Source organism: Lacerta agilis, chromosome 7, assembly GCF_009819535.1.
Source record: "Lacerta agilis isolate rLacAgi1 chromosome 7, rLacAgi1.pri, whole genome shotgun sequence".
Lineage (NCBI taxonomy): Eukaryota > Metazoa > Chordata > Lepidosauria > Squamata > Lacertidae > Lacerta > Lacerta agilis.
In genome coordinates, this window is record NC_046318.1 from 56,193,089 (window position 1) to 56,337,267 (window position 144,179).

General features: G+C 42.4%; 1 protein-coding gene and 1 long non-coding RNA gene across 2 annotated transcripts; both read left to right on the forward strand.

Annotated features, from left to right (window-relative positions):
* Positions 1-32,590: 32,590 nt before the first annotated feature.
* Positions 32,591-62,538, forward strand: LOC117050089. The gene is made up of 3 exons (XR_004427058.1): positions 32,591-32,847; positions 59,020-59,105; positions 62,486-62,538. It is a non-coding gene; the product is annotated as an uncharacterized LOC117050089 (long non-coding RNA).
* A 9,125-nt stretch (positions 62,539-71,663) lies between these two features.
* On the forward strand, positions 71,664-91,840 carry HNF4G (hepatocyte nuclear factor 4 gamma). Its single transcript, XM_033155448.1, has 10 exons — positions 71,664-71,893; positions 74,292-74,463; positions 78,579-78,673; positions 83,069-83,175; positions 86,008-86,163; positions 86,957-87,044; positions 88,784-88,936; positions 89,584-89,820; positions 90,445-90,564; positions 91,585-91,840. The coding sequence occupies exons 1-10, from the start codon at positions 71,776-71,778 to the stop codon at positions 91,701-91,703; spliced, it is 1,365 nt and encodes a 454-aa protein (XP_033011339.1). The 5' UTR covers positions 71,664-71,775; the 3' UTR covers positions 91,704-91,840.
* Positions 91,841-144,179: the final 52,339 nt, after the last annotated feature.

A 144,179-nucleotide genomic window follows, 5' to 3' on the forward strand; every position in this document is an offset into this window, starting at 1 on the left:
TTATCTAGCTTCTGCCAACCTAGCAGTTAAAAAAGCATACCAGTCAGGGCAAGTACTGTAGATAAATAGGTACTGCTGCAGCGGGAAGGTAAATGGCGTTTCCGTGTGCTTTGGCTTCCGTCATGGTGTTCTGTTGTACCGGAAGTGGTTTAGTCATGCTGGCCACATGATCCAGAAATCTGTCTGTGGACAAACGCCAGCTCCCTTGGCCTGAAAGTGAGATGAGGGTCGCAACTCCACAGTCGCCTTTGACTGGACTTAACTGTCCAGGGGTCCTTTACCTTTTACCATACTGATTTAATGTTCAGAAAGCTGAAGACTGAAGGCTTTCTATTTATTTATTTATTTTTTTACAGTTCTAGTGAAAATATTGAGTTCTTTCACATACAATCAAACCCAGTTTCATCCCAGACAGTAAAGATGAATGGAATATCCATACCAAACCATCCATTCTTCTTTCCCATTTGTTGTTCAGTCGTTCAGTCGTGTCCGACTCTTCGTGACCCCATGGACCAGAGCATGCCAGGCACGCCTATCCTTCACTGCCTCTCGCAGTTTGGCCAAACTCATGTTAGTAGCTTCGAGAACACTGTCCAACCATCTCATCCTCTGTCGTCCCCTTCTCCTTGTGCCCTCCATCTTTCCCAACATCAGGGTCTTTTCTCGGGAGTCTTCTCTTCTCATGAGGTGGCCAAAGTACTGGAGCCTCAACTTCAGGATCTGTCCTTCTAGTGAGCACTCAGGGCTGATTTCTTTGAGAATGGATAGGTTTGATCTTCTTGCAGTCCATGGGACTCTCAAGAGTCTCCTCCAGCACCATAATTCAAAAGCATCAATTCTTCGGCGATCAGCCTTCTTGATGGTCCAGCTCTCACTTCCGTACATTACTACTGGGAAAACCATAGCTTTAACTATACGGACCTTTGTCGGCAAGGTGATGTCTTTGCTTTTTGCTTCTTTCCCATACATTAAGTAATTTTAACACATGTGACAAGAGCTAACAGATTATTGCATGAAATCAAAAAGAATAATGTGCTAGTGACTTTTTCATGAAATATATTTGATTTGGATTCTCTGTGCCTCCTACTTTTTGTGTGGCCTGGACAAACTGCTTTATGAAAGAAAATATAGTCAAAATAAAAGGAAAATCTGATTCCTGGTAACTTGGCATTTGCGGCTGACATAATATCTGGCATAGAAAAAGGCCATAAAGTATGCCAGTGTTCAACCATAACAAATATCTGAAAAGGAATATATATTATAGAGCAATGAGTTTATGGAGTGACAAGGACAAGGAGAGGGGAACTTTTTATTGTTAGGATGCTACTTTTAAAACAATTGCCAAATATGACCTTACATTGACCCCTGCTGGCAGTGATAGGAGTAATCATCATTACAACCAATGTGCAGAGTCTGATCTGAGTTGGAAGGAAGTCCCACTATGGTCAGAAGTACAGCCGTACCTTGGTTTTCGAACCAATCCAGAAGTGACTGTTCCGGTTTGCGAACTATTTTCAGAAGCCGAACGTCCGATGGGACTTCCACGGCTTCCAATTGGCTGCAGGAGTTTCCTGCAGCCAATCGGGAGCTGTGCTTTGGTTTCTGAACGTTTTGGAAGTCGAACATACTTCCGGAACGGATTCCATTTGACTTCCAAGGTACGACTGTACTTGCTTGCTAGTAAGCAAACATAGCTTTGCAGCCAATGCTGGATCAAGTCTGAATTGTACCAAATAAGGGACACTCATTGGAATAATAATAATAATAGTAAAAATAATAGTAGTAGTAACAACAACAACAACTATTATTATTATTAAATTTATATACCATCCCTCATCCAAAGATCTCAAGGCAGTTCACAAGAGCTAAGCATGACAAGATCCTCTTATATAGCAAGACAAGATGCCTGGAGTAGATAAACTTTGCTCCTCACCTCAGATCTTACATCTGTAGCAGGGATAGGGAATCATTTTAGTCCAGTGGGTCAAACTGTTATATCCTCCCAGCACCTTGGAGCCCCACCTGCCAATCACCTGAAACCACAAGGATGTTAGTGACCTCTTTTTGGGGGGACTACAGAGGTCTTCAGAAGCCCCCTTCTAAGTGCTGTTTTGTGCTGTGTTATGAAAGGGAGTCCTGAAGGTCCAACCATAAGCTTTTATAGAATTTGGTTGAGCTGGGGGTCAGCTGGGTGCTCCAACAGGCGGTAAGGATTGTTTTTCATCTCACCCACTAATGCAAACATGTTGACTTTCACTTTTATTCTGCTGATACACAGCAATATATGCAGCTGAGGCTAGAGGATGCTTTCTGTCCCATTGACTGCAGCGTGAAATACATGCACTTAACTCTGCTATAGAAATCAGTGGTACTCCAGGCGCTTAACCTTGAGCCTGGAACCCATTTACAGAGTTTTGCTGCTAACAAATCTAATATAAATACCCCCAGAGCCTTTCGACGGGAGAGCGTTTATTTCAAATGGAGAAAGCCAATTATCTATAGTACAAGAAAAATGAAAAACAGTCACTCTCCATTAAAAGATAGATAGTAACTTGCACTATTTATTCAAGTTAAACAGCATCTTGTTCATAGATCATGTATGTATGTATGTATGTATGTTTGTTATTGGGATAGAAGCTTATTTCTGGTATTTTTAAGAATGCTTACTCCATGAGAACAGGATCCTCTCTCTTGTTTTCAGTTTTTTTGTTCAGTGGGAGCAATGTGTCTCCTATCTGGGGGGCGGGGGGGGGGGGGAGCCCAGCCACCACCAGCATACCAAATGTCCCAGCTCCTGCCCCTGAAATAAACTAGTATCTTAAGGTCAACTTTCACATGGCAGTCACAAACATCAAACGTTACTTTACTGCAAACTATAAAGCTGTAATGAAATATAAAAAAGGAACCATAAAGTTCCTATGAACTTAAGCTAGAATCCAGATCTTCCTGAGTGAAGTCACTTTCCAGCAGGCTGCAAGGAAACCTTCAGAAAACCAGAAAATCCTCAAGGTGTTACACCAGGCCATGTCTTGTTGGGATGAATGGAGCTTGCTCTAATGGAGTAGTCTGAGGATTGGAAGCATAGCTTTTATTTTCCTAGTTCATCCTTATTTTGGCCAGGAGTGAAGTAGCCACCTCCACAGTTTTGGCAGGAAAAGTCTCTTTACTGGAAGAACAGTCCGCCTCCTCAACTGGATTTTTGGCGAGAGATCAGGAAAAAGTAATATCTGATTTCCTTGACACTTGACTTTCCTCTTTCTTTTGAGCTTTCAAAAAGGACTGTTTTTATCCTTCAAATCTGCCAGCCCAAATAGAATAGCTCTGTGAGCTCTTTTTTATTTCTTCATTCATTCATGCAGCCAACCGTTTATGCCTGCCTTACAAATGGGAGGTATATTTTATCATGCTGAAACCTTATATCTCTGGAAGTCATTCATTGTTCTCTTGCTCGCCTTACATTTTCAGCTAAAACACACACACACACACACACACACACACACACACACACCTCTGTCAAATAGTAAACTAAGCCTGAATTTGATTGTTCAGGGTGTCCAATATTTTTGGCAATGCCCTTCCTTTTCATGTAACTGGCCCAAAATTTCTCCTGTTACCACCACACTTATTGGCTTATTTAAGACCTAGTGTGGAGCCAATTTCACACAGTGTTCTGTAAGCCATGGCAAGATGGTAGTCAGGTTGGGATGGATAACAAGCGATGCCACAATCACTTACCATCTAGTTGCCATTTTGTCACATATTTAGGGAACACACACTATGTGTGTTCAGACCCACAAAGGGTCCCTTTCTGCATTAGCAAGTTTCTAATTTTAGTTCCCCCCCCCCAAGAAACATCTTTCTTTTTCAAAGGAATTTGATTCTGAAACAAAGTTATAAAATGTAGGTGACAAAAAGGAAGAATACAACATAACAATTGAAGCCCCTCCCCCCAATTCTTAACAGGAAAAGGAGACTGAGGAAAAGCAGACTATTGAATGTAGCTGAATCATAATATATGTATCCATACTGGAATGGAATATTATTAGAAGCTGTAATAGCTATCACTCAGGAGATAAATGGAAACAATGGCATCATAATGTATATTTTTGTTATCCATATTTTTAGATCAATGACCCTTCCAAGCATTCTTGTTATTGGCATTATAAGTGTTTGAAAGGACAAAGGCCAGCTCATGTCACCAACATGCACAAATGGCATTGGGTTTAATCCAGACTCATTTGATTGGACTCAGGCCTCACTGAAAATCTTGGGACAAGTCAGCCATGAATTAAGTCTCATTGACTTCAGCGGGAACTATATTCAACTAACATAGTCGGGATCCAACCAAATATGGTGCTGGAGAGAACCTTACTACATATGTCACCCATACAGTTCTTTTCTACAGACAATACTGTAGAATAATTGGATCCCCAATGTAGAAACAACTCCCATGCCACTCTGAATCAATATTGGTCCTACTGAATGGAATGGGATCTAGACTCATCAAAGTTCCATTGAAATCAATGGGACTTGTGAGTAACATCCTTCAGGATGATATCTTAAATCAGGGGTCAGCAAACCTTTTCAGCAGGGGGCCAGTCCACTGTCCCTCAGAACTTATGTGGGGCTGGAGTATATTTTGGACAGGGGAAAAATGAAAAAATGAATTCCTATGCCCCACAAATAACCCAGAGATGCATTTTAAATAAAATGACACATTCTACTCATGTAAAAACACGCTGATTCCCGGACCATCTGTGGGCCGGATTGAGAAGGCAATTGGGCCAGATCTGGCCCCTGGGACTTAGTTTGCCTACCCATGTCTTAAATCTTCGATAATTTGGGGTATGGAGGAGACAGAATGACAGCTTCTAGTGGTGGCCACCTAAGATGGTCACTGTTGATTAAGAAGAAGTTTTTTGGGGGGTAGGGGTGGGGGAATTACTCTTTTAGTGATGGACTGGATAACACCTTCCATTTGTGGGAGATGCACACACGAAAACTACCAGATGGAGGCTATTTAAAATTTCTTCCTAAGTTGACTGCCTCCAGATGGCAAGCTGTTGTGTGCAGTAGCATCTTCATTTAGTATTTATAGAAGCACTTAAATAACTAGGTACATGGATAAATGACACAAGTTTCTTCCTACTCATAGGCTCACGATCTTATTGAAAAATGTAGAATCAAAAGAGAAGAATCCTTGGACCCAAATGAGAAACTTTGTACTTAGTTGACGAGACAAAGGGTTTCTTTACGTTTAGATAGTAAACCTGTGCCTGGACAGTACCAGACTGCATGTGAGGGCTTATATGATGAATTGGTCATCTATACATACATACATGCACACAAACACACACACACACACACACACACAGAGAGAGAGAGAGAGAGAGAGAGAGAGAGAGAGAGAGAGAGAGAACTCATGTTACTTTTCATAAATGCAAACTTTTATTCAGTACATATTCAAACTTTTGGATGGCATATATAGAGTTATATGTGTAAATTAATATGGATGTGCTAATGGTTATTGTTTAATTAAGGCAAACTGATGGTTTTGTTTTGTTGTTTTCCCTCTTTAAAAAACAACAGCATGCGCGCGCGCGCGCACACACACACACACAACCACATAGAAAACCAGATTTTAGACCATTTAATTACTAAATAAACTTCAAAAAGGGGCAACATATTTATGTAGCTTTCATAGACTTATCCTCAGCCTTTGGTTCAAATTTCGTAATAAAAGTATTGACAAGAGGTTGCTCATTTTAATTTAACACCTTCATTGACAGACACATCTTAGTGTTGGAGTGGATTTGAATTGCCATCTTACCAACATGATTCCAACTTGAATGTGTATAAGTCAGGGGTGTCTGTTAGCCCTTTTCTTGTTTAATTTCTATATAAATAACATTGCCCAGGATCTCCAGAAGCATCAGTATTTTTCTACTATAGTTCTTAATTGTAATTTCTCCATATTGCTCTATGTAGATGACATGGCCTTTGTTTCTACTGCTGTGGTAGGTATGAGGCATCTTCTCAAAGTCCCGGGATCATTTTGTAAGAGGGCATTTCTCACATTAGATTCTGTCAAAGCTAAGATTGTTCTGTTTGCTAAAAGACTCTGCCCACATAAGTGGAAAATAGATGATACAAATATAGAACAAGTTAAGGATTATAAATATCTGGGAATTCAGTCCAACCAGAACCATACTTGGGCAGTACATTTGGAATCCACAAGGCTCTCGACCATATAAGCAACTAAGGCAATATTAAACTTTACTCATCTTTGAGGTGGTAACTCAGTACCTTTTGTGCTTAAGATTTCTTTTGGGAAAGGTTATCTCACAAGTGTTGTGTGGTGCAGAAGTGTGGAGTTGGGAAATGATGTTAAACTGGAGTTCGCTCTTGAATTTCCCATATGGTACTCCCACTGTCGTGAGGAATTTTGATTTGGGTTCTTTTCCATATTGTCCAGAGTTCATGCTGCTTTGCTTCTGTGTTGGTTGAAATTACATCATGTGGGAGACACAACATTGCCCTCCAAACGCCAAATGTTATTTGGAGCAAATTCCCAATAGATTTGTAAAAAAGTTGGGCCAACATATGCAAAACCCTTATCATCAGTGGTGGACTTTGAACTTTCAAATTTCAGCATTGCCCTGTGTGGTGCCAAAATTTGGCAGCCTGCTGCCTCTTGCCTTCTGTTCTAATTCATTTTTTGTGGCACCCTCTTGGCTCAGTATCCAATGTAGACAAACCGGTCACACCTAAATCTGCCTCTGCTTATAATCAAGTATGAATGAATGCTGGTGCCTTTAGGCTTACTACCCCTATAGTTGCAAATTAGTGGATTTAAAATACAGTTAAAAAGTGGGACCCCCCTGTAAGCTAGATGTCACATCTAAACTATGCCATTTTCACCATTTTATTATTCTGTAAAATCTGTTTGTGGCTTTCCAGATTACTTTTTTTGAATTATTGGTTGATGCAATGAAAGCATTTACAGCTTTGAGATTCCAGACTATGGCAGGAGCATATTTAGATGAGAAGTAGATTGTCATTTATAGGTCTATGACAAGGGAGAACTGGAAAATATTGTTTATTGCTGCCTGTGTTGGTCCCTCTGTAATTCTACTAGAAAATAGATTTCTCAAAGGAGTTCTTCAGAGAGTTTCCTTCTTGAATAGTAGGGATAAAAGTTGTTATTTGCTGATGGATAGGGATAAATACATCAGATGAAATTTCATTGTACATCATAGGGGCCAGAGTTGTGGGAACCATCTATGCTAAAATATACCTCAATACTCTTTGTATTTTTGTGATGATCAATGATTTCGGTGTGTGTGTGTGTGTGTGACTGAAGCCCCATCTGCACTATACTTTAAAACATCATCGTATCACCTTAAAAGGTCATGGCTTCCCTCAAAGAATCCTAAGCACTGTAGTTTGTTAAGGGTACTGAGAATTGTTAGGAGACCCCTATAACAGAGTTAAAAACAACTGGCCTAAATTTGCAAGAGGTGGTCCTGTGGCGAAATAGTGGGGCAAAACTACCGACCCTCCATTGCATTTCAGAGGGCTATATCTAGTTGTGACACAAAATGCAGGTTCTTCCTTGGGTCCTGCTGCTTGACACAATATTTAATCTGCCATAACACTTCTGGGATGACACTACATCGCTGTGTCAAAGTGCAGCATCATTCTGATTGAATGGCCCTAGAGTGATAAGATGCTGTGATAAAAGAACCATAAGGATGAGAGTAGGAGCCATGAAGTTGCCCATCCAACAGTCTGATGTCTAAATTGGGAGATCTGGGGCTCCCGCTATCACTTTGTGGGTGGATATTGGACTTTCTGTCAGATCACCCCCAGAGGGTTCAGCTGGGCCCTTATACCTCTAATATGCTTTGGACCAACACAGGAACACCACAGGGATGCGTGCTTAGTCTGCTCCTTTATACTCTCTCCACGTATGATTGTGTTGCTGCTCACCCTAGTAATAGGGTTGTCAAATTTGCAGATGACACAACTGTGATTGGGCTCATCTCTGATAAGGAGGGTAAAACAGACTATAGAGATGAGGTGGAGCGGCTGACAGAGTGGTGCAGAGTTAATAACTTGCTCATAAATACAAAGAAAACAAAGGAACTTGTGGTGGACTTCAGGAGACAGAAGAACAAAGTCCAGCCACTTTTGATTGACGGAATCTGCATGGAGAGAGTAACAATGTTCAGATTTCTGGGCATTGAGTTACAGGAGGATCTGTCCTGGAGTGTCAACACAAGAGGGCTTGTGAAGAAGGCGCAGCAGAGACTGTACTTTTTGAGAATTCTAAGGAAAAAACATCTTCCGCAAAAGCTGCTGCTTGCCTTCTATCACTGTGCCATTGAGAGCGTGCTCACTTATGGTTTATGTGTGTGGTACAGAAGCTGTACTTCTCAGGGATAGGATAGGGTTGTGCAGAATTATTAAAACAGCAGATAGCATTATTGGCTGCTCACTCTCCACCTTAGAACAAATCTATATCACCAGGTGCCACAGAAAAGCACTAGACATATCAAGAGATCCATCGCATCCTGGTCACCATTTCTTCGAGCTCCTGGCATCGGGACGGAGATACAGAACAATGAACGAGCCATTTCAAGAACAGTTTCTTCTCTAGAGCAATTTCAGACTTAAATGGAAAGTCTGGGCTTTGAAGTCATCTTATTTTACTTGTTATATTGTATTGTATTGTATTGTATTGTATTGTATTGTATTGTATTGTATTGTATTGTACTGTTTTAATTAGTGTTTTGTAGTTATTTAAAATTTATGTGGAGTGCCTTATCTGAGTGGATAGAGCAACCGAGTAATTTCCTTGTTCCCCCAAGGGGACAATGACAATAAAGATTATCTTATCCTATCCTATCTTATCTTATCTTAACAGCTGGGCAGCAGGTTAAGCAACAATACACATGCCTGGTCACAATCCTCCCCACAAAAGTGAAAAGTATTGTATTTCTGTTTAAACTGTAGTAAATATATCTAGATTTGCATCTATACATATACTGTAAATCAGCATGTGAAGATTTATAAATGGATCAGTGCATCTGGCTGTTAAGCAGAAAGATGGTTGTTCAAGCTGACTCTGGGAGAGCTGTGGACAAGATTCCTACATTGCATGGGGTTGGACTAGATGACCCTCGGGGACCCTTCCGACTTACAATTCTGTAGTACTGTGGTCTTTCCTTTTGTGTTTTATGCATTTCCTGTTCTTTGCCATCCCAGAATGAGCCCAGTGTGAACCTTAGGGCCTCCATAGCGCTTTGGATCAAGTGCAAGATGTGTAAGTTTGGCACACTGAAAATTCCATGTTTAATGTTTCCACATATGTATTATGGTTCTTCGACCAGCTACTTACATTGTGCTGCTGGTTTATTATATTTTTGAGTCGTATATTTTAAAACATCCCAGCCATGATCCAAATCTTTAGTGTCACCTTTCAAAATAAATGATGTTCCATACGGGGACATACATCAAATGACTTTCATTTCCATTTTCTGTTGATAGCACCTTGTCACACAATGCTCCTCTGTGTCTCTAGACTTAACGTAGGTTAAACTGTAAAACCTCTGTAAACATGAAGTTCAGATGTGCGCCATATGTAGAAGCCTTGTTAAACAAACTCTGTTGGGCAATAGTCTCTCCTGCACACACACACTTCCACACACAGAGTGAATGGCAAGGCAATCTTAAAACACAAGGCAGACAAAGCAAGCTTTTAGTTTGCCTTGCAAATGTGACTATGGCAACAGAATCGCCGAGGAAAGTTTATGCATTCGGTAGTAAAAACAGGATACAGGCCTTGTATGTGGCTACCTAATCACATTTCTTTCTCTCTTCAAATGCTTATCATCTAGAAAGACATTTGTGGAAGTTATATAATCTTCTTTAAATAATGGATTCAACACCAATCATTTCTGGCTTTGTGGTGCATTATTCTATGTTAAGGTTGGGAGACCTGTGGCCCTTTACATGTTACTCGTCTTTATTTATTAACTAAAATATTTACATGCCACACTTTGGTTCATGGTTTATGCTTATTTGTTGTTACATATGTTTGTTACAATCTGTAATAATTGTTGGCAAATAATGGTTTGAAAGGCCTTTCTGAATAATATAGTTTTTAGAAGATGTCTGAAAATGAGCAGCATGATTCCTGTCACATCTCTATTGGCAAGGAGTTCCACAAGGCACGAGCTGCCACACTAGAGGCTTGGCCCCTAGTTAAGGACAGCCAAACCTCAGGGGCATGGGGGACCATGAAAGTGCTACACCATAAAGACCTTGGTGATTGAAGCAGAGCATATGGGCTCAAGAGGACCTTAGCAAATCAGGTGGTCCATCATCCCTGATTATTGGCCATACCGGCTGATGCTAATGGATGTTGGAGTCTGACAGCATCTAGATGCATGCCTGGCAGTGATACTGATGTAGAATAGAATGATCTTATTTCCATCAGACGAATGTTGGAGAGTGTGCAAATACAGCCAACTCCATCCACCTTTCACCAGCGGAGCTCCCCACTCACGGAGGTCAACAAAGGACCTGCCTTGTGAGAAGACCTGCCCCCACTATTTTAAAACTGGAATGGGGAAAGGGGTGCACCTCTATTAACGGTGGGCACTTATGCATCTGCCTCAAAGAGGAAGTACCTCACCAAAAACAAGGAGAAAGTAAGGCACATTTATGCATAAAATTTGCATCTCATATATATATATATATATATATATATATATATATATATATATATATATATATATATCTGCAAACTTCAAAATAATTACTGTAATCTAAACAAATATACAATACATCTCACCACAGTGGGGAAGACTGTGAACAGGTAACATGGGTGCCTGCATAGTCTGTTGCCCAGTTGCTAACTGAATGGGCAACACCAAGGCTCTCCCATCTTATGGTTCTACTTTAAACAAGACTTGGAGCATCCTTCCAAGGAAGGACTCTTTCACTGTCCCCTGACAGCCCTTCATATAGAGGACTGTCCTCTCTAAAGTAGGACACATCACCATCCTGCCTCTATTCTTCTTCCCGCATGTACGTGCAGCACTGAAGCATAAATGAGCTGCTGGCACATAACAACAACAACAACAACAACAACAACAACAACAACAATTTATTATTTATACCCCGCCCATCTGGCTGGGCTTCCCCAGCCACTCTGGGCGGCTTCCAACAAAACATTAAAATACAATAATCAATCAAACATTAAAAGCTTCCCTAAACAAGGCTGCCTTCAGATGTCTTCTAAAAGTCTGGTAGTTGTTGTTGTTGTGCTCTTTGACATCGGCATTCATAAGGTATACAATGGATCGAAGGCCTCGTTGCACCCAAATTCTTGGCTGGCACTTAGTAGAAAGACCCGCTTTGCAGACTTTCCAGACTTCAAAGGCAACATTTCCAAATATGCACATGACTACTTCTGGCTACAGTCAGCTCAGTCAGAAAGCGGTATAAGGAAACTGGTAATGGGCCAAGAAAATGAATGATGGCAAAAAGGCAATGAAGGTTCCTTCAATATACAGTATATCCACACTTTCTCCATGTAAATACAGCTGGTGGCTACATCACTTGGCTCTGTTCTTGTGCTTCCCCCGTAGGTTCCTCATCCAGTGCCAAATATCTGCTTCTTTGGAAGTTTCTACGTATGTGGTCACTTCTTTGACTTCTGTGTTATCAGAAGCAAGCAGAGAAATGATTGATGATTATATCTTACCATACGAGTTAGGGTGCAAGGCTATGATCTTTGGGAGGGTGCCCTAGATGCCATGGGATAGATCAGATCTACCCCTCCACTGCTGGAAATGAAGCTCTGACATTGGAATACATACCCTCCAACATTCCACTGATCAAAATTGGAACGCTTGTTTTTTTTTGGTCCTGAGCTCTGGCAGGAGTCATGTGAGAGTGCAAGACCAAATAACAAGTGTCTTTTGGTTTGACACTCTGGCATTAACCAGCTGGCTTGCACCAGAGCACCAGACCAAAAAACAGAACGTTACGGGATCTAATAAGAAGCTGGGATGGCTTCTGTAATTCTAGGGTGTCCCACTTAGAATGGGACAGTTGAGAAGTATGGCAGTAGGAGATCTGATGTTGGAGAGCACCTGTCTCATGCACCTTCTTTAAAGTCCTGGCCCAATCAATGTCAGAGCTCCAACACAAAACAGTGTCATTGGCCCAGTCCTGTGAAATATTCTACCAATAGAGACTCAGCGGTGACCTTCTGTGCCAGCTTTTAAAATCCCATTGAAAACGTTTCTATTTGACCAGGCCTATGTTGGCAATTCAGAATGCATCCCTTCCACAATGGTTAATTGATGCCCGTTTAACCTTTTTACGGCATTTATTGTATGGTTCTATATTTTTACTGCTGTAAACAGCTTTGATATTTTTTATGGCACAATAGTTTGCAGATGTTTTTATAAATAATTAACTTTTGGTAGGGCCTAAAATGGGCGTGCACCAAGATTGTGCTGGGAAGCAGTTTGGATTCTTCAGATGTGGCATTATCCTGGTTCTCTGACGCACCCTCAAACTTTGTAGAAGGACCTCTGGTGAAGCCTACCTAGTGAAGTCAGTGGGCACAAGTCCATAAATGAGATGGTGGGGGCACTGCTGTTATTAAGAGGTCATCTACCCATGAAGATGTGATTGTATAAATAAAGCTCTCTGAAACTCATTCCAGCTTCTCTGGTTGACATTTCACAAAACAGATCTTAAATCCTATAGCGTCCAGGACTCGTAATTAAAGCTTATTGTCATGTCTAAAAAGCTGATTCTTCCACAAGACTCCACACAGAACACAATGGCATAAAAACCATGAACCAGGATTGCAGAACTTCCATGCACATTGGATATTTTATGCAGAATTGCAAACCTTCTGTATGTGAACCAAACCTTATGGATCATGGCAGGTGTGTACACATGTGCTCTGCAAACAAACAAATAAATAAATAAATAAATAAATAAATCTTCATAGCTTTGCTACAAGAGACTTATTTGCATGCACATCAAACAATGTGATTGGAATAACCTGACTTTTTACAGGAAAAGCTTGAATGTTTCTGAAGTATTTATATGTTTCATAAATATTCATAGCTATTATTCACTGTTGACAAGCATTTCTTGAACTGCCTTGGCAAGAAAAATTTACATTCATTTTGAGAAGTAGCTGGAACTGATAACTGGACTGCTCGAGAACTTCTAGAAAAATGAAATATGATCCTTTAAAAAACACATACACCTCTGTGATGATTGCCCCAGGAATGACATCCATGGAGGACAACGAGATTACAGTCTTCAAACCGTAATGAGAATGGCTTATGTTTGCTATTCCTCATGCATGCTGCAAACCTGTCACGAAAATGGATTGCCTCGGTTTGGTACTATTTTCTGTTCTTGTCATGATAATAAGACATCAGAAGTTTAATGTTCAATATAGCCTGTGAAATACAATAGTATATAAAGATGTGTGGATATTAAAATGCTTGCAAGAGCAACCTCTAGCCTTTATACCAGTGTACTAGTAGCCAAGCTGTAAAATGATCACGAGGACTCCAGCTTATTACCTTTCTCTCTGTGAGATTTATTTTGTGGCTTTAAAGAAGATGCACGAGTGAGGTAAGATGGAAGAAACTTCTACCTGTACGTTTGCTGGGTTGCATCCCTATTGAAAGCAACAGGCACAGAGTTCACCTGACCCAAAAGTAATAGGTGAAAGCTCTTTCTGTAACTCTTTCCATAGAGCAAGGACAGCGTGGCCCACCAGATCAGATGTTGTTTGACTACATCTTCCATTTCCCCTGAACATTGGCCATGCTGGCCAGGGCTGGAGGAAGTACAACATCTCGAGCGCCACCTTTGCCACAGAGCTTTTTAGTTCATGAGCTCTGAATCCCCAAGGGATCTATTCACTACTTCTTACCCAGACACCATTCAGGACTTCAGCAGTGCGATTCCTGCATTTCCACTGTTGCGATGAACATGAGCTCCATTGGTCATAGCCATACAGTCTTTGTCACCGTGCCAGAGTAACTTCAGTTTCTCAGTGCACAATTCAGCAAGCAATCGTAGAAGATAATCCAGAGGAAATCCAGGGGCTAAGGGCTACAGTCTATAAGAGGCAACTATTGCATGTACAGTTAAAAAATTTATGGCTGAATTCTGATTTTTAATTGTCATGAATGAGCCAGCTCCCAGGGAAGGTTTGCAGCCAGCTCCCAAGGAAAGGTTGCTGCCAACTGAAGAAAACAGTCAAGAACAGAGAGGGTTAACTGCCATGCAGGATGAGCATTGACTAGTGCCAACGCCCCGGCCCCTTGGAATGCTGGCTGATAAGGGAATGGTGGGGAGCAAGCTAGAATGCAGTCAAAGCTTGCCAGAAGCACAAACAGGTGGGAAAGAGTTAAGAAACAGCCTCTCAGAGAATGGGGAAGAGGAGGGAGCTGATCCACTCAGCCCAAGGTCTTGACGAATGGGAAGGCTGCAAGATAGGAAGCAAAACAAAAGGCATATGAAGCGAAAGTTCATTTGCTTCTGGTCACACCAGAAGCAGTCTTCAGAAGGGTCATCTTGATTGATGAGAGTTGAGGCTGTGTTAAAGCAGTCTGGAGCTATCTGTTTGTTTTGACAATAAATCTTCCTTTTTAATTAACTAAGCTCACTGTGTTATCAAGCCGGGGACTGGACTCCTGACATTAATCATAGCCACTAAGAACATGATTGGAGCCCGCCTGTGTGTGTGAAGGTGCCAACTGGATATTGAGTTCTCATGTGAATGACCAGCAGCATCAGAGGTAGGGCAGGTGTGCTGAGTAGACAGGGATAGAATGTGTACTTTTTGTTATTCTACATGTGTAGGGAAGCATATCCTATGAACTCTCTGACTTTTCAAAGTTCCACTGGCCCTCATCCCCTTGAATATGAGATACTCCTCCAAGGTGTCAAGGTTCAGGGAATCCTATCCCTCCCCCAGTGCTAGCCAAAGAAGTAGATAACATGAAGAGTCCTCTCCACATAATTTATTCAGTATTCACAGAGAGAGACAAAGGAATGTAGTCCTTATTCAATAATGGCATTGCTCCAAGTAAAGCTGTCTCTCTTATCCTATGTCACCCCTGCGTCAGCTAATCTGAGCTTTTTGTTCTACTACTCTTAATGCATGCCTAGTCCTGGGAGGGGACGCGGGTGGCGCTGTGGATCAAACCACTGAGCCTAGGGCTTGCTGATCAGAAGGTCGACGGTTCAAATCCCCGCGATGGGGTGAGCTCCCATTGCTCAGTCACTGCTCCTGCCCACCTAGCAGTTTGAAAGCACGTCAAAGTGCAAGTAGATAAATAGGTACCGCTCCAGCGGGAAGGTAAATTGCGTTTTCGTGCACTGCTCTGGTTCACCAGAAGCGGCTTAGTCATGCTGGCCACATAACCCGGAAACTGTATGCCGGCTCCCTCGGCCAGTAATGCGAGATGAGCGCCGCAACCCCAGAGTTGGACACGACTGGACCTAATGGTCAGGGGCACCTTTACCTTTACCTAGTGCTGGGAGAGGAGGGCTCAGGAATGCTCTCCAAAGACACTGAGTCTGCCAGCTGTCTCTCCCCTGGTGCTTCTTCTTCCTGCTGCTCCTCTTCCAATATTTCCCCGCTTTCCCCCTCTGCAGTCTCTGAACTATGTCCTTCTGCAAACGACTGTTCTAAGTCTATACTGTCCTCCTGTTCTTGGGAAGGTTCAGGAGTAGGGGGGCGGCTCCCACCATTCCTCCTCAGTCCAGCCCCTGACACAAGGCGAAGAAACAACATTTTACATTACACTCAGTAAGTTTTATGCTCTGCTTTTTCTTTGCATTATAATATCTTATTTAAGAAGAGTATTGCCAGAAGACTCTGACTTTGCACTTGTGCTGTACACATGAGATGGTCTATTTGACACACTGCACACCTGGAAATGCAGCACACCTGGGAATTAAAGGAAGCATAGAGAAAAAACATGACAATCATCAAATTTGATACCAGGGCACTGGACTTCACCTCTGATGGCTTCTGTAAGATCTTTGCAACATTGCAGGGGGCAAGTCAGACAGGAAAAGGATTTTGAGCAGAAAATCAGCAGGCCGGAAAATGGGTAAGCAGTGCTCTTCCCTCCCTAGACTAGAATTCGCTGCTCTAAATTTTCCAATCCCGATCTTTTTGTATAGGGGAATCTAAACCCCAGGGGCCAAATGTGGTTCTCTGCCCTGTGGCTCTGTGGGGGGAATGGGGGTGGGTGTCTAATAACAAAATACCTTAACAAAATACAGTTCCCAGGATTCTTTAGGAGGACTAATGACCGTTTAAAGTGGTATAATACTGCTTTAAATGTATGGTGTGGATGTGATTGTAGATTGGACAGCCTTTGAAACAAAGGACTCCTTTGAAGAGAGGCCTGTCCTCTGAAAAATAGGACACACATACCCCCCCCCTCACCAAGCACTGGGTCTCAGTTGCACACATTTGTGTGTAATAAGTAGTTAGCCAGTAAAATAAAGTTATTTCCCCACTCCAGCAATGAAATTTTTTTTTTCCTGAACAAGTTACAGTGGAAAGAGCCTGAGTACAGACATTACGTTAATTGTGGAAACTGTGTCACTCACAGCCTTAACCATAGGTTCATAAATAAGAGGTTTCGTATGTGTGTATACAGTTTCTAAAAACACCACTAAAAGAGGACTTGTCCCTACATTCTGCAGTTAAAATTCACAGTAGAATACTTGTCCAAGCCTCTCTGCTTGTTGAAATGCAGCCTTTCTGCTTTGATTCCTCGGTCAAGAGTGAAAGGGGGCGAAAGCTTTGGGTTTTATTTACTATGTCACGGTGTTAAGATAAGCCTTAAAATTACTTTTTTTGGGTGCACAAACACTGTGATTTCCCATTTAAAAAGGTTATTATTAAAGGGATTTATTCAGTAAAACTTTGGGGACATTTACTTTTTCGAGCAACCAAACAGTCTAAGTCGGTCTCGAACAGTTTAAACCCCAAGTAATTGGATTTTCTGATGGCTCCTTCCATGATTATAGCAAAAGCAGGAGATGCAAGATAGCAATTTTCACCACTGGGAAAACTCTAAAGCTCAGCTAACACAAGAACTTTCATCTTTGGTACTTCATTTCTAAAATGAGATTTGCTTGTTTGCAGCTGGCTCCTGGTGTTTTGAGTCCCCCTCCCCAAACTCCACAGCAAAGCAGCCTCTGGTGGGCCTCATCCTACCAGGGTTACTTGCTGCCAGTGACAGCAGCCCATAGCACCAGAGTGAGATTCTTTTGGTCCAACACTCTGGCACGAGCACTTATGCCAGAGTGCCGGACCAAAGAAAATGGCATATCTGGGAATCAAACACAAGCCAGGATTGGCTTCTGTGATTCTGGGTGTCCAACTTAAAACAGGGCAGTTAACGGGTATGAAAGCAGCAAACTGGAGAGAGAGTCAGAGCAATGTTTGAGAGAAACATTTGATTTCTGTTTGAGCCCAAGGCTGTGTGGCTATGGGAGAAACAAGACCCTTTTGGGGTGCTACTGCTGTGAACCCCTCTATCGCAAGTTCAAATTGTATATATGTATAAATAAACCATATGTCATAAAGACACCACAGTCTCTGCTGTACCTCTTTCCCAAAAGGAAACACAGACCCTGGGTGAGCGCCAGGGATCCCTGAAATCTCACACGGCTCGATGATTGGGTTACCATGCAACAGTACTATGATACCCCTTTATACACATCCCCCAAAGAAGTCTGAGAGCTGTTGTTTGTTAAAGGTGCTGACAGACCCCTAGTCCCTTCACAGAGCTACACTTCCCAGAGTTCCCTGGAAGAGAGAATAACTATTAAACCACATCTGAGAATTTTAACTCTTGTGAGGGGAATAGCAGGTCTCCTAACAACTCTCAGTACCCTTGTAAAATACACATCCCATAGTTATTTGGGAGAAGCCAAGACTGTTTACAGTGATATCATAGTGCTTTAAATGTATGGTGTGACTGTGGCCTAAGCTATACTCAGAGTAGACCCATTGAAATATCACCCTATGTATATAGTTGCCTGTATAGGGTGCTGGTCACCCCTTGCCTGGCATTTTATGAAGCTGGAAAAAGGAGCTGAAGAAGTCATCAGGTTCCACTCACCCTCCATATTCAGTGAACATGTTTTGAAGTGTGAATTGGGATTTTGAGGTTTTTTTCTTATCTGTGCAAAACAGTTGCTTAAACCCAGCAACACAGAATATCAACTTGCACAGAGGCTAAATCCCAAAATTAGAGTTACTGGGCTGAAACCTTTAAAAAAGGTCACACCATTAGACCTGAAATTCCTGCCGCCAATCCTGGATTTTCTAGAGAGGTTGTGCCTCTCAGTGGCAAGGGCAAATCATTCTGCACATGCTCAAAGAAACCTTCTTCAGCACTTATGTATGTCTTCTATGGCTGAGGTATGGTTGGGGAAAAACAGGCTCTGTTTTGAGCCCTGTCTCAGACTGGAGCACTGAGGTTTGCAGTGGTTTCTGTCCATATTTACTCTCACAGTGTTAGGAATTTTTTTAAAATATATGTTTCATTGCTTTCTTCCCCTCGGAGACAGCCATCCTTATTTTTAACTCCCTTTTCCCATTTGGAATTTGTGTGCATTTGGTTTTTTCATTCGTTCATCCTGTGTAGGTCAAATGTCATCTTTATTCTTACCTTCAAGGAGGTTTACTGACCCACTTTAGTTATTCTAGCTGCACTCAAGAAGACAATGTGCCAAGTGAATCACAATTTTTAAAGATGAATCCCCATCAGCAACACACATGTGTCAACTTTGTTTCTCTACCTGTGGGCAATCTGTTAACATCTCTCCTTCCTGGCTTTGCTTATGTGATGTATTTAGTTATTTATTTATGTTAGCTATCTTTAACCCACTTACCCCAACAGCCTCGAGGCATCTTACTATAGAATTTTAAAAGCATCAAAAATAAAATAAAAGAGCAGAGCGAAACAGCAGACAACAGCCCGCCCGCCCCCCCCACACACACACAGTGGGCCCCTGAAAGGGTGTGGTTGTATATTGTTGGATTAGGATTCAGGAGTCAGATTCAAACCCCCACTTAACCATGAAGCCACACCATGGGTGACCTTGGGCCATTCACACTATGGTCACTTCCACATCATACACTTGTATAGCACTCCAACGCGCACAGAGAATCCCTGTAGTTTGTTAAGGGTGCTGGGAATTGTAGGTCTGAGGCCAACATCCATAACAAACTACAGTTCCCGGGATTTTTTTTGGGGGGGGGAGGAAGTGAAGTGGTATAATAGGAGTGCTTTAAATATATTAGGTGAATGTGGTCTCTCACGTATCCTAACTTACTTCATAGTGTTGCTGTGAGGATAAAATGGGAGGCGGACCCATGGACTTGAGCTTCTTGAGAGGAATGGCGAGATATAATAAATAAAGACAGCGGGTCAGAAATTATTAAAGGCCAAAGAGAGCAACAGACTTTGCTTGGTACCCGAAATAAAGGAAAGAAGGCACTAGATGGATATCCCGGAGGAGGGCATTTCATGATTTGAGCATAACCTCTGAAAAGGCCATCTCTTTGGTACCCAAACACCTAGCCTCTGAGTGAGCTGGATGTCACCGGCAGCGGAGTCTCATGAGAGAGTAACAAATCGTGAGTCATTTAACATGTTGCTGTTGTATTTTTACTGCCAGGGAGGGAGAGAGGCACTTGTGAAACTTTGTGCTTCAAGTACCAAAATAATTTGACTTGCCTTGGGTACTATGTATCTGGACATGAAACGTGGGAGATACCATGTGGTACTGCAGGAGCCATCTGGAGAAGAGTTTCTTGAGAAGATAATAACTGGAGGCTTTATATGGAAGGTGGATTTAACTTCTAACCCTGTATCCCCTGCGATGCCCATGTTGCATCCTGGCACTGTCTCATATGCGCACCTCATCCCATCACTGCATCTTACTGCCTCCTGTCAGCCAAGCAATGTGAACTGGGAAAGGTTGACCTGATCAGGGTAACCGCAGCATATCATCCCACAATTTTTATAGCCACAATCAGTGATATTTTCTAATGCGGTATGTTATTTATTCACCCAGATTACAGCTATTTTATCTAAGCCTTCCCATTAGCAGAGATTCACTGGGACAAGAATTCAAAGCTTATATTGCCATCTTGTGTTGGGCAGCAGAAATAACAGCCCCGTTCCTTCTATTAGTACCATCTGCTACATAATACCGTAGGTATAACCAATCTGAGGGTATGCTACCCCCTTCAGATGCTTCATACTCGGATTATATTTGTTTGTCACCCTTAAAGGCTTCATGCCAAGCACTCTTAGGCTGATCATGCATTGGAATCAGGTGGTAGAAACTGAGGTGGAGACCACAAGCATCATCTAGTCCAATGCCCTGCAATGCAGAAATCTTTTGCCCAATGTGGGACTCGAACCCACAACTCTGAGATTAAGAATCTCATGCTACTGAATTAGCAGAGGTAAAGTTTCTAACCCAGCCCATCCCCTGCCATGCTAGGGTTTTTATTGTTATTATTAAGCATTCTATTAATGGTAACTTTCAAAAATAGTCTCTCCCACCTGCTGTATGAAGCAGAAGAGTCTATTCTTCTGCATCACACTGCTGGAGAAGTGAATGTTTTCACAGGGGAACAGTTAAGGCCAGAGGCACCAGTTTGTGAGGGCAATTGAGGGAGGGGGACAACAACATCATGTTCGTGAGCATCACACCTCCTCTCTAAACCAGGCAGAGGTGTGTGATTCCTCAGCTGAAGCAGGACAGGTGAGGGTAGACAATGTATAAAAGGGAAGCAGAGCTGAGGTACTGTGTCTTCTCAACTTCCCATGTTGGTTGGAGCACAGCTTGGATGCTCCAAGATGCTTATGTGGAACTGACCTCCAGGTTCCCTGCCCCTGGAATGTCTGCAGAACCTGCCCTGATGGGATTTTGGACTTGTTGGTCTGTTGGACTGCGTGCTAGCATCTGTTGTAGGATCATACACACCAGCGGGACTTGCTACCAGGTACCCCGTGATTCCGGGACAGCAAACACATTTGAATTTGAATTTCAACTTGCTGCTTTATTGGCCTAATCCTTGCTACTTATGTACAAGATAGATGGTCTTTTTGTTGGGTTTAAAATTTTACCTGAGCCGGTCTGATGTCAGTACTGTCTGTTTAAGAAATAGAAGATACAGCTGCCGGTGTTTTGCTCTTAATTGGCTAAAGCGTGGGCATTACTCTGTATTAGGCTCTGTTGCAAAGCGTTTAGTGCTCCTAGCTTTGGGAGTTGTTGGGAATGTTGGAGACTGGGAGTGAGAGTTTTTTTGATAAAGTGTATTTGTATTTCGTTTAACAGCGTCTCTGGAAGAAGGCTAGAAACTAACAGGGAGTTCTTACTTTGTTTACGTAAATTAAACTTTAGTTTAGAAAAGCCTTTTTTCTTTACTCCTGGTGCCTGCTTTAGCCAAGTCAGTTTTTCTGTTGCATTTAATCTTTAACTCTGCTGGAAGCATACTTTAATGGGCCACTGTTAACTGGGGTGTAAGTTCTTCTTTTGCACCTTTTTGTTCAGTATCCAGTTATTTTCATTCAATACTTTTGTGCCTGCCTTCTCTTCTCCCTTTACCTTATGAGGGTGCACAAAGAAGGGGAAGGGTTGAACCTCAGTTGTAGAGCATCTGCTTTGCATGCCAAAGGTCCAGCTTCAATCCTTGGCATCCCCAGGTAGGCTGGGAATGTCCCCTCTGAAGCTGTTCCCAGTCAAGTGTCAGCAATAATTGTCTAGATGGAACAGTATAAGGGAACTGCAGACGTTCTTATGTTGCCATGAAATGACAAAAGGATCTTGAAGGAAAGTGGTGGCACTGAGTGTCATCCCACCACAGAGCCTTTCACAATGTCAGTCTAGCAAAGTGTCCATCATCATGCCATTGATTTCAATGTGAGGAAGCAGATAATTGAATGTTTACTTTCCCCCAGAAAGGTAAATTGCAAATATGAACTTATGGGGCAAAGGAAAAGTGACTAAAATGTGGGACACCATTTAGTGGTGTGTGTGTGTGTGTGTGTGTGTGTGTGTGTGTGTATGTGTATGTGCAAGCTCCGATGCTGAGATCACATTACTTGAGGCAGGGACAGGAATTTCTCCACCTTAGCTAACTGCATCCCCAGTTAGTCACCAGGAAGCAGTGTGGTATAGTGGTTAGACAGGTCATACTAGAACTGGGGAAACCCAGGTTTGAAAACTGATCCAGCTGTGAAGCTTGCTGAGTGATCTTGAACCACTGAGCACCTCTCAGCTAAGCGTACCTCACAGGGTTGTTGTGAGGATAAAAGGAGGGAGAATTAAGGCATCCTAAACCACTCATTGAAGGAATGTTGGCAGGGGGGAGAAATGTAGTAAATAAAGTATACTTCCCCCCCCCCCACTGAAATGATGGGAGGCATTGTCTTGGAGAAAACCAATACAGTCTGTCAAATTGATGGGCACTTCAAAGTGACCCAGGGTTCTCTTTCTCAGGTTTCATGAGCTTGTGTATATATGCATAAGATCCCTTTGTTAGCTCTCTTTTAAACTGAAAACCTGTTAAATGTGGCATTTGCCAAGTGCCTTCACTTAATGACAGTGGACAGTGACAAGGGAAAAGGGGCTTTGAGTAATGACTCCTCGACTGTGCAATGTCCCAGAGAATCATAGAGTTGGAAGAGACCACAAGGGCCATCCAGTCCAACCCCCTGCCAAGCAGGAAACACCATCGAAGCATTCCTGACAGATGGCTGTCAAGCCTCTGCTTAAAGACCTCCAAAGAAGGAGACTCCACCACACTCCTTGGCAGCAAATTCCACTGCCGAACAGCTCTTACTGTCAGGAAGTTCTTCCTAATGTTTAGGTGGAATCTTCTTTCTTGTAGTTTGAATCTATTGCCCCGTGTCCGCTTCTCTGGAGCAGCAGAAAACAACCTTTCACCCTCCTCTATATGACATCCTTTTATACATTTGAACATGGCTATCATATCACCCCTTAACCTTCTCTTCTCCAGGCTAAACATACCCAGCTCCCTAAGCCGTTCCTCATAAGGCAACGTTTCCAGGCCTTTGACCATTTTGGTTGCCCTCCTCTGGATATGTTCCTCTCTAGAGCCTACATTAATAATATCTTTGTAGTGCCTAAGGAACCTAAGGTTCCCAGTTCTCCTTTAAATTGCAATGGATGCCTTAAGAATTGTTGTTGTTGTTGTTGTTATGCCTGAAGGACAAATATCCACATATGATTTGCATCTTCCCAGAAGACATGGGGAGTGGGGAAATTGCTCATTTACCAATAAATCATTTCAATGTACACACATTTTTTTTAATTGCCTAGAAGCGAAAGGCTATGCCATCTAGCCAGGTGCACAAACATGCACTGGCTCAAACTGTATAGGACACCCACAGTACTCTGTAAAGCAATCCACTCTGGCTCCGAGCAATTTGAACACTGCCTGATCTCGCTCAGACTTCTCAGTCCGGTTTGTTCTCCCAAAACCCCCAGTCACTATTGGGAAAACAAACAAACAAAAAATGGTTTTAAGACACCCCCCTTTTGACAGAAGTGAGTGAAAATTGCAGGCATCTTAGTCCATCTCCCCCCCCCCCCACACGAACCTGCCAAATTACAGACAAATATGTTCAGGCAGAGGTTATGCCTTTTAGAGCTCCCATTGCCACTCTGTTTTCAACCTGTGCAGCACAATCCTGGCATGCATATTCATAAATAAACTGAGTGCATAGGCTCATGCTGTAATTCTGCAACCCTGGGCGCTGCACTGTTTCCTCGTTAGCACTTTCCCCTTCAACTTCCATTGCACACATTATAAACAGGTAAAGAATGAAATGCGGCTGGCAGGAACTGCCCATTCTCGGAAACGTTATTTCCATTTGAATGTGCAGGCTAGTGCTGGGTGTATGGAAATGGATTAACAATTCAGTCTAACGATGGGCAGTTTAAGGAAGCTGGCTTGTCATTTCCCGTTACAGGTGGGTAGCCGTGTTGGTCTGCCATAGTCAAAACAAAATAAAAAATTCTTTCCAGTAGCACCTTAGAGACAAAGAACAAACTTAGTTGGTCTCTAAGGTGCTACTGGAAAGAATTTTTTATTTTGTTTTGTCATTTCCCGGAATGTCCACTAGATGGCATGGCTAGGTTTCCGAATACCTTTGTGTTGTGCCGCTTGAACTTGCAGTTTTGAGGATGCCCAACTGCCTCGGGATGGTTACCAACATCCAAGGCCTTTAAGAGATTGGCAGTGCAAGCCTAGATTCAGTGGGTCTTACTCCCAGGCAAGTGACTATAGCCTATATGGAAAACAAATGTAATAATTCCTTTCAATACATCTTAAAACAATTCTTTTAATATTCTATAGAAGGAATCTCTCCATCATTATTAAAATATTTTGCGTCCAACATTATCAAATGGAAATATTAAATTTCCATTCTGATCAGTATCTGTTTAAACTGGGAATTGTTCATCCTGCTGCTTTCGGGGGGTTGGAATTTACCAAGTGTTTTCCATTGATCATCTGCAACCCAGTTAATTCTGGGGTCCTTTAGACTAAAATCCCATACCTATTTGCCTGGGAACAAGCTGCACTGAATTCAACGGGGCTCACTTCTGAGAAGACTAGACTAGGATTGTGCTTTTTGATCTGTTTTACCCAGAAATAAACCCAGTGTGTGTGTGTGTGTGTGTGTGTGTGTGTGAAAGTGTAATTCCATGAAGGCCTGTGATCGCTAAACACACAGAAGTCAGTCACTGGAACCAATGGCAGGTTTACTTATAAGGAAGTATAGGAACCCTTCTACACTCTACACAGAACAGAATTTTGGACTGTATTACCTCAGAGCATGGGAGGGGAGGACACGTGTTTGAAAACGCCTCCACGAAACGGAAGGAACCTCCACTCCCTGCGGGTAGTAATCTAGCCCATCAGGAACAAAAGTATGGTAAATCTTCCTCGCAGATGGGGTAGTTCATGGAGCAGGAGTGTGTTGTTTTTGGGGGAGGAAGCTCAACATCTCTGAGAATTCTACCACTTCAGTCTGACTTCCCAGCCATTATTATTTGTTTGTTTGTTTGTTTGTTTGTTGTTGTTGTTGTTTTAAAACACAAGAACAACACGTGCTTTCTGTTATGGAGGATGAAACTAGCTGCATCCTAGCTCTGTTTGCTGGGAAACGTCACGGCAGGGCAACCGGTCGATCTCTCACGCCCTCACTATGGTCTCCATCCTATGCACGCATTCCCTCGGACAATAAACCTCTCTGAATTGGCCGGGCTAACTTCTGACGCCGGCGACATCCGGAGAAATCTGCAGTCTTGGAACGATTGCTGCAATCCTGCAAATAAACAAGCCGGTGTGTGTGTCTCCTTTAATGGAGACGGGGGCTACTGTTTCCAAGGAAAGCACGCACATAGCATTTCCTTGTGTTGGCTGACGGACCTTCCCCCTCCACTGCTGGGTGCGGGGGCTCGATCCTGGGGGTCGTGCGCTCGTTTCCGTCCGCTTCGCGAAACTGGCCCGCTGAGTTCAGTCCCAGGGCGTGTCCCGCCCCCAGATAGTTGCCAATACACCTAGCCGTGCTTTGCATTGCGCCTTGAACCAGCCTGCGCCTGTCTCCCGGGTGCTTTATTGCCCCTGCAATAAAGGGGGTTGTAAAAAAAAAAGAGAGAGAGAGACTACAGCCTGCCAGTTCAGAGTTTCTGCAGGTGCCTTAACAATTGTGCTCAATTTGATAGGGTGGGGTTAAAGAACAGATAAATTAATAGGGGGAAACAAGCCCCTGTGCCAAAGATATTCAGAGAACTTGGCATCCGGACCCCTTTCTCACGATGGAGGGCTTCGTTGGCTTGCAGGGACCTAGGCAGCGGGGCCCGATCCTGTCCGGGTTGACTTGGGGATCCAAGGGGATGACTCCCAACGCAAGCTGCATAGGATCGCGGCGCTCAGGGATCAGCAGCACCTGGCGCAAAATGAGATGTACCTTGGGCCTCCCCTATAAGAATTTTTTTTTGGGGGGGGGGAGGAAGGGGTGCAACCAGCAACGAGGTCTGGCGAACCACTGTTACGTTCTTCGATAGGGTTGTTCCAGGACAGATCACGAACATCTCAAATTTTTATTGAAATTGCTGTACTGTACCTTGTGTGTCAAACGTCACTGGTGTGAATCAGAATTTCCTATGCCTTATAGTTTTCAAGTTCTGGGGTGTGTGTAAATTAGGAAAATATATACATGCGTGACAAAAGTTGCTTCTAGGCAGCTACTACAGGCATGGGTGCCTTCCGCTGGCAAGCTGCTACAAGCACCGGATCCTGAGGGGCTTCATCCGCAGCATTGCTGGTCTTTTTTTATTGGGCTTTTTAAAGTGAGGGATTAAAGGGAAGTGTTCAGGCCCACGCTTTCTGTTCAGGTCTTGCAGCAGGATCGACGTGTTTACACAACCAGTTCAATGTGACTCACTCCCTAGTCCCTGTGTTTAGAATATGTGACCTAGAGGAGAACAACCCCGGTCTCAATTCCGCTTGCTTCCTTCGAATTAAGCCCCGCACCATTCAACAGGGCAAGCCAGCTACTTGAAATCCTCCCTAGGTACTGGTCTGTTGAAATTATGACCACGGAGTGGACCTGTCTCAAGAAGTGGCTGATAAATCGGCCTCAATAGGGACTGGGAACCTAGGAGGCTATCTTAAGAGTAGTCGATAATGTGTTGACAATGGCAATTCAGGGTTTCAGGAGATCCATCAGAATTGAACTGGGAACTTTTTGCATGCAAACTATACGTTCTACCATAAAGGCTCTACCAATCCTAAAATGCCATAGCTATAGATTATAGAGTGGCACCAAATCCTGCTATGTTGGGGGGTAGGGATTGGAGACCTGTTTATGGATTCATGAAGGGTCAACAATTGAGGCAGGGTCTTCTCAGATGGTGCGTTCTCCCCATATTTCACGCCTCCGCCCCCTAACCGGCTGTGTTCTCCTCCAGCCGTTTATACATAATTAGGTGGGGAGGGGTGTTTGTGTGTTTCTCAGATTTCAACATTTCCCAAACGATTTAAGGTTTAGATGAGCGCTCCTCACAAAACAGGACCATCAGAACATCCTCGGTTAACCTCTGGTGAAATTAGGCGTTTGGCTCTTTCTAAATCAAGCCTTTTAAATGTGACTTTTCTAAAGACAATGACACTAGTGAGACTGGCTGTTGCTTAACTGCTGGAGATTAATTTCGCTTTAATTGCTAGTCTTATTTGACTGCTCCTCTGGTTATCCAGGACAGGGGGTCTGCAGACTTCAGGCTTGCGGGGAGGGGGGGGGTCTGCTTTGAGCTTGTTGGTTTTGCTGGAACACCAAGATCCCCCAAAATCCGCCTGGTGTCAAAAGCCAGACCCTTAAAAATTAAAGGACCCAGAGCCTACGGATGTGCTTCGAGTCCCAAGAACTGACCGGAGCTCGCAGTCTTTCCAGGAGAGAGGGGGAAAGCCAGCTCCGGTTTCCCCAAGCCATTTAAATCCGGAGTGGGTGAAGTCATTTAGCGGTGGTCGATACAATCGGAAGTCCAAAACGTTTGCAAATCAACTACCGGTAGCTATAGAGCCAGATCTACCTTGCGGACACTCTGAAGATATCTAATGAAGAGAAGGGGATACAAAATAGCATGATTAGACTCCATACAGGATCCCTTGGAAGGCGGAAGTCAATTCCTTCGTGATCCATGGGACTTTATTGCCATGTAAACTGGAAGGGGAGGGAATGGAAATATGACCATTGATCTGAATGGGCATTTACCTGTAGTTTGCTTCTGTGATGTGTGGTTTCTGTGCAGTCCCACGTTGTTGAATCTACTTTCTAACGCTGTCCTTCCGGTGTGTGTGTGTGTGGGGGGGGGAAGGTTCATTTGCAATCTACTTTTGAGGAGACCACGAAATCACGGGGTCCTCGTGAAAGGGAAAGGGAACTTTTCAAGAATTCCTTCCTGGCGCTAACCTGTTGTTGGTGTTCTCTGTGAAAATATGTCCTTTTAAACGCCTGTTCCCTTATTAAGGGACACAGGAAGGCTTCGCTAAATCCCGAAAAATCGTCCTAAATTAGCCTACCTTCTAACGCGACTGCTGCGACTAATAACCTAACAGTTCAGGACAAGTCCACACTGTGCGCTGGTTTCGTACAGCACGCTTTTTGCCGTCTTGCGTTCCCGCAGCCCGATCCTACGCATGTTTGCTTACCAACAAGCCTCGGTGGGGTTTTAATACAAGCTGCACATACAGCAAGCTGTACATAGGATCGCGAGCTCCAGTTCCATAGGATCCGGCTGCGTTTGCGCGCCAGCGCGCAGTTTGAGACGCTTTGGTTCGTGAGTTGCAGACCAATGAAATAGTCCCGCGGGGAGATGGGTTGGCAGTCTTAGGATCGGGATCTCATTCGGCCTCCTTGAAGCCCCCCCCCCCGCCGGCATCCCCAACCATTAAATGACAATTCTACCGTGTAAACCTCGCTTATAAATATATGGAAACTCAACCAGCTACATTCTAGTTAGAATTTAACCGAGTTGCAGAAAGAACTATAAATACGTTGGCCGCTGCTATCAGCACCGCTCCTCCCAGCATATCCCGGCAGTGAAGCCTCAAATTAAGATCTGCATTGTAATGTAAATAAACAGGTAAAGATGCAGCTGTCAGGAAGGCAGTGACGAGGCAAGCTTCACCTGTTGAGTTTATACTTCCAGATCGTTCACTTTTCTTCTCTCCAGGAACTCTTTAATTTCACGAAGGAGGGGATACATTCGCAGCCTGCACCCCCGGAGTCAATTCTGTTCAGGGGTTTATTTAAAACCATACGGTTCTATACAGTGAGTAGAACCAAACCCGAGTATAGGAAACTATCCCACGGCCAGCAAAAGTCCTATTTCTCCCAGGGAAATGTATTGGCGCCGAAATCCTAATATAGACCACCCTGCCACCGAAGTCCCATTCGTATTAGTACAAGGTTAGGATCGCTTCCTCTAGTTCCACGAGATATGTTTTAGGCTTGGGATGGCAGAGCAGTAAGTAATGTATCTGGGCATATGAAGAGTGCCTTTCCCGCGCCACTGAGTAACGAAAGCCTCCCATTCTCCCCATCTTGGCGGGATCCGGCTTTCTGGGTCAAAGGAAACGCTTGAAAAAGAGAATTTCTCTCTTAAACTAAATTTACCAGCGTCCCATCCCAAACAGCATTTCTTTAAAACGAACCATTCGGCGGATTTTCAAGTTTGTCACGCGTTAATTGGCAAGTGTCTGAACGAAACCCGGACATCATTTGCGAGGATTAATGGGCTTCCTTTTTCTTCCTCGGAACATGACCGTGTGTTTAGGATCTCTGCCAATATCGTCGCACAGCCCAGCCTAGAATTTGCTTTGCTGTCCTGTCCTCTGTGCGTTTACACGGGATTAAGTCCCCCCGCCCCCGCCGCCGCGATCAGGGATACTTCCTCCGGAATAGAATCGCAACCCGAGTCCCAGTGGGACTTTAACAGGGGCGTAAAGGGAAGGAGCTGCGGATCCAGCTGAAAAAAAGGCACTTCGTTGTGGTGGCATCCAAATATCTCCTCCCTTTGGCAGCCTCTCGTTTCACACGCAGCTGAATGCAGCGGCAAAGTTCTGGATCAAGGATTTAAGCAGTGAAAAGAGTCGAGCAGCCCTCTGATTTTGTCCGTCTTCCTAAAGTAGAAAAGCCTGTTTCGGGTTTAATTGTTGTTGAATGCCAGCCACGATTATCTTTTAAAAAAGAGAATCAAGACTCAATCACAGCAGATCAAATAGCTGTTTACTGCTGTGGTTCTGGTTTAATTCCGGCCACCATCGAAAGAAACGACCAAGGCAGGCTTTATTTGAGGAGGTTTAGCTCCTCAAACCTACACAGCACTCTCCAGATTTCAAGTGCAGAAAAAGCTGAGGAGTTCTGTAGGACCGGAAAGCCTGCCTATTGCCGTGCGCCAAAACAAGCTGGTCCAAGAGAACGCGGGGCGAAGGTGGGTGGGAGGGTGGGGGAGAACCGCAAGAGTACACACACACACACACACACACACATGCGGTTCCCCCCTTTGCCCCCCCCCCCCGTGTGTGTGTCTTTCCTCCCATGTTATTTTTTTGGAGGCAGGAAGCAAACGTCAATCTGAAAGAGTATGCATATAATAGGCCTCTAGATCTGCGCGGTCCTCGCCTCCCCTTGGCAATCTGGCTAATAATTCTGCCTAAACAGGAAACTGCAATAAGCCTCCAGCTTCAGAGATCCACCGCCCGATCCTATGCAGAGTTAGGCGCGCATAATCTCGCTGATTTCAATCGGTTTAGGCTCAGCCAGCTCTGCTTCGCCTGCTTCGTTTACAATTACATCCATTGCCTTGCTGGGACACGGATCATGTTTAGCTTCCATTCCTACCTGAAAAGTCCTACTTTTTCAAGAATACTTAACTGAACATTCAGATCGTTTCACCGCTAAAGCTGTCACAGAATGCGCGCAGTTAATATTCTAATCGGGGGGCATTTGGTCTTTGATAAAAGGCAATGGCTGCAACTCCCAAATTATGTGTGGCGCATGCGAGGTTAATGCATCCTTTGCGGCTGTAGCTCAGTGCCTAAGCATCGCACGCAGAAGGTCCCGGGTTCCAATCCTCGCATCTCCCGGTAGAGGTGGGGCTGACCCCTGCCTGAAACCCTGGAGAGCCGCTGCCAGTCAGTGTGGACGGTACTGATCTAAATAAACCAACGGTCAGACTGGAATTAGAAAGCTTCCTATGTTTCTGGGCGAAGCTGAGCTTCTCAATGGAGAGCGAGTTTTATCTAGCAGGTAAGCCAGTACAGTATAAGCAGGAGAGGACGGGGCAATTGTTGGGTCAGAGTCAGACTCGAAGGCCTATAAATGCAAGAGATGGTTAGGAAAAGCACAACAGAGAACAATATCCAGAGAGAACAAGGTCAGTCAGGCTGCAATCCTATGCGCACTCAGCTGGGAGTGAGCGCCATTGAATTAATTGGCACTGACGTCCGAGGAGGCGAGGCAGAATAAGTAGAAGTCACTCCCAAGCGATGATGAATTAGGAGAGCAAGATTGATGCTGCCAACTGTGCTTCCTCGGACATCGTCTCTATTGAGGCCAAGTCTGACACTATCAAATGTGGAAATGATTCCACCGCGACACTTCCAAGCCGCTTGCAGAATACCCGGGGAAATTGAAATGCTCCTTTCACTGCAAGTTACTCTTGTGAATTATTTGCGTCCATTTATTCTACGGAGGCAGCTGAATTTGGCCTATCAAAATGGACGTGAGCGTCTATTAGCTTTGGAGTGAGACAGAATTCTTGAAAAGACAGTAGACTTTTAGGTGGGGGTGGAGAGGTTCGTTTGAATCACAACCAATTCAGCCTAGGCAGAACACGGTTAGGTCCTACTCATTTGAAGACAATGTTAAAATCCGTGCTTAAACTTATTTCTCGAGGGGAAGAGTTCGTGTTTCCTTCACGAACCATGTGAGGATACAGTCCTCACATGGTATGTGAAGGTCAAAACAAGAAATGCAGCGCAGTGCGATCCTAGACATGTCTACTCAGCAGCCCCTCTAAAGTCACTGGGACTTACTCCCAGTAAGCAAGTACTGTACAGAATTGCAGCCTGGGTTTAATGTAACTTTTTCCTTACCGAGCAATTCACTAAAACACAGCCCCAAACAGATTTTACAGCACAATTCTAACCATATACAGTATCAACTCAGCCGCAAGTCCTATTGACTTCAGTGGGACTTTCCCCCAAGCATGAGGGGTTAGGATTGCAGTCTTGGATGCTCGCTAGTTTCTGGTGGAGGTGAAATGAGCTGCTTTTCGTCAGCGAGCTACAAGAATACGAATCGCAGGAAATCCATATAAGTTCTGTGGCATTCATATTCTGGACACAAATGCGCAGGATCGCGCGCATAGTCTGAAAACTGCCACCCTGCCCTTACTTGAGAGTAAGCAATATTGATTGCAAACGATCCTTAGTTGCCTCGCTAGTACCAAAACCTAGGAGGTCGCTATCAGTTGCACTTCCCTCCCCGCCTTTACTTATGGCAATCCTTCGCATTCCAACCCGGGAGTAGATCCCCTCGAACGAAACGGGGCTCGCTTTCCAATAAGCACACACGAGATCAGGTTTGGGAGACAAGACGAAAAGCCTGCCTGGCACTCGAAACCCCTAACCTTTCAATTCCCTGGCTAATTCGCTGGTTGGGAGAATTGCACTCTGCATGTGCTCAGAGGCACGCTCGCCTCCTTTTTTCTTAACGCGCGTTCGGTCGCCGAGCTCTAGCGGTCAAGCCAGAAAGCTGCAGGGGACGGGGAAACCGGGCCCTGTAGTGCGACGAGGAAAGGTAGCCCTGCGGCAGCCGCTTTCAGTTTTCCTCGAGGCTCCTGGTTACTGTTTAACATCCCCACCCACGTTTCAGTTTGTTTAGTAAATCGATCTGATGCCACTGGGGCTCCGTCTCTCGCCCTGTCGCCATTGCGCCAAAGTGAACAGATTCCTCTCCAAGGCATAGATCTCTGCTCGAAGGAGCTGGACGAAGAGAAAAAAGCCCAGGCCCAAGAGGGAGGAGGAGGAGGGAGACGAGAAAGTGGCGCTCTGGGGGCGGGAGGAGGCGTGGAGATGCTCGGCAACCGCCGCTAAGCTGACCCGCCCGAGGGCCAAGGAGCAACTCGACCCGGCAGGTAAGTTTCATTCGTGCCGCTGGCGCCTCCCGGGAGAGCGAGCGCAGCGCCTCCCGCCTCGCACCGCCCTTCCTGGCCGGGACGAGACGAGGTCAGCGCGCAGCCAGATTCCTCCGCGTGCTGAGGGCGAGCCGTGCCAAAGCAGAGGATGTGACAGAGCGAGCGAGCGAGCTAGAGCAACGGCTTCTGGAGATCGGGGGTTGTGTGTGTCACGTGCCCCCTTGCCTGGTGGGCAAACCTGCACGCCCACCACGTGCGATCCCCTGAAAGAGCTTCGTATGGGTGGGCTCTTGTCGGGGAGGGGGCAACTTCCCTTCCTTACCCCCACAAAGGGTAACTCCCCAGTTGCTATTCTGCTCTTGTTTTACTTGCCCAAATTAACACAGAAATGATTTTAAAGCTCACGACAGACTCTTTAAAATGAAAAAGAAAAAGAAAAAAAAGTTTGCATCTCCTGCAGCGTTTTTCTTTCATCCTACAATGACAAACCACGCACACACAACTGCTGCTGGATGGGCGCTGGGAGCACTCTGAAGAAGCAGGCTTCCCCTCCCAGTTGCTCCAGATAGTCAACAAAGAGGCGTGGCTTGAGACATTCTTCCTTGTTGATCACATGATTACAACACTAGAAGACAAACTGTGAGAACTTCTGGTGGCAATCAGAGATTCTTACAGGTAGGGGATCCACTATGGATGTGACAAGAGTTTGTGTCTGTTACAAGAGTTTGTAACAGATGCTAGGAGTGGGGGGTTTCCAATTCCAATCACAATGAAACAGGACTTCAGGGTCCCAGTTACCATATTTTGGTTTTGTTTTCCACTGACAGCACACAACATTCTGTGGTCAAAACAAAATAAAAAATAAAAAAATCATTCCAGTAGCACCTTAGAGACCAACTAAGTTTGTTCTTGATATGAGCTTTCGTGTGCATGCACACTTCTTCAGATACACTGAAACAGAAGTCACCAGACCCTTATATATAGTGAGAGAGTGAGGAGGGGTATTACTCAGAAGGGTGGTAGGAATGGGGGATTGGCTGATGGGTGTGGAAAACCTGTTGACACTGTTAACGACTGCAAATAGTCTTAAGGGAAAAGCAAGGGGTACTCGGTCTTCATTGGGCAGGATTGTTTTTTGGAGTGTGTGTGTGTGGTGCCCCCTCAGCTTCCAACAAATCAAAAAGTAGTAATACATCAAACATTAAAAAACATTTTAAAAAATTCTCTCACCAGTGCAAACTTCAGGCTTGCTCTGAGCATGCTGATAACGCAAAATGAGGCCTCTTGACACTCAATTCCTGAGTTCATTATTAGAGGGAATGCTACCCATAATCTCCCCCATTTTGAGATGCCACTGTTGAACACAGTATTCCTAGCTAGCCTATTTTGTTTTAACAAGTTCCAATAGCTCTGTGGTGCCACATCTGGTTGGTTAGTTCAAAATCAATAAGTGAAATTCAACCCTCCTTCTCAATGCATCTTTATTATGCTGTATCTCTATCCTGCCTTTTTCCTCCAAGGAGGTCAAAGTGGCATACACTCACAATAGGTTCTTCTTTTTTATCCTCGCAACAACCCTGTGAGGTAGGTTGGGTTCAATGAGCTTCATACCTGAGCAGGGATTGGAACCTGACTCTATTAACCCCATCGCAATTACAGGGCCTTTATGCTTCAGCTATGGTAGCAGTCAGTGTAGTGGTTAGAGCCATGAAGCTTATTGCATGACCCTGGGCCAGTCACTCTCAGCCTAGCCTCCCTCACAGGGTTGCTGTGAGGACTAAATGGAGAAACAGAATCGTTTTCACCACCTTAAGCTCATTCAAGAAAAGGTAATAATAATATTAATAACAGCAACAAATGAATGGGACTTCTGCACCTTTAATAGCTGTGTTTCAGTAGAGTTTCAGCACAGCTATTAAAGATGCAGAAACCCTGTTCTTCTGTTTTTCTTTTACCCAGCAACCCTATGCTGTACTTTTTCAGCCATGTTATTTCTTGAGTTGCTGACCCATCCCCAACTTTCCTACCTTCTAGGATTGGTTTCTAGTTCTTAGCCAGCTCCACAAAGTACTTCTGTTCTTAGGGCTTTGGTGTGGTTTTAATTCCAGCCAAAAACACAATTTCATCAGGCATGTGGTGCCATGTTGAGAAAGCTGAACCTGCTTTCCAAATCCCCTCTTTGACAAAACTGATTATGATGACCCGGAATCAGCTCACTGGTTGGCACAGAGTTAAACGCAGTAAGCAGTACTTAATGAATTACTGTGTGTCCTATGCACAACTGCATAGATGTATGCCCATACAGTTCAAGGGGGCTTATTCCAAGGTAAATGGGAATAGAATTGTGGCCCTAGATGCATTTTACAGCCTAATCCTGTGCACGGTTACTCAGAAATAAGCCATACTGTGTTCAATGGGGGTTTACTGTTAGGGATGTGTGGATAGGATTATAGCCTTAAAGTATGATGTTTGCATTTTATGCAATATACACAAGGAGGGTGGGGGGGACCACGACAATGAAATATTCTGTTAAAGCCAGATATGGGGAGAGTATTGTGAACATTTTATTGATCATCCCTTTCTCTGTTTCTCTTCCCGTGTGTGTGTGTGTGTGTGTGTGTGTAAAGGGAGTTAAGGTGGAAAGCACTTAAAATGCTCTTTTGTAACCTGCTCCATACTTCCCATGATTCCTCTGTCGCTCTGCAGCTTTGAGGAAGGGGAAAAAAAAACCACAGTTAAAAATGCTGTTTTCATTGCCTGGTACTCAATTCCCTGTCCCTTTCTTCCTGTCTCACAGATGCATGGCAGCTCTGCCTGAGGCACACCTCATACACATTAAAAAAATCAGGTGTAGGACAAGATCCCAATGCAGTTGCCTTGTTCAGAATGTTGCCTTTCATTTTAGTGGCTCATGCAACTGGAGCACACACAAAAAAACCTTCTCACTCTTCCTCGTCTTTCTCAACTTTCCTTAAGTTTTATTGAAATAAATCCTATTTCCCTTTCACTGTTGGGTAAATGCAGAGTAGCTCGCCATTGGGTAAATGTTCTTTTCATTTCTGAGGCCACAGGGAAGAAGTCTGTTGTGGGAAGAAATCCTAGGTGGGGTGGGTGTCTAACGTAGAAGTTATCACCTTTGGGAAATCAGTTGTGAAACTCCAGGGCTGTGTACATAACATGCCTTTAAAACACATCACTTCCCTCAAAGACTCCTAGCCTGGGCTTTCTTTCAGTCAGAACGTGCCAGAACTTGGTTTCAGCACCTCTCAGGTGGGCACCATTCATGGGCGTAGCCAGGATTTTTGTTAGGGGAGGCAGGCCTTTTTTTTGGGGGGGGGGTGAGGCAGAACCTCAGTTAGCTATGTATTTTTATTGATTAGGGGGGCAGCTGCCCCTTTCCGCCCCCCTTGCTACTCCCATGGCATCATTGCCATTATAAGAGAACAAGAGAGGCGTTCATGGTGAGTTCCGGCACCTCTTTTTCTAGAAAAACAGCACTGCTAGGAACCATAGTTTAAGGGTGCTGAAATTGCAGCTCTGTGAGGGGGGAAACTGTGATTATCAGGAAGGATTCTTTGGGGGAAGCCATGTATTATAATTGTGTCCATAGGCGTATCACACCTCAGTTTTTTGAAGTTAGTATTGCCCCAATGCTTTCCATTAATAAGGTTGTATATCTGGGAAGCAGACTTCATATTCTTGGGTATCAGGTTAACAAAGATGCTCTTAAGGACAAGGTAGGCAAAATGCAGACTGAAGAGGAGTTCAGAAAAGGAGAAAAATAGATGGAAAAATTGTCCCACTAGTTTCCACCTGCTTGGTAGCAGCACTGTGAATAGGGTGGGTAATCCACTGCATTGGTGTCCCCTCCCACAACTCAAAATTTATCTCAAAAATTGTATTGCAGACTACTGTTCTGGTTTTCTCCTTTGCAGCCCACCACCTTTATTTCTATAGGAGTGGTGTAGTGGATCGAGGTTTTGAATTGGGAAGTCCTCAGATTGAATGTTGCTTCTGCCGTGAGTTCCCTAGGTGGCCTTAGTCAAGCCACTCACTTAGCCAGGGGCGGAGAAAGGGGTGTGTGGTGAGTGCAGAGTGCCCGGGTGTTACCACGGGTGTGTGGGTGTGTGTATGTGACAAAATGCCGGCCGGCACTCACTGCGGGGCCCACGCGTCTCTCCTGGTTTTGGTGTGTGCAGGTTCCACGCTGCCCAAACGGTCCACCCACTGCCTCCCCCCTAGCTGTAGGGCGGCTGAGTGGGAGGAGGCAGGCAGACTCCGGAGGCCCTGCAGTGTGCCCCACCCCTATGGGCAGCTCACCCCACCCTTGCCCTTATGGGTGGCTCGGCCCGCCCCTGGGCACGCCACCCCAGGCGCCCGAGCGGCTTCCTCCGCCGCTGCACTTAGCCTCTTGTCAGCAGTATGGGGGCAGGCAATAACTCTGACTTACTTAACAGGGTTGTTGTAAAGCAGTGGTGATGGAGAACTCCTTCCATCCTGGATCTGCAGAGCCACAGGTTCCCCACCCTTGTTGTAAGGATCAAAATTAGATGAGGGATGTAAAGTGCTTTGAGCACTTGAAAGCACTATACCAAAGTATAAGAATAATATTGCAGCTTCTGCAGGACAGAAGGAAGCTAGGCATTTGGAAGGCATTCATAAACTCAACTCTTTTTGCACTTGGTTGCAAGTGAACAGAGTACCTGAAACTGAATCTGCAAAATGTTAACCCTCTGTTTAGCTTAGTGACATGAAGTATGTATAAATATAACAGAGCTTTCTAGCAACACTTCTTTCCCTCTATCCTGCGCTTCCAGTATAGTTACATAAAATTACTTGTTAATTGTTCATTCCAGAATAGCAGAGAGACACTACTAAATATATTATTGTGCGCAGTACTGAAAATAAGTTATGTGTGGAAATCATATGCAAACCTGCCTCTTTGTATATTATGCAAACAAAGAAACATTTGTATCTCCATAAGTTAAAAGTGGTTTGTACAGAAATAGTATCTTCTTCCACACAGTTTATCACATTTTCGATAACAACTGAACTTATTTTTACTAGCTGATTAAATAGTTTTTACAGTACTATGAAGTTAAGTCCCACTGAGTCACATGGGCTATAGGTCTGTTAAGAACTCTTAGGATTTCAATTTTAGACTTGCAGGCAGCAAATCACATGATTTATCTAGCCACATAATAGCAAATGAAAGAGAGGGATTCAGATGATGGGAGCCTTGCTTCAAGATTCCCTGAGTCATTGATCTTTTAACTTTAATTTTTCAGTAGTATTAATGGTAATTTTATAGGAACATATACAATTGTATAAATGTGAAGATTAATTTCTTTTTAACTGAACCAATCAGATGTACAAAACCCCTTTCTTGCATCCCAACTTAAGTTGAAAAGCAGGTAAAGAGATTCCCTATTACAGTGACGCTAAGCATGAAATGTAAGCAGGGTTGCATATCCTGTATCTGTTATACAGAACCAGTTCTTGTTGCTGCCTGATTTATTGTTTCTGATAGCTGCATTGTTCCAGTGGTTATGCAGAGCCCCATTGAAGGTAAGGAATGCTATTTTTTTGGCGATAGATACAACATATCACAAATGTGAATTTTATAAGGTCTTTTATGAAACGGCATTGTCCTAGTAAGTTATCTTGGTAGCATAGCGTGCAGCAACTTCCAGCAACGGAACACTCATTGCACCCACTCTTATTCACATTGCATCTTATTCATGCTAAGGCTGAAACGTGATGCAAGCTTAGAGGGAACAAGTTCCACTGAAGTTTGTAAGATTTAATTCTGGGCAAACAGACATCGGGTTGGACTGTGAATGTTTTATCATGGAAAATTATCACAGATGTAATGGTGTAACTGAAATAATTGGGAAGGGGCTGAATCAAAAACAAAAATTGTGCTAAATTTTGGATCACTTTAGAGGCATTTTAACATGTAATTCAGCAACTCTGATTGAATCAGGTTTTTCACTTTGCATTTTCATATATATTCATTCATATATATATATATTCAGGTTGGAATAACACGTATAATGTCAAAGCTGAAATCTATCAAACTGAAAGAGCTGGGCTACATTTTCAAACCTTTTCCAATTGTCAATTTAAGTTAATTGAAAGCGAAAGGTCTTGGTTTCAGGATTGGGCCATTTAAACACAGGCGTGCTGCTTTCATTTCATAGAAGGGCAATCTCCCTCCACACACGTATTTTTAAAAGGTTCATTCATAATTCTCCCTTCACACTTCTATTGGAAATGACAGAATTCATTATTTTTGAGCTTCGAACTATTTTCCTCCAACTTGGGTGATGAATTGTATGAGATTTACTTCACAACATGACATGGCAGCCCTTGAGATTTTAAAATACTATGGGCTAGCTGCCTGCCCTTTGTAACTCCTCGGGAGGAAGAGTGGAGGGAACTTTAGACCAGACTCCATGTCTCACTACTCTGTAAGTAACAGGAACAGATTGTTATGTAGTGCTTGCAACAGTTTTGGGGGCCTCAGGATCACTGGAGCTCTAATAGGAAACAAATAGCCTTTGAGAGACAAAGAAGCAGGCTCCCTTTTCCTGCTTTATCTCCAGGCACATAAACCAATTGGTTATCTTTGTTCCCCTTCCATATATTATAAGCATATTCAATAACAGAAAAGCCTTGTTTATGATATAGCACCAGTTAAGAAATTATATGTATGCCTTTTATAGTGATCACATTTTCAGGCATTTCTAATAAGTGTATGTCTTACTTTTTAAAAATGTGCATATCGCATATTGTGCTAGTGTTAGTTTCACCGGTAAAGCTGAATGTGGCAGAATACAACAGGTGAAGTTTATCATCCAGGTTTGGTTCTGTCCACACTGTGCCATAAGCAACCATCATTGGGCAAAATCCAGAGAAAGTTATGCACTGAAATACTATTAATCCTTGTGAAATTTAGGATTGTGCCTCTGCATTTTATTTATTATTGGATTTATATCTCCCTTTTCAACTCTCAAGGCCTCAGAGTGGCTTTACAAACTTTAAAATTCAATTTTAATTTCTCACTCCTTCTCCTCTTCATTCTTAAGGTTATGGTGATAGAATCAACATTCTTGTAAGCACTTGTGCATTAAAGAGCGCATGTGAATTTTTCACTGGTCGTTGGCAGTCATTGGGATTGGTAGGGCAGAAGGCAGAGAGACCAATAGTAGTGGAGCCAGAGCCATTGACAGTGAGAGCTTCTGCAGCTTCTGTATTTGGAACGGGGCGGGGTGAGGACATTGTGCACCCTTCACAAGTGGCAGAGCATCTTAGGAATGGATGAATCTGTCAATGTTGGCTTCTTTCAGTTTATATCCCCAGTTTCTAGATATCCCCATTTCTGCATTAGTTTGTGATTTATTTGTTTTAAAATATCCTTATGAAAATCCATTCTGGATTTTTGTGCACATTTCTGGATGTAATTTTGCCTAACATCATATTATTGTGATATCCCCTTAATGCATTTTGTATGTTATATTCACTAAAATATACATGTTTGCACACTTTCCCCCTTTTTGCTTGCATTCCTCTTCACATTATTTGGTTGGACAACTGCATCACAACTTTTAGAGAAGTATGACTTTCAAAGGAATTGCAAATTAGTGCAAATTAGGTTTGCTTGCATTAAAATGCAAACCAAGCTCTCCCCATTCCTAAAGCACATGCTTATTTTGTCTCACTTGCTGGATCATCACCTTGTTGTGGTGAGTGGGAAGGTCTCACCTGAACAAGTACATTCAATACATAGAGTAGGCTTTGCTATCAAAAACAATCTTGTGAAGCTCTTGTCAGAAGTCCCTACCGGCATTAATGAGTGACTTTCAACCCTTCAAATAAAACTCACCAAAAACCAACAGGCTACTATGTTAAGTACTTGTGCACCAACACTGGATGCTGTTGAAGACATTAAAGAAAATTTTTATTCTCAGCTGGATGCCATCCTATCAGAGATGCCTAAGGAGGATAACATTATCCTCCTGCGTGATTTTAATGCAAAAGTTGGGTGAGATTTCAATCTGTGGACTATTGGGAAAGAAGGAATTGGCAATAGCAACCAGAATGTACTTTTGACTATACGTGCAGCGCACAACCTTGTTATTACCAACACACTCTTTCGACAAAAAGATAAATTTAAAACATCATGGGGGAACCCTCAGTTGAACCACTGACACCTCTTAAACTATGTAATTGTTTGAGTTGAAGATCACTGTGATGTGCTCGTTACCAGACCTATGACAAGTGCTGACAACTGCTGGACAGATCACTGATCAATACGTTCAACGATGGCTATCAAGATTATACCTCAACGCAGGTTTCAAGGAAGGAAACCAAGGCACAAAATGAACACTCAAGCCCTTGAAGATCCCATTAAGTGGGATTGCTTCCAAACTACTCTTAAGGACCACCTGCTTTCAGAGTTCCCTGATAACACCGAGGAACACTGGACCAAGCTAAAAACATCCATTATTTCAGCCTGCAAACAAACTATTGGATACAAACCAAGAAACACCAGGACTGGTTTGATGAGAATGATAGTGAGATTGAATGCATTATTGACAAGAAAAGGAAGGCCTTTCAGACCTGGCAAAGTGATAGAAACTGCACCACTAAGAAAGAAACATATGACAACGCTAAGGCTGAGGTTCAAAGAAGAACCATAGAACCTGGTGAATAAAAAAAGCTCAAGGGATCCTGCACTTAACCAACACTCTCCCAATTGAAGTGCATAGTGTTTGAGGACCAGGGCATTTGCAGGGAAACCAAAATGCTTGTTTACAAAGCTATTGTACTACCAACCTTACTGTACACTTGTGAAACGTGGACCACCTATAAGCACCATCTCCAACTCCTTGAAAGCTTCCATCAATTGTGTCTCTGAAAAATTCTACATATCACTTGGGAAGACAGGCGAACTAATGCCAGTGTACTGGAAGAAGCAAAGATCAGTGCCGAGGCAATGATTTTTCAGCATCAGTTTTGTAGGACTCGCCATCTTCGGTTGCCTGATTATCATCATCCAAAGCAACTACTCTATTCCAAACTTAAAAATGGAAAGCGTAATGCTGGTGGTCAACAAAAGAGGTTTAAAGACTTTCTTAAGGCAAATCTAAAAAAATGTAGGATAAATACCAACAATTGAGAAACAGTGGCTTGTGAGTGCTCCGATTGGAGAACAGCCTTTACCAAAGGTGTCATGGACTTTGAAGATGCTTGAACCCAGGATGAAAGGGAGAAATGTACTAAGAGGAAGGCACATTTGGCAAACCCTCACCTTGATCAACTCCTGCCCAGAAACCTATGTCCCCACATATGGATCCAGAATTGGCCTCCACAGACACTTATGGACTCACTGTTAAGACCATATTCATGGAAGACAATCTAACTTGGCTATGATTGATCACCAAAGAAGAAGCTTATTTTGTACCTGATCAAGGTCCCCATGATTACCATTAGTCTGTAAAATATAGAAAGAAAAGCTACTGTTTGTTTTCTTCAAATATTATTGCTGTGCTGCAGGAAGTTGGTTGTAAAGAGGATCTATGGCAGGGGTCAGCAAACTTTTTCAGCAGGGGGCTGGTCCACTGTCCCTCAGACCTTGTGGGGGGCTGGACTATATTTTGAAAAAGAAATATGAACGAATTCCTATGCCCCACAAATAACCCAGAGATACATTTTAAATAAAAGGACACATTCTACTCATGTAAAACATGCTGATTCCCAGACTGTCCGCGGGCTGGATTTAGAAGGCGATTGGGGAAGTTGCCTTTTAAGGACAAAATATAGACTAAAGTCCCAAGGAAAGCCAAAATATTGGGCTGTATCCAACTTGTCCTACCCAAAGGAGACCTATTGAAATTAATAAACATGACTAGCTTATCTCTTCAGTTCTACTCTGAATATAACTTAGTTGGATAAAACCCTTTTTTAAAAAGAGAGTGTAAAGTGGAGATATAATTTCCCTTCAGGTTCAGATGCATTTCTTTTGTCCTGTTGCCACCACCTGTTGTCAAACAGGTTCTGCAGGGTTTTGAAACACTGCAGCAAAATATGTTTGTCACTGTGGTCATAGGATAAGGGTACATACTATGGATACTGAAATTTCTGTGATACTTTTCTCCAGAGTACTTAAGGTGGTATCTATTGTCCACCCTAATGTGGGCCATCCTAACTTTTTATTTTATTTTAAATCTAGAAATTACTAGTTGACACTGTCCATTGCCTGCCCATTTATTGCTGGCAAGGCTTCCTTGTTTGTGAAATTTTATTCTTAAGGAAGCAGAGAGCCAGTTGAAATGCTGCACAGTATTTTGTATTAAATCACACTGAAGACAGAGGCCTTGCATCTTAATCTGATGGCCAAATCTGCCAGTTCTTGTTCTCTTTGATGCTTTGATGCAGGTAAAATGGGTAAAAGCAAATTTTGAAACTTGGGTGCTTTGTATCTTTTAGAAACTTGGCTGAGAGGTCCACAAATGGATCCCAACTTCTTGCAAAACTCAGTGTTGAATGTTTATGTTAAGTTGTTCCATTGTTCTGTGCCGTTAAGCAGTTAGGAATCTGTCTAATCTTCTCTGGGCTCCAGTCCATCCGTAACTGGAATAAAAGAAGTGAAACTGACTAGTCTTTGTGACTGGGAACCTAAAACACACACACACATACACAGAGAGAGGGGGGGGGGAAAGGGAGGGACTAATAGTCCTGAAAAGTGAAACCAACTACACTAACTCCAGTGGCTAAATATCTGTTCCCATACAATTGTACCTTGGTTCTGGAATGCCTTGCAACTCAAACGTTTTGGCTCCCGAACACCAAAAACCCGGAAGTGAATGTTCCGGTTTGTGAACATTTTTGGGAAGCTGAGCATCCGATGCGGCTTCTGAGGCTTCCCATTGAGTGCAGGAAGCTCCTGCAGCCAATCGGAAGCTGCACCTTGGTTTTCAAACCTTTTCGGAAGTCGAACAGACTCCATTCAAGAATCATGGTATGGCTGTATTATGTTTTGGACAACAATCATGCAGTTGGGAAGTATCTAAATAGTCGCCTTCCGGCTAGCATATCACAGAGCAATGGCTTTTTACCAACATTTATATGATATTTTTATTTAATTCTTATATGATATTCTTATTTAATTCAGTTTATTTATACACCTCTTTTCCACAGCAAGCCGTGCTCAAGCAACAGTGAGCTGCACCCTTGCAACAGATACCCACTTATTATCAGAATACAGAACATTTTGCTGGGCTTGGGAGAGAAACCAGTTAATAAATGAAAATAGTTTCTTAAAAAACAACAACAACCCAACAAACAGAACAGGTGCAGCATTACAAAGAAATAACCTAGGCTTCACTTTCATTTTGCTCTGTACTTATGTATAAACAAACAAATGAGCATTACATGAGTAAATACCGTTCAGAGGAAGAAGAGACTTCTTGCTGGGCTAGGTGAGTGACAGCTGACTCCCTCCTTCCTCCTCCAGAGGGGGCCAACAGATCTCCAGAGGTTCTAGCTGCATTCTTGAGTGGAAGACTGGATAGAAGCATAAACTTTGGGACGGAGCTTCCCAGTGGTTCTAGCTGCATGAGAAGAGTGCATGGGTCCTGCTTTGGGAGCATCCCATAAGCAATCTGGTTGGCCGTTGTGAGGACAAGGATGCTGGATACCTTTTTTTATCTCAATAGGCAGGGAATTCCAAAATGTAGGTGCCGCCACACTAAACAATCAATTTCTTACAAATGTGGCCTTATACTATCCCAGAGGGCAGGTCTGGATCTAATGGGCTTAAGGTGCAAGAGGGAAGGCTTGGGTACAATATGTTTTGATGGTAAGAACACTTTGACAATGGAACCAAATACCCGCCAGCATGGCTGAGGACTCTCCCTCCCTGGTGGTCTTTAAGCAGAAGCTGGGCAGCTATCTGTTAGCGATGTTCTTGCTCATTTGATTTCCTGCTTCAAATAGGGGGTGGACTACATGACCTACGAGCCACCCTCAGTCTCCAGGTGCTTTTGTGCTTCTAAGCAGTAACTGCTGTTGCTGCATCACTGTTGAAGCCATCAAGGAAGAGGTTGGTGTCACAAATCCAGATTCAGTGCAAAATGATTCACTCGGATGCAGGAAGCAGTTTGTATTATAACGCTGTCTGGTAGTTTCCAGCTCATTTCTAATTCTTCAACACTGACTTGTAAAAACAAGCCCCTTGTCTTTACACTCTCTGAAAGGAGTTGTATAACATCAATTTCCTACAGGAAGTTGTCCTTTCATCCATGACTACCTCTGCAGCATTATCTTGGTGTTTTTTGATGCAGCCAAGGAATGTGTGTGTGTGTGTGTGTGTGTGTGAGAGAGAGAGAGAGAGAGAGAGAGAGATTTGAAGAATTTTGGATTATCCATAGCCAGATGGAAATCTGATGTGTGAGATGGGATTGTCAGTAGCCTATCTCCCCATGCTGACGAGAAGCATTTAATTCTGTTATTGGGATATGACATTCTAGATCACTGTTGAAAATCGATAAGCTGCTAAAGGGCAGCCTTACAGCTTGACCTAAATCCATTTAGAGCCACTTTATATACCTCATTAGTAATGTAATTTAAGGGTAAAATGCCTTACCCACATACTGTTATACAGTGTCATTAGTATGTTTATTTTTATTTTTCCCGTCACACAGCATCTTGATAACTGCGTATGTGCCTGGTGGTCTCTCGACGCGCACATTTACAGAATAAATAGATCAGAGGTTTTCACATTGTGGTCCAGAAAGCTTTTCCGGGTGGTTTGCAAACAACTGATGGATGACTTGATGGTATATCGCCTTCCTTATTTACAGAGGCTAAATTGTATTAGTAGAAACTAAAAACCCATTTAAATATTTCCCCCCTCATATTATCCATGTGAGTAATTGCTGTAATTTCAAAATGATCTTATGCACTTTTGGGAGTGAGGAGTGAGCTTGTGCAGGAATGCCTGTCTAGCAAATAATTCATGGCACAGGCTAGTACAACGCAGAGAAACCTTTACAAACTCGGAACATTTGAAATGTCATTTGACATCAAATGTAAAACAAAGTTTCTAATGAGTTTACTGAGAATTCTGCTAAGAATAATCATCCTATCAAGTATGAACAATTGGTAATGATCAGTGTGTGTGTGTGTGTGTGTGTGTGCGCGTGTGTGTTCCTACAAGCAATTATTTTTATTCAACTTCTAATAGATAATGCTTGTTTGTTTTGGTTTAATTAGTAAAACTATCTGAAGCCTCCTTCAGTTATTCATTTATGCAGCGATGGATTCTGTAAAGGCAGGAAATTGGCACAAAACGATTTCTCAGACAACCACAACACTTTCTTTACCCTAAACTCCGACAGTGGTGCTTTAAAGGTGATCAAAGGACATTCCTTTATATAGTAAGTCTGGTGTGCCATTTGTAAATAGCTTCAGGAAACCTTTAGAAGAGAAAAGAAACAAAGGCAACATTTTTTTCCATGGAGAAAGGAACGGGTGCTGTGTTCACCCAATCTGTAGTGAAAGGACATAGTGGGACTCTGGGGTTATGCGAGGGACTACAGGCTAAGGTGGTGCGATGACTCTTCCTTTTAAAGTAAGGATTCTGAAGTCTCATCACAGGCAGAACCATGTGAGATTTGGACCCTGTGTGGCTTGTTCTTTTTATGGCTCCTCATAGAGCTAAAAAGGGAGGGAAGAGTGTGTTATGCTAGAGGTGGCAATAGGAGCTGCCCCCTGCCAAGGTGAATAGATGAGGGGGTGGGCGCAGAAGACTGATTCCAGCTGGGACTGCACTGGGGGCAAAGGCGTAGAGCCCACTTCTCCCATTTCCTGGTTATTGATTATTTTATTAGAATATCAACTATGCAAGAGGAAAGCATCTGACAAATGTCACATGTAGTTTGACCCTAATCTTTACTGGACCCGCAGACATCAAGGGGGAAGCTATAGATAAGACTTGGGAGAGGCTGGGATATTTCCTGTTGTTGTTGTTGTTGTTGTTGTTGTTGTTGTTGTTGTTGTTTGTTTGTTGTTGTTGTTTGTTGTTTATAAATACATCTTATTATTGAAACAAGACTTGAGTGGGACCAGGAGATTTCTTTTTATTATTCATTTCATTTATTTAGAAAAATAAATTCTAGGCTGCTTATTATTGAAACAATCTATAAGCAGCGTGTGTCAAAAGACAATGAAATTGCCAGTACAAAATTTATAATATGAATAAAAACAGCATCAAGCTGTACAAAAGGTATAGGGCCCAGCATTACAGCACTGGGAAAGCTCAAGCACCAAGGTATGTCTTCAGGAGATGTCTAACATACACATAACTGACGACACTTTCCCTAAGGGAGTGTGTGTGTGTGTGTGTGTGTGTGTGTAGATAGATAGATAGATAGATAAAACATGTTAGTAGAAAGTTACTGTGTTTAGCCGTGTGCTGAGTTAACAACCAACACACACATAAGCGCGCGCGCGCACACACACACACACACACACACACAGGCTTTCTTGGAAGATCTTATTTTGTTTAATCCTTTTGTTGTTAACTCTGCGGCAGCAGAAATGGCCGCCTCTTGAAGCTCAGGTCTGTTGATGAATAAAAAAGAATTTGCCGAACCTGTGAGAATGGGACTCATAGTATTGGTTGTGGTCCACTTTCTCCTCCCCCCTCTTTGCTTTCTCTCCCCCCCCTTCTTTTCATTTTGTTTGAGATTGAATTTGAGAAAGAGCTTTGTTCCAGACAGTTGCTTATGGCAGTGGGTTGAGATGAGATTTCGTTGAATCATAGAACTAATACACAAACAGAAAATATGTGAAAATTGAAATGACAAGGTAGAGTAGCTTGTTTGTTGAGGTAGATAAAATAACCAGGTTTGCAGGGAAATGAGAGGAGCTTTGTGTGCTTGTGTGTAAGAGAGATAGATATCCGAACTGGATTTAACCTGAGCCAGAGTTTGTTCTTCATATGCTTATAATCTAGAAACACTTGCTAAAATGAAAGAAACCTCTTCCCCCCTCTCATTCTGATTATGCTTACAGATAATGTTACTGTTACTTCGCAATTGTGTTTGCAAACTATCGGAAATAGATAGCTAAAGTATTGATATACCGGTATATCATCTCTATCTGCCTTTTTTAATCACTTTATCATTTCTCCATAATGTTATTCTCCAAACAGCAAACAGGCACAAGGGATTATTTTGCCTCAGACAGGCAAGGGTGTTGCTAATTTCTCACTCCTCGACTGGCCACTTCACTCTTCCTAGTTATTTCCCCCTTGTTTTTCTGTGACGTTAGCTCTCTGTGAGGCTCTTCTCGATGACAGGGTGGAAACTGGTGCAGAACCCAGCAGCCATGGTCCTGGTAGGTCCCACTGGATGGACACATATTACACCTTTCTTGAAAGAGCTACTGTACACTGGTTGCTGGTTCATTACAGGGTCTATTTTAAGATACTCCTGTCAACCTTTAAAGCCCTAAATGGTTTGGTATCCATGTTGGTGCTTGCTAGGGCTTATGGGAGTTGTAGTCCCAAGCATCTGGAGGGCACCATGTTAACAAAAGCTAGGCAAACATACTGTATTAAGCTTCCCAAAGAGGTGGCGTGTTGTTTATATACTATTCAGCTTTTCTTCCAAGGAGCTCAATCTACAATATTGAAGGGTCCTTTCCCCTTCCCCATTATAGCTTCACAACAGCCCTGCAAAGGCCTGAGAGACAGTGTGACTGGCGCAGGGTCATTCGGTGGCTTGTATAACTGAGTACGGTTGACTTTATGTGTGAGAATAGTTGTGACTGTGTCATCTTGGTGTCACAGCAGCCATCCAAATCATCTCAGTTCCCTTGAACAGAAACACATACTACTGTATTTTTTGCTCCATAAGATGCACTTTTTTCCTCCTAAAAATTAAGGGGAAATATCTTTGCGTCTTATGGAGCGAATGGTGGTCCCTGGAGCCGAATTGCCCAGGGGCCAAAAGCAGATAGTGCTTTTTATTTTACAAAGAGAAAAAGGGGTGTTGAAAGGACCCGGCTCAGCAGCTGATCAGCAAGAGATTGGGAGAGAGATAAGAGTCCCGGCTCCCTTTCAGCCCCGCTCTCCATTGTTGAATGTGCTGCAGAGGGAGGTTGTTTGTTTCCCGAGACATGTGACTCACTGATTAGATTATCTGTCTGGAAACTGTAGAAATGGCTCCCTTTCCTTCAGAAGCTGCAGAAATGTGAGTTGAACCCCATAAAAATGGGGCTTTTCCTCTTTGCTTTCCCCCCTTTGCAAAAGGAGCTTTGCTTTTCCCCCTTTGCAAAAAAGCTGCAAAACTTTTAGCTGATCCTCAAAAAAACCCAGGACTTTTCCCTTTGCAAAAAAGCTGCAAAACCTTTAGCTGATCCTCAAAAAAACAGGGTTTTTCCCTTTGCAAAAAAAGCTGCAAAACTTTTAGCTGATCCTCAAAAAAACAGGGCTTTTGGAGGAGGAAAACCTCTGACCAGGTGCTTGGAGGCTGTGGCTGGATGGATGCGTGGGAGCCGGTTGAAGTTAAACCCTTCGAAGACAGAGGTCCTCTGGCTGGGTCGAGACGACATGGGGTTGGGAGGCCAACTCCCATCTCTTGCAGGGGTGCAATTAGTGCCAGCGCCTTCTGTCAGGAGTTTGGGTGTAACCTTTGACGCCTCACTTTCTATGGAGGCGCAGGTTACAGCTACAGCAAAGGTGGCATTTTTCCATCTCCGCCGTATTAGGCAGTTGGCCCCCTACCTCTCTTGCCCTGATCTGGCCACAGTGATCCATGCGATGGTCACCTCCAGACTTGATTATTGTAACTCGCTCTACGCGGGGCTGCCCCTGAAGCTGACCCAGAAACTCCAGCGGGTGCAGAATGCCGCGGCGAGGCTCCTCACGGGGTCTTTGCCGCAGGACCACATTCATCCAGTGCTTTACCAGCTGCACTGGCTCCCGGTGGAGTACAGGGTCAGGTTTAAGGTGCTGGTTTTGACCTTTAAAGCCCTATGTGGCTTAGGACCCTCATACCTAAGGGACCGCCTCTCCTGGTATGTCACAGGTAGGACCTTAAGGTCCTCAAATAATAATTTGTTGGAGGTCCCGAGCCACAAGGATGCCAGGTTGGCTTCAACTAGGGCCAGGGCCTTCTCAGTACTGGCCCCGACTTGGTGGAACAGTCTGGCACAAGAGACCAGGGCCCTGCGGGATTTGGCATCTTTCCGCAGGGCCTGCAAGACGGAGCTGTTCCACCTAGCCTTTGGGTTGGTTTCAGTTTAACCCTGATGTTTCGTTCTTTTGGGGTGATTGGTGGGCTACTTAAAAATGAGGCTGAAGTTTAGATTTAGTTTTAAATTGTATTTTAATCTGTATTTTAATGAACTGTTTTATGTTTTTGTTGTGATTTTATTGGTGTTAGCCGCCCTGAGCCCGGTTTCGCGGGGAAGGGCGGGGTATAAATAAAAATTATTTATTATTATTATTATTATTATTATTATTATTATTATTATTATTTACTTTTCCCCCTTTGCAAAAGGAGCTTTGCTTTTCTCCCTTTGCAAAAAAGCTGCAAAACTTTTAACTGATCCTCAAAAAAACAGGGCTTTTAGAGGAGGAAAACCAGAAAAATATTTTTTTTCTAGTTTCCTCCTCTAAAAACGAGGTGTGCCCTATGGTCCGGTGTGCCCTATGGAGTGAAAAATATGGTATATGGTGGATCTGCATGGCTGCAGACTAGGGCCACCCACAAAGATCTCAAGGGTTGCATGCGGCCCTCGGGATAGGCATTGGACCACCCCGGTTTAGGGCAAGCAGGTACATTTGACACATTGTGTGTTGGTGCACAGGTGTGTACAAAATATTTGTGTAGCTGCAATATTTCTCCCTTTTGAGTCATTCATTTTACCATATGAAAAAACAACATTCTTTTTTAGAAAGGTTCGGCTACTTTCCCTTATCAGTCTGTGGGGCTTTCCAATGTCAGGACACTTAGGTAGGTGGAGACTTCTCAGAACAGAGAGCTTATCAGTGTTTGCTTAGGATCTATTGCCCCCCCCCTTTGTCATAAAAAGAGCTATATTGCCTACAGGTGCCATAAACCTTAAGATCAAACTTTTCTCAGGCAGGTTTGAATACAGATCCTCTACTAAAACAACAGGAGTCAGGACATTTCTTCAGCAGAGCACTTTCAGTCCCTTCCCCAAGCTCCTCTGGTGGCAGTAGTTATCATTACCATGCTAATTGTAGCAGTTTTACTACTACAGTGAGATACTGCTGTGCTGCTTATTAGGAGAAAAATAGCTTGCACAGATAGATTGGGATAGAGCTATCTATTGCAAACATAACAAAATTCAAATAGTCATATAAGCAATAGACTAATAAAAATATATCATATTAATAACTATAAAGTAAAATTAAACACTATTCATAATAAAATTAAGCAATAAAAATATAAGAACATATATATAAGAACATAATCCAGATAAATAAAAGTTTAGCAATAAAAATATAAGAACATAATCCAGATAACTAATAGAATCCATAATAATAATCTCCAAAACTAAATATTGACCCCAGTAAAATGTATGTGTATTGTATATTGTTTCTTTCTGTGAGCTGTAAAACTTAATTGATCTGATTTTTTTTAAAAAATCTTTAGATTGAATGAACTTTTATTCTAAACATGCAGACTTTTTTTAAAAAAACACACAACAACAACAAACCCAAATATGTAATTTTTATATGCATACTAAAAAACTGGAAGTGGCAATTGCCATTTTAGAACAGGCATTTGATCTGTGCTTTTGTAGAATAAGGAGTGCCTCTTTTCATCCTATGGGTAATGGCTATTTCTTGCATATCTTGCCTTGTTCAAATTATCTTCATATTGTGTGGGAGGCACAGCAGAACTGCCCCATCCCACAGCGCAAAGGTGACACACCAGATCACATGGGAAGGGCTCATGTCAGAAACATGACAAAATGGTTCCCAGGAAAGGCTTGATCATCAGCCACCTCAGGTGGTAGAAGTTGGAAAGCAACAGAACGTGTGTGCCATAAGGCCTGCCCCGGCCAACAAGCTAGCTCCCCAACCACAGGTGTGGTGGAAGACATTGCCTTGTCCCCAGTGCTGAAGTAACATTCAGTTGCCAGTCTGATCAGTTTTCTACACGTGGAGTGGGCATGGGGGAGATGCATCTCGTACTTTGCCACAGGCAGCAAAATTCCCCGAGCGAAACTGGACAAGTACGTGAATTCTAACGATTCTACATTAGAGAAAAGCTCTCTAGAACTTCTGGGCTGAGGTGGGTGTGGGAAAACTGGTTGTGTGATGCTCTCCTTAGCCACAGGCATTGCCTGGTACGAAGGTCTGTCATTAAGAAGCATGGCTAAATAAACAGGTTGGGATAGGATTACTTTAGTGCCCTTCCCTTCATTTTATTGTCCTACTAATGGTTATTAGATTAGGTGTATAAGAGCTCATGAAATACATGCGGTGGAAGAAGTATGCAAGAAAGTAAATGTTTCCCACAGAGAGTCTAGCTTTTCTGTATTTGATGGAGAGACTAATTTACCTTGCATAGATAAGTGATGGTATTGGAGGTAGGTTTAAAACCCGGTCCATTCCATGCTTTTATGATGCTCAGTGCTGTGCAGCCATTATTTTTAATGTAAACTTATAGAGGCCCCTTTGGGAGAAAGGCTGTTATTACAGCCAATGTTTTTGTTTTTGTTTTTAAGATTTACCCCTTTTTTGATCCGTGTGCTGTGAAAGTGCTCGGTACTGAATTGTATTTTATTTTAATTTTTAAATACAGTCCTTCTTGCCATTGTGGATATTTCCAAAATAAATCTGGGAGATTGGATTAGCAACAGTACTCCCAAGGAGAAAGAACAATGATGGCCTACAGTAATTTTGGTTTTCTATCTTGCATTTGCTGCAGGCAATGATAATAATAATAATAAATAATAATAATAAAAAGAGGAAGCTGTGGATGCATAGTCAAGTTCTTTTTTTGGGGGGGGAGGGGGTGTACAACCTACCTAAAATCACAACGGATTTTGCTACCAAACTCTGTCATTTTGTCTTTACCCACAACAACTTCAAATTTGGTGATGACCTGTTCCTCCAGGTCAGCGGCACAGCAATGGGCATCCACATGGCCCCACAGTATGCCAACATCTTCATGGCAGATTTAGAACAACGTTTCCTAAACTCCTACCCACTCAAACCTCTCTTGTACCTGCGATACATTGACGATATTTTTATTATCTGGACATATGGTCAACAGATCCTGCACACCTGCCACCAGACATTCAATGACTTTCACCCCACCATCAACCTAACAATGAACCAATCTATGCAAGAAATACATTTTTTGGACACTAATATAAAAATACAGGATGGGTGTATAGACACCACCTTATACCGTAAACCAACTGACCGACAAACATATCTACATGCTTCTAGCTACCATTCCAAACATACCAAACAATCCATTGTATATAGCCAGGCCCTACGTTACAGATGCATCTGTTCCAACTCTACAGACAGAGACTCTCACCTAATAGATCTACAGCAAACCTTTTTAGAACTAAAATATGCGCCTGATGAAGTTAAACAAGAGATCAACAGAGCCAGACTGATACCCAGAGAGAACTTGGTGCAAAACAGACCCAAAAAAGAAAATAACAGAACACCACTAGTTATCACATACAGCTCCCAAGTTAAAACAGTTCAACACATCATCAGAGACCTACAACCTCTCCTAGACAATGACAGCTCTCTTTCTCAAGCTCTGGGAGGAAGACCTTTCACTGCCTACAGACAGCCACCCAATCTTAAACAACTCCTCACCCACAATAATACAACAGGACTTAACATGGACACTGGAACCAGAGCCTGCAATAAACCCAGATGCCAACTTTGCTGCCACATACACCCGGACAACACCATTACTGGCCCCAACAACATCAAACATACCATCTCAGGACTATTTAATTCCTCATCTTCTAACATTGTGTATGCCATCAAATGCCAACAGTCCCCTTCAGCTCTCTATATTGGACAAACAGGCCAAAACCTACGCCAAAGGATAAATGGACATAAATCTGACATCAGGAATCACAAGACAGAGAAACCAGTAGGAGAACACTTCTATCTCCCAGGACATTCTATACAAGATCTCAAAGTAGCTGTCATATTACAAAAGAATTTCAGAAATAGACTGGAAAGAGAAGTTGCTGAATTGCAACTTATTAGCAAACTTAAAACCATGGAGATACCTGGTCTGAATAGAGACATTGGATTCTTATCTCATTATGCATGATAAAGCTATTTTTAGCTATCTCACCCCTTGCTTTTTTTCTGTAAGATCAATTGCAGTCAGGTCAACAGGTTTACCACACCTATCCGCAAATCACCCATTCCCACCACCCTTCTGAGTAATACCCCTCCCCACCCTCTCACTACATATAAGGGTCTGGTGACTTCTGTTTCAGTGTATCTGAAGAAGTGTGCATGCACACGAAAGCTCATACCAATAACAAACTTAGTTGGTCTCTAAGGTGCTACTGGAAGAATTTTTTTTATTTTGTTTCAACCTACCTAAAGTTAGGCCATTAAATTAGATTTTATTAAGAGACAGTGTAGCCTACATTAGGATGTCTGAGAACTTCAGTCTTCATGCATACAAAATGACCTGATTTTGACCTCCCTGGCTAATTTGCAGATCTGAACATCTCTAAAAAATTGATTTTGCACTTTTCCAAATGTGGGGGTGCAATTCTTGGCTTAAAAAAGGATCAAAATGCATTTAAAGTGCATGGTTTTTCAGATCAAATAATTTAGAACATTTTGACAAAATGCATTGTGAAATGCATATTTTAAATAAATAAAATATATGCAAATATGTTTAAATGATTTTTGGCGTGGATTTTCTTTTTTTTGTTAAACAAAAATAAACCATAGATGTGGGAATAGAATGAAATAGACTGAGTGAATACATATGAAAATAATATGGAACAGAAGCAAACTGGTTTGTCCAATTCTAGTCTAGATGTCATTCAACAATTTCAGTGGTGGACTGCAGATTCAACTAAACAGTTGCACTTATGGGAACCAGTACAATGGCTCTCTTCCCTCCCATCCCCTCCCCGTACCCAAAGATTGCCCCCAACACAGGGAGGAGAGGGGAGACCATTCCAACAGGCATGCAATGCCGGAGCAATCTCCTAACACTGCTTAGCATTCCAACCATAATTCCTAACTTGAGCAGTGTTACCAACAGAGAATAAATTGCTTTCTGACATTTTTTTATAGCATAGATGCCTATGGCATACACATGCAGTATAGGTCTACTTCATTGTTCATTATACTAGTCACTCAGTGTATAGGACTAGTGACTGCCCAGTAAAGATGTACAAAGGCATTGATTTATCTTCCAACCTGTGTTTGTCATGTGCAGCAATGCTTCCATTGCATCACAGTTTGGCTTCTGACGAAACTGTTGGTCAGCTCACTGTGATGGAAGGTTGCCTAGTTAATTTATTCCATTACGCTGGTCTATACAATTCATTTCAGTGCAAAGGAAAAGCTATGCAAATGCAGGGAAGGGAGTCATCAATTACATATTGTTTGCAAACTGAGAACAACAGTGACTAACAATTGTGTTCACTGCACCGATTTTTGTTTGACATCAGATGGAAAAGGAGACGCCAGCAGTGATCGCTCCCCACATCAAATGGGGGGTGACGTTTGCGTGGTCGCGCACAGCCCCTTGAACTCCTAGGCCACACCTGGTAGTTCGGACTGGCTGCGCCTTCCCCCAGGAGGGATACCTGGGGTCTCCGCCTACCCCAGCTAAGCGCCCAATCCCCCGCCTGTTGCCAGGGGATTGGCCAGGTAAGGGAAAGGACCACCTAGCCCACACAATAGAAGGTAGCTTACCAGGAAGCAGCAGTCGGGCTCCTGAGCTTCTCTCCTCCCATTTCTATCATAATTCCCTGACATCTCTGCTGACCAGAGATGCAAATTCTCCTGAGGAATCGTCAGAGGAAGGGGAGGATGCTTCCTTTGATTTTCTTATCTAGTGAGTAGAGGTTTGGAAATTGAAGGCCTGGATTCGAGTTCTACATCATAGACTCATTGCCTGAGCTTGGCCAAGGTGCTGTGCATCACTCCTTGTTCCTCATGTCATCATTACTCCCATTTTTATACATGTTTTACAAGGTTGTTATGAGAGTAAACACAGAAGAGATTGGAAACTGTTTCGGAAACCAAAATTATTCTACAGTTTCTTAGTAGTAACAGCTGCCCAATATACTGATCCTGATCCTAAGTACTTTGGATACAATCCAGTGCAGGTCAGAAATGCCGCTGAAATAAATTACAGCTCTTAGCTGCAATGTGGAAGTAGAGAATGCCTCGTGGTAAAGATCAGGCTTGCAAGATGAACTAATTGGCTTAATAGGGTTTCAGCTAGTTTTATGTGGATTGCAGTCCTTGTGAAGAAAGGTGTTCCATTAAAATCACTGCAATTTGCCATTAAGTACATGAAGTGCCAATCTAAACGAAGACAAATTAAAATTTTCTCCTTGCACCTATGGTAATCACCAGTCCTCAGCATCTATTAATGCTTTTTCATGTGTTTACTAAGGAAAAGAGTGTGATACTGTAGATCATCCAGGAGTTCTAGTGAAATAAGCCAGATCTCATGGTCACAGCTAGCCGAGTTTATCGCAGAACAATCAATCCCCACCCCTGGATGTTTGTGGATTGGAAGGAGGTTTCCCTTCACTCAGCTCTGCCAGCTAACTGCTACCAAGCAAGTGATCACTCTGCCGATGTGGAGCTTCCCTTTTTCAGGGGTGGACTTTGTTTCAGAAGTTGCAAATTAGGTAAATTTACCTGTCACATTAGAATGTCAGCCAAACCATTTTTCACCACCACTGCAGGGTCAGTGTTATCCAAACAAGTCCCAGTTTGCATGGTTATCAAGAGTTTCCAACTATTGCTTTCTGTTGGAAAGCTCTGAAGAAGGTAAGGCAAGGAAAGCTGAAGGGGGGAAATTGCAAGAGTGAGGTCAGAGAAGGAAACCTCCACTCTGAAGTACAAGGATGCTGTGTTCATGATCAGAGGCCAACAGGCCAACCCCTTCCCTGCAAGGTTGTGGTGCTTCTTCCCTATACAGGGCTGCATTTGATGTGCACCATATAATTACAAGCAGGCATTTATGGTTATTGTTAAATCAAATGCTATGCTTTGGAATGGAAAAAAAGGCAGAGGCAATGAGAGAGATTCATCATCGCTTCTAAAGTCATTGGGTTTAGAAGCAGGCATTTCTAGCTTGAGAACAGCATGGGAAACCCTGACTCACAGCATCTGTAACAGAGTATTCATTTCAACAATTCCGGTAGCCTCGTAGGTTCATGACCTATACAGAGATCTTTAGACCTCTGGCTATGTTTGCCCAGTTTGACTGGGGCACCACAGGGCAGAGGGATGTAGCTCTGGAAGCAGAGCACATGTCGCAGTCTTCGAGATCTGAGATTGTTGGATCAAATACCTGCTGCCTCTGATTACAATTCTTTGAAAAAACAGCACCCCACCCCCCACTCTCATCTGTGGTGCATCAGCACAGAAGAGGCCTTTTGTGTCCTTTCCCCCTTTCAAAGCTTTACAGGTTATTATTTTAGTACATAACCGCCCCCACTTTTCTCCCTAGTAGAAGGAAATCAGAAGGCACAAACAACTTTTTTGCCCTTTAGATTTTGTGTGTACCTGATCGTATAGCCCAGGAGTAGTGCTAAGCAAGTGGCAAGCCCACAAACTTTGGTACAGTGGGGCTGTGCTCAGTTTGGTGGTTCAAAAATTGTGCAGGTATGCGACAAAACAAGATACCACAATATTTTAGCTGTGATTTGTCGCATGGCAACAAGAAGGCTGGAAAAAACCAAGGATGGAGAAAGCTAATAAGAACATAAGTAAGAACATAAGAGCCTGCTGGATCAGGCCAATCATCCCTCTAGTATCTTGTTCTCACAGTGGCCAACCAGATGCCTGTGGGAAACCAGCAAGCAGGTCCTGAGCACAAGAGCCCTCTCCCCTCCTGTGGTTTCTAACAACTGCTATTGGGTGCTTGAATCAACTGTGTTTGAGAAGTGCCATACAGTGGTACCTCGACTTACGAATTACTCGACATACGAATTTTTCGACTTACGAATGAAAAAAGTCCCCGCACGCCTACAAATTTTTCGACACCTGAAGGACATCCGTTGGCGGTTTTAGATGGGGTTTACTCGACTTACGAATTTTAGATGCGGTTTACTCGACTTACGAATTTTCCCGAAATTTTTGTTTCCAATGCATTCCTATGGAAAAATCGCTTTTTTCGACTTACGAATTTTTCGACCTACGAATGTGCATTCGGAACGGATTAAATTCGTAAGTCGAGGTAACACTGTATTTTGTTGCTCTTTTTGTATTGGAGCAGGGCAGAAGTGGTACAGGACAATTCAAGGCAAATCTATAATGTAGTTCATGCTTAGAATTCATTTTGATTCCCCCCTCTCACTTCTAAAGCATTTAAATTGAGCAGCTCTTTAAACTTTTTTTTTGGGGGGGGGCAACTTTTTTCACTGAATATTCTTATATGGGACAAATTTCTTAACGGGTGTAGCTTTCTTTTGATTACAAAGCAAGTACAAACTGGTTCTTTGAACTGAGGCCATGTGAAAAAAGAACCAAGGTATTAGAGACACCTTCCTCTCCATAAATTGTTAAAGGAATTGCCACCAAGGGGTAGTCTCACAACAAACTACAAATACATTTTCAAAGAACGTCTTTTCATATTTAATGTACAAAGAGTTCACGTTTTCCTAGAAATGTCTGGTGGATTTTCTTTGAACTTAAGAAGTTGCTAACTTCTTCTGAATCTTGAGTTGCACCTTTGGCAAAGGCTCTTATATTTTCAAAGGTAATAATCAAAGTTAAAAAAAAACCCAAAAACAACCCCAAACCCTGGCATACATGATAGTGAAATCATCAGAGTTTAAGGTTCGAAGGAACCCCAAGAGTCAACTATTCCGATGATTTGTGCTAGAGAACTTATACACCGAAACTGTTTCTTCCAGATGCTTGCCTAACACCTGTTTGCAAAACCCCTGGAGATCAGGATTGTACCACCACCCTTAAAAACTTAACCCAGCCAACCTGCCAGGTAATATGAGTTTCCTTTGCCTAACATTTAACTGAAAACCTTCTTTGTGGTATCAGAAGTGGTGGACAGCAGATCTTTACTATATGTCTGGCAGCCTGAGTGATGGAGTTAGTGATGGAAAGGCTTTTCAGAAGGAATGGAGTATTTAAAGACAAAGAAGAAGTTGGCTTGATGGCTATAGTGTGTAAGGGTGTTTATGGCCTGCCTGTTGCAATGGCCTTCACAGAACTTGCTTCTCCTTGAACTTGCAGTTGCACAGTAGGACCATCCTTTTAATGGTTTCTTCTCACTCATACCTGCCTCTCCTTCCTGCATGACGCCCTGCCCCTTGACAGCCCCAGATGTGTCTGGGCTGCTCAACTGACCTAGAGTGATTGGGACAGTCTCAACCCAACCTGATTAGGCTCAGAATCTGGACCTCAGCCAAATCTGCAACATGCCCTAGGTACAACATATGACAGAGACAGGGACTGGAAATATATTTGTCCATTGCTGAACATCACTGCCAGACTATGCTTTGGGTATAGTATTCTCTTGGTATTTGAAGAGTGGCTAGGGATGCCTGTTCACGAGTGTGATGTCACCACACCTTGAGCCCAGCATTGCAGTGTGTGTGTGTGTGTGTGTGTGTGTGTGTAGGAGAAATGGTAATAAACACACATGAGCGTAGTTCATGCTGTTAGTCCAATTAATCTCATTTATTCAGTTGGTTTAGGAGTAGCCTATATTCTGTGTTGATTGGAATGGGGAACATTTTCCAGCCCAAGGGCTGCATTTGACTCTCAAGCCTGATTTCCCCCATCCATGATGTGCATGGTCATCCTTTTCAGGTGTTACAGCTGGGAAGGAACAACACATAGAAAAGGGCTACAGGCCCTTGCTTTATATACCAGAATATTAGGTTTGCAGACAGGGCCGTCTTTAGCATATGTGGCGTCAGGGTGCAAAAAACTGCCCAGCACCCCCAATTATTTTTTTTGGGGGGGGAGACCAAAGTTATTGAGCTTTTTTGGGGGGCACACAACTCTCTCCCATGCCACTGCGGGTGGAGGAAGGAGAGCAATCCCTGCAGAGGCACGCAGGAGGGCAACGCTGGCAGAAAAGCCTGCGGTGGTCCGACGGTCTCTGCTCTGCTTGGCAGCGGCTGTTGGCTGACCTGGCTCTTCAATCCCCGGACTCCAAATCTCGGCCCTGGATTCTCGGCCTGGTGCCCCTGAGAGCCCGGCCCTGGGTGCCCCACACCCCTAGCGCCTATGGGTAAGCTGGCCCTGTTTGCAGATTTAAAGTGGATAAAGGGCTCTGTTGCCATAGAGCAGTGATGGTGAACCTTTTAGAGACCGAGTGCCCAAACTGCAACCCAAAACCCACTCATTTATCGCAAAGTGCCAACACGGCAATTTAATCTGAATACTGAGGTTTTAGTTCAGAAAAAACAACTCATACATTAACATATTTTGTCTTAAAAGAAAAACACAACAGAGCTTTCAATGATACAAACAACTTTTCTTTTTTGGAAAGGTAAAAGTTTGTATTAGGCATGCTTTTGAACAATGTGATTTTTGCTGTTGTATGGATTCTGATAATTTGTCTAACCTTGCTGAACTCAAGGCGACTTACTCCCGAGTAGGAACAACAGACTGGCGGGAGGCCCTGGCGCATCAAAAGTCAAGGCCTGCTCAGCCGCTCACCAGGGTTACCACGGCTCTAAATGCGAGAACAGAGCAGGAAGGCAGGTCGGGCACAACTGAGCTTGATGGCGGGGAGGCGGAGCCAGCCCAGAGGCGACCGTCAGGTTTGGTTGTGGTGGCAGATGGACTTGGTCCTTCACTTGAGTAGCAGTGGCGCAGGCTTTGGACAGAGCAGCAGTTTCCCAGCATGAGCCCTCCTCTTCTCCTTCTTCCCCCAGAGCGGCCTAAGTGTGAAAATGGTGCCCTAGTAGCGCTGGGACCATGCTGGAAGTGGCCAGGAGCCTCTTGCAGTGCTGGAGCACCAGTTTCACCCCCTAGCTACGGCAATGGGGCACATGCCCACAGAGAGGGCTCTGAGTGCCCCCTCTGGCACGCGTGCCATAGTTTCACCACCATTGCCATAGAGCAACAAGTTGACTTAAAGCATCAACAAAACCTTGATGATGAAATGTATTGAAGATGTGGGAAGATGTGTAAACACACCAGAATCAGGACAAATGCTTGTTGTATAACTGCCTCTTGAACAAATCAGAATAAATGCTCAATAAAGACTGGATCAAGTTTAACCTTTGTCTTGTGCAAGCAAATGAGAGTGAATGCTCTAAACAGGTTCTCTGGAAAGCCCTAGAACTCCCTAATAGGCAAACTTTATATAAAGCATAGAACACGACTATATTTTGAAGTAAGGTATCCTTAGTCCCAAATATACCATTTCCTGGTTGAGCAGAGACCATATTTCATGTTAATTTCAGACATGTGCATTATATGGGTACAGTGCAGGTAACCTAAAACTTTGTTACCAACTCAATGAGAAAAAGGAGACTAATTGCACAGCCAAGCACATGTATTGAAATTCTTATCTCAGTGATGTTCCAGCGCACTTACTCTTGGGAAGCATTAAGCAGTTAGTCATGGCTCCTTTGAGCAAGAATCTGCTGTGTCAGTTTAGCTTCTAGTTAAAATGTAAAGCTGTCTTGAGTTGGCTGAAAAATAACAGATCCCACTGTCCCTGATGATTTGCATAGACTATACTAGAGGTACATAATAATTAGTAGGGGTAGAGAAGCTTAGATTGGAGTTTTGAAACACAGTTACCAACTACTTATTGCAAAAGTATGATTGAATTAGTTTGATTTAATGTGGCTAGCTTGGTGTTCCTAAGTGAGGTGTGTGAGTCTGTGTCACATAAAGAATCCAACAACTGATAGCTCATCACTCCATGACCAGCTTGGTCTAAACATGCAGCAGGATGAGCTGGTAGTTTAGACTATGCCACTATAGAGTACAGGTAGAGGATAACATTTTTGAATGCCTCACTTCGTTTAAAAACTCAGTTCCAATACAAAACGAGTATAGCAGGTTAAAGGCTAGGATAGAACATATTCCCTTAAAATACTAATTTGTGGGGGTTAGGATTTTTTGTGGGGGTCACGTAGGGGAGTGTGCAGGATTAACAAATCCCCATCAGTAATCTGAAGTGGGTCAGTCCACTCTACCATCTCATTCTCACACCCCCTCTGTTGTAGGGTGGACCAGGGTTTGCCAGCCTGCCTGAAAGCTACTGACCTGTCTGGTTTTTGGGCTCCTTACCACCATTACTAAAAGGGTGGAGAGACAAAACCCACTTTTTCTGCCCCGGCTAGTTTTCCATGAAATAATTGATATTTGAAATTGCTTTCCTCATGCCTGCAGAAACCCACCAAGCACAGAAGAGACCCAGTCACCTAACAAATACATGTTGGTAGGAGAAATCCCAAATCGTGGCCGTAAAGTGTTGCCATGCCATGTCATCTTAAAAAATGATTGTATGGAAGGTCTCAATAGACAAACTCCCATTAGAGGAGAACTGAAGAGAAAGCAGATGGAAAACTTGGAATGAAAATTTGGCACCCCTTTCCATTTTCTATTATGTTATCAAGCTCCAGTCTTGGTTTTTAGCATTCCTCCTCCCTTTTCAGGGGTAAAAAACCCCCAAGCAAACAGTAATTCTCCAATAAAGAGAGCCGTTTTATGAATGTATGTGTTTCTCAAGGTAAATGAGGATAAGATGTGTATAAAACTTATCTAATCATCTACATAAAATGTTTATGATCAAACATGAGCCAAAGTTTTCCATGAAAGATTATTAACGAAGTACTAATTGCCTAACTATTCTTCAACAAGGAGGTTTTTTATCATATAAAAACCAACCACAGCATGACATTTATCTTACATGTGAACTCTCTCCTATTTCCTCCCCTTTTTTTCACTCTACCCTCCCTCAGTTTTTTCTGTCTCCTAAATTGGAAAAGAATAAGTTACTTGACTTAAGCAATATTTAACTAACTGCACTAGTCACATGCCATTTAACTGTAACTCAGCAAATCTCCACCTGATGATTGCAAATCTATACCCTAGTACACTTTGTCTTCTAGAAAATGAAAATATTACCACCATCCTGATTATATAAACACAGCAGAAATCGAAACACAGGTTAACATCCCCCTCCACATTTCTGTTACTCACATACAGTGGTACCTCGGGTTACATACGCTTCAGATTACATACTCCGCTAACCCAGAAATAACGCTTCAGGTTAAGAACTTTGTTTCAGGATAAGAACAGAAATTGTGCTCTGGCGGCACAGCGGCAGCGGGATGTCCCATCAGCTAAAGTGGTGCTTCAGGTTAAGAACAGTTTCAGGTTAAGAATGGAGCTCCGGAACGAATTAAGTATGTAACCAGAGGTACCACTACCACTGTACTGTAACAAGAATGGAGAACCTATGGTTCTCCAATCATTAGACTTTGGAGCTCCCATCAACCTGAGCTCACATGGCCAATGGACATGGATGATGGAAGCCATAGGCCAATGACATCTGGAAGGCTGCAAGTTCCCCATCCCTATTCTATACCACATTAAATATGGAAGCACAATCCCTAGAGGCAGTGTGGTGCAATGGTCTCCTTAGAGCAGATCCATTTAAATTAATCAACCTAAGGTAGTTGTGTTTAATAACATACGTGTGCCTACTCTTGAGTGTGGAATTAAAAATTCCAGTCACCCTGTGTGCATAAGAATTCCAGCTTGCCAGACAAAACAATCCTCCTTTCCCCCCTCCCCCTGAGTGCTATTCCAGAGGCTCTCCCAGTCCACCCCAGAACCAATTATGGGGGTGCAGGGCATGTGGGGGGGGGGGAGGAGAGGGAGGAAAGACCCATTGTGTAAGTAGAAGTCCTTTCTCAGGGCTTCTGCTGTTGGGTCTGGTTAAGTCAATCCTGCCCTTAGGCTGCAGTCCTATCCCCACTAACCTGAAAGTGGGTCCTGTTGAGTTCAGTAGGATTGACTTCTGAGTAGGCATGGTTAGGATTGCCTGCTAAAACAAATTTAAGATTGAACACTTTCAAAGTGATCTCATTATCATCCCCACCTATTAAAATTGCTCTTTGTCAATTTATAAATGATCACATTAGTTGACACAGCTATGAGATTATTGTTTGCAGCCCTAATTTACACATCCCCAGGGGATCTCTTGCAGAAACTTTTCCTACATTCAAAATATAATGATAAAACACCAAGAGTACCTTCATATGCACAGCTATCATTTTAGGGACTGGATGCACTCAGGCAATGTGTCTGGTTTCAAACTATTCTGGTTCCTATCCATTCACATGGTGGAAAGAAGTAACTACAACCTGAGTGGTCAAAACAATGTTCTTTGAGGGAAAATTGTGGCAGAATTCATTGGAATAAGCCTCATTTGAACTCAATGAACAACTCATCTACTGGAATCCCATGTGTATCACCTCAGATTCTATGATGAAAGAAAAGTGGGATATAAATGGAAGAAAGTGAAATTATACACTGAGGAAGATTTGTGTACAAATAACCTTTAGTTTATATTTCAGGTAGTCATTAGTCTAATGATGCATGCTAGCAAGTTGGCCACAATTCTGTGTATGGTGGCCATCTTTTGTTCCCTACAGTACCCCTGGGAACTACGGTAGCATAGTCACATGCTGACCCAGAAATCCATCTGAGCTGCTGAGAGCAGCCAGGCTGTCATTTAAAGTTGTGGAAGTGTGAGAACAAGATGCTGGAGGAGGAGGAGAGGGAAGGTGTCAGGGACTGGGCAGAGAAGGAGAAGTGGTGGAGACCGTCTGCTCATCCTGACCCTTCCAGGGAGGAGGAAGAGGAAGACAGTATAGATTTACAACAGGGGTTTGAGGGATATAGCAGCTCAGAGGCAGATGGGGGAAAGCTGAGAAATCACGGGAGAGCCAGAACAACACCCAGTTGACGTGTTGTCATTAGGAAGCATTCCAGACCCTCCATCTCCCAGAACCCAGTGAGCCTGAAAAGTAGGAGAGCAAAGAGCTCAAAGACAGAGGGCACGTAGCAGCACCCATAGTAGTGATGAATGAGGAAGTGGGAGAGATGGGGTGGGGTGGAGATTCACTCGGGACAACACCATTATCCAAGAGGCTGGGTTCTATAGCCTCTCTCTGTAAAGACTGAAATAAAAAAGGATGGTAAGAAACTTTTCTTTGTCTTTATACTTTCCTGGGCAACCAGCCGGGAGCTGTTGACAGCATCCTGACAGGAGAGAGATAAAACCCTTGGTCACCTTGTATTTAAGGGAAAGACAAATATTCTGAAATTTTACTCTTCCACTGAAGATCAAGCCAATGTTCGAGGAATGCTTTTGCCCCACCTCATTGAAATTTAAGGAAATCGTTGGGTTGATTACATCTTCCCAGTGCTACTCCTCAATATAGCATGGACTACCAGTGATGAGCGAGTTAACTATTGGTGATTGATAGAGCATTTGTGAGGATTTGGCAGTCCCAGAACAGTGATGTGGAAGAAAAGTCTCATAAGTATGGTGGATGTTTAAGGAAGAGAGAAAGTTTGATAGCTGTTTCAGGGTGCAAACCTGAGAATTCACAGTGTCTCTTTGAATTGGTTTTTCAGGAAGCTTTTTATAACCTTGATTTTTATTAGCTTGTTTTCAATTTTATATCCTGCTTTGAGTGATCAAGCTCTAATAGAAAACAGGACAATTAGCATGCCAAGGGAGCCTTGCAGATAGCACAGGAATGCTTTCTGATAGCATTCTTATCAGCTGGTAATGGGCGCAGAATCTTTTAAAAGTACAGTACAATAACTTGAACTGCCATCCTTCCTCTAAGGGTGAGATTATGAGTAATAAGAAAGACAAGGCTGTTGCCACAAGTGGTGGCTCCATCTTGCACTTCTCTCTGTGTGTCAAGGGTAGTATCTTTTAAATCCTCTGATCATTAAGCTGTGCCCTCTTCTATTCTCCCTCTTGTGTCCAGCCCTACCTGCATGATGCACCACTATGTGAAGCCCCTCTGGTTTTGTAGAAGAGCGTACCTCAGGGATGAGCAGCAGCTTGTGATCCTACAAGTGTTGGACTACCATCCCCAACATCCTTGATCACTGGCCATGCTGGTTGAGGCTGATGAAAGTTGGAGCATGACAAGATTTGAAGGAGCACAGATTTCCCATTCCCTGGTGTAGACTGCAAATGTGCATATATGTATGTGTGTGTGTGTGTGTGTGTGTGTGTGTGTGTGTGTGTGTTTTATTTAAAGACTAAAAGGCCTGTTGTTTGTTTGTTTGTTTCTAAAGCACCATGGAGGTTACACTTAGTTCAGAGATTAAAATTAAATAGAAACCCTGCCCCCAGAACAGGAATGCAATAAATAACACACAATTCTCTCCAAGCTAAATTAAAGTAATTGGTGGGGGCAGGGGTGGAAGGTTGTGGATTTAAATCAGTGGTGTCTAAACTTTTTTCAAAGAGGGCCAGATTTGATGAAGTGAAGGGCCGTGGGGGCTGGCCAAAGGACCAACCAAAGTTGTTGATTTTACAATTCTACCCCAAAGTTGTTGAGCTTTTCTTAGGATTGAAGTTGTTGAGCTTCTTTTGGGATTGCAGTTGTTGAGGTTTATTTAGGATTTTACCCCAGCTAATAAACTGCCCCAGGGGCCGGATTAAACCGACCGGCAGGCTAGATTAGGCCCCTGAAATGGAATTTGGGCATGCCTGATTTAAATGGAAAACCAGAGCCAAGATGTCCAGCTCAAGCGACGACCTACAAGCAGCTCTATGTATAGGTAATTTTTTTCAAGAAGCCCCAAAGACTTCCTCTTTCTTCCCCTATAAAGAAAACCAGGGAGCCAGGCCAATGTTTGGATCATCCCCACAAATGGCTGAGATGCCCCTGCCTGGTCCTTGCATCCTCCCCTCCTTTGCAGAAAGTGCACAACCAAACTAAGTCAACGCAGGAGGCTCCTTGAGCAGGGGCACTGAAAGGGGACAGGGAGTGAGGGAAACAACTGCATACTTTTGAAATCAACTTTGAGGCTGATGCTGCTACTAGTGTTAAGAGCGTCTATATAATGAGAGAAATTCTAGGCCAAACGATTTTGCTGAATTAGTTACTTCCTATAACATCTCTCTCTCTCTCTTTCTCTCTCTCTCTCTTTCTCTCTCTCTCTGACTTTGTTTAGTTCAGACCTGACTTTTAATTATAGAACCTGGAGCTGATCTTTTAAATTAAAAATCCAGATTTGTAGAAAAATCAATGGCAATTGTAAAAAAAAGAAAGAAAACTTCTCAAAGCTTACTTTATCTCTTCTGCTGCTGTTCCCAGGAGGAGCTTTGAATTGAATGCAGCTTTCATATTGAATCCTGAGGGATCCTAGACCATTTGGCAAGGAACTCAAAAAAAAGTTTTGTTCAGCTGCTATAAGCCTTTCAAGTGAAGATTTGCTTTCGTAGTTTATTTCGAGGAAATCTTAAAAATGCTGTTTGAAAAAGCAATTAATAAAGTTTTGAGAAGGATACTGGGGAGAGAAAACCTACACAAAACCACACATACACAATGCGCACAGAAAATAGCATTAGAACAACATTCTTAATCCTGACACTTCTTGGCATGAAACATTTTAATGCTTGAGATTGTAATCCTGACAGCTTGGTAAAAGTCCCAGAAATCATAATAGTTTCTTCTCTTCTGCTTCATGGTGCGCCAAGAACATTTGCAGTTATATTGATCACTGCGTGAAAGTCTTTAAAGTGGAAAGTGGGGGGGGGGGAAGGCATGGCATGGCATCTCCTTTTCTGATATTTGGTTTAGAACAAGATGTTTTATTTAGAAACAAATGTTGCTGCTGTATGAAAACTACATTTGAAGGCTTCTTAAATAAAACCCTAACCTTTCGCAACCCTACCTAGAGATGGGATGTTGTGTAGGCAAAGGAAATGCTCTACCGCTGAGCTAAATCCCGTTCTGTACACACTTCACTCCTTCCATATCTGTTTTGAGATTTGACAACCAGAATCACAAACAAACTCCTGGATCTGCAAGTTTTAAAATGCTCAGGCCTGTGGGATTCTAACAAAATCTTGAAGGCCAGAAATGCATAACATTATCACAAACCACACACGAGCAAGAACACTAGTATTCAGGACTTGTAATTTGCCCATAACCTAATTCTTAAACAGATTTCCAATTTTTAAAAAAACTTAAATGTGTATATACCTGTAAATAAAATAGGAATGGGTCAAGAAAGATTATGACATGGGAATGTGTTGAATCTGCTGAACATGGGCTCAGGTCACCATAGCTGTTACGGTCAAATGGGATCTCAGAGCCGTAGAAAGAACTTTTATGAGTCTCCTGAGGGAGTAAGACAGAAATGGCGCTTTCCCCCTCCACCGCCTCCTGGGTTCCAGGCAAGAGGAGATAAGTACTATAAGCTACTCAGAAGAAAAGAGTCTAATTGGCTATTGATTCCATGGATTTAAAGTTAGATGGAACATGGCTTGATATATTTATTTTTAGAAGTACATCAAATGGTTTTCCATTCCTTGCCATACAGTTTCCTGCTGATAGTTCAGGAGTGACGGTTTGCCTGCTCTAGTATGACGGTTTTCTGGGCTTCCCAAGTTGGGCTGGCCTTTCTTGCCAAGCCAAAAAACTCTGGTAACCTACCCCAGCCTATTTGTTTGCTGGTTTGGCCAAGCAGACTTCACCATCCTCTTTTCCTGCAGTAGCAGCAGCTACGGATATCCCCTCTCATGTGGGAACGAGATGTGTCAAAGTTGTGTGGGTACCAAGGTGATTGCCTCGATCAAGTGGCAGCCAGGGACATAGGATGCTTCTCTTTCCTATGAGAGAGGGAGCCTGAGGGCATTACCCCACTTGATGGCCGTATAGCTACCGTAAGGAGCTCATGCTCCAAAGCAGGAAAGTGTGGAGATTTGGCAACCAAACCACTCCCAGCTAGCCTTGAAGCTAGGAAATGGTTGGAGGACCACGCATCCACGCTCCCACAGATTCAAGGCTCCAAAGAGTGGTCAGCATATTACACTTGTCAGACTGCAGCAGGTTGCCCACCACAGCAAGCATGGCAAGTGAAAATGTGGAAGCCTGAATGTAGTATTTGTGGAATTGCGGGACGGCTACTTTGTGCTTCATCAACAACTTCAATTATCTGAGACTCTTTCCCCTATTTGAGCAAGGTTCAGAATACCATGTTAACTATTAATGGGATGCAACAAGTCACCGTTTTACAGCTCTTTCAGGGGAGTGTATCATACAAAGAGTTACATTGCCAAGTAATGAATTACTTTGGGATGTGTGTGTGTGTGTGCATGTGTGTGGTAGCTTGTCAGCAAATGTTCAGAGAACACAAAGTAGTAACACTGAACAGAGGATCTAAGAAAGTATTCGTTCTGCATCAGCTAGTGCATTTCTGTGGAATGGGTGCATTCGCAACACAGAACTGGATTGACTGCTTTCATGGGTGTTGCTAAGAATGTATTTGTGTCTATCTAGTGAGCAAAGTGTAAATGTGTAGGGTGCAGGAACAGACAATGAACTTGCACTCATCATCATCATTTCCTTATTTATTAATGTAATAAAATTTATATACCTCATGTGTGCAGGAAAAACCTCAAAGTGGTTTACAAAAACCTTCCCCTGAACAGAATTTCTAGGAATAATTGAGGGCTAAGTTGGTAAATTCCAACACACAAGCATGACACATATATTTAACCCATTCACTTATTTTTTTGTGGTAAGTTGTGTGTGTGGTGGAGACTAGTTATGCAGAGACTACATGTTTTAGATGCTGTTCACAAGTTAAAGAGGCATGCTGCCATAGCCTGTTATGTTTGCAACCTATACACTGTGAAATATTGTGAACTAGCTTTTATAGCTACAGTTCTAAAATTTCAAAGCAAGATATACCAAATTATCCCCCCCCCCCGGAAATCATCTTATTTTTCACATTAAGAGAAATACATATAAACCAAGCTAATGAAAATAAAATTAACATTTCCATCCAGGTGGGTAAGTACCTGTGCTTTTCCGACTAGGATAATTTATCTAGAGAAATTCTGTCTTTACAATATATGTTACTGTTTTCATTTCATATTTTAGCTTGCATTTTAGTAAGTATTTGCTATGAGGGGAAAAAAAAACCTGTTTCAAAATCACGACACTATCCTATTCAAAGCCACTCTTGTCAGATATATCTTCAATCTCAGTTGCAGGATTACTTCTCACAATTCTGACACATGCCAGTCAAGCCAGAAAGAGCAACACCTACCTTCCTCCTTGACATTTCCCATGCTTACAAGCGTAAAGTGCATTGCCTTCATAGCAGCTTTATTTGAATAATTATTAAATACATACCTCTGAAAGAGAAAATAGTCTATAAGTACAGAAACATTTAACAGTCTGTGTTGTGATGCAATAATAAAATGTTTTAAAGATCAGGCTATAAATAACATTGTGTGTGTGTGTGTGTGTGTGTGTGTGTAAAGGCATTATGATGTTGGCAGTTTTATTCTCAGTCTCTTCTCTAATGATTCCTAGCATGGAATTTACCTTTTTCCACAACTGCTGCCCACTGCCTTGACATCTCCATCAAGCAACCCAGTACAATCCCATGGCCCCATTCTGAGTCAGCCACCCTCAGTTCAGACCCCATATGTGAAATGAAGACAACCCCCCCCCCCCGTTTTATATCTGTTGCTTGCCATTTTTCACCTCAGTTAGAGGGAGGCCCATATCTCAGTGGTACAGCATTTCCAATCTGGCATTTCCAGGTAGGACGGGGGACACAACTATCTAAAACTTTGCAGAGCCATTGCCAGGTCTGTCACGGTGCTGATAAGCTAGATGGGCCCACGTTCTCCTTCATTATGAGGTAGTGACTCATGTTGCACTCTCTGGAACTAACTTCACCATACAATATTCACAAACATATTTCTTGCCTTGCTACGCAAGATGGACTGTAATCACCACAGCTGCTTAATTAGAAAAAAAGCATTTCTGCCTCTGCAGTCTTGTACTTATTTATTTTTTACCTTTATATCTTGCCTTTCTCCCAAGGAGCTGAAGCTGGCACACATAGTTCTTCCCTGTCCCCATTTCTCATCACAACAAGGCTGTGAGGTGTCTTAGGCTGAGAGATGAAGGGTCACCCAGTGAGCTTGGCTGCGTAGGAATTTGAACCCTGCCGCCCCCCCCCCGGCCTTGTCCAACCCCAACACCACACTGGCTCTCATCGTATGGAGTTTTTATTTATCCTATAATTTGTGTGTTGTAAGAGACAATCTGTTGTCAGGCAACAACAACAACAAAGAGGGGACAGTTTTGTTTAGTTTTTTAAGAAAAACTGGAAGCATTTTAGTCGAGCCAGTTGGAACTCTCATTTAAAGCCTCCCCTGAAATGTCCCAATATTATCACAAGAAATAGCTAATTGTGCCCCATAAAAGGGGGAATGATACAAGGCGTAGCATGACACACTTAGCTGGTTTTATGACTCCTCCCATTGCAACACATAAGTGATATAGTTAAGAGTTAGCACTTGGATTATCAATTACTGATTGCCAGAAAAACAGAGTGGATCACATCTTCTTTCCTGGAGAAGTAGTCACTTTCAAGGTTTATGTTCAATGATGAGGATCTCTGAGTCCGTCCTGGACATGGAAATGGCAAATTATACGGAAGTCTTAGATCCCAGTTATACTAGTCTGGAGTTTGAAACAATGCAAGTCTTGTATAATGGCAGTGGTGAGTATGTATCTTCTCAGAGATGAAAACCTGAGTGTTTTGAGTGAGCAAGAAAGAAAAAGAAACGAACATCATAAAAGGGTTTTGCTCTTAATTGTGTAGCTGAGGTTTGCTTTTGAAAATTACATCTCTCTCTGTCTCTCTCCACCTCATCTCAAAATGCATGTTAATAACATCATGCCATCTTTATGGTACAGAAAATAAAATAGCAGTTCTGCATAATAAAGTAACTGAACAGGATTGTCATTGGTCAGTTAATCAAACAAAGAAAAATGTTCTTTCAAACAGAGGAGGTTCTTTCTGCGTTTATTTTATTTACTATAAGATGCATGAGTAACTATCTTTGGCAGTTTGGGAATGAGAAATATTTTTGTACATGATATTTTAAAATGACAGTTAAGATACAAATGCCCAGAGGGAAAAATAATGGGTCGCACAGAAAATGTATATTGATGTCTATTTGCAGCTGATAAGTTTAATATACGGTAATATTTCCAGAGCGTTGGACTGAGTTGTTAATCACAACAATTCTCTCCAAGCTAATAGTTAGCTGGGACAACTTTTAGCTATTTGGTTAAAGTCACTTTTTAACTTTGGTTGAGTAGAAATTGCCAACACAAAGAGTGCAATAAGAACTAGTGAATGGGATATGAAGCAAATACTATTTAACTTTTCATATAAAAGCAGATTAACATGTTTGGACATAATGGTTAAATCTTTTTGATCATTTTCTTTGTAAATAAATGTTTATCCATTATAACTTGTATCAAGACACTTAAGACTTAAATAGTGCTAATTATGTTTAAAACTATATTCACACAAATTTGATCTCTTGGTATTTAATGGTATTTATCAAGGTGAAAGGAACAAAACCATTTAATGAAAGAGAAATCTCTCCATGATTTTGAGAGTACAGTCGCTTTGCTTTATTTAAAATGGTAGCTTTTGCATTGAAATTCATGTAATATACATTGATGCTGTGGTTCAGTAAAAGAATAGGTGGAAGTTGAGCAATACAGGAAGCAAGAAATTTTGGGGAAATACCACTAAACTGCCAATTTAAGTTTGATTATTTAAGTTTTCACCATTTTTCATTTTTGAAGAGACAAATAAAATTTGCATGTAATTATTAATTCTGGGCAGAATTCTTTAGCCGTTGCAATTAGTAAGACTTCCTACATTTATCATTAATCTCGCCATGCCTCCTACTCTCTACCCTTTAAAAAAATACTCACAACAACATTATCCTCGCAACATCGAAAGCAAAACCCAACATGCTTCAACTGAATTCTTTGAACAAAACCACAGCTGAATCGCTTACTATTATGTAAGTGTCTTAATGTAGTGAAATTGTTCCATAAACATTTTTCTGGTTGCAGAATGTAAAAGAATGCTTTCAAATTGCAGAATTCCAACAAGGTTTCCAACCCAATATGTTCCATGCAGTAAAAACATCTAACACCCAGCAGCTGAAATCTGCCCATCTGGTTGCTCCTTAACTGGATTAAGATTGCATACTTCCACCAAAGAAACAGTGGGTCCTGTCACTTTAACCAGTGGCAGTCACCTGCCTCAGAAGAAGGTTGAATCGAAACACAAATCCTAAACAGTGGTGACAGATGCTGTCTAAGATGATCAAACCTTTTTAGCAACAAGATCCTTGGCTTTGGGGGGAAAGCCCAAAAGCTTCACTATATAGCTTGATGCTAGGGCTATACGTTTGCATGCAGAAGGTCCTAGGCTCACTCAGCATCTATTAAGTATGGCTGGGAATGTCTCCTATCTGAAACCATTGGCTCCTCCTCCCAATAGGCGAGGGTGATTTGCCCAGTACGTAGAAGTCAGCATAGACAGTACTGAGCTTAATAAACCAATGGCCGGACTACATTTAAAACAGCTTCCCCAGTTTCTGTATGTGCGGATGGAGGCCCCTGGAAATTACAGCTTTCTTACAGGGAGTCAACCATGTTGCTGGCCACTGTCAAGTCATCTGAAGATTAATGCACAGTTAATGCATACCAGCCTTCGAGAAAATGTTGCCTTATGGCATTGTCCCTCAATTATTTAAACTAACAAAGATATTTAAGTAGTTAGCTACACATGCAGAGCTGGGCAATTGTGTCAGCACTCCCAACTTCTATTGCAAGCCATGGAGTTTAAACAAAAAGCATTCATTGTCATGAGCATCATAAATTCTGACAGGTTTGAAGGCATTCATTAGAATAACAATCAGGGGTAATTAGGCATGTTGTGTTTTCTGCAGTCCTGGGGTAGTGAATGCTAATTAAAAGAGAAGGCCAGTAAGCCCCCTGGTATGGTGTTACTTAGCCACATTGTTGTATTCCTCCCCTTCAAGGCTCTACACTGAATTGCACACCTTGTTCTTCCCCTTCCTCAGACAGTTGCTCAGCAGAGCCACTCGGCATGAACACTGCAGACAGTGGGATTGGTGGCCTTTGTGCAATATGCGGAGACAGAGCAACAGGCAAGCATTATGGTGCCTCCAGTTGCGATGGATGCAAGGGGTTCTTTCGACGCAGCATACGAAAGAATCATGTTTACACCTGCAGGTAGGAGAAATAATCCCATCTCAGAGGTATTTCATGCAGTATTTATTTATTTGAACCTTTACTATCCCGCTTTTTATAAAACCAGGAGGTGTTCCAGAATCCAATATATTGAGATGACAGGTGTCATATTTAATGGGGTGGGATCATGCCTTATTTGGTAGAGCACTCACTTTCCATGAAGAAGGCCCCAGGGTCAATCCCTGGCATCTCCAGTTCAAAAGATGCAGCTGCAGGCAGTGCGCAAGAGACCCCAGAGAGCCATTGCCAGTCAGAATGAACAATACTGAACTAGATGGGCAAATGGTCAGACCATGGTATTGGGTACATTCCGATGTTCCCTTACCATGACACAATGCAAAGACTAAGGGCCACTGTCACAGCTTACACAGCCCTCTCCACATTGGGGGAGTTGAAGGTCTGCATCAGGGTTCCCACTCTCAAGTAAAAAAAGGGGAAGATCAGGTTTCTTACTTGTGCAGCTTTTCATTGCAGAAGTTCAGACCCTGACACATGGAGTCGTGATGTAAAGGAGGGGCGGGGCCAGGAAGAGCACCTCCTCTTTGGCAGGTGTGTTCTTCAACATGCTGTTGACTCCATAATAGTGCCTTAGTGGTGGATTTATACTGGACTGCCCACTCACCATTCTGCTTTTTTGGCTGTCCTGTGATGCTATCCAAATGTCGCCACAGTATTGCCATCCTGTGTTATGGCTTAACAAAACCATGCCAGAAAATAAAGTGGAGTTTTTGTGGTATGAAAAGTTACAGGGTTTCAGTGGAAAGTTATGGGACATGCACTGATTGGAAATTAAGTGGCATGTCTACCCTGAAATTTTTGCAGGCACAAACGCGAATTAAAATGGGATCACATGCTGTATAACCATCCCAATACCACCCCGAGCACAGGTAATCATGAATGCACAATAAAAAGGACACCTGGCAGTTACAGGAGGTTTAAAGTTTGTTCAGATGAAAATATGTCTTTGAAAAGCAAGGCAGAATAGGCAGTGGCAGATTTCATTAGCAAACAGCTCCACAGGATTGAACCCATTAAAGGTTTTACGTTATAGGGAGTCGCTGTCTGTGAAATGATCTGTAGGTACTAAACTTTTGCTGATTGGGAACAGCCAAAGCAAGTGCAATCACATGATTAATTGGGATGAGGGCATTAATTGGGATGAGAGTAGCCTGCAGGGGTAGACCGTTGTCTACCTTCAGATCTGGATCCAAAAATGTAGAACTGAAGGTAGACAACGGTCTACCCCTGCAGGCAACTCTTCAGTCTGATTCCAGTCCTGGCAAGACTTGATCCATCTGGGTGTTCAGCTGCCCACTGCCACTTCTTAACAGCAAGATTCTGCTGTGGGTCCTTTTAATCGTGTCTCTTGTCTCTTAATCTTTGCAATGCTCCACTGTTTGAATGCAGAAGAGTTTCCTTGCAGTGTGGTACTTGGCACATTAAAGATGAAACTGTTTTCCTCAGCAGTTTGCAATCCTGGACCAAACTATTTTCATTTGCAAATGGCAACAAATGTAGATTTTGATTGTCAAATATGGCTTCACAAGCAATGCTCTATCATGAGGTTCCTTCCTATCCTTGGCTCTATTTTGTCCCTCTATCTCTGTTCTTTCTCCCCTCAAGTCTGACTAGATCTGTGCTATGAGGTGCCCTCTGGCATTTCCTTTTATCCTCTTCTCGTTTCTCAGGAAGGCTGCCTAGGACTGTTGCTGAGGTTAAAAGGTACTCTCTCTCCTGCTATTACCATCACTTGACTTATCGAGATCTTCAGTTATCTTGAGACTTTCAGATATAAAGTATGTTAATATTGAAATCCATGAGACCTTCAGCATTTATCAGTGTGTACTTGATTTTGGCCCTTACACCTGGAAAATAAAGCAATTTCACTTGCCTGATTGCATCAGTCCATTTTAAGCACAGCAGCCCAAGTTAATTGCACCACCACAGTTAAAATGATGGTATAACCCAGACAAACAGCCAAAAACTATTTCTCTGGCTGGGGCATCCTCTTGCCTTGCCCCATAATTACTTGAAAGCCCTGCACTCTCCCTCCCTATACTTTAAAGTAGACAGACAAATGTGTTATAGGGTGTCCCATCTCTTCAGGGGAAGAAAACCTTCCTAGGTGTGTCAGTGCATCTCAGGCTGGGATATCATCTCGTTTTGACACAGGTATCACTTGCAGAGTTTGGGTTTGTTTTTAAATTTGGTTAAGGCCCTCTTTCCTATGGAAGACAGTGGACCCATGGGAAAAGTCAATCAGTGGTGGGTAGAGCCAGAGACCATACAGATACAATACTATGATACCATTTTAATCAGTCAGTTCTTCCCCATAGGATTCTAGGATCTGTAGTTTGAAGGGTGCCAAGAGCTGTTAAAGATAAAGGTAAAGGTAAAAGTACCCCTGACTATTAGGTCCAGTCGCGGACGACTCTGGGGTTGCGGTGCTCATCTCGCTCTATAGGCCGAGGGAGCCGCCGTTTGTCCGCAGACAGCTTCCGGGTCATGTTTCCAGCAGGACTAAGCCGCTTCTGGCGAACCAGAGCAGCGCACAGAAACGCCATTTCCCTTCCCGCTGGAGCGGTACCTATTTATCTACTTGCACTTGACGTGCTTTCAAACTGCTAGGTGGGCAGGAGCAGGGACTGAACAACAGGAGCTCACCCCGTCATGGGGATTCAAACCGCCGACCTTCTGATCGGCAAGCCCAAGGCTCTGTGGTTTAGACCACAGCGCCACCTGCGTCCCTGCCAAGAGCTGTTAGGAGACCCCTATTCTCCTCACAGATCTACAATCCTTAGAGTGGTTTAACAAACAATTCTCCTTCACAGGGAACTCTTACAATTATAGGTCTGTCAGGGGAATAGCCGCCCCCTAGCAACTCTCAGCACCCCTAACAAACTAGAGCTCCCATAATTCTTTGAGAGAAGCCATGACCATTTAATATCGTATCACAGCACTTTCCGTGTATGGTGAATGTGGCCAGAGTCAATAGCAGGGTTAGAATTGCATCATTGCATGGCTCTTTCCTTCTGTGTGCCACCCCATTCTTTCTCTTCTTCTCTACCTTTGCTCACTCACACAAGTGCACATACACTCACACATGAAGCAGAAGCAGTTCTCAGAGGGGCAGCCTGAATAGCAAGAGTGAGCATACAATGTCTGAAGAGCTCAGTGATTCTTCATGAAATTTGGCCTCGGGCCACATATGGTCATTGGGCTGCACTCAGTTATAAAAAATAGCTTGGTAAAAGAGAAACAGTGTGGTGTAGTGGTTAGAGTATTGGAATAGGACTTGGGAGACCAGGGTTTAAATCTTCACTCAGCCATGAAGGCTGAGTAACCTTGGGCCAGTCACCATCTCTTAGCCTAAGCTTATACATTATAAATGTATAAGTACATTGGGATAGCTCAGCTGGTAAGAACATGAGACTCTTAATTTCAGGGTTGTGGGTTTGAGCCCCACATTGGGTGAAAGATTCCTGCATTGCAGGGGGTTGGACTAGATGTCCCTCACAGTCATTTCCAACCCTACGATTCTATGATTTCATCAGTATCAAAGGCTATAATTGGCTCATTTCAGTAGCTTCCATGAACAAAGGCAGTCTACCTTTGAATTCCAGATGCCGGGGACAAGCAAGAGCAGAAAGCTGTTTCCTTCATGCCTTGCCTGAATGCTTTCTACAACATCTGGGGCCCCCCTTGGAAATCATGTGCCAGAGCAGACAAATCTTTGCTCTGATCTTACAGTGCTTTTCTTTCATTTCCTATTCCTGACCATTTGCCCCAGCAGGATTGGATCAAGCTGTAAGAAAATTCATCCTAAGCATTCACGAGACTGGGAGCAAAATTTATATGCCTTGCGTTCACAAGATGATGAATAACCTAATGGGATTTTACTTGCCCATCACAAGGAATTATTCCGTTAGAAGAATGGCAAAGAGAAATGTTTCAAGGCTGATTAAAGAAAAAATACCACTGAAGGTTGATAGTTGGAGACATTGTTTTGACAGTGCCCATTAATTGTTTCAGCCGTGCTAATCAGGACCCTCCTTTACTTGCACTCTAATATATTTACCCTCGATTCTGTCCAACAGATTTAGCCGGCAATGTACTGTTGATAAGGACAAGAGAAATCAATGCAGATACTGTCGTTTAAGAAAGTGTTTTCGCGCTGGGATGAAGAAGGAAGGTAACTTTTTTTTTAAACCTCCTGTTCAAAGGAAAACACTTCATATCAATTAACAGGAAACAAAATCTATAAGCAAATACCTAATGAATATATATTGGTGGTGCCTACAAAAGAAGGAGATTTTTATAGCAGTAGAAATATGTCTCCAATAAGATGTCAGCTTGCTATGTAATTTTTGGTTAATGCTAAGATTTGACACATGGGTCATTTGAAAACAAAGCAAAGCATGCTTTCCTCTAGTTTTGCATGCTACGAGATATTCTTTGTTTTAGTTGAACTTGATTTTTTAAAAAACTTTTCTCAAGTCATTGTGGCTTCATGGACAAAGTGGTGGATTTAGGCAGGTAAGATCTGAGTTCACACTGGCTCCGCTGTAGTTTGGTGACCTTTCATACACTCTTGTCCTCAGATCTTCATCTGTAAAATTGTAATAGTAATAGGAAACATAGGTTTGTTGTGAGGCCTCTCATATTATTAATACTATTCCCAATTTATTGCAAACTACCTTGTGCATCCAGTTCTTTAGAAATGGGATAGGAAAAAAGAACCATTGACATAGAACCATTGATTTCTATGCAGAAGGGTGTTTAAAAGAGTGTTTAAAAGCAGTTCTATATTTTAGCATGTCTGGAAGTAGGCATAGATAAAATATGAAATTCACCCCAGAAGTAGTGATGGATGCTGGATGACTTTAAAATATTTGACAAATTCATGGAAGATAAGACTATTGATGGATACTAACCACCATGGCGGCACTTTGCCTCCATAGTCAGAAGCAGTATTCTTCTAAATTCCAGTTGCTGGAAACTGCAGGAGGGGAAATAGCGGTTGTGCTCAAGTCCTGCTTGCTGGCTTCCAATGGGCATCTAGTTGACCGCTGCGAAAACAGGACACTGGCTTGGTCCAGCAGGGCTATTCCTTTGTTCTTATGTTTCCTGCATGGTGGGAGCTTTAAGATAAAAGCTGAATTTTTAAAAAGTGGGGTTCAACATTCCATACTCTGCTGTTCCACAGAGGATGCTTTTCATTTTTTTCTTCTTAAAAATTGTTTTTGGGAAGGAGACACGTGACTCCCAGTGACAACTGCTCTTTGTCTACAAGGGCAGCTTTTGGCCCTCAGTATGTGTTGAATTCAGTAGTATCATTTTGGATAAACTGGAGGAGCTTCGTTGGAAGGCAGCTTATATATTCACACCGAACAAACAGACAAATCCCATCTGTTCTGAATTCCAGATGAAAACACTGTATGGTGGTTGATTTTGAAGTCAAAAGGAGGTGGTGGTGCTGAAAATCCCAAGGGATGTGGGAGAATAATGCCAAGCTTGATTCTCCTTTGCAACTGACATATTCAAAGTAGAAGTTAAATTTCAGGCTTCTTGCAATGTTGTTTTGTTTTGCCCTCTGTGGGTGTGTGACAGACAGACAGACAGACAGATAGACAGACAGAAATTGCTTTAGTGCTTCCTTGGAAAAGACCCTTCTCTTGCTGTAGAAGACTTACACACAGCTATGCTTGTAATTTCAGAAAGGTGCTCCCCAAAATTCTCAAGTGCACCGCTTTGAAAACAGAAAAATGACATATTAAATAATAATAATATTTATTATTTGTACCCCGCCCATCTAGCTGGATTTCCCCAGGCACTCTGGGCAGCTTCCAAGAAAAATCAAATACATTAAAATATCACACATTAAAAGCTTCCCTAAATTACATCAATAAGATTTGCTTAGCATCAAATAACTGCAGTTTAAGCTAAGGCTGCACTTCTGTACCCACCTACTTGAGAGTAAGCCCCATTGAGCAGCCAGGGCAATCCAGAGCCTGATGGGCAGAGGTGGAGTGAGATGGAGCTATGGAGCCACTTCCATATCTGCAGACTTGTTTTTCATGCCAGCCAAGGCACAAGGTTGAGAGCAGACATTTGGAACAATATTGGGTCTGCTGCCATTAAGGAGCAGAAACAGCTCAGGATCCTGTGGCTCAGTCTCATCCATTTAGAGACTTTCCACAAGCTATCAGTAAGGACTGGCATTGGTGCAATTCTTTGGGTGGAGGGACACTAACCCAGTCCCTAGTCCAGCACAAAAGTTGTTTGGGTTGCACACTTTGCATAAAACCTCAGTCATAGTATTTGTTTACTAGTTTTATCACTGTTCTTTTTATGTATATATGACCTTGTAAAATCCAAGAGTTTTTAAGTTTGTAGAAAGTCTTGCATATATTTGGCAGGGCTTTCCTCTTTTCCCACAATTGCAGCCCTCAAGTGAAAGTTAGTTTCAACCTCTCCTAGTTGATAAAGGATCACAAGTGAGAGCTTAGGAACAAAAAAGCTGCGCCAGTATTCCTCCAATATTGTCTTTGTGTTCTTCCTTGAGTCCTCCAAGCTAAGGAACACCATTTCATTCAATTTTGACCATAGGATTATCATGTTTTTAAAAATAAACAACAAAAAAGCTTTTCAAACTGACGAGTAACAAACTTTGAAGTTGAATTATGTGTAGGCGAAACATTTATTTCTGAAAAACTTCTCATTCTTTTTTTAAAAAAAAAAAACGGTTTGTAATGCATTCCCACCATTTATTATGGGTGATCAAAGTCGTTAGGTGCCAGTCCTCTGGTATAATTTTATATTTAAAGCATAACTACATTTTGTTGTTGAAGTGCTGAGTTAAGAAATGAAAAAAGATAGCTTTTCTCCAGTTAAAAAAGACTGGAGCATCATTCTTGATTCGCGGCTACGTGACCATTTATCACTTAGTGTTTATCACTGTACGACATTTCTTATTATGACCTTAATAAAAGGCCCATCATGAATGTCCTTGGCTAAGAATCTAGTGCGCCTTCACTATAAAGCGTGTTCATTCTTCATATAAACTGCAGAACACTATATAGTGCACTGAGCACATTTTTATTGAAGCATTGGTGCTGCCTTCTCAACTTTTCTGATGCAGATTGCTTCCTTAAAAATAACAAACGGATCATTGGAAATACAACTGCTGCTCTTACAAAAGGTTAGGAGGTTCTGTGTGGAATGGAGAAATATGTTGATCACAACTCTGTTTTTCTCTCCTTGATATGGCCTTGGATATAAAATAGGTTCAGCAAAGCTGATGGGTAGCCTTATTTATCTCTTTCATTTTTGCATTAAAAGGGACACCTTGTTGCTCCACGAGCTTTGTGTTCCACCATGCCATTCTCTTTCTAAAGGCTAGTATGCGATTATTTTTGCTCCAGAAACTATCTGCTCCAAACCCTAATACTAGCATCTCTCAATGCTACATCCTTAAAAATGAACTCTGGCTGGAAGACAGTTGTTTATGAAAGCTGAAAGTGGTTTTTAGAGAAGTTTCACATTAGGGATGGAGTTGTGTGTTTTTTAATCCACTTTGTAAAGCAAACTTCCCTAAGTCACTAGTCCTGAAGTTATATGAAGATTGAAACATAGCTATCAGTGTGATTGCTTATCCTCCAAATATATATCCCATCAGCTACTGCAGCAGCTCAAAAGCTTTGTAAAGAAAAAAGAATGCTGGGGGCAAGGAATGAAAGGTTCAGGCCTATCTCTAATAGTTATGAGACTTTTTTGACTTCAAAATTTCCAAAGTTGAAGTGGTGTTCTTTGTAAACAGAAATTATTTTAGGACCGTTTCTTATAATGCTTATATAAAATGTTATAAAAATGTTTGCCATTGCTCTTCCATTAATTTCTGCAATAATGTCATGACCAACTTTGGACATCTATGGTTCATACAGTTTCTTAATAACACTTTGACTCCACACACATCATAACGAGGTAGGACTTTTGGCTTATCCTACAATGTTTCTCATACTTGGGTCTCCAGCTGCTGTTGAACTACAACTCCCATCATCCTTTGCTAGCAGGTCAGGAATGATGGGAGTTGCAGTCCAGCAAGAGCTGGAGAACAGCCAAATCTGAGAAACACTGTAATATGTCGCAAACAAATAAACTGTCTGACTGCTCTAGCATTGCCCCTCCCCTGGCATGAGCAAGATAGACAAATTACAAACCTTTGGCTTCCCATTACATCTGGATCAAGGAACATGATTTGTCACTCACTAAGAAGCCACAATTGCTAGCCAGCCTCAAGCCATGGTTTATTGTTGGTTTGCTGCATGTTTCAAGTGGCTTATGTTGGCTTGCAGATTGTATTAGGGAGAAGCAAATCACAATCCTGCACTTGTACATAATGGCAAACCAAGGCTTCTAGGTTTCTTCCTCCTACTCTTGCCAGGGGAGGAAAAAAGCTCATTCCTAGTAAACCACGATAAGCTGGAAACTCTGGCTTATATAGTGATATCTAAACACTACCTTTGAAAAGCTGTTCAGTAGCATGGTCTGCATGCAAACCAATGTGCAATTTTGTTTCCTCTCCCAGCTGTGCAAAATGAACGGGACAGGATAAGTACGAGACGAAGTGCATCTGATGGCAGCAACATTCCTTCTATTAATATGTTGGCCCAGGCTGAGTTGCTTTCTCACCAGGTACAGCAATCCACCATCATGGCATATACTAGGATCCCCATGACCTTTAAAATGTTCTCTGTTTTATATATGCACCTATCCTTTTGCATTTGCAATACAGAAACGAGATGAGAAGATTCTCTCCAGAAAATTATAATCTGATTCAGCTTCTTTTGCAATAAGCTTTATACACCTTTCACTTTCAAAATACTTAGCTGCCTGATCCCGGTAGAGCCATTAGCCCCATGGAGTGTGATTTGTAAGCTATCTGAAGTAATGTTTCATTGACCACTTGGAGTACTCCTGTTGAAGTGAGTGAAATATCAGGGGCTGAATGCCTAATTCTAAAGGTCTACTTTTTCTGTAACAGTGAAAACAGAGCTTGGTTTGTGGGGTGCTAAGGGAAGGAGGTATATTGTTGGTTTTTGACACTCAGTAGGAATATTCTTATGACCGACATTATTTCTGTGATTAAGTTGTTTTGAACTGTTTTTAATGTAGTGTTTTAATTGTTGTAACCTGCCCTGTGACCTTATGGTGAAGTGTGAGTAAGCAACAACCAAAAAACCATACAGAACAACTTCTAATTATTTATATAATTCAGACCCTGCTTGGCTTTGATGCAACTTCTCTCTCCTTGTCTGAGCCTCCGCCATTTTTCCATCCTTTCCTCTTAAGGTTTAGCAAAGATTGTTCCTCTTTTCTTTCCTTTAATATTCAGAAACCCCTTTACCTTTGGCTCCCACCTTTGCTTTGTTGTTGTTGTTGTTTAGTCGTTTAGTCATGTCCGACTCTGTGACCCCATGGACCAGAGCACACCAGGGACTCCTGTCTTCCACAGCCTCCCACAGTTTGGTCAGACTCATGTTGTCAGCTTTGAGAATACTATCCAACCATCTTGTCCTCTGTCATCCCCTTCTCCTTGTGCCCTCAATCTTTGCCAACATCAGGGTCTTTTCCAGGGAGTCTTCTCTTCTCATGAGGTGACCAAAGTATTGGAGCCTCTGCTTCAGGACCTGTCCTTCCAGTGAGCACTCAGGGCCGATTTCCTTCAGAATGGATAGGTTTGATCTTCTTGCAGTCCATGGGACTCTCAAGAGTCTCCTCCAGCACCATAATTCAAAAGCATCAATTCTTCGGTGATCAGCCTTCTTTATGGTCCAGCTCTCACTTCCATACATCACTACTGGGAAAACCATAGCTTTAACTATATGGACCTTTGTCGGCAAGGTGATGTCTCTGCTTTTTAAGATGCTGTCCAGGTTTGTCATTGCTTTTCTCCCAAGAAGCAGGCGTCTTTTAATTTTGTGACTGCTGTCACAATCTGCAGTGATCATGGAGCCCAAGAAAGTAAAATCTCTCACTGCCTCCATTTCTTCCCCTTCTATTTGCCAGGAGGTGATAGGACTAGTGGTCATGATCTTAGTTTTTTTTATGTTGAGCTTCAGACCATATTTTGCACTCTTCTCTTTCACCTTTATTAAAAGGTTCTTTAATTCCTCCTCACTTTCTGCCATCAAGGTTGTGTCATCTGCATATCTGAGGTTGTTGATATTTGTTCCGGCAATCTTAATTTCTGCATACACTGCCCGTCTTTGGGATTGGGATGTAGACTGATCTCCAATTCTCTAGCCACTGCTGAGTTTTCCAAACTTGCTGGTATATTGAGTATAGCACCTTAACAGCATCATCTTTTAAAATATTAAATAATTCAGCTGGAATATCATCACTTCCACTGGCCTTATTATTAGCAGTGCTTTCCAAGGCCCATTTGACTTCACTCTCCAGGATGTCTGGCTCAAGGTCAGCTACCACACTACCTGGGGTGTACAAGATACCCATATCTTTCTGGTATAATTCCTCTGTGTATTCTTGCCCCCTCTTCTTGATGTCTTCTGCTTCTGTTAGGTCCTTTCCACTTTTGTCCTTAATTGTGGTAATCTTTGCCCACAGTAGTAGATATGGTGGTCAGCCAAACTGAATTTGCCCATTACCATCCATTTTAGTTCACTGATGCCCAGGATGTCAATATTTATTCTTGCCATCTCATTTTTGGCCACATGCAGCTTACCAAGGTTCATGGTTCTTACAGTACATTCCAGGTTCCTATGCAATATTTTTCTTTACAGCATTGGACTTTCCTTTCGCTTCCAGGCATATCCACAACTGAGCAACCTTTCGGCTTTGGCCCAGCCACTTCATCAGCTCTGAATCTACTTGTACTTGTCCTCCACTCTTCCTCAGTAGCATGTTGGACGCCTTCCGACCTGAGGGGCTCATCTTCCAGCGCCATAACTTTTATATACCTGTTGTCCTTGTCCATGGAGTTTTCTTGGCAGGGATACTGGAGTGGCTTGCCAGTTCCTACTCCAGCTGGATCATATTTAGTCAAAACTCTCCACTGTGACCTGTCCATCTTGGGTGGCCCTGCACGGCATAGCTCATAGATTCTCTGAGTTGTTCAACCCACTTCGCCACAACAAGGCAGTGATCCATGAAGGAGCCCATCTTTGCTAGCTCCTCCTATAACTCCTTGAGTTTGTAGTGTGGATGCACAAGTGACTGTCATGAAATGGAAAGTCTGACAGTACAATCCTATGCACATTGGTCCCATAAAGCTCAAAGGGACTTCAGGCAATTGCATAGTGTAGGACTGCATCCCACATCTCTCTCACCATGCATATGAACATGATATATTCATTATTTGGTGTATATATGGGCTAGTATATACTCACTATAAACCTATTTTCTGTTGTTATGGGGGGTTATATTGGGTGACTGTAGGCAGACAAAACTTTATTATAACGACTGCTGTAATAATGCGAGTTCATAATTTCTCTCCACTATAACCAGATCCCTGTTTCAAGCCCCTGTGCTGGTACTGACATCAGCGTTAAGAAAATTGCTGGCATTAGCGAAGTATGTGAATCTATGAGGCAACAGCTCCTGGTGCTTGTAGAATGGGCAAAATACATTCCAGCTTTTTGCGAACTACGGCTGGATGATCAGGTATGGGATAATGAGATGGGAAGCCACAATAATGGTTCCGTGTCGAAGGCTCCCTTTTCACAGAACACACTTCTAGGATGTTAAGCCAAAACATCAAGGGAAGCTCAAGGGAAGTAGAGATCATGGGTGAGCTGGTTCTGGCATATATACAGTTAGATTCAAGAGAGTGGGTAGGCTTGGGTCCAGAGAACATCATGCCACACAGCAGGAGCCAAGCAAACAAGCCCAGGTGCAAACAAATCCACAGTAAGCAACTAAGATCTAAGAAAAAAGAGGTGAAAGAATTGGAGAAAATCTACCTTTTATGAGACACAGTCAAGTTACTCTATAAGGAAAATGCCAAAAGGCTTTTGACAGGGGTATTGGGAGGCAGTGGGCAATTCTTGGTCAGCCTTCACTAATCTGGTGCCTTCCACATGTTTTGGACTACAACTCCCATCAACCTAACTAGCACAGGACTATTGTCCAAAACACCTAGAGAGCACCAAGTTAGTTGTTCTAGGGACAGCAGAGAGAGCTGAGGGACTGAGTCTCAAGGCCTGATTTTCAGGACGTCATCAGGTATTGCACATATTCAGAACCTGGAAACAAAGCCAAAACAGAGCAACTGCTTATCCAAATAGACAAGCTTCCATTGTATTTCTAAAGTGGAAACCTCTTGTCTTGAAGATTATAGTTTAGGGAGGGAGGGTGTCTTCACATATTGGCAACAGCTAGTGTAGGTGATTCATCTTATTCCACTTGCTTTATTTTTGAAGTTACTATTGTTCTATGCACATTGTGCTTTTTCAAGGTTGCCCTGTTAAGAGCACATGCTGGAGAACACCTTTTGCTTGGAGCAGCAAAACGCTCTATGCTTTACAAAGACATTATTCTTTTAGGTAAGTTTATCTTTATTTTACTTTTTACAACACAGTCCTGGGCGTATTTACTGTCTCACTGGGCCTGATTCAACTAAGTAGGTGTGCTAGTGGCAGCTGGATCATGAGTCCTGCTAGGACAATGGGACTTTCCCCACCCTCCTCCAGCCCAAATTGGCTCAAATGTGGTATAGAGAAACACCCCCCACCACAGGTGGAGGAGATGGGAGATTATTCCATCAGGCTTGCTGAAATATGTTGATGGAATGACTGGAAGAGCTTGGATTCTTTGCACAGTGTTACTGGGGTTTACTCTTAGTAAGTGTACATAGGATCACAACCTTAGACACATCATGCTCTAACTAGGGATGAGTGAATCTGCCAGTTTTGGCTTCTCAAAGTTTCTCCTTTTCCCAATTTTCAGTTCTCAACTTTTTTAAAAATAAAGTCATCAGCATTTTAGTGCACATGTACACATTTTCATGCAATTTCTCACAATCCAGTTGAACCTTGGAAGTCGAACGGAATCTGTTCTGAAAGTCAGTTCGACTTCCAAAATGTTCAAAAACCAAATTGGGGCTTCTGACTGACTGCAGGAAGCTCCTGCAGCCAACCAGAAGCCCCGGGAGCCCTGTCGGACGTTTGGGTTCCAAAAGAACGTTCGCAAACAAGAACAATCACTTCTGGGGTTGCGGCGTTTGGGAGCCAAAACGTCCGAGTTCCAGGGGGTTCAGGTTCCAAGGTATGACTGTATACACATTTTTGCAAAGCCGTTTCCTGTAGTATAATGCATATTTGTATACATTATCACTAACACGTTCATTTTTTTGGTACACGTTACTTGGCTGGAGAACCACATTTCACAATTAGGAGTAGCACAAGTTGCAAGGGATGGCAGTGTTTCAGTTTCACGTTGATGCAGAAATTGTGAATTAAGGAGGTTTGCTTTGCCTTGTGAACTGAACTTCTCCACATCCATAGCTCTGACCTTTCCAATTCATTATCCACAGCATTGTATCTGCTGTTCAGGTTTGGAGAGAGGCTGATATGTTGATGACAAAAGCTTAAGGTGTGGCCGTGCTGGCTGTTGCAGAGCCCAGTGCTATATAGCAACGCTAGTCAACGGGGTGCCCTCCACATGTTGGACAACAGTTCCCATCATCCTTGACTATTAGTCATGCTCGCTGACCCTGATGGGAGCTATGTAGTTAGCAACATATGGAGGGCACCATGTTAACTACCTTGGTATATAGGTCCAGTTACAGGTAGGTAGCCGTGTTGATCTGCCATAGTAAAAACAAAATAAAAAATAAAAAAATCCTTCCAGTAGCACCTTAGAGACCAAGTAAGTTTGTTCTTGGTATGAGCTTTCGTGTGCATCTGAAGAAGTGTGCATGCACACGAAAGCTCATACCAAGAACAAATTTAGTTGGTCTCTAAGGTGCTAATGGAAGGAATTTTTTTATTTTTTATTCTGGTATATAGGATTTGTGGTGAGTATATTGGATTCAAAAAGGGAAGGTTCAGCCACCCATCTGTCTTAAGATGAACCTTGAAGATTTTGTTCTCCTTCTTGGTGGATATATTATGATTTCTCTGCTGGCATATTATTCGTGGAAATAACTGTTGCATGTGTGGAGAAAGGTCTTTTGTGAACACATTCATCTGCATAAATGCACTATGGAAAATGGAAGCTGAATATGAGTTTTAAGGCTACTTACATTGTCAAAAGAATTCTGATTTTGTTTTTGCTTATTTAGGTAATGATTTTGTAATCCATCGCAACAGTTCCGAAATTGAGATCAGCCGAGTAGCAAACAGGATACTGGATGAGATAATACGACCATTTCAGGAGATCCAAATTGATGATAATGAATATGCTTGCTTAAAAGCAATTGTCTTCTTTGACCCAGGTATACTTCAGAATCCAACACCCCACACACCCCCACACATAATGTGATAGAGATAGATGAAAAGCTGAAGATTTTCCTACGCTAATGTTGACCTTGATGTGGTTCCTAATTTAACAAAATGTGTCTTTGTCAGCTTTCCCCAACCTAATGCTCTCCAATCTTTGGACGATGACTCCTATCATCCCCAACAACAGTTAAAAACAGAAAAAGTTCAAAACAACAATCAGTAAACCACTATCAGTAAACCACTGCCTACATAAGCCTGGCAGAATAGGATTTTTTAAAGCAGATGTTTAAAAGTTGGCACAGAAGGCACTGTCATGATAGTAGAAAGATCTGCACAGGAACTAGTCCGCCCCTCCTTCCTCTTGAAATGCCCTGTTGTGAGTATAGAGGTGGGTTTTTTTCCCCTATAGGCTACCACTGCCCATCTGCCATTGGGCCAGTTACATTCGGAAGCTCCAAGTTGGTGGAGGGACACCTGTGTTCCACCCCAAATCCCCTCCAGCATAGTAGATGGGGAATTTGGATTGGTCTATGAGTCTTCTTCATCCCCAGGGCCCACATGGATAGCAACAATACCAATGATTCCTTGGCTTTGGTGCTTTCTTCCATACCCTTACGAAAGATTTCTTTGTTGTTTGAAGATGCAAAAGGACTGAGTAACCCAATGAAGATCAGGAACACAAGGTTTCAAGTTCAGATCAATTTGGAGGACTACATCAATGACCGTCAGTACGACTCCAGGGGACGCTTTGGAGAACTCTTACTACTTCTGCCTACCCTTCAGAGCATCACCTGGCAAATGATTGAGCAAATACAATTTGTGAAACTGTTCGGAATGGTTAAAATTGACAGTTTGCTTCAAGAAATGTTACTAGGAGGTAGGTGTGTCAGTAGGTTTTATTGGGCTTCCTTGTGTTTAACTGTACTCAGTTGCACTTATATTAGTGCTGTGCCCCCCCCCCAAGACATTTCCCCTCTACTTTCTGGTCTAGAATTATTTTTGCAAAATTTAGGGCTAAGGGGGTTTGACATTCATGTAATAACTTTATGTAAACAGATGTGGAGAACTTCAGGCCCTGGAACCAAATGCCCCCTTGTAGGCTTTTCTGTTTCTCCCTGCGGACTCTTTCCAGGCCACACACTTGGCCTGACCTGTTCTATGCCCTATGAGAATGTCCCCTCATAGGACACTCAGTAGGAACTAGCAGTCAAGGGGCAGTGGTACTGGTACATCTCATCTTCCTCTGTTCCCATCTTGGCTTTGTCAATAAGTGAATTAAGGTCTTGCAGCTCCTCTAAGTGAGGGAAATGTATTTTATTTTGTAGAATCAACCAGCATGACACTCTTAATCTCAGGGTTGTGGGTTCAAGCCCTCTGTTGGGCAAAAGATCCCTGCATTGCAGTGGGTTGGTGTAGATGACCCTAATGGTCCATTTCAATTGTACAGCTCTCTGATTCTCTGTCCATTTGCACACACAAATGCTTGGGTTTTCTGTTGCAGGTACGTCTAGTGATGCCACAAATCTCCACCCAGTTCATCCTCATCTAGCCCAAGATCCGCTCACTGGACAAACTCTGCTTATAAGTTCAGTGTCTGCTCCTGTACACGCGGAACCGATTTGTAAGTTTATTGTAAATATATCATTTGAGTGTAACGTCTGTGGGTTATTTTTAATTAACTGCTTAATTGGTTATCAGTGCTTCACATCATTTTTTTCAACCTTAATTGTTTTCTACTAACAACATTTCAGCAAAATGAATTTCAAACTTAATTTCTTATCTTGAAGCAAATTTTTAGTGAAGGCTAGGCTGTAGCATTGCCAAATCTTCATCCAGAAATACTTGGGAGGGGAGTTCAAAGAGTGGTTTTCAGAGGGCATTAAATGTTTTTTTGAACAAGTCTTTAACACTACCTTTTTCATTGCTGTTATTTGTAGAGGTTCACAGTATTCATTATGTACTTTGCTCCTTCTTCCATATCATTTCTCCCTCTGGGCTTTCTTTTGATGTTATCTCAGCCAACTGCAGATACCTCACCGAATATGATGATGCCATAACCAATAAGATTCGATGTTTTAGGTTTTGGGGTTTTTTTGTTTTGTTTTTGCAATCAAGCGGTATATAAATTTTACGAAGTAAATAAAAATTCATGAAATAAAAGATTTGGCTACATCAGAGTTTCCCAAACTTGGGTCTCCAGCTGTTTTTGGACTACAGTTCCCATCATCCCTGACCACAGGTCCTGCTAGCTAGGGATGATGGGAACTGTAGTCCAAAAATAGATGGAGACCCAAGTTTGGGAAACCCCGGGCTACATGATGATGCCACTGAGAACCAACAAGCCAGTGTCCTCACTCTAAATATGCATAGGGAGGTGGTGGTGCCTCAGTCCAAATTGACTGTGGGGCTGAAGTTGCATAGGGAGAGGGAGAGCAAGCATCTGCTTAATGGCCTTGACAACTGGAAAGCCCCTGCAGACATATTTCCCACGTTCAGGCCCTTGCTGAAATAGTGGGGACTTCTTCACGGCAGGTGAAAAATGTTCATGAAAAGCACATTCCCTGCCTCTTGTTTCAACGCAACCCTAAGTTAAGAGAAGCTTGATTTGATTACTGATAATTCCTTTTCAATTCTTCTCCAGCAACTCCTGAAACTCCCCTGCCTTCTCCTCCACAAGGCTCTGGTCAGGAATACAAGGTAGCTGCAAACCAAGTTACGGTTATTTCACAGCAATCTCTTCCAAAACAAAAGCCATTGTGATATTGATCAATGCTTCTTCTTTTTTGTAATACAAGCACTGCATTAAGCCATTGTGACACTGGAAAACTCAGGACAGATAACTCAGATCTGCTGTTAAAGAGACAAGTACAGTTCCCTTTGGAGAAGGTTTTTTTTTAAGAAAACAAATAAATCACTTTTTCTAACTTTTTTTTTTTTAAAAAAAGCTTGAATTCAGATATAATTTGTGGGTGCAAGTGGGTGAACGGAGAGGGAAGCTGTTTCCTGTTTGCAATGCATCTGAATCAGTATTGAAGAAATTTAATTTATTGTCCCCTTATACATGAAAAAGTCTTAAGTATCACTAGCGGAATGCAAAGCCTGATTTTAATAGAACTGCAAGCTGAAATTTAGAAATAATGAAACAGCAAAGCAAGTAGTTTTAACAGTTAATCAAAGCAGGTGTCTCATTTTCTTGAATATACAATGGAGGTTGAAAGCCAAAATACTTCCTGCAAGCATCTATGTGACGTATGTGTGAATTATATAGTGAAATCCTGTACATGTTTACTCAAAAATAAGACCCATTGTGTTCAGTGGAGCTTACTCTCAGGCAAGTATGCATTGGATTCTAACCTATGTGGAAGCAAATCTCCTTAATTTCAATGGAATTTATTTTAAGTAAGTTAATACTGCTGTGGGATTTGCTTAAAAATGCATTGTCTTTTGCTCTTAAGTAAGAGTCTCTTGTAAATATGTTCTGCTTTTAATGTTGAGCTGTGGGTTTTTTAAAAGCTACTATTCAAAATTTGAACTATAATTTTTAAAAGAATTAAATAAGGATGCTAGCAAAAAGTGAAGAAATATTTTCCCCATTTACCCTTTCTCCTGAAGTGGAAAAATTAGAAATTTCGGGAGAAGTTTAAAAAAAGCACATATCTTCTGAAGTATTCTATTAGAATGAATAGAGCAGAGTTCTAAAATGGCACTGTTGTAGCCAATGCACACAGCTTCAATTTTTTTAGTTCCAACATTCAAAGTTGGGAATATTAGTGATTAAAGCAGTGGTACTATGCTTGCCTTAGTTACTAAAAAAGCAACACTCTTATGAATTGATGTTGAAAAAGTAAATCTAAATATTTTTCAGTATAGAATACGCTCAGATGGCTAGTAGCCTAACAAGCATAGTCTCTGACTCTGATTCTCTCTTCCATTCTTTGCATCAAGTGAAATAAATGGATGGATGTTAGAAAATAGACACATGCCCTCTTATAACATGCAGTGTTGAAAAGCTTGCTCCAGTTCATATGTTTATATTTTCATCTTATATCTCCCTCTATTTTCCCAGCTGGCCCAAAAAAATTGGGGGGGGGGGCGCTAAGAAAGACTTTGATACCATAAGCGTACAATATCATGTCATACGCTGGATTTGCAATAAATAAAAATAAGCATATCCAATTTAAAATGTCATGTAACTAAAAAAGTTTCACATACTGAATAGTACAATGTTATGTGTTGAGTTTTTTAATGAGCAAAGTGAGTTTAGGTTTTATAAGAAAGTACTGGATATATTTCAGTCCCCCCCCCCAAATTTCTCTCTTTTGTTCTAGAATAAACAAATAAATGGGAAAACATCCTCCACTTGACTTAAAAATATCCATAGATTTTACAACTGTAGACCCTTCTGATGTTATCGGCATAGTATCAAAGCTGTTGCAGTTCAGTTCTTTGTCATGCTCTTCCGGTAACATCAAAACCATTGGACCAATGTCATGACGCCTTTCTTACACCAAAGTTGTTCCTAATAGAGATTGGGTTGTGTCATAATGCCCACCCTGGGTAGCAGATCCCAGAAGGACCTGCAGTAAAGGCCATGGAAAAGTTAGATATAAGAACATAAGAAGAGCCTACTCTTTGAGGCAAGTGGCCCATCTAGTTCACCATGTTGTTCTCATAGTGGCCAGCTAGATACTTATGGGAAGCCTGAATGCAATAGCACTCCCCCCAAAGTGTGATTCTGAGCAACTGGCATTCAGAGGCATACTGCCTTCAACAGTGGATGCAGAACATAGCCATCTTGGATAGTAGCCATTGATAGGCTCACCCTCCATTAATTTGTTTAATCCAGACACAGGTCCGGCACTGGCCCTGAGCTGAGACCTTTGCACAGGAATGCCCAGAACATGCTTCTCCATCTGGAGTCCCAAATACCACATCACTGGACCAGTGGCATAGGCAACAAACCAAGAGGGAACTAACAGCAGGGGATTGGAGTGAGTTAGCCTGAGCATGGCAATCTGGGTTGAGTACCATAAAAGGGAATTCCAGACCTAGTTGGAGTAGTAGGTGGATCACCTGGAGCTCTCCAAGGTCCTGTACCTCCACTTTGCCTTGCCCTTTGGGCTTCCATTTCATGATGGGACAGGACAAGATAGATTGGTGATGGCGAAGGAGGAAGGTCCACATTGTGGATACTTCCTGTCTGGTCTAGGTGCCTATTGTTACCTGAGCTTTGCAGCAAGAAAGCAGAGGAGCAGAGTTTTTGGTGCTTAACACTGTACATAGCTCAAAGATGAATGACTAAATGATTTCTTAGACTGCCAAATGAAATGAAACTCTTTTCCTTTTTGAAACTCTTAATATTGTTATCTATTTTATACAATGCTTTTCCTTGTTAAATAATAAGTATATTGTAATTTATTGAGAATCTGATTTATTTTCTAGGTGTAAAATTATTTTTGTAAGCCTAATTGTATAAAATCAAAATGACTGGCTTTGTTCAAATGGTATATTGTGCTGAGCTGTTTGAACCATGATGTAATGTATGGATGTTGGCTTGAGTAGCCATGAAATGGCTGCTGCAAATGTTTTCAGATAGACTGTTTTTCATCAATGCTCAATAAACAGATATTGAAAACATATGAATGTTAAATGGGCCTTGAAGTAACTTTTTTTTCTTTGCATAATGTAAACAGCAATGTTGGGTTGTTGGTTTGTTTTTACAAAAATTGGCTGTCATAACTATGAGCAAAAAAAAAGTTAAACTATTATTGAAATCAGATGAGAACCACATCACAGCTCAAACTGCATCGGTTAGAGCTTTAATTAGGCTGAATTCCTTCTATTTCTTACTCAGTTCATTGAAATCCTTAGACTTTCTAAGAGGTGAGATTGCTCTTTGGGGATGGCAGCTATTATATTGTAAGTTAATAGTTTCATTTCATTTCCTTTTTTTCTTTTTTCTTTTCCTTTTTTTCCTTTTTGAGGTTTCAGATCAGAAAATTATGTGTTATTTAATTCAGGGAAGAATGGATGGGATTAATTTTTCTCCAGTCAGATAAATGTATGTTTTCGATCTATGTGTCTTTTTTCAATTTTTAAAAGGAAAATGATTTACAGTCTATGTATGTACATTCTACTGGATCAGGTCAAAGACCTACCTAGTTCAGCAGCCTGTTTTCACAGTGGTCAACCAGATGCTTAGGCATAGCCCTCAAGCAGAACATAAGTGCAACAGCACTTTCCCCAAGTGGTATTCAGAGGCATGCTTCTTTCAACAGTGGTTGCAGAATATAGCCAGTGATGCTGTTCTTGTCCATGAATCTGTCTAATCATTTTTAAAACTCATCCAAGTTTCTGGCCATCACAATATCCTGTGGGTAGGAATTCCATAGTTTAACTGCATTGAATGCAAACGTATTTTCTTTTGCTTCTTCTGACTCTTCCAACATTTAGTAGCATCGTGCAGTCCTAGGCTCTAGTATTATGAGGAAGATTTCCCCCCTCTATCCATTTTCTTCACATTTTGCATAGTTGTTTACATCTCTATCATGTCCCTTATTTTTATATATAAACTTGAAAAGCTACACATTTTGTAGCTCAAACGAGTTACCATACATTTGTATAATGATATTATTATTAAATTGGCAATTCTTCAATCCCTTTCATAATGATGGAATTTGCCTTTTTCGTTAACTGCTGCACACTGGAGCAACATATTCACTGAATTATTCACTAAAATGCCAAGATCTCATTCCTGGGACTCAGCCATACAGCTGCAACTAAAACATTTTGAGTGTGTTGTAAAGTGCAATATACAAATATGACATCAAGATGGCGATGGTGAGCTATGTCAAATTCAATGTATTTTTTTCAAAACATTTTTTAAAAAGCATTTTCACAGCGTTTTTTATATGTGTGTAGATTCAGCCATAATCGTCCACAGTACAGACTCCATTAGTGTAGATGTGAAATTAGGATTTATTTATTGCTGAAATGTTTGAGAAAGTGATAGAGTGGAGTCATGTTGTAGAGAAAGAATGGCACTCTTTTCCCCCGCTTCCTCTTGAAGCTCTATGTACTTTTCAGATTAATTCTACCAGATCCAGCTTCACCCAGATCCCTTGGAAAAATAAAATCTCACTTTCTCTTCATGGGGAGCTGATCTGAGGGAGGGGAAAGGAGAAGTGACCAGGTGGGGTGGCACCCAAAACATAAACTCAAAAATCCAAATGTGCCTTAAAAGGTTGCTGACACCTGAAATAGGCAAATGCCAGGCCTAACCACCATCTATCTACCCAGCAAGCAACATTTCCTTAGTGGACTACTTGTTCAAATCCCCTACTTCGTGTTAGTAATGGAAAAGGAATAAGGAACAGTATATCCTCACCTCCTTTCCAAATGATTTGCTAAAGCAAATCATGCCTTAAAGATGAGATAATAAGGCCACAGGAAGGTGATTTAAAAAGATAGAGCCCAGACTGTTTTAAGGCAAGAAAAATAGCTTTCGTCTTGGCCCTTCTTTACAGTGCTCATGATGAAGGCTAGAGGTAATATTTTCCACATTGATGGTATCTGTGGGTGGGCAAATCCATTTTAAAAAAGCTTCTCAATTGTTGTTTGTTTCAAATAAACTGCCCATTTAATGTTCCTCTTGGCAAAAAGAATTATTATGGCTTGGATCTAAAGGTGGCCTTCCTCTAGTGCAGAGGTGGGGAGCCTCAGGCCCAGGAAATGGATGCAGCCAACAAGGCCTGTGTATCTGGCCCTGCAGATTCTCCCCAGCTCATGCCCTCACAATGGACCGGACCACGCTCCTACTTGGCCTGCTCAGTCCCTCCTGAATGCTTTTGCATAGGTAGAATGTAGCTTACTCTTCTTCAAAACTCTGGGATGGATGGAAGGAGTTATTCATTTTTATATAAAAAAGGCGCTAATACAAAAGCACAACCTTTATTATAAAGATTATCTATTAAAATGGGGAAAGATCCTCTAAAGTTGATCTGACCTTGTACAGTTTAAATAGAAAATTCTTTCTAGTAGCACCTTTCTAGTAGCACCTTAGTTTAAATAGAATTATCTGTAGCTATCTACCATATTTTTCCGTGTATAAGGCTATGTTCCCCCCCTAAAAAATAATGTCCAAAATTTGGGGGTCTTATACACGGATAGATCTCTCCCCATTTTCTTAAATCGGAGTCCTCCAAAGTAGGGGGCGTCTTATAAATGCAGGCATCTTATAGATGGAAAAATACGGTTAACTATTCATATTACACTCTGCTTACGTACCTGAATAAAGAAAAGAAGACAAGAAGGAATATAAAAAATAGTAGCCATACAGCACTCTGGATAATTACTTTTTTTGAAATCACTCAGCTGCATAGCCAGTGGCCACAGTTTGAACTTCTAAGTTTTGAGAAGAAATCTACATATTCAAAGTGCAGGCAGAAAGGGAGAAGCAGATTCAGGATCTCTGGGAATTCAAAAACAACTTTGATGTAGAACAAGTACATAAATACAGCAGCTGAAAAATTACTTTGGCAAAAAAGTGACATAGATTAATAGGTTCTATACACCAGCCAAAATAAATTCAATACACATAGATTTCCATCAAAGCTGGAGTCAAGTATTTCTTTCTCCATTTCATATTTTCATATCTTCTTACAACTTCATATTTCATTTTTTGCTACTGTCAAGTGCAAGGAAAATGGAGATTCCTATGGCAGACAATAGCAGCAAGTCATGTAGTTCGAACATTTGATGACCCAATTGTGAATTTGTGTCCAACTTGTGGAGATGGCAGCTTTCAATCTAAACAGTTCTTCGGCTGCTTTTCCCCTGGGATCTAGTCAAAGCAGGTTGATGTGCTGAACAAAGTCTTGCTCCTAGGCTGTATAACTGCTGGATCTTAACAGCGCTCATCCATGAGTAACCTTCAACATAAAAATATAAAGAATGTACTCAAAATGGGTGCAAACTTGCAGAATAACAGACCATTTAAATTATCTTTGTTCCCAGAAATAGTTTTGCTATCAGTGAAATCATTGTGCAGTATTTTGATGCTCTCTTCTGCAGCACACACATTGCTTTGTTCGGTTACCTCTCTGGAATTTTTACAGAATGAAAAAAATATACTTGTGAAAGGTATTCATGCTGAACCCTACACACAACCTCCACCCTAAGTTAAAGACTGTTAAGAGTAGATTGACACCTGGACACGTTCATTCATCTATAGTCATACCTTGTTTTGCAACTGGGATCCATTCCAAAGCCACAGCCACTAGCTGAAAAGGACATAGGGCAAAGTGCTGTGTCTGCGCACATGCACAGAGCGCGATTTAGCGCTTCTGCGCATGCGCGAGCGGCAAACCCAGAAGTAACCCATTCCAGTACTTCTGGATTTGCTGCGGACGTTTGCCAGAATGGACGCTAGACAAGGTGGACATTCACGGAGGTATTACTGTACTTTCTTATCTCAAAGAATGCAATCCTATCATGTCTACTCAGAAAAGTACCCAGTTGTGTTCAATGAGGCTGTTCCTGGTGTGTATAGGATTGCAGCTCTGGTCGCAGTGAAATTCATATAAAAGTTAGCTTTCTTACAAGCAATAGTCTTATTTTAGATCCAACTCAATGTGAGAGATGTAAGCATGGATTGATGCTTCCATTGAAGTCAATGGGTTTTGAATGAGTTTAGGTCTGTCTGGATTATAACCCAAGTATGTTTAAAACATAAGGTTAAATATTTAAGAGTTAGGGGTTCACAGATCTTGGAGGAATTCAAACTCATTAATATCTATCTTAACACTACCTATTTTAAAGACTCTTAAGTTGCAGTTTGTGAAAATACAATATATATGCATAAAACTTACTCTTTTCATGACACAGTTGCTGCAACTGAATTCATAATTATTTGGAAGCAATTCTCATAGAATGGAGTGGGACCTGCTTCTCAATGCATACAGATAGGCTGCCGACCCACTCTTGCAAACTTCATCAGTGTCATCAAATGGCCACTGAATAATCTGCTAAACATTTCTAGGAATGCACATGTCAGTTTTAATCAAATGCATTATTTTCAGAATAATAAAAAAGAGGAAATGGCTCTTTGACATTTATTCAGAGCAAAACCACCTACTTCCTTTGACTTTGATCAAAACTGAGAAAAGGAAGGCGATGAGGGCTGAAAATCGAATGAAGTGACATAGCATTGCTCAAGCATTGCTGTTGAAGTAGCAGAAAGGCAACAAGCAGTTTCTACTAATAGGACAGAACAGCGTCACCCATTTTGAGCACCAGGGCAAGTTTTAGGGAACTTAATAAGGAAGTGAAATAATCAGAAATCAGGCTTGGAGGACAAAAGAAAACCATATCACTACTGAGACAACATGTTTATGTTCTATGACTTATGAATTTAATCCGTTCCGAATGCACATTCGTAGGTCGAAAAATTTGTAAGTCGACAAAAGCGATTTCCCCATAGGAATGCATTGGAAACGAAAAATTCGGAAAAATTCGTAAGTCGAGTAAACCCCATCTAAAACCGCCAACGGATGTCCTTCGGATGTCGAAAAATTCATAGGCATGCAGGCACTTATTTCATTCGTAAGTCGAAAAATTCGTGTGTCGAGTAATTCATAAGTTGAGGTACTACTGTAACATCCACTGTGAAATTTACAAGTTTGGGTCATTTAGCCTGTGCAACTGAAATCAACAGGACTCAGCGGTTCCTCTTCCTCATAGAATAAACATAGCAATCACCTTTTCCATCCTCACCAATAATGAAAAATAGCCACAATGGGTGCTTATCAATTAAGTCAATATGTCACAATTATCAAACGCAAGAAAAAGCAAACCACCCATTCATTCACTGTGAATATGGCTCATGCAGGAATGAATTCCAGACTTCAGTGGTGCCTTAAATGAAGTATGATGGTTTAACCAAGTTTTGATTACACTGCCAGATTCCTTTCTCAACACACATCTGAAGAACATTATGTATTGTAGAAAAGGGCTCGTGGACACTCTTATTGCTGCTGCTCAGGTCAGGATTCCTTAGGAATCATTCTCTGCGCAATAGCAAGTGTTATGGTCACCACTAACAGATGGAGCAGGGCTGGTGTCGGACTTCATAGAGCCTTTGGCATGGTGCCAACAGTGACTCCTCCCAACCCCAACCCCCAAATCAGGGAAGGGTCCAACCCTGTTTGGGGTGCTTGCAGCAGCTGCCATGCTTTCTCTGCCAACCCTGGAAACACTTCAGCTATGAGTGAGTAGCAGAACGTTTGGACTGGAGCAATCCTCAGTTCCTATCCACGTTGGCTGCCAACGATCTTATTTTTTTTTTTTATAAGAATTTATTGACATTTTTACTTATAACAACATACAACCTTAACCACACCTACATTTATATACATACAAAACAAATACAATTACACATCTAATAAAAAAAAAATTGCCATGATTTTTCTTCTTACTTAGACATTCTCAAAAAAAAAAAATTTCTTTTTCCAATCTTGACAGTTGACTTCCCCTGCCTTTTCACCTTCGAGTTTATATCCATAATCTACTTTTTAACCTCTTCATTTAAAAAATTAAACTTAATTATATATATAGAATAAAACATTCGTCTTAATCTTCATCTTAATCTTAATCTTCTTAATCTATAAACTTAAACCACTTAAATTGACTTTATTTATACTACATCCTCATAAATCCTCACACATCGTCCTCATCAAATCTATCTCTTCTATCCTTTAAATTGCTGCTAATAACATAAAAACTTAAAAATATCTCCTTTCATATTCAAACAAATAATAAAACAAACTATTGTTGACAGTGTTCACCCTCCGATTTCAAAATGCCATAACGGATTGCTTTGGATTTTACTTAATACTTCACCCCACACCTCCTCTGTCCATTATTCTTTTCCTGGTGGCATCAGCACTGAACTTCCATGCAGCTTCCCTCTCCAAATGTCCACAGATCCAGGCACAGTCCAAAACTCTCCTTGCCACGAGCTCCGAGGTGTCCATCTCTTCCTCTCTCAGCTTCTCCGGTTCTTTAAAACATTCCTTTTCTTCTTGTAAATACCTTAATTCTCTGTCCCTGGCCCCCGAGCTCACACCTCGGGGACTGGATATAGCAAATCTTGACATCGCCTTGGGGCTGCCACCCCCAAAGAGCGAATTTCTTCTCCGAAGTAGCTCACTCATTTCTTCCCATCTTTCCATCCATCCTCTCAGCTCTTTGGCAAGACTTTCTTCCAAAGTATCAAAAGTTTTATAAGCCTCCTCTGTGGGCATTTGGTTCCATTTCAGACCCCCACACAAGACTTTGACTTTTCTATAAAGTAATTCCACATTCAGGGCAGTGAGCCTTTGTTCATCTGTTAGTCCAGAGTTCAATACCAGTTCAAGGACAAAGCCCAACATACTGGCAGAGGAGGAGGAAGTGGGTATCATATTTCTTCTCCTGTCTCTTTGTTCATCGCCATTTTCCTAAGCTGGAGTGCAAACACCGCAACTTTAGATGGAGATATTTTCCACTAGTTAGCTTCCCCAGAAAAAAGTTTGCCAGTCTCATGTATCGATTTTAAATACTTTGTGACCAGTTCTGTGGCAGCAATCCCTCAAATTGGTTAATTTCTTAGGCTCGAAGGGAGGGAGGCAGGCTGCCCTTCTCCTTCCCCCCGGATCGTTCCAAAAACACGATTTCTGCCAAGATTATTTACTCACGACCACCGGGTTCCTTTAGCTCCATTCTTCACAGGTAGAACTTGGACGCTCACCGCGGGCTTTGCCGCCGCATTTACATCCCGGTTGGGGCATGTCCCCGTAAGCCCGGCTCCGTTGTCCCTTCACCCCCACTCCCCCTTTACAGGGGGGGCGAGGGAAGGGTTCGGAGCCTCCGCGGGCGCAGCCGGGGAGCCCAGGGTGCGGGACGCTCTTCCCGCACCCCAACCGGAGCCGCGCGCTGCGGTAGCGCGGCTCCTAACCCCCGGGATGGACAAGGCGCTTCGGACCCGAAGCAGCCTTCGACCACCCGGCGATGGCGTCGCCGCCGGAAGTCGGCTGCCAACGATCTTAAACTACCCCAAATGCAATGCCGGACCAAAAGATAAATGAAATTACTTTTGGCAATTTAAAATGGCAGTGACTGGCTCACAGCTGAATGGGTGCTGAGATTGGCTCACGGCTGAAAAGAATTTGCAGGGCTATCCAGGAATGCAATTAAGTTGAGCTGCTAACAAGCCCACAGGGTGCTTGATCTAATGTGGTCAACATCTGGCACCAGGCATGATATGAAAGCTTTTGCCAGATCTAGCAGGTCAGTTACAACATGGCATAAGTTTGTGACAGAAAAGACAACTGAGAAAGCAATCAGTGTAGGTAATTTGGGTGGTTTTCAATTAAGTTTTACTCAGAGTAGACCCATTGAAATAGATGAACCAAACTTAAACATGCTCATTTATTTCAGTGGGTCTACTCTGACTAATACCTAGTTAAAAGTCACTCTCTTTTAATCAACAAATTGCCCACTTTTAATGCAATGGACGGGGAAAGAAAGATGGTTTGTGGAGGCTTGGCACACATATGGGAGCCAGCAGAAATTCACTGGGCTAGCTCTGCTCCTTCAAAGATGTCAGGGGCTGGGCAAAGGAGGAGGAATGGTGGAGACCATCTCCTCATCCTGACCCTTCCAGGGAGGAGGAAGAGGAACAGCTCAGAAGCAGATGAGGGGGAAAGTTGGGAAATCATGGGAGCAGGCAGAGCCAGAGCAGCAGCTGGCTAACGTGTTGTCACTAGAAAGTATTCCACCCCCTCCATCTCCCAGAAGTGGGAGAGACGGGAAGTGGAGATTTACTCAGGACAATGCCATTATCCAAGAGGCTGGGTTCTATAGCCTCTCTCTGCAAAGTTTAAAAAAGGACTGCAAGAAACTTTTCCTTGTTTTTATAATTTCCTGGGCAACCAACCAGGAGCTGCTGACAGCACCCTGACAAAAGAAGATACATGTGATAGCAACATCCCTCAGCTAACGTGTGATTGGTTCAGTCTGAAGGAAGCAACTTGAAGGTATATAAGGCAGCCTTATCCAACCTGGTGCCTTCCAGATGCTGGTCTACAGCAACTTTCATCACCTCTGACAATTGGCAACAATGACTAGGAGCTGCAATCCAAAAAACCTAATGAGCACCAAGTTGGAGAAAATGGATGTAGGTTCTCTCTATGGGGGCAAGAGCTCTGATTGACCAGCGTTCCAATCCCTGCGGAGGAAATTCTATGTGCATCAATTGTCTCCTTGCAGCATGAAGTGATCATGCATCAGCTGAGAGACATCAGTATGCAGGCCATTGAAGGACTGTGCGTTCCTGTTTTCTTCTTCGCTATCTTTTCCTGTATGGTGCTCCACAACACACAAAGGAGTTCAATGTGTCTGCTCCCAGTTGTTTAAAGATACCACGCACAGTTATTTAGAAAGAGTAGTAATTATTCTTGTCCTTGTCTGGCACCAAGAAGGAAGCTTAATTCAAAAACCCAAGATAAAGAAAATTTTGCATTGTAGATAAACATTTTTGCTCTTGCAGTCAAATGACAGCATATTTGTGAGATTACATTTCAAAGGCACAGTTGCACTGGTTCCATGCAGCAGGGTTATCTTTGATGCTTGTCAGACTTCTCAGGAGAATAGGCCCATCATTAAAGAAATGCATTATATTCATTATTCCTTCTTTCTCCCACTATCACCTCTCCTCTTCTTTATTCACTTTGTTCCTTCTGCTGTACCATGCGGGTCTTTATTTTCAAAACAAGCCACTTGCAAGCTACCTTTTCAAATACCTTTGGAAAATTTAAATATATAATGCACTTAACGCTCCCTTTATCTTTCATGCCAGAAATCTCTTCAAAAAGCCCAGTGCGTTTGTAAAGCAAGAACAGCTCTTCTGGAATTCTTTCTGGACCTTGTTAACTAATACCCTTGTCACAACTTTCTTTCTTTTACTTCCACCACAAATTAATCCATCATACCTCTTGTAATCTGAATTATCTTGGTTTCCTGCTTCATCTCTGAAGAGACGTGAAGAGGGGATCATAGTCATGTCTGTATTGCAATAGGCTTCTATTCCAATTTAAAGAATATAAAACCTAATGGTGACAGCCCAAGTCCCCTTCCTCTCCATTCTTCTGCACCCCTCACAGTCTGCTTGGGGAGTGTCCTACAACCAGGAGTGACAACTTGAATAAATTATAGGGGGTAGGTAAGCCCTGCCCCATATAATCAATCACATGATGTGGTGCAAACACGCCAGTTGAATGGCAATGGCCATCAACTCAAATATTTTATGGGGGGGTCAAAGGGACCTTAGCCCCCAGGAGTGTTGGACTATGGCCTGGGAGACCAGGGTTTGAATCCCCACTCAGTCATGAAGCTCACTGGGTAACCTTGGACCAGTCATCATCTTTTGGCCTAACCTACCTCACAGGGTTGTTGTGAGGATGAAATGGGGAGGAGGAGAACCATGTACTCCACCTTGAGCTCCTTGGAAGTAAAAAGTGGTATATAAATGTAATAAACAAATAAATTTTTAAAAAGGTTATAACTCATAGAGTTGGGGCCAGGCTAAGGGATGTAGAAAAAATGTTGATCCAGTACTCATTTAAACACAAACCTACCTGAGTTGCACTTCCCAGAATAATACAAGAAGTGAAACTCAGCCATTTTTTGAAAGGTGCCCTTCTCTGAATTTTGCAATGCAGTCCTCCAGGCAAGTGATTTGTAAAAGGAAAAGGAAGGGGGGAACATATGCTGGGGTATAATAACATATCAAATGTGTTATATGATGGTGGGGGAATCCCTTGCATAAATTTGTAGATTAGTAAAAACTGCATTAAAAATATGTTTATTAGGAGGAATTCAGACCCAAAGTGCTGACAAATTGTCATAAAGATATTTTTAAAAAAACAACAACCCACAAATTGTTGCAGAAATGTGGAGAACTGATTTGAAAAATCATGTGGAAAAAATGGACACTTGGGCACCCTATTAGAGACACATAGCACCTGTCAATTGGGGGGGGGAGAACTTTGACACTCCTACCTGGCACTGGGCATTATGGAAAAGTAGTTATCAGCTGTAAAGAATTGTCTCACCTCTGGGATGATGGACATGGAACACTTTGCATTTTTGAGGACAAATCTATTTATGTGCAAATGATTTCTTGCTGCTGTCGCAGGAACTACAGCAAGCAGTGCCAAATATTTATTTGGTTACAAATTGAATTTGCAGAGGCAAACTGGACACAGGAGGACTATCAATCACAATGGGACCTAACTGTTTATGATGATGATGATTATTCCTGTTTTTCTGCTTTTATAGCTTTTTTTTATTTTATTTCAAGCATTAGACACTGGATGCAAAGGCAATTACCATCCCTGCATGGATGCTGCTCTTTTTCATTTCTGCCGCTTTATTATGGCAATTGAATTCCCATCCCTATCCCATTTCCCTTTTTATCCTATAGGGGGATTTGGGGGTCTTTTTTTTTGGTTTTTCTTTTTTCATTACACAGTATTATTGCTATTTTCAACTCTTTTCTGATGTCCTTTCCAGGACTTCATCTGACTTGTCTGAGCTTCTTCAATCATAACCTTAGCTGCAGTTCTGCAAATAGCAACTGTTCTATGTGAAAGAGAGTCAGAGAACTTAGTTCTCTGAATTCACACAAAAATGGGAAACTTTCTTATTATTGTCATTACTTTTGCCTTGTGTATAATATTTGGAATCAAAGCCTACTTGGCCTTGACATTTTGCTAGTGATGGGCAATGTTTCTCTGCTCTGTTCAGAACTGGATTCACAATACGGAGTTCTTTCCCTCCAAAAGTCAGGAAATAGCCTTCTTATTTTTATTTTAATAAGTCCAGTTTTGAATTTGGATCCTATTGTTCTCCCAGCTATATTACTGGGAGGGTAATGAGGTCTGAATTCTCTGCCCCCAACTCCCACAAGCATCCCAGCCACTGGGGACCCAGGGATATTCAGTTTCCCTAAGGCAGCTAACTTGTTCTCCAGTTTATGGTATTTAGAGGCTAATAATATCCTAGGGTCCGCAATTAACACTGTTACTGCAGCATTCCAGGCAATGGAGAACTTTGCACAGAGACTAAAAAAGGATTGTGGGGAGGCTTCCGGCGGCTGACGCCATTATGGGTGGTCGTGGGATGCTTCGGCTGCGAAGCACCCAGTTCATTCCGGGGGTTAGGAGCCCTGCAGCCGCATAGCGGGGCTCCGGTTGGGGTGCGGGAAGAGCGTCCCGCACCCTGGGCTCCCCGGCTGTGCCCGTTGTGGCTCCGAACCCTTCCCCCGCACCCCCTGTAAAGGGGGAGTGGGGGTGAAGGGACGACGGAGCCGGGCTATAGGGGACATGCCCCAACCGGGATGGAAATGCGGCGGCAAAGCCTGTGATGAGCGTCTAAGTTCTACCTGTCATTAAGGAGCTGATAAGAACCCAGAGGCTGTGAGTAATTGATTGACTCTTTGTTTTCCTGGAACGCTCTGGGGGAAAGAAGAAAGGCAGCCCGCCTCCCTCCCTTCGGCTGGTGAAAGAAATTAACTCTTTAAGTGACTGCTGCCACAACAATCAATAGAAAGTATTTGGAATTTGAAAACTGAGTCTGTTGAGATCTCCCTTCGGGGGTTAACTGGGGAAAAAATATCTCCGCTTGAAGTTTTGGTCTTTATACTCCGGCTTCGGAGAAATGGCGGCGACTTGGTTTGTCGTGGGAAAAATTTGAAACAAAGGAAGGAAGAGACAGGAACTGAAATCTGACACTCACCCTCTCTCTTAAAATGCTGGACTTCGCGCTCACACTGGCATCGAACTCAGATTTAAAGGATGAGGAAAAGCTCACTGTCTTGCAGATGGAATTGCTTAATCGGAAACTACAAGTCTTGAGTGGAATTATTCATAAAAAAGATCTACTTTCCACAGAGGAGGCTTTTCAAAAGTTCTACACAATGGAATCATGCCTTGGCAAAGAGCTGGGAGGGGCGTTTGAAAGATGGTCTGAGATGGCTGGGCAAATCCGGGAAAAGCAACCGGAAACGGGAAAACTTACAATATCCAGACTCCGAGGTGGCAGCTCGGGGGCAAGGGACATGGAATTAGAATTTTTACAAGAAGAAGAAGCAAAAGAAACGGAGGAGCCCAGAATGTTGATGAGAAACGCCCTGAGGCTCGATGCGGGGTTAGATGTGGATGCTGCCTGGATCTGTGGACACTTGGAGGAAGACAATGGGAGATTTGGCGCTGGAGAAAGACAGAAAAAGACAATGGATAGAGGGGGAGTGGGTTGAAGTATTAAATGTATAATCTAAATGGTCTGCCATGGTATCCGAAGTCGGAGTGTGAAGTCTGTTAATGATAAGTTTATTTTAAATAAGTAAGGAGATATTGAATTTTAAGTTAAAAGCAGCATGATAAAGGACAGAAGAAATAAGTTTAGCTATAAGAATATTTGGTTATGATTTAGGGTATAATGCAAAGATTGAGATAAGTATGTTTTCTTTTTTTTAAGTAAAGTTAAAAAATTTTATAGAGAAAAGTTGTTAAGGAAATAGTATATTGAATTAAAACCGAAGGTGAAAAGGCGGGGGAAGTCAAACGTCAAGATTCAGAACTAGAATTTTTTTTTTTTTGTAAGGTTATAAATAAGAAGAAGAATCCTGACTTTATGTGTATTTGTATTTGTTTTTGTATTTGTAGGTGTGGGGTTGGGTTTGTGTTATATCATGAAAATGCTAATAAATTCTGTTTAAAAAAAATAAAATAAAAAAGGATTGTGGGGTGTGTGGCAATCCTACTTTTAATGAAGCCAAGCATTGCAAGTGGAGCAAGGTCATAATATGGACACTGGCAGAGGAAAGAGAAGGGCAGGGGGAGCACACCGTCCCTGGCAGTGCAATCCCAGCAGGGTGCCATTGAGGCTGCCCTTCCTGCGCTGGGCGCCCCCCTGCAGGCAGTGTGCCACGCCCCAAGACATGTGCCATACCCGCCCCCATCTGCTGTCCGCCCCCCAGTGCCAGAGCTTGAAGCTCCGCTACTGAATATGGATCAGGTGTAGGGAACCTGGAGCCCTCCAGATGTTAAGGAACAACTACTCCAATCAGGCCCAACAAGCATGGCCATGGATGTTGTAGTTCCACAACATTTGGAGGGCCAAAGGTTCCCTACACTTGGACCAGATAATTATCAACTTTGGCAGCATCCCAATTTTCTGCAGAATACAGATTCATCTCCAGCCCACCCTGAAAAAAAGTGTCCTAGTGTATACATGTAAGTTTCCACCTATTCCTTAGTAAGTAGATGTAAATAACTGTCAATCTTCAGAGGAAATGTCTAGTAGCTCAGTGAGTAGCAAGGACAAAGAAAGCTGAAAGTCTTTGATTTAAATCTCAACTCAAATTCATCCTTTGCCCCTAAACTGCAGTTCTAGCCTGGCTTACAGGGCTGTCAATGAGATAATTGCATAAGTAGTGATGGTGTGAAGATTGGGATTACCTGATCTGAGATACAAATCTGTCTAGGTCATAAAGGCTGGATACATTCCAGATCAAGCACCATTTCCCAAGTTCTTCTCTGGCCTGGTATTTTAAACAAGATGGATTTATTTATAAAAGCCTTCCTACCTCACCTTAGGGACGTGGATGGCACTGTGGTCTAAACCACAGAGCCTAGGGCTTGCCGATCAGAAGGTCGGCGGTTCGAATCCCTGCGACGGGATGAGCTCAAATTGTTCGGTCCCAGCTTCTGCCCACCTAGCAGTTCAAAAGCACATCAAGTGCAAGTAGATAAATAGGTACCGCTCCAGCGGGAAGGTAAACGGCGTTTCCATGTGCTGCTCTGGTTTGCCAGAAGTGGCTTAGTCATGCTGGCCACATGACCCGGAAGCTGTCTGCAGACAAACGCTGGCTCCCTCAGCCTATAGAGCGAAATGAGCGCCGCAACCCCAGAGTCCTCCGCGACTGGACCTAACGGTCAGGTATACCTTTACCTTTACCTTACCTCACATTAAAAGGTTCCCCGGGACAACTTGCAACCATAAAAAGCACACAGTAATACAATAAAAGCAGAGAGCAATATGGCACAACCAAGCACCAAAAAGATGATCCTATGTAGGAATCCTGGCATTGTATTCAGCTAACTTTTATTCAGAGCAGTCCTATTGAAATTAATGAACCTAAGTTGGACATGTCTATTAATTTCAGTGGGTATACTCTATGACTAGCATTGTCTACAACCCATCTTGTCTAGATGAAGTAGGTGAGTTCACCAAAGTCCTCCATGTTAATATCTTACTTTGGATTAACCTCTCCTTGGTCATCATAGAATTGTAGCCTGCAATGCAGGAATATTGTAGCCCAATGTGGGGCTTGAACCCATGACCCTGAGATCTCAAGAATCTCATGCTCTACTGACTGAGGGGTTGACATGAAGCTGCATGGTTTTTATCTTAATGGGCACATAAGCTACGAAACAATGCAATGTGCACAAGTAAAGTCTTTTTTTTTTTTAGTTCCTTAGGGAGGAAGGGCAGGATATCAATTTAATAAATGATAGTAATAAACTGGGACAATGTCTGAGCTGTGGCATTGCAGCAGCTACTGCATTTGGTGCCATGTCAATCATGCATATGGTTATCTCACCAAACTACAATTCCCAGGCAGTAGTGTGATCAGGGGCATGCACACAGCAACACCAGTGTGGGGATGCATGTACTACTATTTCAAGCCAAGCCAAACAAAGGGAAAAGCTTTTCCTGAATGCTTCTTCAAAGCTCACTTAACATTCTGAGCCAATTCACAACTGAGCTAAGGAGATCTTGCCCATCATAAACAGGAAGCATGTTAAGTATTTAAAGTATGCTATAGAAATTCTCAGTGTTATTATTTTGCATTATGCAATCGTTCTTCTGAGCCGTTGAGTAGACAACTTCTGCCATTGTTTTTCATACTTAGTCTTCTTCAGAGCTGCCCATTCTTTTCTCTCTCCTGGATTCTTATGCTTTTCACAGCTGGAACAGAAGTACAAAGCCAGCGGGTGAAGCTTCCTCCTATCACTGACTTCGTGCCCTAGAAAAGGCAAAGCTTTACTACCACTTGTCAAGCTCAAGGAAGGTGACAACCTTCTCCTACTGTTTTTGCAATATGGACAAACTAGCAAATCCTGAATATAAAATACAGTTTTAGCCCTGCAGATAAATCACCTGCAGATAAATCACTAATTGCATGCAAACCTATCTTGGAGAAAGTCCCATCCAACTTAATGGGGCTTACTTTTGAGCATAGGCTTGTGCTATAAATAAGGATTGGACATTGGATGGGGCAGCTATATTTATTAGTCTCAAAATTAGAGCTCAATATGCATTGTTGTTTCTGATGGTTGGGATTTAGCTGTGCATATCCCCACCCTTCACAGAGAACACTACTGGAAGAAGCCCCCCCCCCCCCGGGACTGAACCATATTACTGAATACTAAGTTGATGCCTCTGGGATGCAGGTGGTGCTGTGGTCTAAACCACTGAGCCTAGGGCTTGCCGATCGGAAGGCTGTTGGTTTCAAATCCCCACAACAGGGTAAGCTCCCATTGCTCGGTCCCTGCTCCTGCCAACCTAGCAGTTCAAAAGCACGTCAAAAGCTCTGGCGGGAAGGTAAACGGCGTTTCCGTGCGCTGCTCTGGTTCGCTAGAAGCGGTTTAGTCATGCTGGCCACATGACCCGGAAGCTGTACACCAGCTCCCTCGGCCAGTAAAGCGAGATGAGTGCCGCAACTCCAGAGTTGTCCACGACTGGACCTAATGGTCAGGTGTCCCTTTACCTTTACCTAAGTTGATGCCTTGGTAGATTGGGCTGGAGATTTTAATGCCAGTGTTGGAAATTTGATTGTTTGATGAGTCCCTGATTTATGCTGATAGTCTCTGGTTATTGTTTTTATTATGGATGTTATGTTATTTTATTCATTAGCATTTTCTTTTTGAATTTACTGACTGTTAGCTACTTTGAGCAGCACTGACTATTACACACAAAATACGCTGTTCGACTGGCAGTGGTGTTTTTCCCGGCTGAACGGCAAACCTATACTTAAATGGAATCTCTCTTTGTAAAGTGTAAAACGGGTGGCAAGTCCAGAGTCCTGTGCTTTCAGATTTTCACCTGCTGGTCCTGGGAATCCCGGGCACATGTAAGATTCTGGACCCAGAGTCACAGCTATTGACAAAAATATAGCTTTTTTTTACAGTCGGTAGAGCATGAGACTCTTAATCAGAGGGTTGTGGGTTCGAGCTCCACATGGGGCAAAAGATTCCTGCATTGCAGGGGGTTGGACTAGATGACCCTCATGGTCCCACTAGCTCTGCAATTCTATGAGTCTGTGATTTTATAGTAATCAGTGGTAAAAAAAAAACCCAACAAGCACATTTGCAGCACCGTCTTCAAAAGCAAGAATATTTTGATGAAATTAGTTCATTATTTCCATACTTTAACATTTCTCTTTTTATCTGTGCAGGGAGACGAGAACATGAAGCTAGGGAATTAATTGCTATTTCACCTGGAATGTTATGCAATGCATTTCATTATTTGGGGTCTTTGCACAAATCTTTCTCGCTAATGTAACTACCAGAAAAGAAAAAAGGAAGATATAAGGAGGCCCTTTTTTTTTTTTGCATGCTGAATCCTGAAGTTTCGGAGTGGTAAAATTTTAAATGCTTCATGCAAAATCAGGTCAGCTATAGACAAATGTCAGTAGACTGGATGCAAAATGCACTGCAGGCAGAAAAAGATGACATTTATCAGTCATCCATACATCAGTAACTAAAACAATTTTAGGGTTGTCTAGACAGGCATCTATTATTTCTTAAATTTAAAAGCTTTAGTAGAAAGACAACAGCAAATGCTCTTTTTATATTTAGGATTTTTTCCCCTTCCAAGAGAGATGAGACAGGCAAAGGAAAAATGGCAGTTTTCAAACCGAGAACTGCAGATTTGCTGATATCTAGAAATATTTTTGACAGATGTACTCTATATATATGTAAGTGAACACAGGATAATTTATTGCTCTATATCAACGGCAATGGAACTGAATTATCAGAGTACGCATATTGTATAGGATGTTATTATTTTGGTAGTCTGTATTAAGGGCACAACTGAGCTCAAATTAAGCACTTTTAAGTCTTATTCATTTCCATGGGAGAGTTAAGCACATGCCCATACTTTTTATCACATAAATGGATGAATGCAAAAAAAACGTTAATTTTTATTTGCCATACTGTATTTGCATCTGGACTTTTCCTTAAAGAACTCTAGCAGCCTATGTGGATGTCTGCTATTTTATTCCCACCACAGCCATGTGACTGAGATGGAACCTTGCTAAAGACTATTCAGTGGGCTTAACCTCAAACAATCTGAATAGGAATATACACAATTGCAGTCTAACATTCTGGCTAGAGTGCTATTGTGTTCACATTCTACTTTGGGGCTTCCCATAAACATCGGGTTTGCCACTGTGAGAACAGAACACTGGACTAGATGGATTTTTGGTCAGATCAAGCAGAGCTCTTCTTCACTCATGTAACAATGATATCTGAACAAAGACATTGGATTCTTATCTCATTATACATGACAAAGCTATCTTTAGCCATCTCACCCCTTGCTTTTTCCTTTAAGACTAATTGCAGTCATTAACAGTCATCAACAGGTTTTCCACACCCATCAGCCAATCACCCATTCCCACCGCCCTTCTGAGTAATACCCCTCCTCACTCCCTCACTATATTTAAGGATCTGGTGACTTCTGTTTCAGTGTATCTGAAGAAGTGTGCATGCACACGAAAGCTCATACCAAGAACAAACTTAGTTGGTCTCTAAGGTGCTACTGGAAGGAATTTTTTATTTTTTATTTTTTATTTTGTAATGATATAAAAGTACTTCTCGGTTAGAATGGATGATGGTTCATACTCAGTATTGGGCCAACTGTGATGGCCATGGTACTAATTGCAAAGAAAGGTACATTTGCTTTGGCAGTTTTAGAACACAGAAAGTATTTCTGGTAGGAATATAATATATGTAGTTTTGTTTTTTGTTTTGTTTTGTTTTGTTTGTTTCAACTGCGTCAGACCAACACTGAATATATTTCCAGTAGGGTTCTTTTTCGGTCCTCCCTGGAGATACTGAGCCACTGAGCTACAACCCTTCCCATTTTCCCTGCTCCTTTTCCCCTCCTTTCTGGCTGTCCTGCTGCCGCCTGAGTACCAATGCTCAAAGCAGTCACTGGAAGGGCCACATTTAGGACTTAGTAAAAACACAGTGAATTGAATGTGTTATAAACATACAACACCAGAGGGAGCCAGAGAGCAGAAAAAATCTTTCTATACCATTTTTACAAAGTCCTCCCCCCCTTTTTGTTATAATGATTTATTTTCTGACTTATTTATAGTGGGTTTTCCTCCTATGTGTAGATCCACCCAGAGACCAATGCTTAACGGTCTGCAACACAATTTTAAACAGAAGTAGCAGCATGCCTTCTGAAGTTAGAGTAGTGCACAGGCCTGATTCAGTGCTTCAGAGTGGCTCTGTTCCAACCTGGGATGGTCCGGGGCTAGTCCCAAGCCAATTTTGGAGCCTTGTAATAAGGTGGGGGGGGGAAGAGAAGGAGATGTGGTTCCTTCTCCCCTGGCCACATGTTTAAAACACTGATTAAACATGCCGTCTGGAAGGAGGAAAAGGAGACACACAGAGTATGTTTGCATGTCGCCTCCTCCCTTCCCTCGCTACCAGACCCTGCTTTTGACAACCCAGGATCTGTCTGGGGTGGAGGGACACACCTGATTCAGCTCAGTGTCTCAATCTGGGTCAGCGCAAATCAGTTCAGGTTCCAGGATTCAGCCAGATCTGAGACATAGCCCTTGAAAGCATGACACTCTCAAGTTGCCTCTAAAACTCCAGTTCTTGGAGTTTTGTGGTGGATGTGTAAAGTAGTTAAAAACATTTGGGAGATGATATATAATGAAATGAAAAAAAAATCTTCAAAATAACTTTTGTTAAAAAAAACCCAGAAGCTTTCTTATTAGGAATTACAGGTACCGAGATCCCAAAGGATCAGAAAAGATTGTTTATGTATGCGACAACAGCTGCACGGATGCTACTGGCCCAGAGATGGAAGGAAGAGTCAACCCCGACCAGAGAAGAATGGCAAACCGAGATGATGGACCATGCCAAAATGGCAAAATTAACTGGGAAGCTCAGAAGACAAGAACTTTAAAAAAGAATGTGAAAAGTTTATAACTTGTTTATGAGACCATTGCAAGCAGGTCAAAACACTGGCAGGATTTTAACCACACTTGTAAAGTAATGGAAAGTATGGATAATTTAGAAGGAAAAAAATGGGATAAATACTGATATTCAGTTGTAAATATTATCATTAGTGTCCATGGAAGAGATGGGGGGAAGTCAGGAGATTCAGAGTAATCTCGATATTTGGATTTCGAATGGTTCTTTGTTGTATGTTTATATTTTGTAAAATAAAAATAAAAATACCGGCAGTTCTCAAAGTAAAGAGTGCTCCCTCCCAATTCAGTATTACATGTTTCTAAAGGTGCTTTAGAAGTGATGGACATCAAAGGTTATCTTGTCCAGCTGACTGGTGATGCAGGAAATCAACTATGGCAAACATCCGATAGGTTTCCACCTAGTCCTTGCTTAGAAACCTTTAACAGAGGAAAGTCCACCTTCTTCCAAGGAAGTCTCTCCCACTGTCAAACAGCTCCTACCACCAGGCAGTCCTTGGTAATGTTTTGCTGAAATCTCCTTTCTTGTAAGTTGCTTTGGATTCCTACTGTCTGTAGCCAAAAAGAAATTTGCTCCATCATCTATTAGACAACCCTTCGAATTGTGTTCGCATGTTGCCTCTTAATCATCTCTTGTCCAGGGTAAATGCAGCTTACACTATTGTATCCTGAGTACGCTTCATTTCCCATTTCCGAAGCAGGTATGTTCGTAAACTGACTGTAGCAGTTTAATTTAAATTATTTGTTAGTAATTTATTTTTATCTCATTAATAAACTTATGTCCTGATTTTGGGTCCTCTTAAGCTTAAGAATGTTTAACAGAATGTTTAAACTCACAACAGATCTGATATTTGTTATTATTATAGTAAACAAATCTGTTCAGCTTTGTCATTTTCTTTCTGGACAGACAGGTGTGTGTGACTGTGTGAGTGTGTGTGTGAGAGAGTGCTTTACACTGATGTGCACATGTTGAATGCATGTTTTAAATGCATTCCCCAAAGTGTATTTCTTTAAAATATTTTATAAGTCTATCATCAAAACTGAAACCGGTGCTGTTTGCAACAAGGTAAGAATGAAAAAAACAAAAAACCCAAAACCACAATTGAAAATAATATATAATAAAGCAGACCACAAATGAAAGTGGCAGATAAAAAAATCAGAAACAGTCCATAAAATGCCTGGATCAATAAAAAGGAATCTCCCCCGCCTCCCACCGGTGCCGAAATGATAACAATGTTTTCATCAGGTGGGCCTCCTTGCAAAGGAGTCTGCAGACTGGGAGACCGTATCTGACACAGCCCTCTCCCCAAAGGCAAAATGAGGGCATTGATTTACTGGGGATAAAATCTCCCTGGCTAAGGCAGCGACAGGGTTTAAGGTGTGTTGTGTAGGAAAAGGATCTGGCAGGCAGGCTAGATCCTGAATTTCCATCAGTGGCTACCAACCTGTCAACAGGGATAGACAGATCCATTGGTTTCAATTCTCCATTCTTCCTATCTCAAATGCAGTTTTTCACATTTCCATAGCAATTTCCAATTATGGTTATTATTTTTTAAACCCTCACGAACATTCACCACCCATTTAGTACAAAAATACAAACACACTGCTGCATGCAGTTGGGACTAATACCACCCCCCTTTTTTGCAAGCCATTTCCCATTATATAAGGCATTATTTTTTGTACTGTGCTTTCACTAATCTATGCATTTCCATGCCCCACAAAAGATACATTCCCCCCCCCTCCATATTGCTTGTCTGGAGAGCTGCAGCGCAAAATTCAGAGAAGTGCAAAGTGCTTCGTCTCACGTACTGGTCTGAGAATGAGGGGGCTTCTCATCAGGATGCAAACAAAATTTACTTTCTCCTCCATCGTACCTGTCAGCTACCTGACAGCACCCTCGAAGGGAGAAGAAGAAACACCACACTCTCCAAAGAAAAGGCATTCAACCTCTTTCCATGACACCGCCCTCCCCCCGAAGCCTATAGGCCACCAGGAGAAGTCTCAAGGCTTCCAGACTCTTGTCACCCCACTCCCTCCCCTGACTCACTTGCAGCCCATCCTGGTGGATTACAGGTCAGGCTACTCGGGAGTGAGCAGTCAGTCTAGCTACTTATTCTTCCCATTCACTATATTCATGCTTCCTCATATGCATTCACGATATGTGGTTATGGAACTTGGAAGAGTTCCTTCCTTCAATTCAACTACCTCCAGGTACCGGGTAGTGAATGCTTCACAATCAAAATTCGAACTGCAGTGCTTGTCCTAAGCACTGACAGCAGGGTTAAGGCAGAATAATTACTGCGATGTAATGATCGTCTGACAGTCAGATGCAATGCTCTCATGAAACCGGAGTGTTTGAGGCTGCTGTTAAAATTCAAGCTGGGGGCTGTATTTTACTTGTCAACATCTCCCAGATAGCGAAACTTTTCCTATCCCAAATTAGGAAGGTCCCCTCCCATGAATGCAGAAACCTGAAAGTATGTTACAGTAATTGGAAGCAAAACTTTCTCCTCCTGTGTGTACATGCGACACAGAACTTAAAAACTGGTCAAGCCCTCTGTTCTCACAGTGGCTAACCAGATTAGGGGTGCCACCTTTTTCCTGGCAAAATACAGGGCAGGCCAGGCCGGGCTGTTCAGGGGCGATTGTTTTTTGGTTTGTTTTTTTCACCTGGTGCTGAAGTGACTTCAAGGCAATCCATTACACCCCATTGCAGCACACACACATGAATTTGTAAATCTGTCTGTGCTTGCCTTCCCAGAGCTTGTACATGACCTTTCACACACCCTTTCAAACACATGCATTTGGAGAGGATTCCTAACTTGGGGGGGGGGGGGAGAGAGAGAGAGACGACCTGAAATACAGGACAAAACTGTATCAATACAGGATGTAGTGTTTTACACTGAAATACAGGACAATCCTGTATTATACAGGACAGGTGGAAACCCTAAACCAGATGCCTATGGGAAGCCCAATGGTTTCAGCAACTGATACTGAGAAGCAGTACTGCCTCCGGCTGTGGAAGCAGAGTAAAGCCATTGTGACCAGTGTAGCCATGAACTGCTGGACACTTAAGGCACATTTCAAAAAGTCAGCTCTTGCATGCACCATGCATACTATGGACATTTTAGTCTTTAAGGTACCATAAGAATCTGGGTTCAGTCAGAGAACTACATGGCTGTGTTTTGGGAAATTGCAATTTTAAGGATTTTTTTTTCCTTCCTAAGGGAAAAGCAGAAGCAGATATAGGAACGAAAAGCATATTTTATTGGCACTGCCTTCACCCTTGCAAACTGGTGCTGTCTTGTGCATTAAACATTACTTTCAGTTCGTTTCCCCTTATAGCACAGTTTACTAATCATAGCTCAATCCTCTGTGTGTTTCCTCCAAAGGAAATCCCATATTGTCCAGCGGCTAAACTGGAACAGGATTTTGGCTTCAGAATTCCCAATTTACTGTCTCCTATTGTAATCCATTCTGTTTTGAAGACAAATGTTTGATAATATTGATTGAACTAGTAATCACCCTGCTTTTAATATGGCACCTTTTACAAGCTCAGAAACACAAATGCATTTTTTTAAAAAGGAACGTAAAATTCAAATACTGAATATGAAATGGAGAGAAAGTGTGATACCTTCTATCCCCTAGCAATTGTAGGGTTGTTGTTGAGTTGCTTTCTTGTTTCTCTTTTTACATTTCTCCCTGCCCAAAGATGCTTAAGTCCTGTTTCTTTGATATTGCCAAGGGACGGCGTTTCAAGTGTCTTTCATTTCCTATTGCAATCGAGCTATCTGCCCACTAGGTGGAGCTGTAACAATAGGTTTCTTCAATTTATGATAATAAGAAAAGTCATGAACCAATTTGAAAGGCAATGTTCATTTTAACAATTCAGATACACTCCTGTTAATTTGTATTTTATAAAGGTTCAGCAGGCTTCACTGAATGTCTTGTTAACCAGAGTTTTAAATTTGCTTCCAAATCTGCCATTTGATTGTGCATTTTAGAGTGATTTCCCCCCCTTTATGGGTGATTGTATGGCATATTTGTATGAAGTGTATGCATTTGTGTATGTGCATTGATATATAAAAATATTCCCTCCACATACACGAAATATGATTTTTAATGCAATTCTTCTGCATGGATCAGGACGTGATCAAAATGCAGTGCTAGCACAGGACACAGACGCAGTGCCACCACGCATTGTTTAGAAATACGCCCAAATGGAGAGGGTGATTGCCTTGCCTTGTAAAACCCAGCAGGTACGCTATTCAATATCCAAGAGAGAGACAGAGAAAGAGAGAGACAGAGAGAGACATGGCTTTCTTTGAGGAAACACTTTTGTTCTTTAAGGATATTTATAATCTCTTAAAGGGCCAGTGTGTTGACAACGAGCTAGCCACAAACCTGTGATTATAGCGATGAAAGGGGTGGGATTTGAAGGATCTCGGAGAATCCCGATCCCAAGGCCACGTTTCTCAAATCAATTCATTGTCAGGACCGGATTAACTTCATGCAAACACAAGCGGCGATGCCGAATTGCAAAACTGGGAAGATCCACCGTAATTTAACGCAACTTGCACCCATGCTACGTTGCTTTAACGCAAGCTGCACTGAACCCAGTGAAACATTCTTCTGAGTAAACATGCATGGGCTTACCCTGTGCATCGCGTACGCAAGGTTGGGTTTGGACTCCCTGTTCCCTTGAGGCAGCTGCTGTTTTGCGTTCTCTAGGGTCCCCTCCGGTTCTTAAAGCAACAGCTCCCATAACTTGGAGTTTCTCCAGGCTTGGGAATCTCCCCTTTCTAAATTTACGGTGCTTTCTGAGGCTGCCCTGCTCAGCGCCAACTCTTCTGCAGTGTGGAAAGATTCTTGCACGTAGTTGTGCGTTCATACAGTCTGCTGTTGCTGCATGCTAGGATTGGTGGGGTGAAACAAGGGGTCCCTCACTGGAAGTCTAGCGAAGCAGCCCTATATCTACTACTCGGCAGTAAGTCCTATTGAATTCAATGGTGCTTATTTCAGATAAGCAGAGTATAGCCATCCTCAAACCAGGCACGAGGAACACAGAAGTACAAAGGAGAACGTCTTTCTACACCTGGCGCTTCTCAAATCACATTGGGACGATGAAACAGTAAAGGGAATCTATTCCTGGGGGGCGTTCAGTCTAACTAGATTGGGGGGGGGGAGAGAGAGAGACATCTTTTATGAGGAGTTTGTCTGATCTGGGGCTTTCTGCCCCCTGGAGTGCCTCCCACATTGTATGAAGCCACAACTCAAGAAATATGTTGATAAAAGGGGAAAGCACTCTGCACATGCTCAACAGCACTTTGTATCCTCTTTTGCAACCGAAATTCTAAAACCAGCTCATTATTATGTACTGTGAAATAATATGCTTGCCCACCTCTAGTGACCCATTTTTTTGGTCAGCCATGTCATGTTTATGATTTACGAGGACACAATTTTGTAAAAGGATTATAAACAGTGTCCAGGAGCAGGGCTCTTTCCCTATGGGTGTCCAAGAGCAGGCCTGTTGGGTTGACTGCTGTCAAAACACATGTATGCGCGCCCCATCCATAACTGCAGTGGAGAGGGGGAATAGAAAGCACAATAGGGTGGGAGGAATCTAGAAAAGTGTGTGTGTGTTGGGAGAGAGAGAGAGAGAGAGAGAGAGAGAGAGAGGGAATGCTTTGCCTATCTGATGAAAGGCAACATTGCAGGATTATAAACAGGGCTCCACCTAGAAACAGAGTGTATGTGGCGGTGTCCCCCAATTAAAGAGGCTTCCTTTGCTCTTGTGTCTAACGCCTACATCACAGGGGTGTCGTCCTTTGATTTCTAAAGGGAAAGAACCCCACTGAACTTAGCAGGACTTGCTGTCAAGTAGACACAGACAGACGAAGGCTGCAATCCCAAACCTGCTCACTTGTAAGTACAGTAAACCTCATCAATTCAATCTCAATCAACATGGCTAGGATTGTGGCCTGGATGGGGCAGCTTTAGGGGGCTTTTTTTGGGGAGGGGGTGTCTGACCCAGTAGCAGCTGCAACAAGTTTCTTTCCAAGGGAGCACTGAGTGCGGAAATGGTGGCTGCAACCACAAAGCAAACTTTCAAAGGAAAAGAAGTGGGGAGCAAAACCATAGCCCCCCCAACTAACAAAAAAGGCATGGGGGGGTTTCAGTCCCTCTTTGCTCTCCATTCCACTCTAACATTTGAATTGATCACTCCTAGCAGACATTCAGTACAGCTCCACATATGACCCCCCCCCATTAACTTTATGGTAACATTTGTTAAGGTGCTTTAACATATGTACAGTGCTTTTTTCTTTCAAAAATGTTTAGGGGTACTCTCATTTTGACTCAAGAAAATCACCTTTTTATAGTTCAAATTGGGAAAAATAAATACAGTAAATGTACAAAGGTACAAAGATTCACAAAGTGTTTAGGGGCATGAGTACCCCTGCATCTCCCCAGAAAAAAGCACTGAATAGATATATTTATTTACAACACTTGGGGAAGGAGAAATACACAAATCCATAGAAGATGTCAATTTGTCTAGACTCTGCAAAGCTGAAGATGAGTTGGGTCTTTTGGGCTACCACAAAGACCTCTTTACTTCCCTAAATGGCTCTTTCTAGCTAATTCGCTAAATTGGCTCTTTCTAGCTAATTCGCTAAAGTATAATATGATGTTATCATTGCACATGCAACACCCAGTTTTTCCACTGGCTTTTTCTTCACTGCAAGCTTGCCTCTGAAAGGGAAAGGAGCCTAGGTTGCTCCATAAACATGGAAGAGCTGTGGCTTTCTGCCCTGCAAAGAAGGGTTGCACTGTAAAGATGTGGTCAGATTGCCACCAACTTAGATGACTTTTAAAAGGGGATTAGATGCATTCCTCAAGGACAAGGCTATCTATGGCGGATAGTCATGATAGATGGAGGCTACCTCCAGCATCAGAGGTGACATGACTCTGAATATCAGATGCTGGGGGACAAGACTGGGATAATGTATAGTGTGCTCCCATCCTGCTTGCAGGCTTCCCAGAGGCATCTGGCTGAGTGCTATGAGAGCAGAATGCTGAACTAGTTTGGGCTTTTATTTTATTTATATAAACATTTATATCCTACCCTGCTAGTACCCATGTGCCACTCAGGGTGGTGTAGAACAATTTCAAAGTTACACACACACACACACACACACACCCCACCACCACCAACAACAACAATTAAAATATACAACATTAAAAATCCACTAAAAGTAACAATGATCACAGGTAAAAGTGACCCTAGCAGGCAAAAGCCTCTTGAAATACAGCCAGCGAAATATATATAGAGAAGAGGTCATCCAGACTTCATGGGGCAAAGTATTCTACAGTATTGGTGAAGCCACCAAAAAGGTCCTGGCTCTTGTTGCCCTTACCTGTGCCTCCATCTGAGATGGTTCTCAGAGAAAGACCTGTCCTTTTGATCTTAGGAAAAGGGCAGACACTGGGTCAAGGCATTTAGGGTGCTTATGTTCCTGACTTGATGGCAGAAAGTGAGGAGGAATTAAAGAACCTTTTAATGAGGGTGAAAGAGGAGAGTGCAAAATATGGTCTGAAGCTCAACAACAAAAAAACTAAGATCATGGCCACTGGTCCCATCACCTCTTGGCAAATAGAAGGGGAAGAAATGGAGGCAGTGAGAGATTTTACTTTCTAGGGCTCCGTGATCACTGCAGATGGTGACAGCAGTCACGAAATTAAAAGATGCCTGCTTCTTGGGAGGAAAGCAATGACAAACCTAGACAGCATCTTAAAAAGCAGAGACATCACCTTGCCGACAAAGGTCCGTATAGTTAAAGCTATGGTTTTCCCAGTAGTAATGTATGGAAGTAAGAGCTGGACCATAAAGAAGACTGATTGCCGAAGAATTGATGCTTTTGAATTATGGTGCTGGAGGAGACTCTTGAGAGTCCCATGGACTACAAAAAGATCAAACTTATCCATCCTTAAAGAAATCAGCCCTGAGTGCTCACTGGAAGGGCAGATCCTGAAGTTGAGGCTCCAGTACTTTGGCCACCTCATGAGAAGAGAAGACTCCCTGGAAAAGACCCTGATGTTGGGAAAGATGGAGGGCACAAGGAGAAGGGGACGACAGAGGATGAGATGGTTGGACAGTGTTCTCGAAGCGACTGGCATGAGTTTCGCCAAACTGCAGGAGGCAGTGGAGGGGTGCCTGGCGTGCTCTGGTCCATGGGATCACGAAGAGTCGGACACGACTGAACGACTGAACAACAACAACAACAACAAATGTTCCTGACAAACTCTAAGTTATAAACGATAACTCCTGCACTGCTGTGAAAAATGTCACTTCTGCTGGTGGCGGTGTGTGTGTTCCAATAGATGTGTTTCCCCTCAAAATTGTAGAATGTCAATCCACACCAGATTACTTTCATTTGACAAACTGATGGAAAAGCAGCTATTTTGTGATGATGTTAATCAACACGAATCTGGCTATGAGCATGCCTCATAATCAGGGCATAATCTTCCAAGGTGGGAGAGGGGAAGGGAGCAATGTATTTTTTGAATTCCAAAGGGACTCTTTATTTCTTTTGTCACAGATATTTTTGGGCATCTGAAAACACACCTTCACAGGAGGAAGACGTTGCTGGGGAAAGCGAAGAACAAGACTGCACAGAAATCACACAGCTAGAGGTAAATCTAAAGGGACTTCGTAGGATTTTCATTACAGCTGGGTTACCTGATTTCACCTACCCATATCCAGAACTGTCTAGCACTAGACAATGACAGAGTAATTTGCTTCTGATGATTATGTTTCCTTAATTAAAATATTTTTTAAGATACAAAATTAGGTTTGGGGGATTCACTGCCCTAGTGGCTTCAAAGTGAGGCTTCCAGACTGCTCTGCAAATATGTTCTTTCATATACATGGTAAGTCTGGAGAATGCCTGCTGGAAACACAATGCACCCTAAGCCCTTTGAAATGTGGCAAATCACTGTGTACCGTAACCTCTTTGAAGTTTGTTTGTTTTTAGACAAACAGCTCGTTGTATAGTAAAGCTGCTCCTAGAAACTGTTCAATTTTTTGATTGCACAATTGCACACACTTACATCCATAGAAACATCCACAAGTAGAAAAGTGTGGGTGATATTCAATTAAATGCAGACTCCCCCCCCCCGCACAAGTACCCCTATTTTCTAGGAACAGTCCTGGATTTACAGAAGCCATCTCTGTTTCTGATTTGATCCCAGAATGTCCTGGTTTTCCTTAGCATGTCCCTATTTTCATCTGAGAAATGTTGGGGTGTATGGAGTTATGCAATCCCTGAGCCATCTGAAGGTAGCCCTGTATAGGGAAGGTTTTCTTTATGTTCAGTGTTTTATTATGTTCTTATATATGTTGGAAGCTGTCCAGAGTAGCTGGGGAAACTCAATTAGATGGGTGGGATATATTATTATTATTATTAGGATCAGGATGTCCATATTTTCATTGGACAAATGTTGGGGTGTGTGTAAGTGTTACTTAGACTAGACATATTAAAGTTACTGGACCTATCTAGTGACATTTGTTCATTTCAATGTGCCTACTCTGAGTATCACCCTAGATGCTGGGGAACAGACAGGCTAGTTATGCAAAAGGAAAGCATCACAGCTCTGAGCACATGGTTTGCATGTTGAAAGTCTTGAGTTCCCTGGTATCTTCAGGGGAAAAGGACTAGTAATGTACCTGAAGCCCTGGAGAGCTGCTGCCAGTCAGAGCAGACAACACTGGGCTTGATAGACTAACTGACTTTTGACAGGCCTGGTTTAAGACATCTTCCGATGTGCAGAATTTTTATGGGGGAGCATCATAAAACAAATAGCATCTGAAGTGGTATTTGCAAATGAGTTGTCTGTCCAAAGAACCTGCAAGACCTGGTACTTGCTTTGTTTCATTTGTGAAAGCCACCGTACCAGTGATCTTTCATTTGTTTCAGCCTTGATGTGGACAGAGTACGGCCCCTCTCTATGCCACCATCGACCACTGGGAAATTGGTTTGATGCTGGGAGAAGCCACAGAGTGGCTTCCTACTCCATTGAGCCTGTCCTTCTCACGTTACCTGGCAGCAACGGAAATAATGATATTGTAGCACCAACTCCCATACTGCAGTAACCTAAGAACTCACCTTGAATAGTAGTGCAACACATTCTCAGTACAGTCATACCTCTGGTTGCGTTTGCTGTGAGTTGCATTCAGCACGGGTTACGAACACGCCGAAGCCGGAAGTACCGGAATGGGTTACTTCCGGGTTCAGCGCTTCACTCAGCGTGCGTGCGCAGATTTGGCGCTTCAAGTTGCGGGCCTTTCAGGTTGAAAACGGGGCTCTGGAACGGATCCCGTTCGCAACCAGAGGTACCACTGTATTGTAAAGGTTAGTTGTTAGGAAGGAATTAACACTGCTGCAAGTCGAAGAGCACAGGCTGAGGGTGCACTCAGATGTGGGGAATATTGCCTAAGTTTTCCTGACGATAAAGCTTGTGTTTCTTTCCTGTGTAACATTTCTCTCACACTGCTGCGCCTGTTGCATTACAGAACAGTGCAATGTGTAGTTTTTGAGGTCATCTGCGCACCAAGGGATATGTTTAGCACACATTTGAGCTAAACATTTTTTGGACTGAAAAATTGGTTACTCTTTCTCCCTACAGAAGGCAAAGGAAAAGCCATAGTAGTGTGTTTCTGTTAAATTCAAACTTTATGCAGAGTGGCTGGGGAAACCCAGGCAGATGGGCAGGGTCTAAATAATAAAAAATATTATTTTAAAAATATTATTATTATTTTGCCTCTTGTACAGCCAGAAGTGACTTGGACATTTTTGAATTTCGGGAGTGTTCTTCCTCTCCCCACTCAGAGCACATACCGGTAAGACTACAGTTAATACATTTCTGTACATGCATGGTATTTACCATTCCAGATGCAAATAATTATATTTCCTGGAAGACCTCCTTCTTGCTTTGCTGGCCTTTTCCCCACCTGGTCTGGGTGGGTGGGGCCCAGACTGACTCCAGCTACAAAAGCTGAGCCTGCTGAACAGACTCTTGAGTTGGGGTATTGTTTAGGGTGGATTACTGCTGCTATTGATATTAAATTTTTGTATCTGTTTGTAATTATGTAAACCGTTTCATGTTGTAAGCTGCCTTGAGCATGGCTTTAACCATGGAAATGTGACATACAAATAAAATGATGATGATTATGACAATATTCTAAAGGGAGGGATCATATCTCAGAGGCACAGCACATGCATGTTATGCAGAAGGTGCCAGGTTCAATTACTGGCATCTCAGATGGTAAGAAAGACACCTGCTTGATAAGGCTGCTGCCTGTGTGAGCTCACCAGCCTCCCTGGGTTGAACTACAGATCCCACCATTCCTATCCACTGTCCATGTTGGCTGATGCTGATGGGAGTTGGGAGTCCACATCATCTGCAGACATCAAGTTGGAGAAGGCTGGACCAGGCAATACTGTGCCCGAGGGACAATTAACCCAAGCAGCTTCCTATGTACCTATATTTGCCTTCTATGAATGAATTGATCAATATGTGACTCTTGGATAGCTACTCATTACTTGAATGGGGTTGCCATTCAAGTTTGTGTATTGGCAAAAGACCTTGATACCAGTGCTTTGAAATAACATTTGCTTCCAATTTGTTTCCAGGTTCAAATGAAGACTTTCGATTTCATTTATAAATCTTTGTAACAGCTTAGATCCTTTGACTATGAGATTTCTCTCTCAATGAAAAGCCCTTTGTCTTTCTGTCTGAAATGTGACAGCAATCTAAGGGATATAGATATGTGCCTGGAAGCTTCATGATCAAATCCCCTATATAACTATGCCAAAACAGAACATACATTTATACATCTGGCCAGGGGCTCTACTGTCATCAGCACTGCACATCCCTCAGCAGAACAGAGCCCCATCTTCCTTGTGTGGATATTTATTTAATGACAATTGAGGGGCTGGAGATAAAAGAATGAGCCCAGCATTGACCAGCTGCTAACATGGACGTATTGGGGCTTGGAGCATGCAGCTCAGATTATTCAAAAGAACTGAACAAGCAAAAGAAGGGGGCCCTGTGAAATGACTCCCTCAAAAGGCTTTAAAAGAAAAGAACAAGTTCTCATACATGTAGAAACATTGGAAGCTGCTTTATAATGAAGAAGTTCATTGGTCCATCCAGCTCTGTATCTAACACTGACTCTCCAGGGTTTAGACAGTGGCTTTTCCCAGTCTTACCTGGAAATGCCTGGGATTGAACCTGGGACCTTACAAAGCAGACATATTGGATGCAAATTTGCCTAATACACACATTTTTGCAATACTATTTCCCCTAATGTAATGCTTTTTTCTATGTTATTTTCACCATCGCATTCATTTCAACATACACTTTACCCCAGGTATGCATTGCTTGTACACATTATTTGGAGAACTGCATTGCAAAATTCAGTGAAATGCAATTTTTGAAAGATGGGTGTGTTTCAGTAGTTTCAGAAAGTGTGAATTAGTTAGGTTCACGTTTAAATTTGAACTGAATCAAATTTCTCCCTCATCTGTATGTTCTACTCACACGAGCAATGGCACAGATGAGCTTCATGAGCCTTTGACGGACAAACATTAATTGTGAACCTCTAGTACATCGTCTAGTCTAGTCACTATCTTTATATCTAGTCACTATTTTTACAATCACGGTTGCATTCGTCCTCAACATCAGAATCAGAAATGGCTGCTGACTGAATCTGTGCACTGCTGGTTCACACATTATTTCTCCTAGACATGTGCATCCAAAAACATGCAGGAGTGTTCTTTTGAAGGAGACAAGCCATGCTGTACATTAGCGACAATAGTAATTTCAATTTTTCAGTGAGAACAGGCCTCTGTGGAGAGCTGCTGCCAGTCAGTGAGCTACATGCACCAATAGACTGACTCAGTGTAAGGCAATTTCCTATCTTCCTACTGGCAGTCAATTCAGAACACCTCATGTTTAGAAACAACAACAACAACAACAACAACAACAACAACCTTAAAAAAGAATGAACTTCGGTGGAATCGATTAAGTGACGTATTTTTGGAGTATGCAGCAATGATGGGGGTGGGGAAGGGTTGGAGACATAGGAAATGCTGATTGTATGCAAAGCGAAAGGAAGCATGCATAGCAGATAAGAGACTGACAGAGCAGAATTACCAAGCATAACAGAGATGGGGTGAGACTTTTCAAAGGACTGGGTGAAAATATTCAGAACTTCATCAACTGTGAGAATCAGGGGTGGTCTTGTTTTTGTTGGTCAATGTCACCAGTTAAAGGGATGATATTTTGAAACTGGACAGCCAGTTTCAAAGAAAAGAGAACAAGTAAAATTATTGCTCCAAAGGTGGTAATTAAATTCCAGCAAAAGAACTCAGCCATCAGTTCACTTCAGGACAAACTTGTACCATTTGTGGCTCACTTCCACACTCCAGGCTAAAACAGGTCACACCAATGGTACATTGTGATCTTTCCATCACTGGAAAATTTCTCCCTCCACTTCCCAAGTGGTCTGAAGGAAGTAGCAAACAGAGGTTGATTGAACCCCCAGTGGGTTGGTATACATCAGGCATATCCAACAGGTAGATCGTGATCTACCGGTAGATCACTAAACGTTTGCTTCCCCCAAAGAAGCTGAACAACTGTGGCTCCCCTAAAAAAAGCTCAACATTATACTTCCTCCCTGAAAAAACTCAACAACTTTGATCTGAACGCCCAAAAGGGGGTAGATCACTGCCAGTTTTTAACTGTGAGTAGATCGCAGTCTCTTGGGAGTTGGCCACCCCTGGTGTTTTGCTTGGTCCTGAGCTGTATATGTCTACTTTAGTCCATCAAACTTTGTATGGCAATTGTAATGATGTCTGAAGCAGGTTTTGAATTTGGAACGACTCTCCTCTATTTTAGAACATGCAGTCTTCAATTTTCTTTCCTTTTGCTTTAAGTTCAGCTTCATTTGCACTTAAAGAAAGCAGTGGCAGTTTCCAAGCTGCTGCTGACATACTCAAAGCGGAGAGTGCATTTGAAATAGGTGTAAAATCTCACAAGGCTCACCTAAGTCCCGTACAGAATGACAAGTCAGAAAAACAGCAATCTGTTTGTGAACCCAGGAATTGCACGCTGTAACTAAGTGCCTTACCAATAAGCCTGGTGTAGGCCATACAAGCAGCTTAAAATGTGATTGTCATGGGTACTCTATACATAATATATTCATCCCAAGGTGCACATACATTTTTTACTATTAGCTTTAGAGAGATTCAAGTGCATGTGCATTTGAATGTGAAACATAATACTGTAGAAGGGTTGAAGTGAACAATAAGATGCAATAGTGGGTGGCACAACAAGAATGATGAGCTCTGCTCAGGATGAATACCAGAATCTAAACAGATAACTGCAAGACTTATTGGTGGCACAGATGCCAGGTAACTAATCTAAATCATGGATCACACACCTCAGCATCACAGTTCTGAAGTGTCTTTTAGAAGTCTTTGATTTTGCAGGGGCCACCTAGAACAGAGACTGGTGGACCTGTGATCCTCCAGATATTGTTGGACTTTGACTCTCATCACCCCAATCCAATATGGCCTGGGGTGCTGGTTGTTGCAGTTTCCCTCTCTCATAGCACAAGAACTCATGCAGTTCATAGTTAAATGATGGGATTTGCTCCCACAAGAGGGGATGGGACAATTTCCATAGCATCTGACTCAGGAGAGGCTGTGAAAGCTCTGGATCAGCCAATGAACTATGTGTGATTTTGATGAAGACTCTTTGGGTGGGTGGAACCTTTGTGTGGGAGATAGCCAAGTTACCTGTTCTGGATGGACTTAACTCCCTCTGAAGGAGCAGGATAGTGGTGTTCCTAGAAACATCTCTGTCACTAGAGGCTAAAGTATCCTCCATGGCTAGGAGTGCCTTTTACCAGCTATGGCCATTCCTGGACAGAGATAGCCTGATCACTGCAGTCCATGCATTGGTAACCTCAGTGTTGGATAACAGCAACACACTGTATGTGGGCCTGGTTTGGAAGCTCCAACAGGTGCAGAATGTGGGAGTCAGACTGCTGATAGGAGCACATGGCCAACAACATGTGGCACCATTATTGAAAGATCTGCATTGACTGTCCATCTACTACAGTATGAGGTCAAATCCTTGTACTGATTTGCAAAGCCTTGAACAACTTGGGTCCAGATTGCTTTAGGGACTGCCTGAACCCTGATATCCCAGCTCGACCACTGAGATCATCTGCCAGAGCATGATCCCAACCTGGCCTCAGTGAACCAAAGATCTTACCGTATTTTTCGCTCCACAGGGTGCACCAGACCATAGGGCACACCTCTTTTTTAGAGGAGGAAACAAGAAAAAAAATTATTTTCTGGTTTTCCTCATCTAAAAGCCCTGTTTTTTTGAGGATCAGCTAAAAGTTTTGCAGCTTTTTTGCAAAGGGAAAAGCCCTGTTTTTTTGAGGATCAGCTAAAAGTTTTACAGCTTTTTTGCAAATGGAAAACCCCTGTTTTTTGAGGATCAGCTAAAAGTTTTGCAGCTTTTTTTGCAAAGGGGGAAAAGCAAAGAGGAAAAGCCCCATTTTTATGGGGTTCAACTCACATTTCTGCAGCTTCTAAAGGAAAGGGAGCCTTTTCTACAGTTTCCAGACAGATAATCTAATCAGCCAGTCACATGTTGCGGGAAACAAACAACCTCCCTCCGCAGCACATTCAACAATGGAGGCCTGGGCAAGAGGGCAGGGCTGAAAGGGAGCCGGGGACTCTTATCTCTCTCCCGATCTCTTGCTGATCAGCTGATCAGCGGGGTCCTTTCAACACACCCTTTTCTCTTTGTAAAATAAAAAGCATGATCCTCTTTTGGCCCCTGGGCAATTCAGCTCCAGGGACCACCATTCGCTCCATAAGATGCACAGGTATTTCCCCTTACTTTTTAGGAGGAAAAAAGTGAGTCTTATGGAGCGAAAAATATATATAGCTATAATGGCAATGTGATATTGGCAGCTTCAAGAGGATAAACAGCAATGCACTTTGTACATGAAAAAAGGCTCCAGAAACTACAAATAGTAAGTGTGTCACTGCTCAGCATGTGCAAATTACATGGCTAATCCCTGTAGTTTTTCTGTGTAATATAACCAAGATTTTGGTGAAAGTTGTCTTAGCAGTGGAATCACATACATGAGTACTCATAAGGAAGTTCCATTGAGTTCAGTGTGGCTTACTCCTGGGTAGGTGAATTGCAGCCTAAACCACCTTTGCAACTTTTTAATTGTGACTTGCGAAAATTAGTGATTTTGATTGAATGAACCATTTGGTATATTATTATCATCATCATCATCATCATCATCATCATCATCATCTATTTTATAAGATTCAGCGTCTCATTATTTATTTTTTATTTTAATATAATTATTTCAGAAGATACCTTTTAATGCATTCTGTCCTTAGTACTATCACTGCCACAACACACTCTGCTTTGGCTTATTCATGAACAGTAAAATAAATGATTTCCATCAGAACTGGGCTGGTTTTAAGAATCTCCTTCCTGTGATTAAAGCCCCAAACTGCCCTTTATCATTTTTCACCCTTGTGTTCCCTCACACTTCCAGGCTTGCCTTGGCTAGATCAGCTAAATTTCCCCTGAAAGATTGAGAACCTATCCGGCCCCACTCAGTCACAGTCTAAGGGAGGGATTCAGTCATTTCAAAAAGTCTCATTACATAAGATCCTTTTATTGCCTCTTGTTATTTATCTTTTTGTGCTATCACCTTCCCCCCACCCTCCTCCTCCTTAATTCAAATTAATAAAGTCCTGCAGTGAATGGTCCTTCTCTTCCATAGAAAATTCTTTTTTGAAAAGGCTGAAAAGTCCTCAAAAATCACAATGCTCATAAAATGGGGGAAAGGGGAGGCGGAGAGGACACCTTTTATTCTTTCCCTTAGACTTCAGTGACACTATGAAGTTTCACATAATTTGCAGACTGCATCTCATAAAATACTGGCAAAATTTATTCATTTCAAATTAAATAGATGTAGCACAGAGTAATCTTTCTCTATTAAATATGTCACTTTTTGCAATTGTTTCTTAATATCCCTCACAGCTTCCATCTAAGATTAGCACTTTCTTTGCTGCCACAGTTTCACTAACCCTACTGAATTATTCACTGAAGCAGAACCTTCAGATATCAGGTTAGAAAGGCCTTGATTATGGCAGGAAGTGAACTGTATAAACCATTTTTCTTTAAAGGAAAAATGCTCCATATAGAAAAGTCAGAAATCTGTATTAAATGTGCATATATATATTTTTTAAAAAGTTTATAATTGATAGGAATTTAGTCAGCTGTGACCTTCTTGTATTTTGTTTATAATAATGTACAATAACATTCGGACAATGCTAGAGAACAGTTTAAAAACATGCACGTCTTCATGGTACTATTTAAAGTGGAGTTGGATGTCAATGGATATTTTTCCTGTTTCGTTTAAAGTGGGAGGACACTGTGAGCAGGTTAGTCCTACAATGCTTCATTTTACAAGGCTGATTATTTACGTTTCTCTCTTCTGGTTTTGCTCCATTGCTGCGTGGGCTTCATAATATTGGAATCCACAGTGACAGTGCAGTAACACTCCTTTTTATGGCTAACTGCCAATGTGGGGCCATTACTCTGTGCCAGCCAAGTGCTGAAAAGTCGTTTGAACCTACCAAGGAGACAGCAGCTCTCTTTGCTGGTGCTGAAATCCAAAAACTCACCACTCACAACTCTGCTACTTGATAATGTGTCCAGAGGCACCCAGGAGTTTGAAATATAGTCCTGACACAGAACAGGCTAAAGGCACTAACTTGAAGGCTCGGCGAGAGGAAGAAAACGTGTTTCACTCATGTCCATTAGTCAGAAAAGGAAACTTTCAGGAAGCAATTCACCTTAACAAAGACAAAGAAACATCCTCCTCGGCATCCTCAAAGGTTTGCTGAGCTATGGGACATTTGGACAGCATTCATCCTCACAAATGACTAGCTTGGATTCATAAGCAGAGATGTAATCAGGGCAATTAAGTGACTGGGCCCAGCGGTGGAGGAAGCCGCTCGGGCACATGGGGCGGCGCCCCCAGGGGTGGGGGCAAGCCACCCATAGGGGCGGGGTGAGGGTAAGGCACACTGTGGGGCCTCTGGAGTCTGCCTGCCTCCTCCCACTCAGCTGCCCTATAGCTGTGGGGGGAGGCAGCGGACGGACCGTTTGGACAGTGCGGAGTTTGCACGTGCCCAAGCCACTGCGTCTCTCCCAGGAGAGACACGTGGCTTGGGCACGCTGCAGGCCCCGCAGTGAGTGCTGCCCAGCATTTTGTCACCCCCCTCAGTGGTAATGCCCAGGGCGGCTCAAACCCACCGCACCCCCTTCCTCCACCCCTGACTGGGCCATTCCCAGTATCCAACCTGTGGTTTGCCCAAAAATGGCATGGAAAATAGTTGTGTTCTGGAAACATTTCCCCCCCCCCCCAGAAAAAGGGGAAAGCTATACTTCAGTGGTAGATTACATACTTTGCTGTGATTGTGGGTGGTTCCCAATGCTGTTTTTCTAGAAAAAGTGCTGGAACTCAACATGAATGCCACCCTTGTGCTCATATAATGGCAATGGTGCACACCTGAGAGGTTCTGGGAAGCTCCAGCTGAAAAAAGCCCTGATGGTGTCATTTGGATCAGCAGGGTAGAAGGCAGAGAAGCCAGAGCCAATGGCAGACAGAGGCATCTAATTCTATTTTCTTCCCTCATTCCCAAATGGACCAGCCTACACTGATGCTTCGCATGCAGAAGGTTGAATCCCTTGAACCTGTAGGTAGGTGTGGCCAAGGCTCTCGTCTGAAACCTTGGCCAGCCCCTGCTGGTTGGTGAGGATATTAAATAGACCAGGGGTGGCCAACTCCCAAGAGACTGCGATCGACTCGCATAGTTTAAAAACTGGCAGTGATCAACTCTCTTTTTGGGGGTTCAGGTTAAAGTTGTTGAGTTTTTCTTAGGGAGGAGGAAAACCCCATTTTTGGGGGGTGCAGGGCGAAAATGTTTAGCTTTTTTAAGGGGAGCCAAAGCTGTTGAGCTTCTTTGGGGGGAGCCAGTGATCTACTAGTGATCTACCACAGGCATCCAGTGATATAAGGGTAGATCATGATTTACCTGTTGGACGTGCCTATTTAATAGACCAATGATCTGACTTGGCATAAGGCAGCTTCCTAGGTTTCACTTTTCAGTAAATGGCCTTGCAGCATTGCCAGTAATTATTTTACAGTATGTTCCCATTTGCCAAAAATAGGAAAATGGTGGAAACTGAGCACTATTAACTGTAAGATAATAGCCAATTAAAAGCAGTATCGATTCTCTGCATTACATCATGGATCCTTGCTGGGTTACGGCAAACCTTTCGAGAAAAATTTCGGCTAGAAACAAGTGCATATTGTACTCATCACCCATGCAAACAAACAGGCTATTAACAATACCAGTCACAAATGGGTATCTCTGGATAGACTTGCTGGGGTGATACTCTGGGAAACCTACAAGCAAATAAAAAAGCTATCTTCATCAATAGGACACATTTATCCTGAAGCTGAGGCTCCAATACTTTGGCCACCTCATGAGGAGAGAAGGCTCCCTGGGAAAGACCCTGATGTTAGGAAAGATTGAGGGCTCAAGGAGATGGTTGGACAGTGTTCTCGAAGCTACTAGCATGAGTTTGAACAAACTGTGGGAGGCAGTGGAAGACAGGAGTGCCTGGCATGCTCTGGTCCATGGGCTCACAAAGAGTTGGACACAACTAAAGGATTAAGCAACAATAACAAAAACCTACTGTTCTCCAACTCTCTGTGTTAAAAATGAAAATAATAATATGAAAATAATAAAAATCCATTTTTTTTAAAAAAAAATCAAGAGTATATGTTGCCTTTTCTAATTATGTGTTATTTATTTGTAATTACTTAAAGAGGGTTAAACCACAGAGCCTAGGGCTTGCCAATCAAAAGGTCAGTGGTTCAAATCTCCATGACGGAGTGAGCTCCCATTGCTCGGCCCCTGCTCCTGCCAACCTAGCACTTCGAAAGCACAAAGTGCAAGTAGATAAATAGGTACACTCTGGCAGGAAGGTAAACAGCGTTTCCATGCGCTGCTCTGGTTCACCAGAAGCGGCTTAGTCATGCTGGCCACATGACCCAGAAGCTGTACGCTAGTTCCCTCGGCCAGTAAAGCGAGATGAGTGCCGCAACCCTAGTGTTGTCCGCGACTGGACCTAACGGCCAGGGGTCCTTTTACCTTTACCTTTACTTACTTAAAACACTTCTGTCTTGCCCTCCATCATGACTGATCCCAGCTTTATTCCTCTCTTGTTCATTCACCACTTCTTCTCTGGTAGGGAGGACACCATTTGGTGGTTTGCCTCAGGTGCCAAAATGTCTTGGGCAAGTCTTGTTTCTTGTTCCTCTATAATGCGTGAACAAGGACTACAGTAATTGGATGTTAAATTGGTAGCACTGGAGAGGTACAGCAAGTGAATTCTTACCATGTCCTATGGCCAGTCTTGGATTTTGTCCATGCTGTTCGCAATAATGACTAGCCAGCTACTCCCAGGAAGCCCTAAGCAAGGTACAATGGAAACAGCAGTTCCCTGGCATTCAGAGGCATTATATTTCTTGCCATAGAGGTTCCAATAAGCTATTCATGCATCCTGGTAATTTTAGACCCTGGATTCAATGGTCTTAATGGTGGACCTCCTTGGTGGACCCACAGTTCCTGTGGCTATTATGGGGGTTGTATCGTTTTCACGGTATAATGTTTTGAAATATTTTGTAAGTTGCTTGGGGACTTTTGGCAAATGTTGTTGTTCAGTCGTTCAGTCGTGTCCGACTCTTCGTGACCCCATGGACCAGAGTACGCCAGGCACGCCTATCCTTCACTGCCTCTCGCAGTTTGGCCAAACTCATGTTAGTAGCTTCAAGAACACTGTCCAACCATCTCATCCTCTGTCGTCCCCTTCTCCTTGTGCCCTCCATCTTTCCCAACATCAGGGTCTTTTCTAGGGATTCTTCTCTTCTCATGAGGTGGCCAAAGTACTGGAGCCTCAACTTCAGGATCTGTCCTTCTAGTGAGTACTCAGGGTTGATTTCTTTGAGAATGGATAGGTTTGATCTTCTTGCAGTCCACGGGACTCTCAAGAGTCTCCTCCAGCACCATAATTCAAAAGCATCAATTCTACGGCGATCAGCCTTCTTTATGGTCCAGCTCTCACTTCCGTACATTACTACTGGGAAAACCATAGCTTTAACTATACGGACTTTTGTCGGCAAGGTGATGTCTTTGCTTTTTAAGATGCTGTCTAGGTTTGTCATTGCTTTTCTCCCAAGAAGCAGGCGTCTTCTGATTTCGTGACTGCTGTCACCATCTGCAGTGATCATGGAACCCAAGAAAGTGAAATCTCTCACTGCCTCCATTTCTTCCCCTTCTATTTGCCAGGAGGTGATGGGACCAGTGGCCATGATCTTAGTTTTTTTGATGTTGAGCTTCAGACCATATTTTGCGCTCTCTTCTTTCACCCTCATTTGGCAAATACCAAGTCTAATAAATACCATGATTGCTATTAATAATAATACAGTTGTGAGACATACAATTTTATTTCCGATATTTTACTTTTCCTTCTACACTGTTCTTAAAAAGAAAGAAAGAAATGATATAATTGGATCATGTGCAATTTTGCATTTTAAAATCACTTGAATTGTAGAGCATCATGACTAAAGGGATTAAATGGGGTTTGCTGCTGCTGTCCTTATGGTAAACACATTTGCTTAGGAATAAGGACTATTTTATTGTAGAAAAGGATAATAAACATGTTTTATTTGGCTAGGCATTTCTGTTTTCCTGATTTGCTACGCTGTTGTTTGCTCTGCAGCTCAAGGAATTTTATTGGTGATATTATAGTGGCTTGATTTGTCTTTTCCTTCTTGTGTGTTTTTTCTAAGTTGCGTTGGACTCCATTTTGGTGCCTTAGAGGAAAGGCCCACTATAAGTCTGATTTTATTTATTTATTTATTTGAGGTGATTTATGAGTCGACGGCTACAAGACGTCTTTAAGCAACTTCCAAAACATCTAAGAGCCAAAAAGGCATAGCGTAAAGCAAAACAATACATTTTGATAATCCACAAACGGACCCAGCAGAAAAAAGAAAAAGTCAGCCACAACAATATTTCAACAAATGGGCCCTCAGCCAACTAGGCATAATCCATCAAATGCCTGGGAGAAGTTAATGATGGTGCCAAGTAGATGTCATCTCAATATATTTTTCTCTTTAATACATGGATGGGAAACCTGCATTGATAAACCACAACTCCCATCATCCCTAACCATTGGTCTGACTAGGCTGATGGGAGCCAGAGTCCAACAGAATCTGGATTGTCAAAGTTTCCCTATCCCTAATGAAAAGCAGTCATGGAAGGCTTCAATCTTTGGTGGAGGACTGAACGAGAGGTTGCCTTCCTTTTCTTCTGTTTCCCTTCTCAAAATATATTCTCAGCTAACCAATGCAAGAAATAGTATGGGTACCTTTTCCCCCTGGGGGTGGAAAAGCCACGGGAAAACAGCCAGGAAAATAAACACACCCCAGTCACCAATCGAGATATTACAGCAATGCTTTTAAAAATAAACATATGTGGTGACTGTTGCATTTAAGTTCCAGCCACTAACAAGGCAATAGCACTAAACATGCAGCTCCCATCACTTAACACAGGACAACAGTAGTGGCTGGTACCCATTGGGGTGGAAAGCAGGGAGCCAGAGCCATTGACAGGCAAATTATAGTTTTGTCCCCAAGAGTTCTACAAAGGACAGCAGTCAGACTAAGGAGAAGGCAGCTGGCTGGCAGTGCCAATCTCTGGACTTGTTGCAAGTATGAAAGCAGGCAGGTGGAGTCTGCCTGAGGACAGCAGCCTATGGTTGGTTGGACACTGTCCCATTGGTCCTAATGGACCAGCCTCCATTGCACTGCAACACTATGGAGGCTGCAGTCACAAGCCCATAATGCTAGGCAGAGGCTGCGTAGCTGGCGCTCTTTTGTTCTTGTGGTAAAGGGTTCTGTGCACACCCAGCACCGAAGAGCATTAAGAAAACAAGAACATAAGAAGAGCCTTATGGATCAAGCCAATGGCCCATCTAGTCCAGCATCCTGTTGTCACAGTGGCCTGTGAGAAACCTGCAAGCAAGACCTGAGCGCAAGAACAGACTTCCCTCCTGTTGTTGTTGTTGTTCAGTCGTTCAGTCGTGTCCGACTCTTCGTGACCCCATGGACCAGAGCACGCCAGGCACGCCTATCCTTCACTGCCTCTCGCAGTTTGGCCAAACTCATGTTAGTAGCTTCGAGAACACTGTCCAACCATCTCATCCTCTGTCGTCCCCTTCTCCTTGTGCCCTCCATCTTTCCCAACATCAGGGTCTTTTCCAGGGAATCTTCTCTTCTCATGAGGTGGCCAAAGTACTGGAGCCTCAACTTCAGGATCTGTCCTTCTAGTGAGCACTCAGGGCCGATTTCCTTGAGAATGGATAAGTTTGATCTTCTTGCAGTCCATGGGACTCTCAAGAGTCTCCTCCAGCACCATAATTCCCTCCTGTGGTTTCCGGCAATTGGTATTAATAAGTGTTGCTGCCTCCAGCTTTTTGAAGGACAGTAGCCCTTCAAAAGTGGAAGAGATGGAGCTTGCCCCCCCCCATGCAACGTCTGTACTATGGGAGAACGCCATGAGGTTGATTGAGAAGCCTTCCTTGGAATGTGGAAGTCCCTCTCCACCTTCCTTCAGAACTTTCGTTAGTTACCTCATTAACCTGGCTGAATTTATTTGTGTTTTCCGTCCAATGTACTGTATAGAAGTTACATTTTGGGGATATGGGCAGGGCTTTTTCAGTTTTAATTGTCTTTTTATGTGCTATAATGCACTTGGGGATATTCTGATGAAGGAATAAAATGTTGTATCCAGTGTTGACGTCCACTGAAGTAGCGTCTCCACCCTCATTGTTCAGCCAGGACACTGAGGTCCAGCTCCGAGGGCCTTCTGGCGGTTCCCTCACTGCGAGAAGTGAGGTTACAGGGAACCAGGCAGAGGGCCTTCTTGGTAGTGGCGCCTGCTCTGTGGAACGCCTTCCCGTCAGATGTCAAGGAAATAAACAACTATCTGACTTTTGGAGACATCTGAAGGCAGCCCTGTTTAGGGAAGTTTTTAACATTTGATGCTTTATTGCTTTATTATTATTATTATTATTATTATTATGGGAGCTGCCCAGAGTGGCTGGGAAAACCCAGCCAGATGGGTGGAGTATGTATGTATGTACAGTGGTACCTTGCTAGACGAAAAACTCGCTAGATGAAAAACTCGCTAGACGAAAGGCATTTGCTAATGAAAGGGTGACTCGCAAGAGTTTTGCGGTTTTGGGGGGTTTTTTCTGTAAAGCCGCGCTTCCTCCGACTGTGCTTCGCAAGACGAAATTTTCGCTATATGACAGCACTCGTGGATCAAATTAATTTCGTCTTGCGAGGCACCACTGTATGTATGTATGTATGTATGTATGAATGTATAGTACTGGAAGTTGTTGGGGATTCTAACAGGGAATCTTGGTATGATCTATCAAAGCTTTTCTGATGTATTTATGCAAGAGTGCATACTCAAGGCTACTTCGTACAGATTTGTTTATGCCTTCACTGTTAAGAGATCCTGCATGTGCTCTGTTTGCTCTGTAAATTTATAGAACATCAACGAGCTATGGGCAGTCCATGCCCATGGACAACATAATATGGTTACGTAATACGTATCCCAGCCTTCCTTTATAATACCAAAATAAAGCCATGTTTATACTTTGAAGGTAAATGGTTTTTAAGCTTCCTGGCTGCAAGGCTAAAAAAAAATACTCTGCTGCAATCATTCCCATATTACAAAATTAATGGATTATCACACAACCATGGACAGGTGTGCAAAAAGAAAGAAAGTAGTGTGGGAATTTCATCTGTATAGTTCCAGTGCATTATAATACTTTCTCCTTGCACCTGAGATCCATTCAGAATACTTTTTCAATTTTGGTGAATGATTGCTTGATACTTCCCCACCTACTTCATTAGATGTCAGTATTTAATCTTATTGCTTACCTGCTGTATATTCTGTATATCTTTACAGCATTAATTGTTGGCATTAGTTTGAGATTTGGGATAATTTAAAACAAATATAGTCATAAATGAGTGTGACACTGTTGCAGATAATTGGGCATAGGTATAATTATTTTACCTAGGAGCTGTACCACCATCGTGACCTCTGAGTGGAACTAAGGCTTGATAAAAAGGCATAATTAGTTACCATTAAACAAGCAGAGTCTTTCTTGATTTATTGTTTTTCAGCAGCAAACTTGCATGGCTTCCTCAGGGAAGCGACGTGGGATTTTGCAAATGAGTTCTAAATGCTATTGTTTCCCCATCAGCGGTAGGGAGATAATATTTCACACAGGCCTTTTGCAGCATTACTATTTATAAACAATTTTCAGATTTTCCAGTAATGAAGTGTTCAATATTTTGTGAAGAAACACACATATTATTTTAGAATATTTGGGATCAGATTCCACTAACAGGTCCCACTAGTGGAAATTCGCACAAGGGCTTCCAGTAGCATGAATAATAATAATAATAATAATAATAATAATAATAATAATAATAATAATAATAATTCCAACAGATTAAAAACAGAATAAAACATCAAACATTAAAAACTTCCCTAAACAGAGCTGCCTTCAGATGTCTTCTAAAAGTCAGATAGTTGTTTGTTTCCTTGACACCTGATGGAAGGGCGTTCCACAGGGCAGGTGCCACCACCAAGAAGGCCCTCTGCCTAGTTCCTGGAGCTATGTTCTCTCCCTCCCCATGCTCCTCTGTTGACTCTAGGGGGTCAGCAGAACCCTCAGAACAGTGTGTGGGGAGGAACAGGGAGAAATGCTTACAATGACAAAGCAATCTTAGCATTATACAGTGGTTCCTCCAGTTGCAGACGGGATCTGTTCCGGAGGTCTGGTCAGATCCCGAGGTTTCTGCAACCTGAGGACTGCTTCCGGGTTTGCCACATGAGCATCCCGAAGTGGTACGACTGTACTGAATTCCTCCCTTTGCCTCAATGATGATGAAAACACTTGTGTAGAGAATGAGCTCCGAATCAGAAGACTCCATGTTAGAGAATAGTTTCAGGTGGGTAGTAATAACACCTATCCTATTTATCAAGTTGCTGACACTGAAATACATTTACATGCATGCAAACTGTGTGGCATATAAGTCAAATCTGTAAAACACTATACATTTCTGTATTTCACTGTCATAGAGAGCTAGTTACATGATTTGTGGACATCATGACTGTAAAGAAAGAATGAAGACCAATAGACTTGATGAATTTCATTCCCCCCCCCCCTTTAGTGTGAATTACCACGTGAATTCTACATATTTTACAGGGAGGATTTTTGAGACAGGACAGGCTTTATCCAGACAGGCCTATGCCATTTGCAGTTTTTAAGGTCCCTAGCTAGAATCAACATACAAAAGAAAATGGCGCACAAAAACATAAGGAACCAAGAAAGAGTGAGTGGTTTATGGGTATAATTAGCTGATCTGCAAGGGCACATTTATCATGGTCTAATATTCTGCCACCAAACCAATATAATTTTAATGAACATTTTAACTCTGTCATGTGACAAAATCTATATCAGTTAGCAAAAAGATAAAAAGGGGGAGTGCTTTAGAGCACAACTATTTGCTTAAATTTACTACTCTGATTGTATGTCACATTTTGGTCCAATGTGTGTTAAAACGTTGCAAAATTTATCAAATGCAAAAAAGTAAAGGCGTCTAAATGATTGGGGCACCCCTTTGAGCTTGAGGCCTAGGGCAAATGCCCCCACCCGGCTCCCCTCCCCACCTGCACCTCTGATTGATCGTCTTTATATCTGTAGACAAAAGGTGCTGAAAAACCCTCCACATTATCTATTTTCTTGCTCCTTGTATTACCACCATGTTATATTTATCTGAATAAAAGAATGATTTTCACTGTAAATTGGTCTATGAGGCTTGGGTTGAAATCTATCCTAGCCACATCTGGGCAAGTTTCAATTTTAAATAAAGCTCATCATACAAAGTCTGAGTGCAACATGTTCTTAGACTACTTGAAAACAAGACATAAAATATAAGTGCCAAGGCAGTCATTGATGGTTAAGATGGTTGTAATCTTCATTATATTTTCAGGTTATTGTGCAACATTTTAATATTGATGTTAACTTTAATATGTTTTGTATTTTAACTTTTGTATGTTTTAGAGTACAGTTGTATATTTATCTTGATCTTATTGTTTTATCCTTTTGTAAACCGCTGTGAGGTTCTTACAATCAGTGTATAAATTTCATGAACTAAACAAATGAATAACTGTACTTCCCACTTCTTCCTTACTTTTTACTTTCACATTTTAATGATATTAAAATTTTGCTGTGTGATTTTATATGGTTATGGTCTACACAATAAAATTACTATTTTAGGTATCATGTGTCTCTGTACCATGGGTACACACAGTGAAGTACACTTCATTTTTGACAGGCTCGCATACTTGATTCTAATTTTTATTTTAGAATGTTTTTAGGGGAGCCTGACTGCCGCTTACAGGTAAGGTACGCCTTCTATTGTGCAGGCAGGGCGGTCCCTCCCCTTACCTGGCCAATCCCCCTGGCAACGCCCTCCCCAGGTGGGATTGGACAGTTGACTGAGGTAGGCGGAGACCCCAGATATCCAGCCTGGGGAGGATGAAGCCAGCCCGAAGTACCAGGAGCTGTACTGGGATCCAGGGGGCTGTGCACAACCACGCAAAAGTAGCCCCCCCCATTGATGTGGGGAGCGGTCATTAGGATGGTCCTTAATTATTTGGAGTTGTATAATATAAAATGAGGTTAAAGGTCTTATAACAACAATAAACTATGTTCACATTGCTGTATGACAGACTACAGCTTCCATCATCCACAACAGGCATAATCAATAGTCAGGGATGATGGGAGTTGTAGTCCAAAAACAACAGGTTGTATGCCTTTCCCCCAACATTTCAATGTATGTGTGAACTGGTCCTGAGACAAGAATGCCCATCCAGCATTCTTCTTATCTTTGGGTCAGAATATGAGCAGTAGAATGTCCCAATAGATTTGTAAGTAAGGGATAACTTTTAAAATACTGCCTCCCCTCCCCCGCCACAAAAACCCTATTCACTTCATAGGCATGGAACTTGGGTGAGAGATTAAAACATACTATTCTGTCTTGCACATTGAAATGCTAAAATCCAGGAAAAGCTCCACTATATAATTCTTCTGGGAATCTAAACTGCCCTGAGTCTAAGGATAGGAACCTGTGGTCCTCCAGATGTTGTTGGATTACAACTCCTATCAGCCCCAGCCAGCATGGTCAATAGTCAGGAATGATGGGAGTTGGAGTGCAACAAACACATGAAAGGCTGCACTTTCCCTGTCCTTGCCCTAGTCAGACATGATATCCCAGCTTTTTATGAATCCTCAACTGTGTAGATAGTAAATTGCATTTCCTCTTTAAAATGCGGCAAGTTTTCTGCTGTTTTTCTTTTCTCTCTCTTGTCTGAGCTCATCCTGTTCTTGGATATTTTCTTTTGTTTTCATGTCAGGAATGCTAGAGAATTACAAGGAGAGAGGCAGAAGGATTTTTAAGAATGTAATGGAAAATAACACTTAATCTTTCAATAAAATACTGCTAACAAAAACATAGAACAGGACAAGTCATTACATAAGTAATATGCAATTTACTTTGCCCTTAATAGGAACTGCTTGAGACCTTAGGAATGTATGATAAAACTACCAAATCATGGTTTGTCTATTCAGAAGCTTCCAATGGGGCCTGCAAAAATGTTGTATGCATGCCAGCATAGTGGTTTGCCTATGTTTCTGAAAAATCTGTGAATAGAAGGTAACAACAAACACTCTTTAAATTAAAAATAAAAATAACCAGCACATCCTGTTCATTTGCAGGGCAGCCTGTGTTTAATGTATTGCTTTCTGCCTTCTTGCCTAATATAGAGCACAAGGCCCAATACAATTTAGACACTGTATCATAATAGGAACATCTCTCATATAGTGAAGATTGGATCAGGGGATCAGGGGTGTGGGCATCGGACCGATGATAGTTGGTAGGTAGACTCAAAAGAGGGTAGAAAGGAAAGCTGTCAGTAACCAAAACAATAAATATCTCTCCCATTTCTCTTTCTATTCAGAACAGAAGGGCATCCTTCATGCTGAAAAGATGGCATAATTCAGGCACAGAGGCTAAAACTGAAATGCAAGAAGCCGCGGAAGTCATATTGAACTGGTTATGCACCTTCCCCTTCCCGGTGGATGGCCAGTTCTAAGAGCAAAAGCAGACTGGAAAACACTGGATTGACACCTACATTTGAACTATCATGCTACTTGGGCTTTGCCAACACATGTTCCTCCAAAATGACAGTTCTTTCTTTTACTCCTGTTTACAATACTTGGCTGCATAACAGGCAACTTCATTCAACATATTCTCAGCCCTTATCCTTCTATTAAATGATAATGCTACTAAGCAAATGAAAGACAACATACAGTCATACCTCTTGTTGCATTTGCTTCACGTTGGGGCTTTTTGGGTTGTGAACGCAGCAAACCCAGACGTGTATACTTCCGGGTTTTGGCGCGCGTGCACATGCAGAAGTGTTCTGCACACTTCGCACATGCACAGAAGCGCTCTATTGCGCTCCACGCTTATGCAGAAGCGCTGCTCTAGTTGCAGATTT

Excerpts from the sequence above, each read along its gene's own strand:
- HNF4G (XM_033155448.1), top strand. The coding sequence starts at position 71,776 with ATGATGAGGATCTCTGAGTCCGTCCTGGACATGGAAATGGCAAATTAT. Across the intron at positions 87,045-88,783 it reads CAAAGACATTATTCTTTTAG|GTAATGATTTTGTAATCCAT; the intron begins GTAAGTTTATCT and ends TTGCTTATTTAG. Across the intron at positions 90,565-91,584 it reads TGTACACGCGGAACCGATTT|CAACTCCTGAAACTCCCCTG; the intron begins GTAAGTTTATTG and ends ATTCTTCTCCAG.